The 106,585-nt window shown below is 46.8% G+C and overlaps 2 protein-coding genes and 1 pseudogene across 5 annotated transcripts; 2 read left to right on the forward strand and 1 right to left on the reverse strand.

The window, feature by feature from the left end:
• Positions 1-18,456: 18,456 nt before the first annotated feature.
• On the forward strand, positions 18,457-19,390 carry LOC119043368 (chromobox protein homolog 1-like; annotated as a pseudogene).
• A 17,879-nt stretch (positions 19,391-37,269) lies between these two features.
• TRIP13 (thyroid hormone receptor interactor 13) lies at positions 37,270-54,073 on the reverse strand. Of its 2 annotated transcripts, none has more exons than XM_053657185.1 (13): positions 53,825-54,073; positions 52,900-53,060; positions 51,131-51,260; positions 49,938-49,993; positions 48,878-48,968; positions 47,577-47,653; positions 43,991-44,050; positions 43,150-43,236; positions 42,758-42,864; positions 41,748-41,901; positions 39,465-39,577; positions 38,585-38,654; positions 37,270-38,162 (listed from the first exon to the last, which is right to left on the reverse strand). In XM_053657185.1, the coding sequence occupies exons 1-13, from the start codon at positions 53,850-53,852 to the stop codon at positions 38,067-38,069; spliced, it is 1,230 nt and encodes a 409-aa protein (XP_053513160.1). In that variant the 5' UTR covers positions 53,853-54,073; the 3' UTR covers positions 37,270-38,066. The 2 variants fall into 2 exon arrangements, with proteins under 2 accessions (XP_053513160.1, XP_053513159.1); XM_053657184.1 differs by having other exon boundaries at positions 52,900-53,065.
• Positions 54,074-54,134: 61 nt separating this feature from the next.
• On the forward strand, positions 54,135-83,755 carry BRD9 (bromodomain containing 9). 3 transcript variants are annotated; one of them, XM_037137358.2, is made up of 16 exons: positions 54,135-54,314; positions 55,020-55,234; positions 55,557-55,689; positions 57,080-57,140; positions 57,557-57,701; positions 59,973-60,083; positions 60,768-60,943; positions 62,309-62,441; positions 64,287-64,362; positions 67,661-67,762; positions 68,840-68,972; positions 74,582-74,693; positions 76,952-76,990; positions 79,796-79,895; positions 81,578-81,745; positions 82,936-83,755. In XM_037137358.2, the coding sequence occupies exons 1-16, from the start codon at positions 54,263-54,265 to the stop codon at positions 83,034-83,036; spliced, it is 1,857 nt and encodes a 618-aa protein (XP_036993253.1). In that variant the 5' UTR covers positions 54,135-54,262; the 3' UTR covers positions 83,037-83,755. The 3 variants fall into 3 exon arrangements, with proteins under 3 accessions (XP_036993253.1, XP_036993254.1, XP_036993255.1); XM_037137359.2 differs by having other exon boundaries at positions 60,828-60,943; XM_037137360.2 differs by having other exon boundaries at positions 60,831-60,943.
• Positions 83,756-106,585: the final 22,830 nt, after the last annotated feature.

The raw sequence follows: 106,585 nt of genomic DNA on the forward strand, positions 1-106,585 counted from the left end.
TCATTAGAACATTTTGCTCCTGGAAAACGTCTTTGAGCCAACCCACAGAATCATAGGCTTCTCTGTGTCTTTGAGGAAACTGGATGTGAACTCACAGTCATATCCCCTCTGGCCTGGGCACAGGAACAAGTGACATCCTCTGTCCAGGTGGGTCAGGCACAGCCCTTACCTGGCCCTCAGCTCCTGAGGGAAGGAGCGTAAGCCGTGGGCCACCAGGCTGGGCCAAGTCCACACTGTGCCAGCTGTGGCTGGGAGAACTCCCAGCAAGGCCCAAACCTCCCCTCCATCCCTCTTCCCTTACTGTTCATATATCAGTTTATCGAGTGCCTACTGTGTGCCAAGCCCCAGGGTGAACGTGAGGACATCAGGGATGACCGTTCCTGCTTTGAAAGAACTGGGAGCTGAGGGAGGGAAATGCAGCACAGAACTAGAGGACGGTGGGGTCCCTCCCTTGGGGGCCGCAGCGCGCCACCCGACATCCATCCAGCAGTCTCCTCAGACGAAAGGGACCTCTGTGTGCATCACTGCCCCGGGGTCCCAGCCACAGCCACTGAGCCCGTCTGCTCCCTGGGTTTCTCACAGTCCACCCTCTTTGCTGGGTGTAGTACAGATGTTGGGGCTTTTGTCATTCTCTGGAGCCCTCATTCCAAGGAGATCTGGGGCCAGAGCTGCCTGGAACCCGGCTCACTCCCATCTATGTAGGAACCAGCCCTCCTCCGGCCCCAACCTGAGTCATAAAAACAGGATTTAGATGCAAACCAGAAAGTGCCACCGGACCCAAAAGGAATAGTGGCTTGACACAGCTGGAGCAGTGTCCTCTTGCCCAGCACACACCCAGAGGGCGCTGCGGACTCCTGACAAGGGAGCCCTGTCTCATCCCGTCTGGCTCTCTGGAGAAGGTGGGGTGTAACCAGATGCACACAGCGGTGCAGCTGCACCTACGGGTCAGAGGGATTGCGCTGCTTAGGGATCCGTGGCTGCGCACCTGGCGCCCCCTGTGGACAGACGGGACAAAGCAGAAAGGGAGGTTTCGGCCATGCATGCAGGTATGGGAATGTGATCCCCACGACGGTGAGCTGTGCTCTGCTGTTGTTCCACAGTCGCCTGGCTTTTCCGCCACCGTGAAGGCCTCCATGAGGACACGTGACGTTTGGCTACAAGAAGACAACTACCTGTAGTCGTTTGGAAGCTGAAGTTCTCCTGTGCCTGCATGAGTGACCGTGCACGTGAGGGTGAGTGTGGGTGTGGGTGTGTGCGTACAACCTTCTAGGCAGGTGCAGCTGTGTAGCTCCAAGGCATGATGAGCCTTTCTCCACCAAGAAAAGCAGGCCCTTCCCCAAGGCTGGAGTTCACTCACCACAGGAGCCTGTGGCTGCCCCTGGCTCTCCTGGGCCTTAATGGAAGGAATTGCTCCTCGTACTCAGCCCTGGGCGTCCTGGGTCCACTCCGGCCGCATGAGCTCGCCCTAGAGCTCTTGTCTAGCCCCCGCAGCCCTGGGGCCTGAGCAGTGGGGCTGTCCTCAGTGCTGACAGCAGGAGGACGTGCAGGGGAACCTGTGGAGATTCAGGAATGTGACCTTGCCCATGGCCCTGGAGCCCTAGCATGGCCACCACACCCCGGTCCTGAGGGAGGGGGTGCTGTGGGTGGGGCCTGCATCCCAACATTTCCACTGCAATGACAGCTCCAGGGCTGGGTCCTCAGAAGGCCAAGCCCCAGGACACAGATTACACTGGTTCAACCACCACGAACAAAGTAAAACCCCGGTTATGGTGGCCCAGCAAGCAGTACCCTTGGTGTGGCTACTTCTCACACTGCCTGGGACCCTTTCCGTAGCATGGAAAATTGTAGCAGTGGGAAATTGTAGTGCACCCACCATTCTTTTGACATTATTTCTGTGAGTGGGAACTCTGACTAATATCTAGCTTGTAGATGAACAGAATGTTTGTTTTAGAATCCTAGTAATTAACTTCAAAAGATGCAGATTCTGACCGTCAGGCATCCCAGCTCTGGGAGATTTGCTGACCTTCAACTGTGGATCCAGGATGACTAAACCGGGCTGATGCACATGGGACCATCACTTGCCTTATTGGAATGGACTCTGCTCATTTGCATGTAGAGAACTTTTCAGCCCTCCCTTGATCTCTTTGTTCTGTCCCCATCTCCCTCCTTATAAAAACCTCTGCCTCCACCAAGATGGGGAGATGGGCTTTGAGATGTCAGTTCCCCATCTTTTAGATGCGGGTGTTTGAATAAACCACTTTCCTTTATATCAGCACCTGCCTCTTGAATATTGGCTTTTGAAGCAACAGACAGACAGACCTGCTTTTGGTGACATTGCTACGCCACAGTCTGGGGGCTGCCTGGGAGGGCAAGTCGGCATTAATCGGTGCTAACCTACAAATTAAAGGCCTTGCAAAGTGAGAGGCAACAAGCACTTACTGAGATCACTAAGAAGAGCAGAGGCCCAAATAGTGTTCCAATTAGGAGGCAAAGACAAGGTGTGTTTATGAGAAAGGGAAAAGGAATAGTTATCAGGGGAGGCATCGCTGTTGGCGCAGATAACATAGTATCACTAATTCTAAACAGTGTTTTCAATCTTCAGTCCCGTAGTCATAATAACTGCTTTCTTGTTATCTTTGCAAACAGATCTCCGGGACACGATGTTGCCCTAGGCCCAGTCCAAATGTTATTTTGCCCTGTTTTTAACATTCCAAGGTTTGAGGTATCAGACATTCAAGGCAGCTCCTTTGGGATGGCAGCTCTCATTCTGTTTTAAAGTGGCTCTTTTTTCAAATTATTGGTTACACCAGCTTGCAGGAGGGGCCACAAGCTGCCCTCTGTGTCAGGGACACCTGAGACCTAGTCCCCCAAGACCCAGCACAGTCACACAGGCACTTCAGGTACAAAGAGATGGGCAGAGGGCTTGTACCGTTATGTTTTGTATTGTCTTCATACGTAGAAACAGGAGTGGTATTTCTAAGAAGTCTTTCACACCAGGCAAACACAGTCCCAGCTGAGGTGGTTTCTGGTGGTTTTCACCCTCTCACGTGCATCTTGTGTTTTCAGTGATTCCGTGGAAAGCAGCCTTCTCCTCCTGCAATCAGCGTATGGAGCCTCCCGGCCTCCCGCGTCTGCCTCCCGCGTCTGCCCCAGCGCTGCCAGGTGAGTTGGACCCCAGGCCCCTGTGGAGCTCCTGTGAGGCCCCAGAACAGCTGGAGCTGTGAGCTTGGTGACCTTAACCCCCAGGGGCAAATTCAGAACAATGCCTCTTACGTCACAGGTTGTTTAGGGTGAATGTGCCTGGCCCATTGCTCACTTCTCTCTACCTGCTGGGAGGGGTCAAGGAAACTGTGCATTGAGGCGAGGATCTGGAGCCAGCACAGAGAGGCCCATGCTGGGCAGCGTGTGACAGAGAGCATCTGTTCCCCAGGTCCTGCCCACATCCCAGAAGCCCCCATGCTGAGCTGGCAGGCAGGGAGAAGGTGAAAAGGGACCTCTCACTGAGGCCATCACCAGCAAAAGAGAAGCTTACAATCAGGGAGAGAGGCCAGCTTCCTTCACACCTTTTGCTCAGCTGCAGGGACAGAGGAGGAACTGCTGGCTTGTCAGAAATGTCCCAGTTCAGGGCCCTGGAGGTAACTTCATTCCATTTGTGGATGAGTCAGCTCAGGCTGCCACAAACCCACTACAGACAGGGGCTTAACCTACAACAGCTTATCCCTCACAATTCCAGAGGCTAGAAGGTCCAAGACACCGCATGAGGCTTTAACACAGCTGTAATCTGGCCAGTGAGGCAGCCACAGGGCCACCATTTCCCTGCGCCCACTGCCCTGGCTCCAGCTTGTGTCTTGTTGGCCCCTTTTCAGGGTGTTCACCCAGGGGTTTTATTTATTTTGTGTGACATTATTAGCCATTACAAATCTGTGAAATTAGACTTCTCCCCTGAACTCCAGTCTGATTCTTCAGAAATGTCTTCTGTCTCTAATCTTCACTCACTGCCTGAGTTTCTGATGAGCAAATGCAGTCACCCAGAGGGCCCACAGCGCCGCCCTGCCCGGGAGGAAGGCCTGTCGCCCCAAGTCTTGTTCCATTGAAAGCACCTGCCTGGTGGGGGAGGGGAGTCAAAGAGTTGAAAGGCATCAGCACCAGGCACATCCAAAGCCATGGGCTTGAGGCAGAGCCCAGAGAAGTCCTCTGGGGGTGGAGAGGGGTCCAGGGGCTGAGGAAGAGCAGGGATCGGGGCATCGCATGGCAGGCTCAGCTCATGTCCCCAAACTCCTAAAAACCAACACGGACAATCAGGGAGTGATACCAAGATACACGGACAACCTCCTCCAGGACAGGCCACACCACCAGAGCGTACCCCAGCCAACAAGGGGTCAGCGCATGCCCAGGTCAGTGGGAAATCAAAAGGGCCCTGGGCAGTGGACCTCAAGTCACCAACACCAGTCACCCCAAAAGGAGAGGACCGCCAGGACTGGAGCAGGGCACTGTGCGGGGTGGAGGAAGGCCCAGGTCCGAGGGGTCAGGAAGAGAGCCTGGACGGAGTGAGGACAGTGCCACACAGCTGGGCTAAGGACAGCGCTCTGCAAACAAGGCCGTGGAGTGTCCCTGAAGACATTTGTGGAGAGCAGGGATGTGTTCCGGGAGGAAGACCATCGGAGTCCAGTAAGAACGCAGAGAAACCCAGCTCGGAGGACTCTTACTTTTCCTGCTATGTCCCAGGAGCTGCCCAATCACCGTCCATGGAAATCCATCAGTGTGCACAGGAGGACATGCTGTATACATGGATGCGTGCATGCACACACATCACACGTGCACACCACACACACTCAGCCGTTATATACACATGTGCACACATGTGCACCATAGAGGACACACATACACACCAGACACATATACATGTTCAGGCCCACTCATACATGCATGCACACACAGGCGCATCACACATCCAGATACACACCACACTTGTACAAAAAGCACATATGCACACATCATACACAGGCTGACGCACACTGTACACCACAAATACACACTCAAAGATACATAAACACAGGCAGGCAGACACATAACACACATGTCTGGCTCACACTCACCTCTCTCTTCTTCTGAAACTCATGGCTTTCTCACAGACCTTTACATTTTTTTCTGTTTCTGTTTAATTCTCTTCACTTTGGTCATTTTCATTTCCTATTCCTTGCTTTCCATGGTGTCCAGTCTTCTTAGATTGTTTTAAATTTAGTCTCCATTTCTGAAATTGGCTTTCCTTTGTTTTTCACAGTATTTCCTGATTTCTCTACTTATTCCATTTATCCCTGTTTTCTGGTTATATTGCTACAAGCTTTTCCATTTCTCACTTGTACTCTTGTCTCAAAGCTTAAATATTGCCTTAATTTTTTTAATTCATTTTGAAATATTAGGATACAATTTTCATCCGCTCTTTAGTCATATTTTCTGATATATTTTTGCTGTCTGTTGGAAAATTATTAAATTCTTTTTTATTGTAACAACTTTTATGGGGTAGGTTGTGGTCTGGGGGTGTGTGTCTCAAACAGCACCAACATACACCCTAACAAACTATCACACTCTGAAGATAGGGGGATAATCCTTTGGGCATTCAAACAAAGAGTCCAAACTTGTTTACAAAGGAAAGAACATAAGATTGGCATTTAAATGTCTCAATAGCAACTCTTTGCTAGAAAACAATGAAGCAACATTTTAAAAATACTCCAGGGAAGAAAATATGAGCCAAGAAGGCTGAATCCAGCCAAGCAGCTCTGCAAGAATAAAGGCAGAAGAAGTCATAAATTTGCAAGCTCTCAGGGAGTATCGTCCCCATGAGCCCTTCCTGAAGAATTTACTAAAGAACCAACTTCCAACAACCACAAAACAACTGGAGAAGCACCAGCCCGGCTCTGAGGATGGGCCCGGGACATATGCGCTTGCAAAGCTCAGACAGGGATCCAGACAAAGGTGACCAGAGAGGATGCACATGTTACATGTTGAAATACAGAAATAATGCAGCTACCATGAACAAAACAAACTTTGTGATTGTGACACAGTGTCCCTTCACTGCACTGACTGACATGTTCAGGGCTTGAGAGAGGAGGCAGGGACCCCTTGGCCGCAGGGCCCGCTCCCGGTGCTCACCTCCCCAGACCCTCCGAGCAAGGCCTCCGCGCCACCTGCACCGTGGACCCTGCTCTCCGACTGCCCCTGGATGGCCCCAGGCACTCCGCACCAGGGCATGGGTGCTTATGTCATCCATGCCATGGTCGCCTCGGCATCAACCTCTTACATAAGATGATGTCGTGTTTGTCTTTTAGTGAACTACTACCATGAACCTGTCCAGGCAGGAGCACGACACTTCCAGGAACTCCTTCCTCTGAACCCCTGTATCAGTAAGTAAATCAGAGGTGCCGAGATTCAGCGCCCAGATGCCCCTCTATCCGGACCAGCGCCGTCCGACAGAATGCAATGCGAGCACAGATGCCAATGTGGACTTTCTGGCAGTCACACGAAAACACCCAAACAAAACAGATGGTAGTAACTTTATTATGTTGTTCAACCCCAAATACTATTGTTTCAGCATAAACCCCAAATTTGAAGTTATTTTGCATTCTTTCTCAGTACTGTGCTTTCCCAATCCGAGTCTCACACGTGCGGTACAGCTCTCTGTGGGGAGGGAGTGGGTTTCCTGTCAGCGGCCACCAAACTGGACACTCAGGCCGAGACTTGTCCCTTCACCTTCCGATGCTGCCAAGCCCACCACAGAGGGGCTAAGTCAGCTTTGAACTTAAGCTTGGTTTACATGGCCCAGTAGGAGAGTTGGGGAGCCAGTGTGAGCCCTGCCCAGTCCCATGGGGCCCCAGGCTGGGGGATGTACGGGGTCCGGGGTGGGGGACATGTGGTCAGGAAGGGTAAGGATCCCAGAGGACCTGCCTTGCCCTCTGTGCTCTGCTCCCTATGAGTGGACTATGAGCCCTGCAAGGGCGGCCGGCACCCAGCCCTGAGTCAGCACCCAGGGCTGTGCACACCCCATCTGCTGAGGCCCCACAGGAGCTGTCCTGGGCTCAGGCACCCTTGCCCTCCCCCTCTAGAATATTCCTCACACCCATGGCCACAGACCACCCTCCCAGAGGGTCCCCACAAACCCACCTAGGATGTACAAGATCTTTTCTTCTGGCCTAGGGCCTGTGTTTCCTAAAAAGAAGAACTGCTGGCCAGTGAGGCCTCTCAGCTCCCTGAATGTCTCCCTGGGGACGGAGCCTCAGATGTACCCAGGCCCTCGTTCCTTAGAGCCAGCAGCGCCCTCTGACCCTGTCCTGTCGTTGGAGAGGAGGCAACAAGGAGGGAACGGTGAGTAGAAGGAATGACCTCAAGGACAAAGAGGGCACCGAGAGTGGGGCAAAGCCTGGGTGGGTGGGGCCTGACCCCTGGATAATGGTGGAACAGGTCCTGGCTTCTCCGAGCTGCAGCGTGGTCACAACAAGAGGCCATTACCAGCGCCCTCGTGGCCCGGTGCAGGCTCGAGTGCTGGCGGGCGCCCTCTGCAGCCCTGTGTCCTTGCCTGGGGTCTGACTCTGGTTTCAAACCCCTGATTTTGAGGAGTAGGTGTTTTTCACATGTTTATACCTGAAAAGCTCTCCCAGCCACCTCCTGGCTGTGTTGCCCCAGAAGCCACTCCACCTCTCTGGGCCTCCAGTGTCACCAGCAAAGCAAAGTGTTTGACCAAGACAGACCCCTGGTTTATCCCTGTTCAGTCCTCTGTGCTTCCTACTGAGTTTGGACAGGGTCTCTCAACTCTGCCCCTTGGGACTAGACTGTTATGTTTGGGAAGAGCGTGTTTACTGTGATGACCTTAGGGTCATAAATTAAATTTCTGGATGGAACCTGGGGTCCTCCCAACAATGCAGGAAGCATGAGGAAGAGTATGTCCAAGGTCATGGAACTCAGTGAGCCTGGGACTTCAGGGCCAGGTTCGTGCTGTCCTGGCTGCATGAACACAAGCACACCACTTAGCTCCCCAGGCCCCATGACCACATCTGCAAGATGATTACAATGCAGGCCCAGGGTATGGGGACCTGGAGACAGCAGGAGCTCCGAGCCAGTGCTGGCCTGGGGGGTCAGTGCTCAAGAAATGGTTGCCTTCTTTACAGAAAGACAGCTGCTGAGGTATGTTATCTGAGCTCCAGGGCTCATAGAGCTGGTCGATATTGAGACTCAAGCTTGACCCTCCTCAAGCTTCACCCCCAATCCTGACTTTTGCTCCCCCACAAGCCTCAGCCTATATATCACCTAATTCCTCCATCTTCCTTGCTGCTCTGTAGGCCGCTGACCACACCTGGCTTCCCCTGACAGTACTCACACTGGTCTGCAGAACTGAGGTCGACAGAGAACTGAGGCTGTGGGTGTTCTCGAAGCTGGTTGGGGTACAAACCCTACATGGGCTGGTCACCTGCCCTCGGTGGCCTGAAATGCAGAGCTCTGGGTTGACAGGTAGCTGTAGAGGCAGCCAGCAAACCCAACGTGAGGAGGACACAGCCCAAAAGCTAACCTCCCCAGTGGACTCAGAGAAGCCCCAGCGACTCCTCACTTCACACCGACGCTGAGAAACTTTATCAGGAGACCTGCATCTTCTATGGGGCTGAGGGCCATTAGACTTGGAAGGCCCTCCTGTGGTGTGATTCAAAGAAGAGGTGTTAAAACCATGTAATTGAATGAAGGAGTTCGTTTTCTTTTTATTTTATTTATTTATTTTTAGAGAGAGGGGAAGGGAAAGAGAAAAAAAGGTAGAGAAACATCAGTGTGTGGTTGCTCTCACACACCCCCAACTGGGGACCTGGCCTGCAACCCAGGCACATGCCCTGACTAGGAATCAAACTGGCAACGCTTGGATTGGCAGACCCACACTCAACCCACTGAGGTACACCAGCCAGGGCAGGAGGTTGTTTTCATTCAAACAGTTCCTAGGACATGGCAGAGAATCCTCCCAGCTCTAAGATTACAAAAGCCACGTGGGAACAAACGGGACACACATCAAGTGGGTACACAGAGCGAGGAGCAGGGCGCTCAGACACGTGCTCCCGGCCTGTTCTGTGTGCATCCGTGTTCACCGTCCAAAACAGCACATCTCAGAACAAAAATTGGCACTCGTCAGATGAGGCAGCCTCTGACAGCTGTGCTTATTTCCTGCCCAGCACTGCCCGGGGGGAGAACTAGGGGAACGGCCCCCCTTTCCACACCTCCCACCCTGAGGAGCCACCTTTTGTTGAACTACAAAGGGAAAATAAGCAAGGCCATGCTTGATTTAAAGCCGAGTCTGTTGTGTCTCGCGCTGGACTGATCCCCAGCCAGCCAGATGTGGCCGGACCCCGCCCTGAGAGCTCCAGCGTGGCTGGGTGTGTTCCTGGCAGGGAGATGCCGGTTTGGGGCTACATTATTTCAATGAACAATTTGTTCCCTGCCGCAGTCTTGGAGACTAACAATTTTACAGGTGGCCTGGGGGCAGGCAGTCGGTGGCAGGTTCCCCATCCAGCATTTTTTGTTTTGCAGTCTGGATGGGAGATGGGGAGCCATGACAGAGCGAGGCTGGGCTGTCCACTCCCTGGGCTGCCCCGCTGCTTCCTGGCAGTGCCGGGCTCCACAGTTCGTGCATTCGCAGAGCCAAGAGGAGCCATGTGCTCAGCTGACAGACGGGTGAGGTGCCCTTTGCCAGGCCTCTCATATCTGAGGGCCACGTCCCCAGGTGAGGTCAGGCTTCAACTGTTAGCCATCCAGGTCGCACCTTGGACCACTTTCTGGACTCTAATCTCTGAGGGGAATCTTGGTGGTGGAGTAAACCAGTGATGTCATGACCTCACCGCCAACATCACACTGTGTGCCAAGTTGAAGGGAGGGTAGATGCCTCCCACTTTTGGAGGCTGACGAGGGACCAAAGAGCCCTTTGCAGTCACACTCTGCAGCTGACTGACACCTGATGTAACTGTTGGGGGATGAGGAGTCTATGTTAGGGCCTGTGGACCCTCCCTCTCAGCTTCAGCAGAACCAGAGCGTGGACCCACATCTGTGCCCAGACACCTGTTCCAGAGCATGTTTCCTAGTAGTCTGAGCTCGCGTTGCAGCCTTGCATGTGACCCTTTGAATCTGTTACCATGGGGCCAGGTGTTTATGCAAAGCCATGCAAGGACAGAGTCTGCAGGTTCACAGGCCCTGGGAGGGCCTTGTAATGCACTCACACAGTCAGTTCCCAGTAAAACCTGCGAAGAAAAGATATTCTGTCAGTCAAGGCCACTGCTTCTGGGACAGCACCCCAGGCCCAGTTTGAGAAAACCCAGCCTCGCTGAATCGATGGCTCTTTGGGGACCTGCTGTTCCAGCTGTTGACTCCCATGGAGCTCAACACAGCTTTTCCGCAGTAATGCCCCTGCCGTGGGGCTCAGTGCTGTGGAACGCGGGGTCTGGGGTCTTGGCAGCTGATCCCCGGATGTTCCCCAGCAACCTCCACCCACCCATCTCCTCTTTTTCCTTCAAGGTGATGAAGAGGTTGCAGGCTCACTGAGAGCTCACTGGTAAGCCTCTGCTGGAACCAAACACTGAATGCCTCCCCGGACCCAGTCCCCAGCACAGGCCTCTCCCAGCCCATTCTCCCCTTCTATTGTGTTTTCCCCACCACAATGGAGACAGACAGGGACTTGCCCTGAGAGGCAGCTTGCAATAGAGGACCAGGCGTATTGCCAATCTACCGTCGAGGAGCCATGCGCTGGAGCCGCCACGAAAGGGTCCTGCAGGTGCCACAGCCAAACCCAGGGCCCAGGCTCCACCTGTCCCTTCGGGCAGAGAAGCCTTGTTTCATTTCACCCACAGACTGGGTTTCTGGATAAGACTTCTTTCGAAGGACATTGTGATGGATTTAAAAAAGTATGAAAACCACTGGCAAAGGGGTGAAGTGCTAAGTTCTCTGTTGTTTTGTTTTTTAAAAATATTTTATTTATTTATTTTTAGACAGAGGGGGAGGGTGGAGAAAAGAGGAAACGTAAGTGTGTGGTTGACTTTCACATGCCCCCTACTGGGGACCTGGCCCACAACTGAGGCATGTGCCCTGCTGGGAATCGAACCAGTGACCCTTCGGTTCACAGTCCAGTGCTCAATCCACTGAGCCGCAACAGCCAGGGTGAGTGCTGAGTTCTTTATCAGAGAAAATCTGGCTTCCAATCCCAGACCTCACTTGTGACTAATCCACATTGAACGACTGACATTCCCCCAACCCTGGGCTCTTGTCGGAGGTGCCACAATGCCTCTGGGGGCTGGTGAGGGCTTTCGTGAAGCCCTTGGGAGGCCTGTCATGCATGTCCACCTTCGCTGTATGTGTCGCCTGCCAGAGCATCTGTGTGCCGGGCACGTGGCGGCACACAACGCTCGCTTCGGTGAGTTCCGGCCAGCGTCCAGGCACCAAACAGGTGGGAGGAAGGTGGTGCCTGGGAACCAGCTGCCGTGTCAGCCACTCTCCCTAGGGGCACCCTCTGTCCTCCGAGAACCCAGATTCAGAGTAGACTAAACTCGACAAGAAGGAGGAAAAAACTTCTCTTTCAGAGATGAATCCAGATGGTCCAGAGACCCTGCTTGGAACAGCTGTTGATTCATCCTGCGGCCAGCCAACTCAGGACTCCAGTCCCGGCTCAGGCTCTTTCTGGCCAGCAACATCAGATGGGTTATTTCATTTCAAAAGCCACATTTTCCTGTGCTGTAATATGTTTAATATGTTATACGTCCTTCCGCCCCCACATTTCTCACACTCACCAGACTAAGGTTGGCTTCGGATGGGAGAAGGGAAGGAAGAAGGCTGGAGGAGACGCAGGAGGAAGCAGCTGAACTTGGCTTGGTCTAGCCGACCCCCCACATGGAGCCAAAGCCAAGGAATCACGTGGGTCCATGGACCTGAGAGGAGACCCGCCCATCACCGCCTCCTGGTGGAGTCTGGGAAGCCAGATTCTCCTCCCGGTCCCCACCCTGCACCTGTGCTGCAGGGGGCAGGGACGGGCCTGACGCCCGAGGATGCAGCAGGGGGCAAGGCTGCGTAAACTTGGTGTCGCCCCGTCCTCACCCCAACTCCATTGTGCAATGAGGAGTCCAGACCGGGGAGCGCAGCCTGGGTGGAAGCAAGATGTCAGCCGAGCAGCCCCACCTGAGCCAGACATGGTGGGACAGCAAGAACGTGGAGTTGAAAAGCGCATAATAACCATCCTTAGGGAAATTGAGAGCAGCAACTTAGCAGGCCAGGCACCTGCCGAAAGAGCAAAGCACTGGTGATACTGAGTCCCTCCTCAAAGGCCTCTGTCAGTTGGCAAGCACAAGAGGATGCTCAGAGCTGCCATGGGGAAGCCACAGCCCCGAGGCAGAAGCAGCTTTGCTGTGGGGACATCTGCCTGCCTGCACTTGAGCACCAGACTCGGCCTGATAAAGAAATGTGAAGATGGTTTTGACAGGACCCAGACGAGACATCACAGTAAGGAAGGGGAGGAGTGCAGCCATCTCTGAAGGTATGAATAGACCTACACGGATGGTGGCTGTGAAAACAAGGGCAACTAGGACTTGGGGTCCCAGGTCGAATGCAGTGGCAACACAAGCACTGGGAGGGAGTGATGGGAGCAAAGCTTCCCAGGTGCTTTGTACGTCCCAGAGGGGGCCCAGGTGTTAGGAATCTGGGAAGCACATCACACTCCAGAGCAGCCACGTCAACAGCAAAGGGTATAATTTCCAAGTTAACAGAATGGCAAGAAAAAGGCATGAAATAACTCCAGAGACAAGGAAGGAGGCATAACATGGAAGGAACAGTTATGAGGAGAATGAGTCGCCTTTGGGAATAAGATGCCCAGTAGCTGAATCACAGAACTCAGAGGCGGTCACGACATCCAGGGCCCCAGCAGCCAGATGAGTCCACCCCCGCGCAGGCGCACAATAGAGTGCCGAGAACGAAGAGGGCACTAAGGACAGAAGGGGGCATCCACATCCAAGGGGCCCCAGAGGAGAAAAACAAAGCAGAAAAAACAGAAACATGCAAAAAGATTCACAAAAAGAGAAACAAGACTGTGGATGGCAGGGCGCACTGAGGCCAAAGGGCACAAGGAGGGAAACACTCCCACCTATAACCATTGTCCTAAAAATTAGAGCATCAGACCAAGGAGAAAAGTCCAGATGCTCAAGGGAAGGGGTCCCACAAACAGCAGGATGGGCGTCAGCTGCACATATCGGCTGAGGACAATGGAGCCAGGTACCATGGACGTGGGAGCCTCAGAGTTTCCGTGAGCCAGAGTGGAAGAAGGACACAAGGACCCAAGGTGAAATGGCCTGGGGAGTTCAGCACAGACAGCCTCTGTCAGGAGAGTGTGAGGGGACACCAGAAGAGGGCACCCATTATGATCAGTGCAGGTAGTCGAGGGGAAACGGCCCAACTGTGATCCCGACAAGTCCAGAGCAACAGGAGAATAAGGATGAACGTGCAACTTTCAAACTATTCAAACCAGCTCAGGAAAACCTGGTCTCAACTGTGGAAGGCAAAAAAGAAGAAGGAGAAGGAGAAGAGAAATAGCCACACAGACAAAGTGTGGGCAGTCAAGCCGATGGAAAAACCTGTACTTGAGGGACAGATGATGAGCCTCCAGATTTCAGACACTTCTGCTCTAAGAGGAGACAAGAAGCAGTGCCCACCCTCCCAGCCTGCTCAGAGCTCCCAGTCGACTTGAGACTAGAAAAAAGCAGGGTTGGCTGAGAATCACTTTCTTTGAGTTGAATTTCTTAGTGTTGTTTCATGTTTCAAAAACACTGCAGCCTCCTGGAGAACAGTGTCTGGCATCAGCCCGCAGACTTGGTGTTCTATGCGCTGCATGCTGTGTGTCCCCAGAGCCACCACTGCTAGTCTCATGAACTTGGTAAGGCTTTTGCAACCCTGTTACTCACCAGCAAAATGCAGATAATAACAGGGAGGCCTCAGCTTGCGTTTATGCAGAGAACAAATGGGGCACCCGTAAGAATAACATGATCCATGAGGCGGGTGGCTGACCTACACCCACTGTGCTCATCCTTGGAGCATTTCAGGAAGCACTTTCTGAAATACTCCCCATAGCCCATGAAGCCATTATCCCATCATTTGGATGAGGTGCTTCGACTGAGCCAAGGGAATGGACTCGCTCGACCACTGCAGGCCAGACAAGGCCCGCTGGTTCGTCACTGAGGGTTCAGGCTTTGTGCTTGGGAGCAACCCACTTCCCAAAGGTCTCGATGACTGGAGGGTTTATGCTGTGCAAACAAGCTGTCAACTCCAATTTCTTACCAAAAATAAGATGAAGGTTCTACTTGGTAGATACACACAATTTAAGACCAAAGCTTTGATCATTTTAACCTGACAGTTCCCCATTCGCTGGCTGAAAGTTCAGCTCCCAGTAATTATACTGACTTCTTGTGCTAAGTAAACACTGAGCCATTCATTTTGCAATGGAAAAACTGGAAAGTACACCAAGGCCTAACTTCACGTTGACTTCAGAAAAAAAAAAAAAGGGCCTTACCCGCTGTCCACACAGCACCGCTTTCTGCCGGAAGTGCTGCCTTTGTAATCGGGATGCAGGCATACAGGGTTTCCCGTCTGTCTGTCCAGCCTAAGAAATGGCCCCGCTTCCCTTTTATTCCAAACATTAAGCCAAATAAAAACTAGCTGGAACATTTGCCAATTATTCTTCAAAGGGAAGTAAAAGAAGTCACCCGTCTCAGCAGAAAGCATAGTAACTCTGTGATAGGCCAATGGGTGGGCCAGGAATTGGCTTCTCTGCCGGATCCTGAGACTCCCACTGTCCTGGCACAAAAAGGTGCCAAAGCAACCCCAACCCGAGTGCCAGCAGCCAGCTCTTCTGTCTGGAGCGCACAGTTGATGATGTTGTGCTGTCTTATTATCACCATTAGTTCTCTGACTTACTCAAGTTAATAGCAAGGCTGCAGTTCGCCCTCTGAGCCAAGTCCAAAACAGCTGGTGTTACAGGCAGGGGTGGGGGAGCCTGAAGGTAGGGGCGAGGGCCTCTGGCCAAGTGGCCACCTAGTTCTCTAGACAGGCCCCTCTGTTCCTTTGAGAAGGAATTCAGCCTGTGGCTGAATGGTGGGCCACGGGGTAGCAGCCAACCTCCCTCTGAGTGGGGGTGCAAAACACAAATGTGCTGCTCAGTGGGCGCTGAGACCCAAGTGCAGAGAATGATTCAAAGGAAGATGGAGCAAGTTTTGCAAAGCATATGCAAAGAGAAGTAAATTGAGCAGAAATAGACAATTCTCACAGGACAATGGCATCCTCACCAAGTGCTACCTCTCTTGCCCTGAGGGGAGGACCTGCTGGCCAGGTCCATCTCAGAAACAAGGGCCATGCAGGGTGGGCCAGTCCCTAGCAGAGAGCCTGCCTGTGAGGCAGAGAGTTTGGGCCCGACATTTCTTATATCAGACAATGGCTGCCCTACGCTCCTTGACGTCAACGCTCCTCCCTTGGAAGGAAAGACCCCAGAGCAACCGACCTGGAACAGTTTGCTGTCCCCACTGAGTCACCGAGCGGCACTCCCATCTCCCTTGGCATCGTTCCATGAAGGCTTCTGCTCTCAGGGTCTCTGATGAGGCAGTTACTCAATTTGGGGTCTTCCGGTGCCCAGAGGCAGGAGAAGGACTCTTCCCTGAACTGACCAAAAGGAAAAATCTTTTTTAAAAAATAGGCGACAGATTTGACCCTTTAGTTCAGTTTGGGGCCATCCCTGCTAGTGGGACCCCAAACCACTCAGACATCAGTCCTTTATCCTCAAGTGGGGAAGTGTGACTGGGTTACTTGAGACTTAAAGTGCGATAGGAGAGATGGAGTGGTGGGCTGGGTGCAGTGGAGTCAGTGGCGACCAGGCCCTGAGCCCTTGGAGGACAGAGCTGCCAGCCTGGGGCAGGAGGGGCACCGAGACTCTGCCTGGGGAGCTGACCCATAGGGAAGACATAGACACCAGCATCAGAAGAAAGACAGTGGCTTCTGATGGAGGGAGAAGCCACAGCATGCTGGCCATGGACACCCCCAACCCAAGCCCACTGCTACCTTACAAGGCAGGTCGGCGGTTTCTCAGCCCTTCCCCCTCTGCCTGCAGTCACATACAGGACTGATGGGGTGTGACCGTGTCACCAGTGTGTGTCCAGGCAAAACCAGAGATGGCACAGTGGCCATGGGTCAACACTTCTCTTCAAACACTGGGAGGCTCACACCAGACCACATGCGCATGTGTGAGATTGCATGTGCAATTATATACATTTGATTGTGTGCATGTGCTTGTATGCACACACTTGTGCATGGTTGTCTGTGTGCCTGAGCCTGCCCAGGAAAATGCAGAGCAAGTCCTGCCATCTGTCCATCCTGTTGGAGTCTCTCTGGTGCATGCACTCCTGTCTTCACGAGGAAAGCTGACCTACATGGTCAGGGCATGGGTGTTCAGTTTCCTGAGAACAGGGTCACTTCGACTTAGGTTCTCTTGACTGACCCAAGGGCCGTGAAATGCAGAGCACTACCCAGACAGCCCACACTGGGCAGAACCTGTCCCGCCAGCCACAGCGTCCCACATACTCTGTCCCATGGTGAGCAATGCCCCGACTGCACAGGCTGGAGCTCCTCTTGAAGATGTGCTCACCACTCGAGTGACAGGTGTCAACAATTGATACAGTAAATGAGGAAAAAAGAGTCCTCACCTGTTCCCCTCACAGCTTCAGGCTCAGCAAAAGCGTGGTTGGGGTCACAGTGCCAGAGAGAATCGTATTTGTGTTTTCTGCTAAGTCTGAAGGTGCGCTCTGGCTCTGAGCTCAGGCCAGCTGGCTGCCTGGTCGGGGCAGTGGGGCCCCAGCACCCTCTAAGCCAGACACACAGCTGTGTGACTCTGAAAACTTATATGAAGTCAGAGCAAATGCTTCCTCCACGGAAACTTTCCATGAAGCTGCCTGGGGTCCCAGAGCCTGGGGTGAGTGAGGGCGCTGGATGAGGTAGGTGGTGGCCTGTCCCAGTAGATATGTGGGTTGGGCTTGTCCATCAAAGGTGGCCTGTCCCCATTGTGTCATTGGACAGGGCCCTCTGCTTCTCAAAAATACTACCCACCCAAAGGTCTCAAGACTCACTGGATAGAAGCACTCCTCTGTGAACAAAGCAGACAGACCACCCTGACCGGAAGGCTGGTGTGTCCCAGGAAACAGTTTGGCCTTTGCTGGGTGAGACGGCATGTCTGGGACTGGTCTTACATTTCACATCCCTGCTTAGTGGCTCTGGGCAGCTTGGAGCAAATAGTTGATCCATTAGGAATCTGAGTTTCTCTCTTGTCAATGAAGGTATGATGACACATCTTTACAGAGTTGCTGTGGACTCAACACGAGCCACTCGGGGAGCTCCAGTCTCCTCTATGCCACCCCAGAGGGGGCTGAGCAGGTCACACATGGCCGAGATCCAAGCCAAAGGGAAGAGCAGGAGTGTTCTGGCAATGGCTGCAGCGGGGAAGCTGACAAAACAGGGCGTGCAAGTGTCCCTTATTTTCTGAAAAACTCGAAAGAGAAAAAGCAAAACAAACTTATGTTGGAGCAATTGCTACCCTAAACCCAGGTGGTCCAAAGACAGGCTCCTCTTTTTAATGCCTCAAGAAGACTAAACAAAAACATCAGGAGCAACTTAAACTTTTCTAGGGTAGCCTGGTAACGTATTTTGTTGCCTTGAGCAATTTCACCTGGTATGGCATTTTGTGAGTCTACTGAGTACATGGTATTGGGAGGAATATTTATACTGATATCTTTTCCAAATGAGTGCAAAAAAGAGGGATATAAAAACTCTGTACCTCAAACTAAAAACAGAAAGTCAGTCAGGACATGAATTCATAGCTATATTTCTCAAACTTCTGTTTAACACTTTTTCTTTTTCCAGGTCAAACATTAACTTAAGAAAACCATTAAAAATAAAACAAGGTGTGCAGTGTAGCTCTGGGAACATAAAAGAAAACTCAAGGCATAGGGAAAGAAAGGTCTACAGCCATAAATGATATACAGATCATGGAGAAAGAAAGTTTCCAGTCATAAATAATAAGTCACATGATAACAAAGCAGGTTGCAGTCATAAATGATAATAGGGGAAGAAAGGTATCGATGAATAAATGCTAACTCATGTGATCAAGTTTTCCAGTCATAAATGATAACTCAGGTGATAAAAACAAGTTCTCCTGTCATAGTGAAAATTCTGGTGATAATGAGGGTTTCTGCGGCCGAGGGGAGGGCCACGGACCCTGGCCTGCTGCTTCAGGGAGGGGCTGAGCAGTGGCCACCGGGCCTGTTGCTTTTCTGGGGGCCACTCCTCCTGCCAGCCTGATGAGACGCTGCCAGTAGCATGACGCCAATTCCTGTTTGGCTCTTGGGTGCTACGCTGAATAGTGTCACCCATTATACCAGAAAGCTGGTGAATGCTATGGGGAAAAAGCAAAACTAGAAGAAAGTGGAGGAGGTGCTAGAAAAGAAAGTAGAGGAATATGTGGTGGGAAAAGTCCTCAACTGTGGAGTAGTTAAAGGGCCAAGTGGAGTAGCTCCTTAAGTGGAAGAGGGTTCTCAACGAGGGCAACACACGGGAGCCAGAAGAGAACCCAGACTGTGCCCACTTCGTTGCCAAGTTTCTACAGTCACAGAAAACAGACCATGAGGGAGAAAAATCAGAGGGAGGCAAGCACAGCATTGACTCTGACTCTGACTCTGAAGAAAAGGGAGAGGAGAGCAAACCCAGGATGAAAGGAGAGTCGGAAAAGAAAACCATTAAATACACCGAGCCAGTATGGCTCAATGGATCGCGCTCCAGCCTGCAAACCCAAGAGTCGCTGGTTCAATTCTCAGTCAGGGCACATGTCTGGGTTGCAGGCCGCGTTCCCATTGGGAGGGTGTGCAAGAGGCACATTGATGTTTCTCTCCCTCTGTCTTTTTCCCTACCTCTCTGTCTAAAAGCAAATAAGTAAAATCTAAAAAAAAAAAAAAAAAAAGGAAAACGAAGAGGCTTTGCCTGGGGTTTGGAGCTGGTGTAAAATTATTAGAGCTACAGACTCTAGTGGAGAACTCATGTTCCTAATGAATTGGGAAAACTCTGACGAGGCTGACCTTGTCCCTGCCAAAGAAAAGCCATGGTCAAGTGCTGCCAAGTTGTCATATCCTTCTCTGAGGAAAGGCTGACATGGCATTCCTCCCACTTGGAGGATGATAGTAGAAAAGATGACAAGAGTCACATGCCCTGGTCACATTTGACTGGTTTTCAAGTGGGGAGGGAAATGGGTTCAGTTTGTCCTGACACTATAAAGTGGCTTGAGAAGATGTTCTTTGAAGAATCAGTATAGTTTCTGTGCCCTACAGCAGGTCAAGGACTATGTAGGAGAAGGGAGATACGGGTTTCAACGCAACTCTTTCTGTACTTTACTGAGGAAAGCAAAGGGCCTTCTATGAAGGACAAAACCTGCAGAACGGGTGCGTGGGAGATAAAGAAAGATTTTGCAGATCTTCAAATAGCATTCCTACAGCACACGGCCATCGTCCTACCATGTGTTAACTCTGCATTTTTACAGCAGAGAGCACGTGTGCAGATTTTTGGCTATTACTGTATATTATTCAGGAGTGAAAGGGATTGGGGTGGGAAGGAAGGGCAATGGGTAAGATTCTTTATGTTAAAATTTGGGGCCTGACTGGGGAAATGAAAAAATGAGTAATTTGAGGCATGAGTAAAATGAGTAAGGGTGATTCGGTTCTGTGTCTAGAATATTTTATCTTTTCTGAAATATGTCATTGGCAATGTAAATGAGGACTGTGAGAAGCTGTTTAAAAGCTGCCAATGCCTGAACCTTACAAGCCAAGGTGTTGAGTGCTATCGATAATAAAGGACTAAGCTAGTTGATCAGTTACCAAAGCTGCCCTTTGGGTGATGGAAACTGGTTGAGGAGGGAACTTCTTTTATTGGAGCATGTACGTAGGCAGATCACTCTGTCTTAGAGGTGCTAATTCTTGAAACTAGCCAGAAGACCCTTTCTTTCCAGTTATGAAGTTATAAATATTAGCTTGTCCGCCCAAACCACCGGCCGAGGTATTTGGGGAGGGTAAGAGGGTGGCATAAGAGGTGTGAAAGTAAAGAGATATGCCCAGGCTCTGAGGGTAGAAAATCTTGGGCCCTCTCTGTTCGCCGAACGTTGAACTCTGGAACTATTGGTGGCAAGATGCGGTCATAGACAACACGAGCTCAGCAAATCACTTCGAGAGTTGGAATGTTTCAGAGGCTGTGGTCTCAGAGGAAGATTAAACTTTCCTACTGGGGCAGGAGTTCACTTTAAAACACAAAACAAAAAAATTCTTTTTTAATCCTAAGAATTATTTAATACCCAAAATGCTTAAATCATGAGATCCATCAGACTTGATGTCATCTATTCCTGCATTTAGAGCCTCATTGTAAAATCTTTTTAGGCCTGTGTTAGGTTTTAATGAAACCTTTGTTTAAATGTAAACTTCACACCACACTGTCAGTTTTTGTCTTAATAAAACTACATATAGATTTATTTAATTTTTTATTATATTTTATTGATTATGCTATTATAGTTTTCCCAATTTCCCCCTTTATTTCCCCTCCACTCTGTACCCCCCAATCCTGCAGCATCCCCCCTTATTCATGTCCATGGGTTGTACATATAAGTTCTTTGAGTTCTTTGTTTCCTATACCATTTTTGACTTTCCCTGTCTATTTTATGCCTACCAATTATGCTTCTTCCTTGTACATTTTCCCTCCCATTCCTCACCTCCCCTCCCCCTCCCCACCGAAAACCCTTCATATGATGTCCATTTCTCTGATTCTGTTCCTGTTCTAGTTGTTTGCTTAGTTTTTGGTTTTGTTGTTTTTCTTTCTTTCATTTTTTAAGTTCATTTATTGATAGTGGTGAGTTTGTTGTCATTTTACTGTTCATGTTTTTGATCTTGCTTTTCTTAGATAAGTCCCTTTAACAGTTTATATAATAATTGGCTTGGTGTTGATGAACTACTTTAACTTGACCTGATCTGGGAAGCACTTTTTCTGCCCTTCCATTCTAAATGATAGCTTTGAGGATAGAGTAATCTTGGTTGTAGGTCCTTGCCTTTCATGACTTCAAATATGTCTTTCCAGCACCTTCTTGTTTGTAAGGTCTCTTTTGATAAATCAGCTGATAGACTTATGAGGACTCCTTTGTAGGTAACTCTTTTCTTTCTTCTTGCTGCTTTTAAGATTCTCTCTTTGTCTTTTACCTTGGGTAACTTAATGATGCTGTGCTTTGGTGTGTTCCTCTTTGTGTCCAACTTCTTTGGTACTCTTTGGGCTTCCTGGACTTCCTGAAAGTCTATTTCCTTCACCAAATTGAAGAAGTTTTTCTTCATTATTTGTTCAAATAAGTTTTCAATTTCTTGCCGTTCTTCTCCTTCTGGCACCCCTATAATTCAGTTATTGGAATGTTTCAGGTTGTCCCAGAAGTTTATAATACTCTCTTCACTTTTTTGAATTCTTGTTTCTTCATTCTGTTCCAGTTGGATGTTTATTTCTTCCTTTTGTTCCAAATCATTGATTTGAGTTCCGATTTCCTTTCTGTCACTATTGGTTCCCTGAATATTTTGCTTTGTTTCATTTTGGGTATCTTTCATTTGTCCTTTCATTTTTAGACCAAGCTCAATCAGTTGTGTGAGCATTTTGATTACCAGGGCTTTAAATTCTCCATCAGAGAGGTTGGCTACTCCTTATTGCTTAGCTCTCTTTCTGAGGTTCTGCTCTGTTCTTTCATTTTGGGCCTATTTCTTTGTTTTGGTGCATCTGGTAAGTTGTAAGGGGGCGGGGCCTTAGCTAATCACCTGGGCAGGGCAAACCTCCTGGCTGAGATGTGGTGCTGCCTGTGGGGAAGGGGCCAGCGAGGGAACAGTGCTGCTTGCCTGCTCGTCTCTATCGTGCTTTTCAATGAACTCCTGTGTGAGACTGGGGGTTTCTGGACTGTGGCAACCGCCATAGTCCACAGCCACCTCAGCATCTCAGTTTCCCCTTAAGTCAGCTCCTCCCACACAGCCTGCCTCCCCGCTGCAGCCAGCCCCACCCACGCAGCCTCACCGACGTGTTCTCTCAGACTGCTGCCTTAACGGTCTGGTTGGTCTGACTGATTTTTTTCTTTAATTCTGTGGTTCTCAGAGTTCCATGCAGTTTGATTTTCTGGTGCTTCTAGTTGTTTATTGATTTTAGATTGGTTGTTATCCTCCTTTTGGTTGTGCAAGGAAGTGAAGCATTTCTACCTATGCCTGCATCTTGGCTAGAACTCTATATAATAGATTTATTTTAAAAAGCTTCCTAGCTCAAGTGATAATGAGGTGAGAGGGAAAGAAAGGTTTCCAGATGGTAATGATATTCATCAGATAAGGAGAGCATGCATCCAGTATTAATAACTTGGGTGATAGGGACAGTTTCATCATAAATGATAACTCAGGTGGTAAAGGTGTTTCATTAATTAATTTTAAGTCAGCTGATAGAGCATTAAGGCTTCCAGTAATAAATAAGTCAGGAGATAGAGAAGGAGGTTTTATGTCATAAATGATAAGGGAACTAAAAGAGAAGGAAGGATTCTATGAATGAATGATAACTCATGTGATAAAAAGAGGTTTTTAGTGATAAATGATAACTCAGGTGATATAGAGAGAGGGGTCTTGATCATGAAGAATAAATTAGGTGATAGAAAAGAAAGATTTCTAGTTACAAATGACAAATTGTGTGTGAGAGAGAAAAAACTGATATACATAATTCAGGTAATAGAGAAAAAAGATTTCCAGCCATAAATGATAACTAAGGAGATACAGAAAAAAAGTTTTCCATTTATAAACAATTACTTAGTTGACAGAGAATGACTCAGTCATAAAAGATAAGTTAGATGATAGAGAAAGAGTGTTTCCAATTATAAATTATAACTGTGATAGAGAAAGAATGTTTCAAGTTATAAATAATTACTCATGGGATAGAGAAAAAGGTTTCAAGTCATAAAAGGTATGTGAAGTTATAGACCAGGAAGGCTTCAAGTTACAAATGATAACTAAATGTAGAGAAAGAAAAGTTTCCAGTCATAAATAGTAATTCAGGTGATAAAGGAAGAAGATTCCTATTTTTTTAAAAACTAAGGTGATAGAGAAAGAAAGATTTCCAGTCATAAATGATAAGGCAGGTAGAAAAAGAAAGGTTTCCAGTCATTGATAATAGCTCAAGTGATAGGAAAAAAAATGTTCGTTTTCCTTACCCAACTGCACTCCAGGAAGACAAACAACCCAATTAAAAAATGGATAAAGGACTTGAACAGACACTTCTCCAAGGAGGACATACAGAATATCTAGAGACACATGAAAAGATGCTCAGCATCACTAGCTGTCAGAGAGATGCAAATTAAAACCACAATGAGATACCACTTCATACCAGTTAGAATGGCCACCATAAACAAATGAACAAAAAACAAGTGCTGTTGAGGCTGTGGAGAAAAGGGAACCCTAGTGCACTGTTGGTGGGAATGCAGACTGGTGCGGCCACTGTGGAAAACAGTATGGAATTTTCTCAGAAAACTAAAAATGGGACTGCCTTTTGGCCCAGAAATTCCACTGCTGGGATTATACTGAGTCTATTTCTGTTCTGCTTGTCCATTTATTTTGTTTTTAGATACCACATATATATGAAATCATATGACATTTGTCTTCCTCTATCTGACTTCACTCAGCACAATACCTTCCAGGTCTCTGTTGTTGCAGATTTCAAGATTTCATTCTTGTTTATGGCTGAGTCATATTCCATTGTACACATATGTACCACTTCTTTATCCATTTGTCTATTAATGGACACTTAGTTTGCTTCCATATCTTAGTTATTATAAATAATGCTGTAATGAACATATAAATGTATATGTCTTTTTGATTTAGTGTTTTGGGTTTCTTTGGGAAAATACACAGAAGTGAAATTGTTGGGTCCTTCTTTGTCTCTTGTTATAAAGCTTTGTTTTAAAGTTCATTTTGACTGGTGTAAGTATTGCTATGCCATATTTTTTGTTTGTTTCCATTTTCTTGAAATATTTTTTTTCCATCCCTTTACTTTCAGTCTATGTGTGCCTTTCTATTTGAAGTGAGTCTCTTGTAGACAGCATATGTAAGCATCTTGTTTTTTATCCATTAAGTTTCCATATGTCTTTTGACCGGAGCATTTAGTCCATTTGCATTTAAAATAATTGTTCATACCTATGCATTTATTGACATTTTATCATCTTTTTTTTCTTCTTAAATAAGACCCTTTAGCATTTCTTGTAATACTGGTGTGGTGCAGATGAACTCCTTTAGCTTTTTTTTTTTTTTTAAATCTGGGAACCTCTTTCTCTGTCCTTCAATTCTAAATGACAGCTTTACAGGGTAAAGTAATCTTGGTTCTGGGTCCTTCCTTTTCATCACTTTGAGCATTTCTTGCCAATCCCTTCTAGCCTGCAAAGTTTTTGTTTAGAAATCATCTGACAGTCTTATGGGAGCTCCCTTGTAGATAACTGCTTTTTTTTTCTTGCTGCTTTTAAGATTTTCTCTTTTTCTTTAACCTTTGGCATTTTGATCATGATGTTTCTTGGTGTGGGCTTCTTTGGGTTCATCTTGTCAGGTACTCTGTGCTTCCTGGACTTGTAGGTTTATTTCATTCACCAGGTTAAGGATGTTTTGTATCATTATTTTATCACATAGGTGTTTCTTTCTTTCTTTCTTTCTTCCTTTCTTTCTTTCTTTCTTTCTTTCTTTCTTTCTTTCTTTCTTCTCTCCCCCTCCTCTCCTCCCTCCCTCCCTTCCTCCCTTTCTTTCTTTCTTTCTTTCTTTCTTTCTTTCTTTCCTCCTTTCTTTCTTCCTTTTTTTTGGTGGGGGGTGATGTGGTATTGTTTTTTTAAAGTATATTTTATTGACTATGCTATTTCAGTTGTCCCAGTCTTTTTTCTCCCCATTATCCTCCTCTGCCTTGCACCCCTCTCCCACCAGTATTCCCCCCCAACTTAGTTCATGTCCATGGGTTACACATATAAGTTCTTCGGCTTCTTCATTTACTATACTGTTCTTAACCTCCCCATGTCTATTTTGTACCTGCCAATTATGCTTATTCCCTGTACCTTTCCCCCCATTCTCCTCCCCCAATTGATAATCCTCCACGTGATGTCCGTTTCTTTGATTCTGTTCCTGTTCTAGTTGTTTGCTTACTTTTTTTTTTAGGTCAACTTGTGGATAGTTGTGAGTTTGTTGTCATTTTACTGATTATAGTTTTCATCTTTTTTTTTCTTAGATAAATCCCTTTAACATTTCATATAATAAGGGTTTGGTGATGATAAACTCCTTTAACTTGACCTTATCTGGGAAGCACTTTATCTGCCCTTCCATTTTAAATGATAGCTTTGCTGGATAGAGTAATCTTGTATATAGGTCCTTGCCTTTCATGACTTTGAATACTTCTTTCCAGTCCCCTCTTGCCTGCAAGGTTTCTTTTGAGAAATCAGCTGATAGTCTTATGAGCACTTCTTTGTAGGTAACTCTCTCATTTTCTCTTTTTGCTTTTAAGATTATCTCCTTATCTTTAATTTTAGTAATTTAATTATGATGTGTCTTGGTGTGTTCCTCCTTGGGTCTAACTTTTTTGAACTCTGAGCTTCCTGGACTTGCATGTCTAGTTCCTTTGCCAGATTGGGGAAGTTTTCCTTCGTTATTTTTTCAAATAAATTTGCAATTTCTTTGTCTTCCTTTTCTCCTTCTGGCACCCCTATGATTTGGATGTTGGAAAGTTTAAAGTTGTCCCAGAGGTTCCTAAGCCTCTCCTCATTTTTTTTAATTTTAATTTTTATTTCTTTGTTCTGTTCTGATTGAATGTTTATTTCTTCCTTCTGTTCCAAATTGTTGATTTGAGTCCTGGTTTCCTTCCCTTCACTGTTGGTTCCCTGTATATTTTGCTTTATTTCACTTTGTATAGCCTTCACTTCTTCCTTTAATTTGTTTCCATACTCAGTCATTTCTGTGAGCACCCTGATCACCAGTGTTTATAACTCTGCATCTGATAGGTTAGCTATCTTATCACTTAGTTCTCTTTCTGGAGTTTTTATCTGTTCTTTCATTTGGGCCATATTTCTTTGTCTCTGTGCTCCTGTTACATCATAAGGGGTGGAGCCTTAGGTATCAACCAGGATGGGGCAACCCACTTTGCTGTGTTGTTGGAGAGGGGTCAGAGAAGGAACATTGCTGTTTGCTTGACTCTCGCCCCATTTTCAGTCACTTCCCCTGCTACCCACAAGTGAATCACACCTTTCTGGTGCTGATTCCCAGGTGGGTGGGTTTGAGTACATTCTAGGACCCCACTGGTTCCTCCAATGGCCTCTCCAGTAAAGCTGGCAGTTTCTCTTGCCACTGCAGCCATCACAGGATTTTACAGTCAGAGGTTTTGAGGCTTTATTTCCCTGCACTGGAACCGTGGGTTGCATGGTCTGTCTTGCTCCCCAGTTGGTCCGCCCAGTTTATCTGCACATGAATGTGGGACCATCTGGTCCACCAGCTGCCACCTTGCCATGTGTCCTCTCCAACCCAGCTGCCTGTTTCTGCCCCTCCTATCAGTCTAGATAAATGTTTTTTCTTTAACTCCTTGGTTGTCAGACTTCCATACAGTTTGATTTTCTGGCAGTTCTGGTTGATTTTGTTTTAAAATTGGTTGTTTTCCTTCCTTGGTTGTGTGAGGAAGTGAAGCATATCTACCTACACCTCTATCTCGCCCTATTTTTTTATTGTTTTTTTCTTTTTGCTGTTCTAATGAAAAATTTTCTGCTTCCTTGTCTTCCAAATCTCTGATTTGGTCCTCTGTTCCTTCTCCTCAACTGCTGATTCCCTATAATGTATTCTTCATTTCAGTTATTGTATTCTTTATTTCTGACTGTTTTTTGTTTTCTTTCTCCATTTTTATGTTCCTATTTCCTTTTTAAAAATATTTTATTTATTTTTAGAGAGAGGGGAAGGGAGGGAGAAAGAGAGTTGGAGAAACATTACTGTGTGGTTGCCTCTCACATGGCCCCCACTGGGGACCTAGTCTGCAACCCATGTGCTGTGACTGGGAATCAAACTGCAATCCTTTGGTTCGCAGCCTGTGCTCAATCCACTGAGCTACACCAGCAGGGCTGTTTCTATTTCTTTGTTGAAGTTCTCACTAAGTTCATCTATTTTTCCTCTATGTACATTGAACATTTTTACAATCATTGTTTTGAACTCTGCTTGTTTCCATTTTGTTTAGTTCTTCTTTTGGAGTTTTGTTTTATTCTTTCATTTGTCTCTTCATTTTGGCTGCATCCCTATGTTTATTTCTATGCATTAAATAGAGCTCCTATGTCTCCCAGGGCTGCTAGAGTGGTCTAATATAGTAGCTGTCCTACAGGGCCCTGTGGCACAATCTTTTTAATCACCAGAACTGGGCATTCCAAGTGCATCCCCTCTGTGAGCTGTGTATACCCTCCTACTGCAGTTGAGCCTTGATTGTTATTGGCACCTCAATGGAAGTGATTTATCCCCCAGGCTAATTGGCTGTGAGGACCAGCTTCAACTGCCATTGAGGATCAGCTGTGCAGGGGCCAATCTCATGGAGCAGGACTTACTTCAGCTGGGCTCCGTGCCTACTGAGTCTGCCCCTTGACAAGTGTACCTTTTGGAGGTTTCTTCATACTTCAATGTGGTCTGAAGCTGTTCACAGGGTGCACTATCTCTGGAGCCTTTTTGGAGGTGCAGGTGAGGTCAGCCACCAACTGTGCCCTACTAGTGTCACTCAGAATGAGCTACAAAGCAATCTGCAGATGGCTGCTACTTGTGCTGGACTTGGAGGTACCCAGGAGAGGACAAGCTGCAAACCAAGACCAGCTGCCACTAGTGCTGGGCCTGAGGTCACTTAGCAAGATGTACACAGCAGGCTGAGGTCAGATCCTGCTTGCTTGAGAGATTTTAGGAAAGTCTGAAGCATAAACCAAGACAGGCCATTTGCATGGAAAAGCCACTGAAAACAGCCTGCATGGGCCCACGAGTTGGGTAAGGCAGGGTCTTAGGCAATCACTAAGGCCAGGTGAACAGTGATAGCCATGTTGATGGAGTCTCAGATATGGTGCCTGCCTGCTGGCTCTGGGGCAAATGTCCCTTAAAGGAACAAAGACTTATGCCAGCACTTCTGTCTGGGAGAAAACTGCCCCCCATTTCTTTCTCTCTCCAATGCCAGATTACTCAGTTCCTTCTTGTGTATTCCTGCTGCCCCAGCACTGGAACTCAGAGGGAGTGAGTCTGAAAATGTCTATTTATAGGACTTGTAAGAGGAATTGCCTGGGACTCCAGAAGTCCTCCATCTCACTCAGCTACAATTCAAGCTTGTTTTTAAAGCCAGAAGTTATGGGGACTTCTCTTCCTGGCACTGGAACTCTGCACTGGGGGTTCTGATGTGAGGCTGAGACCCCTTGGTCCTCATGCAGGACTTCCGCAGCAGATACTTCTCTTGGTTTTTATCTGACATATGTGAGTATATGACCAGCCTATTCTGCATTTTTGCCCCTCCTTCCAGTCTTGATGTGGCTTCTTCTGTATATCCTTAGTTATAGGACTTCTGTTCAGCTAGATTCCAGGTGATTCTGAAAAGCGGTTGTTGTACAGTTTAGTTGTTTTGATGGGGTTGTAGGAGGATTCCAAAAATGTTTCAATCATAAAAAATAACAGGTTAAAAAATAAAAGTATCCAAGCATAAATGATAAATCACATGATGAAGGAAAAAAGTAGTCAATCATAAATTATAACTCAGGTTATAGAAAAAGATTTTTCAATCATAATAACAAATCAAAAGATATAGAAAGAAAAATTTTCAGTCATAAGTGATATATAAGATGATAAAGAAAGTAACTTCTAATTATAAAAGATAACCAATGTGAGAAAAAACAAATTTTCTAGTCATAAATGGGAATTATGATGATAGAGGTTCTATCATAAATGATAATTCATTATAGAAATAACTCATTAATAGAAAAATTTAAAAATTTTAGTCACAAATTGTCACCACAGTCATAAAAACAAAATTTTACAGCCTTATATGATAACTCAGGTGATAGAGAATGAAAAATTTCCTGTCATAAGTGATAACTCATATGATAGAGAAATAATGTATCAAGTCCAAAATGTCATCAAGTGATAAAGAAAATTTCCAGTCATAAATAATTTCAGATGTAAAGAATGTTTTCAGTCATAAATGATAAATAACTTGATTGAGAGTGGTATTTACTCACAAATGATAATTCAGGTTATAGAGGATGAATGCATCCAGACATTAATGAAACTCATGAAATAGAAAAACAATATTTTCAGTAATAAATAATAATTTCAGTGATGGAGAAAAAATATTTCCAGTCATAAATGGTAACTAAGGTTATAGAGGAGGAATATTTCAAGTCATAAATGATAACTGAAGTGGTAAACAATATTTATAGTCACACGATAATTTAAGGGATAGACAACAAAATACTTTTAGTCACAAATGATGATTCAGACTATTACAGGTGAAGGTATTCAGTCAAAAATGATAACTAAGATTACAGAGAAAAAATATTTGTCATAAATGACAAGTCAGATTATAGAGGAAGAATGTTTTCGGTCCTAAATAATAAATAAGGCAATAGAGAAACATTTTCAGTCATCTTTGACCATTAAGTTGATAGAGAACAAGATGTTTTCAGTCATAAATATTAACTCATGTGATTGAGAAAGAAGGTTTTCATTCATAAATGAAATGATACCTCAGGTTATAGAAGAAGATTTCTAGTGATAAATAATAACGTTATAGAGGGAAAAGATTTTCTGATAGAGAACAAATTATTTTCAGTCATAAAGGGTAACTCAGGTGATAATAAGCAACACTACCAGTCATAAAGAACTCAGATGATAGAGCACAAATTGTTTTCAGTCCTAAATGATAATTCTGGTTATATTGGATGAAGATTTTCCATCATAAATGACAACTGAGGAAATAGAGAAAGAATAAATAACTCAGATAATAGAGAAATAAGATTTCAAGTCATAAATGATAATTCAGGCTATAGAAAACAAAATGTTTCCAGGCATAACTCAAGTTATAGAGAAAGACTCTTTCAGTCATAAATGATAAATCAGCTTATAGAGCAAGAATGTTTCCCATCCTAAGTGATAAATCATGTGAAAGAAAACAAAATGTATTCAATAATAAATACCCTAGCTTTCAAAGAAAGACAGTTTTTAGTCATCAATGATAACACAGGTGATAGAAAACAAAGAGTTTTCAGTCATACATGGCACCTCAGATGATTGATAAAGAAGGCACCCTGTCGAAAAAGATAACACATTGTATAGGAAGACAGTTTCTGGTTATAAATAATAACTAGGATTATAAACAACAAAAAGTTTTAGTCATAAATGATAACTCAAGTTATAAAGGAAGAAGGTTTTCAGTCATAAATAACAACTCTGCTTATAGGGGAAGAATGTTTCCAGCCATAAATGATACCTCAGATGATGGAGATACATTTCGGCTCTAAATAACAATTAAGGTGATAGAGAACAAATATTTTCAGTCATAAGTTATAACTCATGTGATAGAGAAGCATTCCCAGTCATAAATGATAATTCAGACAACAGAGAACAGATTGTTTTCATTCCTATATAATAACTCAGGTGATAGTTGAAGAGTGTTTTCAGTCATAAATAATATTTCAGATTATAGAGAAAAATTTCCAGGCATAAATAGTAATTCAGGTGATAGATAAGAAATGTTATCAGTCATATACAATAATTCAGATTGATAAGAAAGGTTTTCAGTTATAAGTGATACTGAGGTTATAAAGGAAGGTTTCTAGTCATAAATTATAACACGAGTGACAGAGAACATAATTGCTTCACTCATAAGTGCTAAGTTATTTGAAAAGAATGATTCTATTTATAAATGAAAACACAGATGACAGAAGAACAACATATTCAATAATAAATTATAATTCAGATCGGACAGGAAAAACTACTTTCAGTAATAAAGGATAATTCAGGTTATAATACAAGGAGGTTTTTAGGCATAACAATAAACCAGGTGATAGTAGAAGAACGTTTCCTATTATAAATTATGACTCAGGTGATAGAGAAACATTTCTAGACATAAATAACAATTGAGGTGATAAAGGACAAAGTGATTTCGGTCATAAATAATAAATAACATAAATAATAAATAAATAATAAATAAATAAATAACAGGTAATAATGGAAGAAGATTTTTGGTCATAAATAATGAGTCAGGTTATAGAAAAAGAATGTTTTCAGTCATAAATGATAACTCAGGTTATAGAGGAAGAATGTTCCCTTCATAATTTATAACTGAGTTGGCAGAGAAACATATAGTAACAAATAATAATTGAGATGATAAAGCACAAAATGTTTTTAGTCATAAAGAATAACTCAGATCGAGGAAGAATGTTTCCTGCCATAAATGATAGCACAGGTGATAGAGAAACAACATTTCCAGTCAAAAATTATAATTCAGATGATAGAGGACAAAATGTTTTCAATGATAAATTATAGCTCAGGTCATACCAAAAAAGGTTTCCAGTCACAAGTGATAATTCTGGAGAAAGAAAACAATGTTTTCAATCATAGATAATAACAATAAAAAACCATTTCCAGTCATAAATGGTATTTAAGATTATAGAGAATAAAATGTTTGGTCATAAGTGACAGCTCAGATGATATGGGAAGAATGTTCTCAGTCATAAATAACTCAGATGATAGAGAATGTTTTTTTGTCATAAATGACAACCCAGGTGATATAGGAAAAATGTTTCCAGTCATAAATGATAATTCAGGTTATAGGGGAAGAATGTTGCCTATCATAAGTAATAAATTGATAGAAAAATATTTTCATTCACAAATAACTCAGTTGACAGAGAACAAAATGTTTTTTATATATAGTCTTTATTATATTTTATTCCTGTACCATTTAGTCCCCTTATACCTGCCTCCCCCCAACAATCACCACCTTGTTGTCCATGTCCATGAGTCCTTATTCTTTTTTTGCTCAATCCCTCCATCCCCTAACTAGCCCCCATCCCCACTAGCTGTCATCTGTTCTCCATCTATGAGTATATCTCTGGTTTGCTTGGTAGTTCAGTTTGGAGAACAAAATATTTTAAGTCATAAATTAGAGGGAGAATGTTTCCCATCATAACTAATAACTCAGGCAGTAGAGGAAAACTATTTTCATTCATAAATGTTATCTCAGGTAATAAAGAACAAAATGTTTTCAGTAATAAATGGTAATTCAGATTGGCGGGAGGTTTCCAGTCAAAATTATAATTCAGGTGATAGAGAACAAAATGTTTTCAGTTGTATATGATAACTCAGGTGATAGAAGAAGAATGTCTAAAGTCAAATAATAACTTGGTGATAGAGATACATTTCCAGTCACAAATGATAATTCAGGTGATACGAAACATTTTCAATGATATAACTAAACATTTAGAGGAAGAAGATTTTCAGTCACAAGCGATAACTCAGGTGATTGAGAAACAAAAATTGTAGTCATAAATATCAGGTGATAGAACCAAGTATTTTCAATCACAAGTAGTAACTCAGGTTACATAGGAGGAAAGTTTTCCATTATAAATGACAACTCAAGTTATAGAGGAAAAAATTTTCAGTCATAAAAGATAACTCTGGCCCTGGCTGGTATAGCTCAGTGGATTGAACACGGGGCCTGCAAACCAGAGGATCACAGTTTGATTCCCAGGCAGGGCACATGCCTGGGTTGCAGGCCAGTTCCCGGGGGACACACGAGAGGCAACCATACATTGCTATTTCTCTCCCTCTCTCCTTCCCTTCCCCTCTAAAGATAAATAAATAAAAATTTTAAAAAAGATAACTCTGGTGATAGAGCAAAAATGTATCCAGTCACAAATGATAACTCAGGTAAAAGTAAAATATTTACAATTATAAGTAGTAACTCAGGTGACAGAAAACAAAATGTTCCCAGTCATTTTGTATTCAAGTTAACAGAACAAGAGTGATAACTCAGGTTATAGAGAACAACTGTGTTTAGTCATAAATGATAACAAGTTATAGAGAAAAAATGTCTCCTGTCATAAATCATACATCAGGTGATAAACAACATTTCCAGTCATAAATGGTAATTTATGTGATTATAAACAAAATTATTCCAGTCATGTGATATCTCAAATTTTGGACAAAGAAAGTTTCTAGTCAAAATAACTCAGGTCTTAGAGAATATAATGGTTTTAGTCATAAATAATAACTCAGGTTATAGAAGAAGTATGTTTCCATTCATAAATTATAACTCATGTGATAAACATTTCCAGTCATCAATTACAACTGAGGTGATGGAGCATAAAATGATTTTAGTTATAAATCATAACTCAGGTTATAGAGAAATTAGGTTTCCTGTAATAAATGATAACTCAGGAGAATATAATGTCTTCAATCAAATATCAAGTGATAAAAATTTTCAGTCATAAATAATTCAGATGATAGAGAACAAAATGTTTTCAGCCATAAAGGTAACTAAGATAATTGAGAAAGAGGGTTTCCAGCCTTAAATGATAACTCAGGTGATAGAGAAACAACATTTCTGGTCATAAATGATAATTCGGCTAAAAGGGAAAGTTTTTCAGTAGCAAAATCATAGTGATAGGAGTCCCAGCAAGTGCCAAAGAGAGCCATTGCCATCTTACCTGGAACTTCGGTTGTTGCCTTGTACTAGAAAGTTGAGCCCCCAAATCCAGTTCTCACTGGTCTTGTATGGCAGGAGTATGTAATCATCACATTCAGTCCTGGATATTATTTACTTCACTGTGCCATTTCCACAGAAGGTGTGAGAAGCATCAACCCAGAGTGAAGGTATGTGATGGCTAAACTCTGTGAGGTCAGTTCTTGTTCATAGCACAAGGGGTGGCAGTGTGGGGGCCACTTTCATCTACTCAGTCAGGCTTAGCCTGGAGAGGCTATGTCACTTTCACAGGTGGCCCAGGTTGTCTGTCCTCAGATACTCTATGCATCCCATCCCTTGCTTCCACAGGCCACACCAACTCAAGGGAAGCTGGAAAAATGTGCTGCATGATCAGGGATGGGATTTGGAGAACACCATCTCTGCCACCATCTCCTTGGCGAGTCCTCTCCAGCCCACCCTATCATGCATCTCTACCTGCTTCTGTCACCTCATTTTCCCCAGGGTTAGGGTCATCAGCTTATTGCAATAGCTCCGAGTGGTACCCAGAGTAATTTCCCCAAAGTTAGGCACTGGCTCTTGCACACATCCTCTCAAAAAGCATAACCTGTGATCTCACCTATAAGTGGAAACTAATCAACAAAACAAACAAAAGAGCAAAAAAGAACAGAGACATGAAAATAAAAAACAAACTGATAGTGACCATAAGGGATGGAGGAAGGGGATAATGGGGGAAAGAAGGGGAAGAGTCAAGTCAAGGAACATGTACAAAGGACCCATGGACAAGGACAATGAGGTGGGGATTCTTTGGGAGTAGGAGTTAGATGGAGCAAGGGAGAGCAACGTGGGGTGGTAGGAAATGGGGACAACTATGAACGAACAATAAAAAAATGGAAAGAAAAGAAAGTGTCCGAAGAGAGAATGGGGCAAATTAGAAAGTTATGTCTTTTTTTTTTTTTTTAAAGATTTTATTTATCTTTAGAGGGGAAGGGATGGAGAGAGGGAGAGAAACATCAATGTACCGTCGCCTTTTGTGCGTCCCCTGCTGGGAACTGGCCTGCAGGGAACCAGCCTGCAACCCAGGCATGTGCCCTGACTGGGAATCGAACCTCGATTGTCTGGTTCACAGGCCCGCGCTCAATCCACTAAGCTACACCAGCCAGGGCTAGAAAGTTATGTCTTAAAAAACCTAATTGAATTCTTATTTATTTTAAAATGTCTCATCCTTTATTTGTCATTACTGATTATTCCAAATAGAATCTAGTTATTCTCCCTCGGGGGAAAAAAAGGTATAACCTGCCCTGGCTAGTTCCCTCGGTTGGAGTGTCATTTTCTGTACACCAAAAAGGTTATGGGTTCAATCCCTGGTCAGGGTGCGTAGGGGAGGCAACTGGTCAATGTTTCTCTCTTTCTCTCCCATCAGTAAGTATATCCTCAGATGAGGATTTAAAAAAAGCATAACCCTCTGCCAACTCTCTCTGGCCTCGAGGCCTGTGTGGATGAGGCCTGGGGGCCGCATCTTTGAGCTGGGGTTTGGTGCTACCAGGAGCTGACTACAGCATTTCCTCTGCTCCATGTATCATTGTATCATTAGGATTGACACACTTGGCAGTCATGACTACTCCAACAGTGAATCCTTGCCTGGGGATGAAAGCCATGCTAGTGGGGAAGTCAAAGCGGAAACCTCTGACACCAACCCCACAAGGGGGACAGGATGCAGGATGCACCAGCCCTCCATGTTTAATAGGAGCCTGGCCCTGGAGAAACTGAGGACCCTAGCATGACCACCAGACTCCCTCAGGCTTGGCTAAGCAGTGGTTCCATTATATCCCTGCACCTCCATGTCAGATATGGCTTCATGACTGCAACGCCCCATGGGGCTCAGGTCCATGGCTCATGCCCAACAATTTGGAGTACACAGACAGGACCAGATGTGGTCACATGTACATGCTCCCTAGATGGTGGTCACTCTTCCCAGCCTTGAGATCTTGTGTGCTTCCTGGGGACAGTGCTCTCTGGCTCATATCACCGATGAGAAATAAGTGGCCCACAATAGGAACATGGCTACACCTACCCCTTCACAAACCTGTTTTTCATGGGCAAGGCAACCCATCCCTATCCTTGCCCTGGGCCAACGGCAACATTTAGACTTGCCAGGCAATGTGTATCTCAGGAATTTTAACTGCATCTCAGAAAGTGCCCATGGCAGCCTACGGAGGGTCAACAGCCTGGGTCTTGTGTCCTCCACCTGGGGGCCCAGGTGTGACCCACCCCCATACCTTGGCCTTCCCATCAGAAGCAGGTGCCTCTTCTGGGAGGACAGCTGGGTGTAGGAATGGCCCATGTCTCTTCTCTTTACACAGGTCTAGTGAGCTAGGTCCTGAGGAGGAATGATGGGCTAAGAGCACATGTTCCTGGGCTACCCTGTGCCCCCCCTGCGCGCGCGCGCGCCCACACACACACGCAGATGTCTGTATCCATGAACTCACGGGCACAGATACACATGTGTATACATATAAGTACATGAACACACATGACTTGTGAGAGAGTAGAGGGGGGCCTCGGGGCCTGAACAGGAACACATGGCCTGGCTGGTTGTCTCAGTTGAACACGCTTTCTACCCTGGGGCCTTAGTGGACCCTGAACACCCCGGGTCACATCCTGTGGAGTGGTGTCGCCCTCTGGTGGCCCATGGGTAGATGTGTTAGCCACACCCACAGTGCTTCTAGAACCCACTTTCTGGGAAATGATTCTAGATCTGGTAGGTGGACCTGCGTCCTCACACACATCTCATTCTCAGCCAGCAGGGACTGGGCTCTAAGGCCCTGCCCCACCTCTTTCTGAGCTCTCTTCCCCACGGCTGTCTCCTTTGCTGTGTTTGTTTCTTTATCCATAGCACCTGGGGCTCCCTCTCCTCCCCAGACCCCTTCCTTCCACCTGGATACCTGGACATTGGGTATTTGAGCAGCAAACCTGTAAAATAAAGTTGTTTCATGGTCCCTGCCCACTCCAGCCCCAATACTTAGGGCATGAAGTGTCCTACCCTCTTCCTTGTGCCCATAAACCCCACCTTCACCCCCATTACAGAGTCTTTTGAAAACCAGAGAGCCAGACCCTGGCTCCAAGGCAAAAGTCACTGGATGTGTTTCTGGATCTGGCTAAGCCAAGGCTGGCAGATGGCACAGAGACAAAACCCACGTGGGCCATGGTTTTAGGGGTCTTCCACCACGCAGCCTAAAAGGGCCCCTCCCCACAGCTGTGTGTGCAGTCCTCATAAAATGGCACAGCACCTTCTGCCTTTATCCTCAAAGAATAAGACAGGTTAAAAGTTAAGTAATCATGTGAGTAATTTTTAAGTAATATTCAAAGAGGTTGGGAGCAATAAGAGAAACAAAATGAGAAAATTCTGGAAAAAATTTTTAATACTTAAAACGTTATATAACAAAAAAGGTAACATTTTTAAAAGTTCTTTTAAAAATGTGTACAAAGCACTAATATAAAATTTATTTTAGTATGAGATAAGATAAAAGCAAAACATAATACTCTGTGGAATATTCCAATTTTCACATCTGTTAACGTGAATTTTCATTTGAACTCTGATAATGTTACTCAACAGAACAGGGAGAAATACTGTTGCACTGCTCGCCTGCGCTGCTTAGGAGGGGAATTAGATACACATTTCAAGTGAACACCAAGGGCTGCACCTTTCCCACAAAGTGGACCAGGTCTGACTATTATGAAGGACACTTCATCTAGAATTTTTTTCTTGATTTCTGTAATACAAGAATAGGTTTCCTTATCCATTAAATAGTCTGAAATGAGACAAGCTCACTTCAGATAGCAACTGCTGCCTTCTATCTCGAGTGATGTGTACATTTTTAATGCTACGACCACATTCTTATTTATGGCGATAAAATTTCTCTCGTTTCCCTAACCTATATCAATCATCATTTTTTAAACAAAATTTGTCAACATTTTGTGTCTGATCAACTGCAGGCAGGATGAAATAAACACATCTAAGCAGTTCTTTACAAAGAGCCAATAGAACTTGACCTATATCACCCTTTAAAACATGGAAAATGATAGGCCTTCTAATATGCATTGAAAAATATGCAAATACGGCACATGCCTTTCAACAACGCTTTGCTCTGCAGGTCTACGCCATGTTGTACAAAGATGTCTGAAAAAATGACCTCACTGCTTGTGTTCATGACTTGGAAACCAGAGGTGGGGGACCCAGATCAAACACAAGAGGAAAGCTTCTTTCTATCTTCAAACTGCTTGTCCACCGCCAGGGAAAGGGCCTGGAGGAAGCCCTCGATGGTGACGGTGGGGGCCTGGAAAAACGTGCAGGAGTCAGTGGGGTGACCCTCACCCCTGGGGGCCACTGGCAGCACCCACCCCATCCTTGATGCAGACAGCAGAGGGAGCAACTCCGGGCCACTGCTCTGTGTGGGCTAAGCTCAGGCCTGAGGGTCATGAGTACCTCTGAGGCTTTGATGTGAGCTTTCGATGTGTGTGAGCAGAGACACACGGCAGGGCCACCTCCTCCCAAAGGGCTTAAGAGGGCTCCACAGCTAAGGCATCAAGACTAGAGCCTCCTACAGCCCCAGGAGGCTGTCCCTTTAGAAACTGAGGTAAAATAAGACAGATATCCACCCCAAAGAAATTAAGTGTGACTCCTAGCAAGGCCACACCCTGCTGGACAGAGTGTTTGGAAAAAGTACCTAGAGGCAGAAGATGGCTGCGGAAAACATACCTGAATGTACAGCGCATGAGCCAGAAAAGGGAGTTTTCTCAGGATGCGGCCACTGAGGCCCTCGCTCTTCCTGTGAATGTGACCAAGTTCAGGGACGTCAATTCCATGTGAACAACTGTGTATTTCAAGACTACTTTCCCCACCCGCGTCTCTGAACGTCCCTTCTCCCACAACCCTGCAAGTGGGGCTGGTCTCCCTTAGTACTCAGCTACTGCTCCAAGTAGGATAGAGTCCTTGCTGCCCTGATGGGCCACCCATGGGCACCATCGTGCTCAGGGACTACAGTGCCTACCCAGTGGCATGGATTACCTCACATCTTTATTAATTTTTACACAAATCTCTGAACTGCTCCCCTCTGTCCCATTTCTTCAACAGACAATCCAAAAAAAATCTTTAAAAAATACTGTTCTTTATGCGATCCCTTTGTTCAAAAACCTTCTACATGCTTCACGTCTCAGAATAAAGTTCAAACTCTCTGGTTAGAACTTGGAAGCTTCCCTTACTCAGCCCTCAGCATATAACCCACTGAAGTCCTTGCACACAGTGTCCATGGCCTTCCACATTTCTGTCTAGTTTATTTGAATGCTAAGTGTCCTCTGAGGCTCTGCTCCATTTTCCTACCTTCCCTTGATCCCCGAAGCCTTGATCTGAGAACCTGGAAGCGCTACTGACCCTGGACTTCCATCCTCTGGCCCAGAAACCCAGCCCCAAGGGTTTTTAGGCTCTCAGAGCTCCCCCAGCCTGTGAGTGATGAGTTGGGATTCAACTCCCTGTTCTCTGACCCCACAACCACTACCCCAGATGGCTACAGTTAATTATGACTTCCTGTTACTATAGCAAATGGACTTTTCATGGTTACAAAAATTAGGTCCATTCCCACCTTGAAATTTCACTCAAAAGGAGGCTCAACTTTGACACGTTGTTTTCAATGAAGCCAATCATCTCTAGCTCGCGGAGGGTCAGCAGCTGCTGGCGAGGGTATATGATCTGACACTGAGAAGACAGGGGACAGAATGTACGTGGTCAGCAACAGGATAGCACTGAAAGAATGAACATAATCCACATCACATTTCATAGACATGCGAACAGGGTCATTAAACATACACAGCTGACCAGGAAACAGGCCAGTTCCCTTCTCACGGGTGGCTGTGGGCGCATATGCACACCATATACTTCCCTGCTTCTTCCAACAAAGAATACAAACAACAAAACATGTCTCTGAAACAAGCAGAGAACCGGCCTCTATTCTTTGGCCAAAATATGTCCTTACCATGCACCGACATGGGAGTCCAGTCCAGTATTCAGTTTCAAGGATGTGACACAACTTGTAGATGGCAAAGGCCATCTCCAGCTAGGCCCTGGAGCCAGGACTTCACCCATCTTTCAAAAAGGGTCTGTGTTTTTTGCTTTTAAGACAAGACTCTCATTTGGCAGAATAACATAGACCAAAGGTCTCAGCCTCACAGTTCACCTTGTAAACCACATGCCTGCACATTGGACGTTCTGTGAAGTAGCCATACTGAACTGTCAAATTGCTACAATAACCACTACTAAATGAATTTTAACGTGAGCTGTTTCAATTCAGGAGCCAGGAGAGAGGAGAGAGAAGGAATGACTTTCTCCACACATTTTGGAGGTTTGGTGAGGATTATGGGTAAAGTTAAGAAACAGGGTTTGTGTTTGGTGTGTTCCAAACCCTGCCTAACTAAGTGCCTGACTTCCTCAGGCTCCCTGCACCTTCCTCTGAGTTGCCCTCCTGCCACCACTCCACTGACAAGTGGTGGCCTCCGAGCTCATATAAGAATGGTGGTACCTCAGGATCTTGACAGAGAGGGCAAAAATCACATTTTAGCCTTCAGGACTAACCAAATCTCTACTGAAACAGTGGAATGCTTTAACTCCCTATAAACTCTATAAAAAAAACAATGCCTGGCCACATGCCCAGCTCCCAGGAAAAGTTCATGCACCTGGCTAACCCTTAGGACATCCCCTGGATTCAGAACACAAGTGTGAGTCCGACAGCACACAGAAGGCAGCTGGTGATCTGCAGCAGGATCTGCCATCACACTGGCTTCTTGGCAGCAATACTGCATCACTACACTTCTGATGGTCATGTGGGGTTTCAAATCTAAGCTCCATGGGGCCCCCTCCCTCTCCCACACTACAGGAAAGTAGGACAGGATGCACATGCCAGGACAGTGCTCCCCCAGCTCTGAGACCAGTGCTGAGGGCAGCTCTCCTGTCCCTGTCACAGAGGCTGTGTCATCCTTGTTGAGGATGTTGAGGCTTGAGATCCATGGTGCCAGGATCCTGGTGGATTGGGGCTGGGGGAGTGGGAGAGGATTGATCCCACCCTATTAGCAATTATAATGATGCCATTACTATGATGACCGTGTAAATGCCTACTTGTTGGCTGGCTTGGTTACTGCCCACGACCCTCCAGTGTCCAGAGCTCCTGGCACTGGGCGCATGTCAGGTTCCTGTTAGACTGGATTGTAAGAGACCGACTGTGATACTATGTTCACTGCCATCACTAGAACATGGGACCAAAGGGATATGAACACTATAGCCGATGATAGGCTGTGAACCTTTAGTAAGGATAACTTTCCTGTGAACTATGACATCTAGTTAACTAACCTCCTTCTCAACTATAACCTCCAGTCAGATGGCCTCCCTGTGAATCATGACCTCTAGTCAGATCATCTGTGAACAACCTCCAGTCAGATGACCTCATTTTGAAGGACCTTCCAGTCAGGATGACCTTCCTATGAACAAGGACCTCTATCGTTTTCTTTCAGGGGAGGAAAATGAGGCCCGGAGAGTGGGTCATTTGCAAAGGCCATGAGAACTAGAACTTGCCAGGAATGCTGACCACAGCCCACACCCCTCCCACTCACTCATCACCTACAGGTGGATCAAACAATCATGATGATCATTTTGTGCCAAAAGAGCAAACATATTGAGTCAGTGGCTATAATATTTTGACTATTAACAAAACTTTCCAGATAGAACTGAAATTTTCAATCTAAGAAAATGTTTAATGCCATGTCAAAATACTTTATTCCATATTGAAACTAGCTATTTTAAGTTATGCCAGGGAATTAAAAAATATAAGAAACATACTGGTTGGTAGAGAGAGAAAAAGCAAAATCAAAGTACACACCTTCATCAGTTCTTCCAAACAGGAGAGGTAGATTTTGAAGATAGCTGCTGCAGAAGGTGGCCCGATATACTGCCTGATGTCTGCCCTGTCCACGAAGGCCACGTCAATCCTCTCTGTGATGTTGGAAGTGGTCAGAATCACCACGTTGGAGTGCCTGGAGACAGAGGAGCGAGGATCAGTCACCCTGTGCCCCTGTGACTTGATGATATGCTACTGTACACAGGGAATGTCAAGAGATGCCCCTGAAGGTTCCAAGTGTTTAACCATTGTTCAGCTGGCTACACTTCCTGCCCCAACAGCAGTCCAGGTTAAAACTTATGAAGTTAGAAGAAAAAGCTGGACCTGACTACAATGTTGATTTTACTGCTAGCTCTGGGGGGTTTAAATAGATGAGAAGGCTCAGCATGCTGTCCTCCCACTTGTGCACCTGTCCATGGCTGGAACCCCAGAGGTGGCAAGGGAGAGAGAGGAGACCAGGGGCCCACACACCCCTGCACGCACACAGACACACACACACACTCATGCATACAAACTCATTCCCCTTCCCATTTCTTCCTTTTATTATTATTTTTTTTGTCTCAGGCTTTATCTCTCTGGGTCTCCCTTGATCTCTGCTCTTCCTTTTTCATCCTCTCTTCTCTCCTTCTTCCTGATGTCTACTCTTCCTCCAGAGCTTCCCTCCACAGTCCTTACCTTGTTCCCCCAACACGAGTGCACACATATACTTTTCTCTTTTATACTATATTTTTACTGGACATTTCCTATGTTTAGGTATGTGCAGACACACATACTTACCATGTGTTACAAATGCCCACAGTATTCAGTACAGTAGCAGGCTGTATAGGCTTGTGCCTGAGGAGCAGCAGGCACATCATACAGCCTAGGTGTGTTGTGGGCTATGCCATCTGGGTTTATGTAAATGCCTCTGTGATGCTCACACAATAGCAAATCACCTAATGATGCAGTTCTCAGAAAGTATGCCATTGTTAAGTGGCAGGTGACTGTATTACCTTTTAATCTGATCAATTTGGGTCAAGACAGCATTGACCACACGGATGGCATCCGAAGGCTCAGTGCCTGCCCTGCAGGCATTACGGGCAGCCGTGAGGCTCTCCACCTGCGGGGACAGAGCAATGGGTCAAAAATCACAGTACCTGGCCCCACAGGGCAGCTACGGAACACATCAACTGAGCAAGTGAATAAACAAACGAGTGGGTATGACGGGTGCCTTGGTGTGCGCGGAGCTCAACATGTGCGATGCCAAGGAAGACAGGGCTGCATGAGACACTGACCGCCCGATGGAGGGTGGGCTGAGCACGGGGCTGGTTGCACCCTGGCAACAGTAAGAAACATTAAGTTTTGAATTTCCTCTATCATAGGTTTAATGTCTGCATGTGCCTACCTCATCAATCAGCACGAACACCAGAGCGTCTTTGTCATCAATTAGATCCTGGATCTTCTGGAACATCTTAGTTACTAGCTTGCCACTCTGGAACCAAAACACACTTAGTGTTGATTTGCATTCATCATGCTGCCTGGCACACGCATGTCCTGGCCTGGTATTACTCTGACCCCAGGTGCTCCCACATGCCCACCGTCTCCTGACGGCCCTCGGAGAACTCCCTAAATCAGAGAGGCCAGGTCTGCAGGGGTGGAAGTCAATCCAAATGCCTTCTCTCCCTGCTTCATGTGCCAGGACACTGAGACTTGGTCCCTCACCAACTCCTGTCCAGGGTCACATAGCTCACCTGTCTGCCTGCCTCTTACTTTCCCTTACTCAAGTGTCCTCACGACTGGGAATGAGATGAATTATGGGTCCAAACATGCAAACCAGCTGGGCATACTCCTTATGGACACTCCCTGTCCCCACTCATCCACCAGAAGGGCCTACTGACAGGGCTGCTTGGAGCAGAGCACTTCAGTAGTGAGGGACACCTGTGACATCACCTGTCCAAGCCCCTCAATTCACGGATGGCTGAATATGGCTCAGAATGCATGCTCAGCTGAGGATTAGAAATCAGGATGCCCCCCTCTCCTCAGACAATGTTGAATGTCTTCTCCCACCCAGTCAAAGGTCTGGATGTACCCAGCATCTCAGGCCTCAGACTATTTCCAAGTTACTACTTAGCTCTAGAAGTTTTCTCTGACCACAAAGTTAGCTGCACAGAAAGTCTGCTTAATACACAGGACACCTTTTCAACTACATGGTTGACAACACAGGGAACTATAATATTAATACTTACTTCTGAAAACCACTTAGAAAAGAGACTGTGGCTGTTTATTTCAATTAACTGTCCATATCGGTACCTAGGATAACAAAAAATAGTTAAAAAATTATTTTGCAAATTAGTCCTCCTGCATCCCCAGCGGTGGCACTTTTGCTTATTAAATACATTTCTTAGCTGCCTAGCACAGTCAGAATGACTAACTTGTTAAGTCATCATAATCACTGACAAAGAATCAAGGTACCTAGAATCTGCATAGTAAGTAAGTAAAAAAAATCTAACAGAATACAACCAACAGTTCTGGTTAAAGTAAATTAAACATTTTAAACTGAATATAATACCTTCATTTGAATTAAAACAAGAATAAAATCCCTCTAACTTTTAATCTACTTGTAATTTATATTTATGTTCAAAAAGTGCCACTGGTACTAATACAGTAAATAAGTCTACACAAGCATGAGAAGTTTTGGCTAGATCTGAGTATTTTTTCCTCCTTTCACAAAACATTAAAGAATGTGACAATTTGTTTTCCAGCACAAACACTAGCACCCTGGGTGCTCAGATGGCAAAAAGTGAACCTTACACACTGACTGAATGACATCCAGCGCTAACACTCTGGTCACTCAGAAGATGGCTGGTAAGTCCGGACATACTTAGTTCTCACTAGATTCACACAGGAAGCCAGACTGAAAGGGGACAGAAGCTGACCCCAAGTCCTCTCCAGTTTCTTTCATGCCGTAAGTCCACAGAAGGAAAAGAATCACCTTCCAAAAGTATTACTGACTTTTCATTTAAAAATGAGAAAAAGACCATTTACTAATTCTGTTCACAAAAGAGGGGAGAGGAAAGACAGACAATATAATAAAATAAAGACTGGGTTGAGAATTAAACAGAGTTAATTAATTATAAAGCATTTTGATTAAATAAAGTGAGCAAAAAATGCTTGCTAAGGCTTCTTTTTGCAGTTTATAAGATAAATACAAGATAAATATATATTTCCGGGTCTTTGTACAGTCACTTAATGACAGGGATGCATTCTGAGAACATGGGCAGTCAGGTGATTTCACTGTTGGGAGAGCATCACAGAGGCACTTACACAGACCCGTGCGCACAGCCCACTACGCACCCAGACTGCGGTACAACCCACTGCCCCTGGGCTACCAGCCTGTACAGCCTGTCGCTGTGCAAGACGAGACGAGACTAAGTCAAGCACAAGAGAAAGTGATGCCATCAAGAGACACAGTAATCACAAGATGCATGGTACCAGCGTAACAAGGCATACACACGGTTTTATTTATTTATATATATATATATATTTATTTAAAGATTTGTTTATTTATCTTTAGAGGGGAAGGGAAGGAGAGAGGGAGAGAAATATCAATGTATGGTTGCCTCTCGTGCATCCCCTGCTGGGAACTGGCCTGCAACCCAGGCATGTGCCCTGACTGGGACTTGAACCGTGATCCTTTGGTTTGCAGGCCTGCACTCAATTCACTGAGCTACACCAGCCAGGGCCATACATACTATTTTATAGAAAACTCTTTTTAAGTAGAAAAAGTACACTGTAAAATAACAATAAAAGACATAGTAAACATATAAACCAGTAACATAGTTGTTTACTATCATTATCAAGTACTACGTATTTGCATAATTCTATGTGCTATACACTTACAGGACTGGTGGCCCAGTGGGTTTGCTTACAGCAGCATCACCACAAACATGTGAGTAATGCGTTGGGCTCTGACATTATGATGGCTATGATGTCACTAGGCAATAGGAATTTTTCAGCTTATGGGACCACCATCATACATGCGATCTGCCATTGACCGAAACGTAGTTATGTGGTGCATGACAGTACTGGGAAAACTTGTATTTCTTGTAATAACATTTTCACTCTCTGGTGTGTTAGGAAACTGCCCCTAGAGATCTTTAAACACATTTCAATATGTCAAGACAAAGGCCAAGTTGCCAAGCATAAAATAAAGAGTTAAAATAAAGCATTTCCCTATGTAAAAATACTTAAGAAGACATTTTGAAAAGAAAGTAAATTTTTATATCTCACAGGATTTCCTTTTCTAAATCCAAACAGGAGTTAACAGGCAGCAGATTTACCCCTGCCTTCACCAATTACAACACTGGACAGAACAAATGAAACATCTATGAAGGGAACTGGACAGCAGAACAGGCACCCGAGGACCCAAGGGAAGGGAAATAAGGTAAGCACTACAATCACCAGGCTCTCTGCCTGGAGCACTAGCAAAGGACCCACGAAGAGCAAAGCCATTGTTCTGAATTGAGAAGACAAAGGTCAGAGTTCAAGGACCCTGAAAGCAGCAAGGCGCTGGAGAGCAGAGGTCCAGAGGGGAGGCAGATTTTCAAAAATAAAGCACCAAAAATCATCCTGGGGTCCCTCTAAGTGTTTACTGAACACTTGGACATCTATGGGCAGGGAAATCCAGCTACAAGCAGGCTGTCTAGATCTGTGAGCTAAATGGTTCCTGGAACTCACACAGATAGCCAAAGTGGAGAATACTTATTACTCATTCGAGGTGTTCAGCTGAGACCCCAGCAGAGGCCTCTCAAATTTTACTTGAGAATTAAAACTGCACTATACTTAGACCCCTCACTGACAAAGCTTAAAAAATAAACCTCAAAAGGATCACAATAAATCATAAGTAACTGAAATGCCTACCAAAACAAGACCCAACAGTCTTTACAGAGCCCAGACACTTCAAATCACAACATCCACATTCAAACAAAAATTACCTGACATGCCAAGGGCATAAAATGTGTCCTGTAACCAGAAGAAATACAATAGACTCAGAAATAATGGTTATGAATTTAGTCAACAAGAACATTAAAACAGTTATTATAAATTGCTCAAGGATTTTAACAGAACATGGTGAAAAGTATAAAAGGAATCAAAGAAAACCCCAGAGGAAAAAAATTCACTATCAGAAATGAAAATGTTGTTGATTGGAATCAAAAGCAAATTAGATATTGCAGAAAACTATCCAAAATGAAACACAGACAAATTTTTGTACCTGAAAATACAAAAAAGCATATCAGTTGCCTGTGAAATAGTATCACGTAGGCTAACGTGCAAATAAATGTACTCTCAGAAAAGGGGGGGCAAGAAAATTAGTTAATAAGATAATGGTTAACTATTTCCCAAATGCGATGAAACCATAAACCTGAAAACAGACAGAAATCAAGGACACACAGACAAATCCACTCTTAGAGGCTTGGCCATTCCTGTCCAGTAAGTGATGGAATAGCAGACCAGACCGTCAGCAGGGACACTGAGTACCCTGAGCTGACATCCACAAAACACACCGTCCAAGAAGAGCAGAAACACGTTCTCCGAAGTGCACATGAACAGTCAGCAGGAGAGACCACATGCTGGTCATTAAGCAAGTCTCCATAAATTAAAAAAAACTGAAATCATAACTTAAGACTATGATGAATATAGAGAAATTCATTTACATTGAGAGGGACCTTACTTATCACATAAAGTTATTTAAAAATAAAGATAGCTCCTATTATTATAAAGGGAAAGCAGGAAATCCCATTCTTGCTACTTCCTTCTTTCAAACCACCCAAGGTACCTGTTTAAAAGTCGAATGGTCAATTTCTGAGCCAGAGCTCTACACAGGGATGTCTTTCCAGTTCCTGGAGGACCTGTAACAAAATTTAAGCAAATATGTGTATAAGTCAGTGCTATATCCAACTTCTTAAAACAACAGCGGTTGCATTTTCCCAGAATACAAAATAAACAGAGAGTTCAATACTATGTTATTACAAGTGCTTGTTAACTCACAATGAAGTCTGCTAGCAGAATAAATGCCATAAAATATTACCAATACACTTTGAAAGTCCTTCTCTGTTTCCTTCTAATAGGAAGTTAACTTGTGTTTCTGGTCTTAACTTCCACTACTACTGGCACAAACCCTGCTTCTGGGGCCCAGGTGCCCACTCAGCAGTCTACACAATCACTGCATTTCCTGGTCTAATGTCTTCATGGACACCTTTCTTGTCCCCTCACATCCTCTATGTGGCCCCTTTCAAAGGTCAAACACACCTTTCCAGCTAACCATCAGCACTCAGGCACTGAAGCCTGCTGTGTCTGCAGTGCACTGCAGCACTGTCTTCCACTATGGACATTTCTCCCTGGGCCTGCACCCCATACTAAATCTGAGGATGCAGGTGAGGACCCTTGGTTGTAGAGCTTCTTGCTCTGTGTGTCACCTAGCATGCCTTGCAGAGGTTCTGAGGTGACAAATGCAGAAGAACAAATGCATCTAACAGAAAATGCTGACATGTTAAACTCTGACTTTCTGCAAACATATTGAAAAACAAAAGAGAAAATATATAACAGGTTCTAAATAAAAAATAATCGAAATATCTATATTAATTGGCATAAAGAGGTTAGTTATTCTGAAATCCTACATCACTCTAGTTTGGGTATCCTAGATTTCTTCCCATCCAATGTCAAGAAAAATACCCACTATTTTCCTCTGAGAAGAACCAGACAGAATTTCTGTAAATCGGGGTTTTGCAGTTTACTACTCATAAAACAAAGCTTGAAGAATATTACAAGGAAACATGAGGCAATTTCTTTTCCAGGAGTTTATCATCAGTTGGGGAAATAAGAGTTAACTGAAAAGTTTAATAATAATATAAAAAAGTCACAAGGCAGTAACTGGGTGGCTAACAAATGAAAGGTCACGCAACAAATGTTCAGAGTAATGTGAGCTGCACAGGCTTCTCAAAGAAGGAACATTTTAGGACAACTCTGGCTCCACCAGAACAAAACTGCTGTAACTCCTTGGAGCAGGACAAAGATACGAGTAAAGCCTGACATCACACAGTCTATCTTATAAAATGCAACCCCACATGCTTTACCATGAAGCAGCACCACCCGGTTCCAGGTGATGAGATTGCTGTTGACATTCTTGTCTGAAAACAGTAATGCTGTCATCACATAATCAAGGAGCTGAGTAAAGAAAGGAAAAATACAGATAAAGAAGCCAACGGGCAAAGGCTCCCACTATGTGTGCTCCTACATGAGCAGCAGGGACAGGAGAAAGCCCTCCAGCAACTGCCTCCACCAAACACTTCCCGGGTATATCACAAGCTTTCATTTTAGAAGGTAACTTAAAACAGAAGAGGGTAAGTGCTGGCTATTACTATTACAAGCAAAAAGGATAACACAAAGACATTTTTATTTAGAATACCAAGATCGCACAAAATAACTAAGGGACTCACCCTGACTGGTGTGTCTCAGTGAGTTGAGCATTGTCCCGAGAACCGAAAGGTCACGGGTTCAATTCCCAGTCAGGGCACATGCCTGGGTTGTGGGCCAGGTCCCCAACTGGGACATGCAAGAGGCAACCAATTGATGATTCTCTCCCTCTCTTTCCCTCTCTCTCAAAAATAAACAAATAAATCTTTTAAAAAATAACTAAGGGACTTATCAAGTAGGAGCAGTAGGCAAGCACACAGCACACTTACCAAAAAATAATAGCCAAGACTCCCTTGTCTCACTGTGGCTGCCTAGAGCAGCCTGGAGGGACAGGATACAGACTCATAGTGCCCCCACGCCATGCAGAAGGACCCTTCCCCACAAAGGGGGTTTGGACACGCCGGTACTTGCTGGATCCTGTCCACCTGCTCTGTGTGCCCTGTGGCAGAGTCTCCTCAGCCCCCAAGGGTTCCTAAGGGTAAAACTCCACTGAAGCTGTCTTCACGTTCAGCACCCTCCCTCTTCCCCCTCAGGGGATGCCCCAGAGACCAGGTCTACCTGGGAGCAATCCCAGAGGACAGGCATCCAGAATACTGGCTGCTGGCTGATAGTGGCTCCCAAAAGCCCATTTGAGTCAAAGAGCTCAGAGGTGCTAGAGAGCAACACAATAATGATTCCACTTCAAACAACGGGGACTTTGGGGGATAAAGTGCAACTTACGTGAGATTTTATTTCCACATCATACACCAGGCTGTCCCACAGCCCATGGAACTCAGCTGTGACAAAATAAAACAAAAACTTACTTTAGAAAAGCAAGCATTATACCTACCAGCTAGACCTTCCCTGGGCCACCAATGCTCTCCCCTGCTTCATATGTGGTATGTGAAGTGTATGATTACAGGGAAGTTACATTTTAAAAATTTTTCGTGAAATATGTAGCCCTGGCTGGTGTAGCTCAGTGGATTGAGTGAGAGCCTGCCAACCAAAGGATCACCGTTCGATTCCCAGTCAGGGCACATGCCTGGGTTGCAGGCCAATTTCCAGCAGGGGATGCACGAGAGGCAACCATACATTGATATTTCTCTCCCTCTCTCCTTCCCTTCCCCTCTGAAGACAAATAAGTGAAATCTTAAAAAAAAAAATTAAATATGTAAAATAAATGCCAGTTACATAGGACTTCTTCTGACAAATAATATAACTGGTTAAGAGTTATTTTTTGTCATGTTCTTATGCACAGTCATCTCTTGTGGACCCACACTTTACACAGAACAGACTGAATCCACCACTCTCCCTATAAGCTATAGGTGGCATACACAAAGGCCTGTGGGCCGAATCCCACCCTCTTCCTTGTTTTATCTGGCTTGACACCTTGTTTCTACCCGGCAGCAATGCCGAGCTCTCGCTTAACTGTTATGAAGCAGTTACATTTATACAGTCCTAAAATTAGGCCCTTTGAAGGCAACCACAAGGCTGATGTGGCCCCTGGTGAAAACGAGTTTGACACCCCTGTGGTAAGTCAATACTTGGGCAAGGCAGACCAGCAGGTCTAGTCTAGCCATTAGGACATCAGACATAAAACTTGATGACGGAGTTAACCCTGCCTGCAAGAACACAATGGCAAGTCCACAAACAAGCATCAGGACAGTAGGAGGAAGGAGTCCAACAGAACTGACCAACTGGGCAGGAAAAAAGAGTACAGTTTACATTCTCAACGAATACCATCTATGAAGAACTAGTCCAAAGGAATCCTGTATCTTATTCTTCTGTAATATACTTACCATTTTATAAGAAATAAGATGCCCTGAAGGCCTACAAAACAAACCAAATCTCTTTGGCTAAATGACTTGGTAAGTCTGAGGCATGTGACACCCTCTGACCTCATGGACTCAGCATGCTCCACCTATCACACGTACCTGCAGGTAGAACCCAATGATTTGCTGCAATTATATTTTCTGTCTCTTCTTCCAAATTTTCACTGGTGGGGCCATCTTCACTCAGGTGGAAGATGTAAAATACAACAATGCACGCACTCAAATTGATGGGCTGTGATGAGAAGGAAAATCAAATAAATCTACACAAATGGAAAAACCACTCATTTTTTAATTCTAAAGTCCATTTTTTAAAATCCTTACCCAAGAACACGGTCATGATTTTAGAGGGGAAGGAAGGGAGAGAAACATTAATCTGCTGCCTCTTGTATGTGCCCTAACTAGGAACTGAACCTGCAACCCAGGCACAAAGACCAGGAAATGAACTGTAACCTTTGCTTTACAGTACAATGCTCCAACCAACTGAGCCACACTGGCCAGGACTCTAAAGTCCATTTTTAATGTTAAAATCCAAAAATAAAGACTGAAGATGCAATGTTTAAAACTAACTCTGAGATTACATACAAAGGCTATTATTTTATTAGATTTAGAATTAGCTCTTTTAAACATGTTTATCCCCTCTCTCCTTTTACGGTCTAATAACTCTCTGACAAAACAACTTTATTGTTTTTATAGTTACAAAAGTAACAGATGTATGTTGAAAAATTGCATATATAGAATGGAAAATATCAAAGTTCCCAACATCCAACCTCACAGACGTTAATCTATAACACATCCACAAAAGTGATTCTATCACAGTTTTCTATCCATGCTTTTCCCACTCACTAGCGCTTAGAGGCATTTTACATTGGTAAATAGAAATCTTTCTTTTTCATCGTTATATCATATTTGGTATAAATGTGTCAGATGTTTGCCAATCTCTTATGGATAGTTAAAATATTTCAAATTTTTAGCTATTATTAATAATACTTGTTCACACATCTCTACAAAATTACATAATTATCTGGTAAAATAAATTCCTTGAGGTGAATCTGTAATCAAAGATGTTTAGTGGGTAGCACCCACACCCTCCAGTTAGGCTGTGCTAACTGTCCCTCCACAAGTGCTGGAAAGCTCTCCATTTCCCCCCAGGCTGGCCAAAATTGAGTACAATGGCATCAGATATCAGTATGGCTAAAACTCCAACCATGCCATAAATGTTGGTCCTAATGTAAGAGCAGGGAGGTCCACCACCTAAGCATTATTTTAGTGCCATACCAATTCTTCCAAATTGACTCTTCATAAGAACAGAAATTGCCCAGGTATCAGTGGCGCATCTTCCCGAGGCAGGCACTTTGGGTTGTTTTTCCAAACTGCCACAACTCCTCCACACTGTTACACAAAGCTCTCCTTAGCTCCCACACATGAACTCTGTAAGATGGTGGGTGATGGTATGTTGGGCTAGATGAAGAGCTTCAAGAAGGCAAGCCCTTTTCCTCATCTCTGCTGTTCCCATACATCCTATGGTCCTAACACATGCTGAGCACCCATAAATATGTTTACTGAAAGAATACGAGAGAAGGCTCACAGACCTCCTCGGCGCAGCCGTCTATTCTAGGGTGCTGCATGCTAATTCCTGGTTTCCAATCTCTCCCTGCCTGCATTCACAGCATGCTGACCCTGAGGCCACGTCTACTCCCAGATTCTGGCTCCTGCCAGAGAGCCAGTACTTGTCTGGTTGTCAAACCAACAGGTAATCAAGGCAAACCAGTTTCTGACATATGCTATCAAAGCAGCAAGCAGACATTCAGGGCCCCAACTTTCTACTCAGCTACAGGTTAACTGTTTCTTCCCCCTGGAAGTTAATAACTTACCTGTGAGTCTTTAATTTTTAATTCTGTGTCAACAATGGAAACAGACTGCACATTTCTGGTCAGAAAAGGTTCATCAAACTCAGTCCATGTGTAATCACCAAACACAATATTATGCCTGTTAAGGAGCTTTCTAACACTCAGCTTTATATCTTCTTTTTTTGCTGTGCTGGACAAACATGCAAAACACACAGATCAGTTCCAGGTTAAAAAGCAAAATTTCAACAGTACGTTTTTGGTTTTTTTTTAAGAAATCAGGGTATACATAAGAAAGTGCAGCACTTTAAGAACAGAGGAGGAGGAAGCAGGCCTGCCAGGGAATCAAAGCTAGAGTCACTCATTACTGCCTGCTAGCTGTGTGGCCCCGGAGCAGCCCAAGGACTTTGCGCCTCAGCTCTCCATCAGATAGATGGGGCAGTAGCAAGACTTCTTGCTACACTAGGCTACTATGAAGATTAGTCAATATATTCAAAGTGTTTAGGGACATTGCCTGGCATGTAGTAAGCATTCAATAAATGTTGGCCATTTCCTATTATTAGTGAAAGAAGGAAACCTCACAGCTGTGGGATCAGGTCAGGAGTCTGCATTTTAATAAGTGTCCGAGGCCTGGCATTCACTCTGAGAAAACCTAACACTTTTGGCTCGGCACTCAAGGCTCCATTCGGCCCACCTTGCCACCTGACGGCCCGGATGACTGGTTCTGAAACAAAACTGAAAACTCTTTTGAGTATCTGGCCCTTCCCAACTTCCAGCTTTCCTGGGCTGTGCCCGGCAGGACTGCGTGCGCCCCGTTCCGAGTCACGCCAGATAGGTCCGCAATGAGCTCCGGTCTGCGTCTGGACCAAATGTTATATCGGTAGGGGCCACGCAGCTGCGGAATCCGCTCAGGGCTACCCTGGTCCTATCCCGTCGGGTCCTGCGGGCTCACCTGCCGCTCCGCTGGTGCACCTCCACATGGACTTTCGGCATCTCAGCCACGCAGGGCAGTGCCTGCTTCAGATCGCCCACGGCCTGGTCCATGGCTCCGCCGTCGCAGCCACGAGCACCGAGTAGCCGGCCCGAGCGTGGCCGCCGCCTGACGCCCCGCGCCGCCACCACATCCGACACCACCTCCGCCACGGCAGCCACACGGCCCGCCAGCCCCGCCCGCGCTTTGAATCTGCCGCGCGCGGTGCTCCGTCACCCGACCCGGAAGCGCTCGAGCCCTTCTGCTGCGGGGCCACTTCCGGGCGCGAGGTCCGCTTCCGGCGCGGCCCCTCTACCTCCACAGGCAGGGGCGGGCGCCAAGCCAGGGCCGCGGGCTAGCAGCCACGCTCCGGCAGCGCTCGCTGCTGCCCACGGCCCTGCTCTTTGCCCCGCAACCGCCATGGGCAAGAAGCACAAGAAGCACAAGACCGAGTGGCGCTCGTCGTACGAGGGTGAGGCAGCGGGCGCGCTTTGTGACGCCGGGCTGGTTGGGCATTCGCGCGGGCTGGCAGGCGGATGGGCGAGGGTCCCGGGGACGCGCTAAGGATCCCGGCTCGCGGGCTTTCGCAGTGGGCGGGGTCCCGGCCTTGCGACGGCAGGGGTTCGAGCTCTGTGTGGTCCACCTCCGAGGTCCTGGAGAAAAGCCAAACATCTGAGTTGGCTGGTATCTGAGTCTCCGGGAGAAGGTCTTACCATTTTGTCCTCCCGCCTTTTCCCTGCTCGTTCCTGGTCCTGCAGCAGCAGTTCGTTACGTGTCAGTGGAAAGCAAGGAGGTGAACAGGACCCTGGGGCTTTGGGATGTGGGATTGGTCTGCGGGGTCCCAGCTCCTGGCTTTATTGCTCCCATTGGTCTTGTTGCTTTCACTGATCTTGGTTCTTCCACTGATCTTGTTGCTTTTCCCTCTCCCTGACTCCCTGAGGATAATGCAGTGTGAGGGGGAAGGAAATGGAGAGGAAAGAGTAACACTCAGCCACTCTCAGCTTTGCCCCCATCGTCTTTCCCTAATGGTTTTAGCATTCTTCTGCTCCACCTTAGTAGGGCCAGTCGTCCTCTAGGGCCTCCACAGTAGCACCCACACATTGGCCAGCCATGCCACCCACCTGGGTGATGTTTTCTCAAAGCATGCACTGAAGAGCCATCTTCTCTGTCTCTGCAGATTACACAGACAAGCCCTTGGAGAAGCCCCTGAAGTTGGTCCTCAAAGTTGGAGGAAGCGAAGTGACTGAACTCTCTGGATCTGGCCATGACTCCAGCTATTATGATGATAGGTCAGACCATGAGCGAGAGAGACATAAAGAAAAGAAGAAGAAGAAGAAGAAGAAATCAGAGAAGGAGAAATATATGGACGATGAAGAAAGAAGGAAGCGAAAGGTAAAACAGGGTGATGGTGGCCATCATGTCCTGGCCCCAAACCCCTGAAGCGGCAGGCAGAAGTGCTGCAGGGCTTAGGAAAGGGGGTGTTTTGTTTGTAGCAAAACAGACTGCAAAGGTAGTTGCTTCACTTCTGGCTCTTTGTGCATCACTTTTCCCCTGACGTGTGGGGAGGGTCTTTGCAAGGGTGGGAGTCTGGAGTGGGAAAGAGTCTCTGAAAGAGTGTGTGTGTTTTTCTCTTAGCTTTGTGTTTTCTCTTATAAACAGGAGGTTTGTTTAAAACTGTTTGCATTGCTCTCACTATCTTGACTTTGCCTCACAGGAAGAGAAGAAGCGGAAACGGGAAAAGGAACACTGTGACACAGAGGGAGAGGCTGATGACTTTGATCCTGGGAAGAAGGTAGAGGTGGAGCCTCCCCCCGATCGGCCAGTCCGAGCGTGCCGGACCCAACCAGGCAAGTGCTGGCATTTTCAAAGACTTTCTTAGACTGTTGGAGCTTGCTACTATGAAGCAGCAGTTGGTAGCATGTCTTTCAGCTTTTGGGGCGACACACAGAAGGAAGGAACAGTTTTCTCTTCCAAGGCCTCCTGTGAAATATAACTGGATCAGAGATTCTTGCCATCATCTTTGAACTTCTAGAGCAGGGTTAAGGCCATGAGCTAAGAAGCTCATCATAGATGGGAGGAAGCTAGTGTTTCAAGGACTTCAGAAACACTGGGAGCTGTGCTGACTCTACCGAAGGAGAGCTTCTGGAATACTTTGATCTATGTGTGGTCACTTCCCTCAGAGGCTTCCAGATGGTCAGGAGGTTTGCTTTTCAGGTGATTTTTGTTGGTGGAGGTAGAAGGTATTGTATTGCAATCATAGTGCAGTGCTGTTTTCTGGCAGTACCCTCCCATGAGTGAGTCATTGCCATGGTGAACAGGTAGGACTTGGGGCTGCTGAGGATGTTGGGAGGAAGAGGTCAGGTGCAAATAACACTCCATAAATGAATGTGTCTGCAAAGTTAGTACAGTCACTGGTAAATTGTAACTTAGTCTAACTTGTCTCCTTGACGTTCTACATCAGGTACTTTCCCTCTGCATTATGCCTGAAGAGCTCATGATCACTTGATATTTTCTTGGTCACTCTGAAGAGCATCACTGTTGTGGACCTGCTGGTCTGCACTCCTGTTGTGCTTCAGACTTGGTTCCTCAGTAGATAATGGCATTTAGAAACCGAAGTCCAGGTGGCGGGTGTAGCCTTCAATGGACAGAGCTAGGAAAGTCCATCACATACATACAGCTTCTAGAGGGAACCTAAACTGACATCTGTTTCTACATTCACCAAAAATTATGTTTTCACACGCGTGCCCAGAGATGTAACTAAGAACTACAGTGCTCACAATAACCCCTGTATGGTATGTATTCTTATCCCTGTTTTACACATGAAGAACAGGCTTATCCAGAAGTTTAGGACTCTCAAGTGAAATGATAGTTGGTGAATCCATGCATTACTATATCCAAAGCCTTTGTTCTTACTTTCATACCTTACCTGGAATGTACCAGGCCCATTGGTGATAGGAATTGGAAATAGATTGATGACTACCAGCTATATGTTGTTGGTTTAAGGGGTTTTGGCACTAGGGTTTAGGGACCTGTGTAAGGGTCCCAGCTGAACTTGGTGGGGGGCCAAGGCTGAGTTTGGTTTACCTTTTTATCCAGTTCTTACTTGAACTGTCTTATGAAAATGCTTTGGAACTTGAAACAAATAAGTATGCACTATGAAATTGGAGCACTCCAATTTTTAAAGTGATTTCAAAATCTTTTTGTTCAATTTTATTTTTTTCCTTTTTAAATCATCAGCTGAAAACGAGAGTACACCTATTCAGCAACTGCTAGAGCATTTCCTCCGCCAGCTCCAGAGGTAACGAGTGTTTTTAAAGAGCTTTTATTTGAGGGCATTTGGGTTCTTCTTTATGAAGCATTTTTGCCACCACCACTATTGTGTGTGAAGCAGACACTTTGCCTCCACTGGGAATGCCCAGTTTGACAGGGTGAGCAAGTACCATTCAAGAGCAGAGCCGGGAGGAGACGGTCGACGTGGGGGTCAGAGAGCTGTGACGTAGATGCCGTGGTTGCAGCCAAGGTGCTAGTCATGAAGTTTTTAGTGTACCCAAAAATACCTGTAAACAATTTTAAAGGGCATAAGTTTTATTTTTTATTTGTAAGAAATGAACTTTGGTCAACTGTATTAAAATTTTTATGGTGAAGTGTTTTGTATCATTCAGAAATTTAGGGTTTAGGGGTTTCCAGTTTAAATAAAGATGTTTTTGTTTTCAGAAAAGATCCTCATGGATTTTTTGCTTTTCCTGTCACGGATGCAATTGCTCCTGGGTACTCAATGATAATAAAACATCCAATGGATTTTGGCACAATGAAAGACAAAATTGTGGCCAATGAATACAAGTCAGTCACGGAATTTAAGGTAAATTAATTTCAATTCCTAAAATAATTGTTTGGAAGCTCTGCATTAGTTGTCCAGTAAACAATTCATTCGTCGGACATAGGTCATTTCTACTTGCAAGTTTGCACAGGTGTTTCTGTGTTTGGGTTGATGTTTCCCAAACATAGTATCAGGCAAATGGGTTGGTTGTAATTTTCTACGTATTGTGGTCTAGAGCAGTAATTTTCAATCTTTTTTATAACATGGTCCACATATACTAATTACTAAAGTTGTGTATTTTTGCCTGTCTGACAAAAAAAATTGTGTAATTTTGATTCATTCACACAGGACAACTGTTGTGTTACCTGTTGTCATTTTTTTAATTTGACAGACTAAGGGAAAAGAGGTCAGTGCCCCTGACTGCATAGTCAGGTACTGCGTGTTTTACAAACTCTTGCAGCACACCAGTGAGCCTCTTGTGGCACACCATTTGAAAATCACTGGTCTAGAAGCTAGCCCATGGGTTAACAATGCTATTTTAAATGCCTTTCTTTCTTTTCTTTTCTTTTTTCTTTCTTTCTCTCTCTCTCTCTTCTTTCTTTCTTTTCTTTCTTTCACGGTGCTGGCTTAAATGAGACATGTTAGGTCAAGCAAAGTTATATCTTATTTGGCCTGGTTCCAGAATGGTTTTTTTTTTTTTTTAATATTTTCTTTATTTATTTTTCGAGAGAGGGGAAGGGAAGGAGAAAGAGTGGGAGAGAAATATCAATGTGTGGTTGCCTCTCATGCGTCCCCTGCCAGGAACTGGCCTGCAACCCAGGCATGTGCCCTGACTGGGAATCGAACCGCGATACTCTGGTTCGCAGGCCCGCGCTCAATCCACTGAGCTACGCCAGCCAGGGCCTGAATGGGTATTTTTAAAACTGTAATTTTCCTAATTCTCAGTTTTATTATGTAATAACTGGGAGTTTGAGGTTTTTAGAATAACGAGTTCTTAAGTCCTCTGAATACTTAGTTTTTAACTAAGTATTCCCACCTCTTAGTACTGGCTGTAAGAGGTGGGAATTGACGATTGCTTCCAAAACCCTGAGGGAGAATCAAAGGGAAGGCTTGACAGCATTGGCAGTAGTGTCATTTAGGAGACAGCACTAGGCTTCTTTCTTAGGTCTGTTAACATCTGGAAAACTAGGTTCTTTGATATTTGCTGGAGACATCACTGAAAGGGTTTGCTGACCTACAGACAGGAGAAAGGACAGATTTTCACAGGAGGATGAATGAGTGCTCCAGAGGGCAGATGGTATCAGTAATCCATACCCTAGCTACACTTCTCTCTTTTCTAACTGCGGTCCCCAATTTTGTCTCTTGCCCAGTGACAAACCCAAGGTGTGAGCAGTGACCACCCCATCTCTTGTCCTAAAGAAAGTGGTTGTTTTAAAAAATGAAATTATTTAGGTTTCATGTGTATAATCTATAATACATCATCTGTGTGTTGTGTGTTCATGCCAAGTCGAGTCTCTCCATTTACCATTTATCTCCCCATACCCCCTTCTCCCTCCCCTCACCCCTGTTTCCCTTGGGTAATCATCATATTGTTGTCTGTGTCTGGGAGTTTGTTTGTTTGCTTAATTCCTTCACCTTTTTTACCCAGCCCCCAACCCCCTCACATCTGATGGCTGTCAGTCTATTTTCTTATCTATGAGTCTGTCTCTATTTTGTCAGTTTATTTTGTTCATTAGATTCTACATATGAGTAAAATAATTCACCTGTGACTGCTGTGTGCTAAATAATTTGGTTGGGATGTTAAAATACTGATGTTTTGAATAACTTTTAATGTAAATTATTGTTCAATAAGACATTATTTTAGTCCTTTTCTATATAGAACTAGAATAACTGCAGACAAAATGTTAAATTCCATGGAAAAAATCCCAGAGATAGAGCACCTAACTGTGCCCACCTCTCAGTTTATCCCTGGACTTTTACTTAACTTAGCTGTTAGTCCTTGCTCCTATTTACGTTTGAGTTCCTCTCAAAGAGAGGAGAGGGGGTTGGAGACAGGAAGGATGCAGAGGGAGCCATCTGTCTCAAATGAAATGTACATATTATGCTCAAAAAGAAGTATAGACTTTGTTTCGTGTAAATCTCCATTTACACGAAAGCTTTAAGTTATTTATTTTTCATCAAAGAGGCAAATTTAATTGCTTTTCACTTAATTTTTAGCTCTTCATTTTGGCCTCTTTGACAAGAATCTAAACTCTTTGCTGTTGTGTTGTGTTTCAAACCTGATGAATCATTTTCTCTTTTTTTTTTTTCCAGGCAGATTTCAAACTGATGTGTGATAATGCAATGACATACAACAGGCCAGACACTGTGTACTACAAGTTAGCTAAGAAGATCCTTCACGCAGGCTTTAAGATGATGAGCAAAGTAAGAAAGCCATTAACACCGAGGAGCCACAGAAACGAGAATTCTCCTCTACGTTGTTTATGCCTAAACAGAAACTCACTCACAGTGAATGACATGTTTCCATCTTCCCGTCACTGGCCACGGCATGGACCCCTCTGCTCTAGGGTAGATGCCACAGGCTGTCCTCTCCATGTCCCTCTCCTCCAGGCACTCTCTTCTTTCTCTTCTTGCTCCTGCCCTAGCTCTAATATCTCCTTTAGGATGGGTAAAATATTCCGAATCTGTTGATCTCAAGCCTGGGTGAATTTCTCACTGTATTGCAGCCAGCCTTTTGGGTTTGTTTTGTGTGGCTGCCTCACTGAATCCAGCTGGGCCATCCTGGCCATCCTGAGTGGCTTCCAAGGTCTGAGGAGCCAGGTTGCATGCGCCACACGTCTAGGACCACTGCTTTTTCCCTGATGAGCCTGTAGGTGAGGTGCGGCCCCGTGCCCTCTGGCCTGTTCCCCTCTGCCAGCTCTAAGTGCTCGCCAGCTAATAGGCTGCACCTTTTGGTGTTGACCCCACAACCACCTCCTGTTGCACCGCATGGAAGATTAGCTGTTAGGCCAGGTGAGGTTGTGGCCATCCCCATCCCATCCCATCGTCATGGCACCTTGGCTGTGAGGGAGAGGTAAAGTCGTGCTGCTCTGTCCTTTCTGATTCTAGGAGCGGCTGTTAGCTTTGAAGCGCAGCATGTCGTTTATGCAGGACATGGATTTTTCTCAGCAGGCAGCTCTTCTGGGCAATGAAGACACAGCTGTTGAGGAACCTGTTCCAGAAGTTGTACCCGTACAAGTAGAAACTACCAAGAAATCCAAAAGGCCGAGTAGAGAAGTCATCAGGTAAAGAGAAGTGTACTTGCCTGTGGAGTCGGACACTCACCTTAGGAATGCAGGTGCTCCCCGGGGAGAGTAGATTAGGGACACCAGCCTGTGTTTCTGCCTGTGTCTCTGGAGTAGCTTAGGGGTGCGCTGCTTGTGCAGCCTCGTGGGAGGAGCACAGCTCCTCACAAGCTTAGATCTGTGTTCAGAGGGATGTGACTATCCTTCCCTGCCCACCTCGAGAGTGAGGTGACCGTAGTGTGTGGCTAATGAATGTCACCATTACCACTGGAAGGTATGAGAAGGTCATGGGACCTCACTGTCATTTCTGCAAGAAGTGGTGGTTTGCTTTGTCACCTATGCTCTCTCCATGTGGACATACCACCATCCTACAGCCAGCACAGTAACTTGTCCTAGATGAGAGCAGTGTCATGCTAATGGACAAAGGAGGTGTAAGGGCTGAGACAGCCCCTCCTGCATGCACACATGATCTGTCCCAGGCGTGACACAGTGAGCTCATCTGTTTAGCTCTGCAGCATGTCCTCTGCTCACTGCTGTTCCCACATGTGTCCTATTTGTGAATATTTTTTGGCTCTTTATTCCCAAGAAACCTCACATGCAGAACACATGCTGGTGACCTGGGCTTGCTTGTCCCAGGCTGAGGGAATGAAACTATCATTTTGGGCAGGCAGCATGCATGGCCACGTGCACTCCTCACCACGCTCCCTGAGCTCCCGCTCCCACAGCTGTAAACACTGGACCAGAGGAAGGGTTTTCCCATAGGCTCAACATCCCCAGGCAAGGCTCGTTCCCATGGCTCCTTGGAAGGGTCCCACCCACCCACTTCTAGAAACTTCCACAGCAGAGGTTGCCTCCCTCGGATACTGCAGCTAGCACCTCTCAGCTGTTTGAATCAAGAATTCCATGTGGAACCTGAGGCTGACCTGCTAAAGTCTTGGGGCGTCCCTTGGGTGTTGCATTGAGGGCTGCCAGTGAGCAGGCTTGTGCTCCTGGCTCTGACTCACCACCAGCTCCTCAACCCTCCACAGGATTTTTGCTGCTTTTTCTAATAGTATCTTGAGTGATGCTTTAACAATGAGGCTTCTGTCATGAGATGTTTCTTCTGTTCTTAAGGCAACTGAAATATAATTGATATAGAAAGTTCACTCCGTTTACACTTACTCTTCATCTTAATGAAAGGGTCTTGTTTTACTGTGGTTAGAACTAAAAGAGAAGAGAGCATAAGTGCTCTTTGTAGCATAAGTGCTACTCCTCCTGGGTATTTGTGTGACTCTGGGGGCATTAGGGACTGACCACTGCAGGGCAGGGGTGAAGTGGTTACGCTGTCTGCCTTGTGGTGACTTTTGCAGTGTTTCTGCCTTGTAGCTGCATGTTTGAGCCAGAAGGAAACGCTTGCAGCCTGACCGACAGCACAGCAGAAGAACATGTACTGGCCCTGGTGGAGCACGCGGCCGATGAGGCTCGGGACAGGATCAACCGACTCCTTCCAGGCAGCAAGGTAGTGCTCCCTGACGGGTGGTATGTTTTCTGCCAGGACAGTGGCACAGCCCTCAGTCAGGAGGTTAATGTCCAGATGTTACGAGTGTCTAGTCCAAGTTCTATTGCTGTCATGGGGTGCCTTTGTCACTGGAGGATCCAGCTCAGGAGTGCATGCTACAGTCAGAGTGAGCTCCTTTTCCTCACTGGCCATTGTAGCCACTGGCCCCATCTCCTGGGAGGTAAGGGGTCCTCCAGGGACAGATACCTGTGTCAGGACTATGTTAACCTCCATCACTTGACAGAGGCTAAACCTGCCAGACTTCTCTGCTGCAGGTTAATTCTTCTCCCTGTGTACTCACATCTTTGTGTGCTGCTGCAGTCACTTGTGTGTCTGACGTAGGTGTGGCTGGTGGGAGGGAGCCTGTCCAGCTGGCTGCTGGTCATCAGGAGAAGGTAACACCATCCTTTAAGCAGCTCCTCTCTGACACAAGAATACATTCTAGGCCAGCATATCCGATAGAAATGGTGTGAGTAACGTATGCAGCTTTAAGCTTTTTAGTCATGCTAATGATGACACAGTTGAAATTCTAATATACTTTATATGATCTGATACATCCAAAATTGTATTTAAACAGATAGTCTCAACTAGAACTTTACAGTTTTTTCATACTGAGTCTGAAATTCAAATTATAAAGTACTTTGAAATGTAATATTTTGGGTGTTTTGGGTTATGTAAATTCTGCTAAGATTACTTTTACCTGTTTTATTTCTTTATTTTTAATGTGCCTGCTAGGAAGTTTGAGGCTTCCTGTGTGGCTTACAGTGTCATTCCAGGGGACCTGCTGGTCTGCACCCCTGTTGCACATTAGCTGTGGAATCTGCTGTTCTCCAAGGAGCCCTGGTTTCTTAGTGGATAATGGCGTTTAAAAACCCAGATCTGAGCACTGTGTGTGGCCCTCAGTGCAGAGAGCTAGGAAAGGCCATTACATACGCTCCTTCTAGAAGCGTATGGCTTCTAGAAGGAACCTAGACTGACATCTGTGTTTACATTCACCAAAAACCATGTTTTTACACTGAACTTTTGATGCCATCTAGTATCACCAAGCCTCTTTTCCTTTTCTTCCTTTCAATTTTGTAATTTCACAGTGAGAAACCTGGCTTCTTTTGTCCTTAATACACTTATTGACCAAGGGTAACTAATCTCCCATCGTGCATGCCCTACTCACCCAGCTTGGGTCCTGGTTCCCCTCCCAGGCTTGCTCCTCCCGCTTGGACAGTCGTTCCCTCCACTTGGGCTCCAGCACCTGAACAGGGGGGCAACCTTCTCCACCTTCTCCCAGCACACACCAGCCCAAAGATGTCCTCCCTTCCTTACTCTCTTTGTGGCCTTCAGAGGAAGAGTCGGTCTTGTTTGGTTTTTAAATGGAAATAGTTCCCACGTGCTTTAGAGATGGAGACCCTGAACTATTTGTTGGTAACAGGATGTTTGTTGACCATCGATCGTCTTGTTCTAACTCATTTTATTGAGGCTTCTGACCTACTGTAAAAGTATTTCTAGGTAAATTGTTTTCTTTCAAAAGCTATTTTTAAGAGGTGTTATGAGGAATTTCTCTAAGAAGTTCTTTCATTGCACTCGTGTGCACATCGTTTGCAAGTGGGTCTTGAACTCCAGGGAAAGGTATGAGTGGGGCCTCTTTTCTTCATTCATAGAGAAACAAGTGACCTTTGTGGCCTTTCAGGATTGTCCAAGCTAGGCCATACTCCTAGGCCTTTATTTGTTGGAGCTTCAGTAGAAGTCTCAACTGCAAAAGCTAAGGGCTGTCACTTCAGGGGGGAGCGTGCACTCAGGCGAGCTTCCTTGCAGATGGGCTATCTGAAGAAGAGCAGCGATGGGAACCTGCTTTACAGCGTGGTCAACACAGCGGAGCCAGATGCCGACGGTGGGTGGCCCATCTCAGGGCTCAGTGTCCTTTTTAGTCTTTATGCTGTTCTGCTAACCTCTATTTCTATTTAGTGTTTTAAAACCTTTTAACCTGTTTCTGGTGTGTGTTTTCACTGGAGTGCGTGACGCCAGTGGTTAAGTGTAGATGACAAGCCCTGTTCAATTTCCCGCTCCTACACCGTCCGCCTCACCATGACACTTAGGTGGTAAACAGACTGAGGCTGGTCATCAGTGGGGGTGGAGGTTCTGATCAGACCGTCTCTGACCGAGGGCCCCTAGGACAGCCAGGTGGACAGGAATTGCTCTCCTGCAGAGCTGCAGGCTTGGGGCTGGACATCCTCTACCATCTTGAGGATTTACCTCACAAGTTCAGTAATGGCTCCTTTGACAGAAACCAGTCCCCACCTCTGCTCCACTGTCGAAGCCTGAAAGAAGTAACTGTCAGCTCAAACACAAGTTTTAGAAGAAAAAACCCCAAGTTGATAATTCCATCAAGGAAGATCTTAATGAAGGCATAAATACAGAGGTTGTTTTTTTTTTGTGGCATAGCATCTTTATACTTTTTCATGTCCTTCAAAAAGATTTCAAAGGCTTCTTTTTTGAAGAGAAGCAAAACTGTGGAACTGAATGCGCAGGCATGCACACACACCCAGAAAATGAAACCCTTTTCTTGTCTGTGCACACTGATGCATGCAGAGCAGCCCCCGTGGGCCTAATGTGCCTGGTGGCATTAGTTCACCCAGCTCTTGACACAGTTTTATTTAGCATTCTCTGATGTATACAAAGTGTAAATTCTGATCAGTTTCTTTGTTCTTTAGCCAGAATGAATCATACTTTCTTTATAAGAGAGTAGGCAAGTTGATCAGTGGCTTAGAAAAAGAACATGAAGTAGAGGTTCCGGTCAGGGATTTGAAGAATCCTGCTCAGGTCACATGAATAGTGTGTGAGTGACAACTTTAGTGTAGGAAATGTGCAGAGAGTGTGCAAAGGCAGGGGCTGTACTGTTGCTATAAGAATGTACACAGCAGACTTCTGGTGCTATAAGAATGTACACAGCAGACTTCTGGTGGAGATGGAGGCATAGATAGATACACTGTGCCTCCTCGAACAACCAAAATAAGGAAAACAACAATTCAGAAACAAAGTAACAACCAAAACTGAAAAGAAAATTGAACTGTATGGAGTTCTGACAACCAAGGAAATAAAATAGACACATTCATCCAGACCGGTAGGCTGGGTAGAGTCACTTGGAGGAGCAAAGAGTGGTTGCGGCACAGGAAGTGGTGACACCAGGCGCACATGGAACCCCAGGCATGCAAAGCGGCACCGGGCAGACCCTGGGCACCCAGGTGGCGGCTGGTAGACCCAGCAAGGCGGCAATTGAGAAGCGGGGCACCATGCACAAGGTGGCTGGCTGACCAGGCAGCGGTCCCACATTCGCGCACAGATAACTCGGAAGCAAGACAGATCGTGCAACCCAGGGTCCTAGCACCAGGAAATAAAGCCTCAAAACACTGATTGAAAACACTTGTGGGGGTTGAGGCGCAGGGAAAGACTCCCACCCTCACAGGAAAGTTTGTTGGAGAAACCCACAGGGTCCTAGAACGCACACAAGCCCACCCACATGGGAACCAGCACCAGAAAGGCCCAGTTTGCTTGGGGGAAGTGGCAGAAGGGACTGAGGTGCAACAGAGAGCGGAGCAAAGCGCCATTTTTTTCTTCTCAGACCCCACCCCCATATACAGCATCACAACCCAGCCACTTGGGTCTCCCTGCCCTGGTGAACACCTAAGGCTCCACCCCTCATATGTAATGGGTGTGAAAAGACCAAAACATTATGGCTCAGGCAGAAAAACAGCTCTAAGCCCCAGAGCCAATACTTCTAAGCAACCAAGACATAGCCAGCCTATCAGATGCATACTTCGAAACACTGGTAATCAGGATGCTCACAGAACAGTTGGTTTTAGTCACAAACTAGATGAACAAATGAAGGCTAAACTAAGTGAAATGGAGGGAAGTGCACAGGAAACCAATAGTGATGGGAAGGAAACTGGGACTTAAATCCATGGAGTGGACCAGAGGAAGAAAGAAACATTCAACCAGAACAGAAAGAAGAAACAAGAATTCAAAAAAAGGAGAGGCTTAGGAACCTCCAGTACATCTTTAAACGTTCCAACATCTGAATTAGAGGGGTACCAGAAGGGGAAGAGGAAGAGCAACAAGTGGAAAACTCACTTGAACAAATAATAAAGGAGAACTTCCCCATTCTGGCAAAGGTAACAGACTTCCAGGAAGTCCTGGAAGCTCAGAGAGTCCCAAAGAAGTTGGACCCAAATAGGAATACACCAAGGCACATCATAATTACATTAGCCAAGATTAAAATGAAGGAGAGAATCCTAGAAGCAGCAAGAGATAAGGAGACAGTAATCTACAAAGGAAAGAAGTACTCCCAAGTCATGAAAGACAAGGACCTACATTCAAGATTGCTCTGTCCAGCAAAGCTTTCATTTAGAATGGGAGGACAGATAAAGTGCTTCTCAATAAAGTCAAGTTGAAGGAGTTCATCATCACCAAGGCTTTATTTTATGAAATGTTAAAGGGACTTATCTAAGAAAAAGAAGATAAAAAACATGCATACTTAAAATGACAGCAAACTCACAATTACTAGCAACCACACCTAAAATAAAAACAAACTAAGGAAACAACTAGAACAGGAACAGAACCACAGAAATGGAGATCACATGGAGGGTTAGCAATGGGAGTGGGAGGAGGAGAAGGGGGGAAGGTACAGAGAATAAGTAGCATAGGTGGCAGGCAGAAAATAGGGGGAGGACAAGAATAGTATGGGAAATGTAAAAACTAAAGAACTTAAAACACATGGACATGAACTAAAGGGGGGGAATGTGGGTCAGAAAGGGTGTGCAGGGTGGAGGGGAATGAAGGGGGGAAATGGGACAACTAATAACAATAAAATATACATTTTTTAATTTTAAAAGAATGCATAGAGCATTTCTTATAGGTGGTGAGTGGTCAGTTTGAAAATTATGTTCCTAGTGTCATGGTCAGAGAGCAGAAGTTTTTCATTATGTTGACTTTGGGGTAATCATAAAGTGAAATTGAAGTGTGGTTAAGGTTCAGAATGGTAGTTGGCTTTTGCAAATTCGATTTTAGATGATCTTCACAGAGAGCCTCCGGGCCCTCTCCCACACATACCTACTGTGAGATGAAGAGAGTGTTTGAGGTGCTATGTGGGACGGAGGTCCATTAACCGCCTGCTCACAGCCCTGCTCTTGCAGAGGAGGAGACCCACCCGGTGGACCTGAGCTCACTCTCCAGCAAGTTGCTCCCCGGCTTCAGCTTCACCACGCTGGGCTTCAAAGATGAGAGAAGGAGCAAAGGTGAGTGTGCAGGGAGTGTGCAGGGAGTGTGGGGAGGAGCGCTCACAGGTCAGTGAGTCGTTGTCAAGAAGTCCCCAGTTCCTTCCCCAAGATCTTCTTAACTTACCTGTTTTTAGAAATAGATCCAGATTCTGATTCTGAAGTTAATAGTAAAATTAAGACCATTTGAATGACAAGAATAAAAATGACATTAGGCAAGTTCCTGCTTTGCCTTCTGCTCTTTACTGATGGATTGGTCTCAGTCCTGCTCTTCATGGAATTCTTAGATGGGCTACTACTGTCTGCTGTGATAGCTGGCAGTCTTGGGGCCAGGTGATAGAGATCTAATGGTGGAAATTTAGTGTCCTCCAACAAACTGTTACATTTTATTCATTTGGAAGGAGAGGCGATGATGCCTGTAGCCAAGAGAGAGCTGTGTATAACTTTCTCCAGAGAGAATTAGGGAGGGTCTGGGTGCATTAGCTGCCATTTGTATTTGGTTTGTTTTGGAGTGTCTGTTAGCGTTTCTGGCTGTTTTGTTCCCAGGGGACATTTTGATTGTCAACTAGGGTGCTACTGGCATTTAGTGGGGAGAGGCCTGCGTTGCTTCTTCACACCCTTTCTGTGCCCAGGACACGACCCTTCCAGCCCCTGACATCATTCATGCAGAGTTGCTAGCATGTACCTCCTTCAGGACGGTGACCCTCTGATTCCCTTTATATCCCTTCAGCATGAGCCAGCCTCTGTAGGTGAGGTTCCCAGTGATGTCTGGGATGGGAGAAGAGCCGGCACCAAGAAGCCCTTCTACTTGTCACACTCACTCCTTTGCAAAACACTGAACCATTCTCTGTAGCCACTGGCAACAGAGGTAACACAAAGGTGATGAAGCAATCCCACAAGTCATGCCCCAAAGCTTCTACTAGTCAGTAGTTCACCAAGGATTTCGTAGAGAAGAAAGTGTGGCACTGAGGCGGATGCCTTGTACAAGAGTGCGGATGAGTAACACAAGGAGAAAGGTGGAGTTCATCTCCTGCCAGATGTAATTTGAGTGTAAATGTGATGTTTCTTATGTTTTCCCTTTTTTCCCCCCACTCTTAGTCACATTATTGTCAAGTGCCAGTACTGCACTTTCAATGCATAATAATTCTGTGTTTGGAGACTTGAAATCAGATGAAATGGAGCTTCTGTATTCTGCCTATGGAGACGAGACAGGTGTGCAGTGTGCACTGAGGTAAGCTATGCCCAGAGACGCAGGCAGGCTTCTCGCTCGCTCTGCAGCAGGAGCCATCTTCCTACTGAGCAGGCACGTCAGAGCCTGTTTATTGGGAAGACAGCCACTGGCAGCAGGTCCGAATAGCAGAAATTCCCAAGCTATTTTCAGTAAACTCTTATGGTGTACTGTAGCCTAGTTGTGAATTTTGGGTAACTCAATTACAATTTTTTATTTAAATCATTTTTTATTTTTCAATTGCAGTTGACATACAATAGTATGTTAGTTTCAGGTGTACACCCCAGTGATTAGACATTACACAACCTACTGAATGATCATACCATAAATCTCATTCCCATCTGGCACCATGTGTAGTTTTTAGAGTATTGTTGATTATATTCCCTATATGGTACTTTATATTCATACTCATGAGTACTCTTACTACCAATTTATATTGCTTAATCCCTTCACCTTTTACACCCAGTTCCTCAACCTTCATCCCATCTGGCAACCATCAAAAGCTTTTCTGTATCTATGAGTCTGTTTCTGTTCTGCTTGTCATTTGTTTTTTAGATTTAATTATTATTTTGAAAATATTTTATTTATTTATTTATTTTTAGAAAGAGGGGATGGGAAGGAGAAAGAGTGGGAGAGAAACATCAGTGTGTGGCTGCCTCTCATGCATCCCCTACTGGGGACCTGGCCTGCAACCCAGGCATGTGCCCTGACTGGGAATCAAACCGGCAACCCCTTGTTTCACAGGCCTGCCGTCAATCCACTGAGCTACTCCAGCCAGGGCTAGATTTAATTATTGATAGATACGTATTCATTGCTATTTTATTGTTCATTTATTGTATTTTACTTTTATTCTTGTTTTCTTAAAAAAGACCCTTTAACATTTCTTATAATACTGGTTTGGTAGTGATGAACTCCTTTAGCTTTTCCTTGTATGGGAAGCTCTTTATATGTCCTTTGATTCTAAGAGATAGCTTTACTGGGTAGAGTAACCTTGGTTATAGGTCTTTGCTTTTCATCACTTTGAATATTTCTTGCCAGCCGCTCAGGCCTGCAAAGTTTCTGTTTTGAAGTCAGCCATCAGTCTTATGGGAACTCCCTTGTAGGTAACTAACTGCTTTTCTCTTGCTGTTTTTAAAATTCTCTGCCTTTAACTTTTTGCATTTTAGTTATGATATATCTTGGTGTGGGCCTTTTTGGTTTTATCCTGCTGGGGACTCTGCACTTCCTGGAATTGTGTAATTCCTTCACCAGATTAGGGAAGTTTTCTTTTCTTTTTTTTTAAATTTTTTTAAATTTATTTTTTTATTGATTATACTGTTACAATTGTTCTATTCCCCCCCTTCAATCCCCTTCACCCTACCCCGCCGTCTCCACCATTACCCATTACCCCCCCTTAGTTTATGACCATGTGTCTCAAGTTCTTTAGATTCTATATTTCCCATACTATTCTTGCCCCTCCCATCTATTTTCTACCTACTGTCTGTGCTACTTGTTTTCTGTACCTTCTCCTCCTCCCACTCCCCTGTTGCTAACCCTCCTTGAGATCTTCATTTCTATGTTTCCACTCCTGATCTAGGTGTCCTTTTAGTTTGCTTTTGTTTTAGGTGTGGTTGTTAATAACTGTGAGTTTGTTGTCCTTTCACTGTTCATGTTTTTTATACTTCTTTTTCTTAGGTAAGTCCCTTTAACATTTCTACATAGCTTTTCAATTTCTTGCTTTCTCTCTTCTCCTGGCACCTGCATGATGAGATTGTTGGTACACTTGAAGTTGTCCCACAGGCTCCTTATTCTGTCCTCATTATTATAAATTTTCTTTTTCTTTTTGCTGTTCTGATGGATGTTTTTTGCTTCCTTATATTCCAAATCACTGTTTTGATTCTCAGCCTCATCTACTCCGCTGTTGATTCCCTGTAAATTAATCATTTCAGTTAGTGTATCTTATCTTTCATGGCTCACTGGTTCTTCTTTATGGTTTCCATGTCCTTTTTTATGTTTTTGAAGTTCTCTTCAAGTTCATGTACTCTTCCCCTAAGTTCATCCTTATAACCATTGTTTTGAACTTTATAGTTTTCTTGTCTCCATTTCATTTAGTTCTTTCTCCAAATTTTGTTCTGTTCTTTCATTTGGGACATTTCTTTGTCTTATCATTGTGGCAACTTCCCTATGTTTGTTTCTGTGTATTAGGTAGAGCTGCTACCTCTTCTGGGCTTGGTAGAATGGGCTACTGTAGGTAGTAGGTGTCCTGTAGGGTCCAGTGGCACAGCCTCCCTGTTCACCCAAGCTGGACTCTCTACCCTTTGGCTCTGTTCACTCTCCTTTTGTAGTTGAGTCTCCATTGCTGTTTGCATGTCATTGAGAGTAGTTTAGCCCCAGGCCAGCTGGCCTCAAGGATTAGCTGTGACTACCATGGAGGTTCAGCTGTGCAGGGGCCAACCCCATGGAGCAGGACTTACTTCATCAGGGCTCAGGTGCCCACTGACTGTCCTTTGAGTGTGTTGCTTATAGTTGTGATTGGTTGGTGCTTTGATGTGGTCTGAAGCTCTCCACCAGGTACACTGGCTTTTGTGCCTTCCAGGAAGTGGAGGCCAACCTCTGCCAGCATCTGTGTTCTGTCTGGGGCTGCATTCTGTAGATAGCTGCTACTGGTGCTGGGCTTGGATATACCCAGGAGAAGACCTGCTGTGAACCAAAGCTGGCTGCCACTACTGCTGGGTCTGGAGGCACTTAGTGAGGGGGTATGGGGACACTAAGCCCAGATCCTGCTTGTTTAAGAGATTTTTAGGAAAATCTGAAGCATGAGCCAAGACAGGCCATTCATAATGGAAAACCATTGGAAGTAGCTTAGGTTGGCCCCCAAGAGTTGGTGAGGCAGGGTCTCAGGAAAACACCAGGATGGGGCAAACGGTGGTAGCCAGATTGATGAAGACTCACCTATGGTGCCCACTTGCCAGTTTTGTGGGTGAAGGGCTCAGAAAGGAACAATGGCCTCTACCAGCACTTCTCTCTGGTGGAAAGCTGCCCTTCTTAACTCTCTCCCTGATTCTAGACAGTTCATTTCCTCTCCGTATTGTACCTGGTGCCTTTCAAGCTGCTGCCCCAGTGCTGGAACTCGGAATGTGTCCGAGCAAGTTGATGCACAGGCCCTTTAAGAGGAACTGCCTAGGATTCTAGTAGCCCTAATTCTCACTCAGCCACAATCTCCACTGGTTTTTACAGCCAGAAGTTATGGGGATTTTCTTCCTGGCGTTGGAACTGTGGGCTGGGGTCAGGGGCTGGTATGGGGCTGGTTTCCCTTGCTCCTCAGGGGTGACATCCTGTAGCCAAGCTATCCCTCCTGATTTTTATCCAGCACATGTGGGTGTGGGGCTAGCCCATTCTGCATCTCTGCCCCTCTTACCAGTCTCAGTGTTGCTTCTTTATATCTTTAGTTGTAGGACTTCCATTCAGCTAGATTTCAGATGGTTCTGAATGATGGTTTTTCTGTAGTTTGGTTTTATTTTTGAGGTGGTTGTGGGAGGCTACAAGTACTGTATTTACCTATGCCTTTACATCTTCATCAGAAGCTGTAAATGTTGTGCTTTAAAGGGCTTTGAATAACTAAGTTTTGCGAAGATTTGAGATATGAGCCCTGGCTGGTATAACTCAGTGGATTAAGCATGGGCCTGCGAACCACAGGGTTGCTGGTTCAATTTCCAGTCGGGGCACATGCTTCAGTTGTGGGCCAGGTCAAGTAAAATCTTTAAAAAAATTTTTTTTGAGATATGAAAATACAAGCAACCAACTTTTCCTAAATGTCATGTACAGCACGTTCCATCCTGGGCTCCAGCAGAGGGAGGGCAGAGTAGATGAGAGTTGTGTTAAGGGTCGTCTGAGGTTCGTGGCTCTGGGGAAAGACTTGAAGGGACAGTCGCCAGGATCCCTGTGCTGAGTCATTCATTCCGCGTGCTGCAGACACCATCTTTCTTAGGTGGTCACTCCCCTTTGTGTGGCATCGGCCTGGTGGAAGGCTCAATCATAGTTTTAAGGAGGTGATGATCTAGGCTGTAGCTCAAAAAAGTAGTTTTTGTGTGTGTAATGACCTTTGTATGTTTAGTAAGTTTGTTTTGCAGTTGTATTCAGATGTGTTCTTCTTGCCACATTTAGTCAGCTTGGGCTGTATAACGAGTCCCACAGACAGAGCCTTAAACATTGTTTCCCAGTCCTTGAGGCTGCAAGTCTGAGATGCAGGTGTCAGCAGGGCTGCGTTCTCCTGAGGCCTGTGTTGTCTTCTTGTCCCTCTATGTGTGTGTAATACTAACATAAGAGGTGTAGTACTGTGTTTCTGCAGAACTCTTTGTGTGTGAATTTGTTTTCTGTGGCAAAGTAGACCATCATGTTGTAGAATTTTAGTAATTTTCTATGGGGAAAATAATTTTGTTAGCCTCTAAGAAATGGAATCTTTCCATATTAGTTCTTTGTTTTATTCTGAAAAGAAACAGAATATATGAAAACACTTTTAAAAATCAGCCCCTAATACACTAAATGAATACCTAGCCCAGGTTTTTTGTGAGACAAAAAGAGAAAAAGTGGAAAACCGAGGAGGAAATTTCTTACAAGAGATGATGTTGTCACAAATTGGCTGCCCTCCTCTTTACTCCTGTTTTCCCTGGCAGCATGCTCACAGTTCTTCAGGAACACCAGTCACCTTTTCTTCAGGTAGCACTATGTAGCTGGACTGAGCTTGTCTTCCCCAAATACATGCTCCTGAAACGCATGCAGACTCTGTGTGCCGTACAGTGAAAGTCACAGCACACGAGGGGAGGTAGACAGGTCTGGCCTCGGTATCAGGGCCCCTTCCTGCTGGATTCCCCCAGGCCGCCTTCCTCAGATGCTTCGTCCTGGGGCACTTCCAGACCACACTGTGAGTGTTCTGGCCAGTCCCTGTTCTCTTCTCTCCTGGCATTGTGGTGGTTTGTTGTAAAATGCTCCTGGCAGAGACTTTAGTGGTATTGCTTTTAGACCAGCAGCCCTCCTCGCTCTTTGTGAAGGTCTCTGAAGTCCGGACTGCCCTTTTGAGCCTCTGCCTGGCTTTGATGCTAGGACCATGCATTTTCCATTTTCTGCCTCCTTTTAAATTTGGTTAGTTTTATTTTGATTTTTAAAGTATTCATAAGGTCCAAAAATCGAGCCTGGCTCCCACAACTGCTCCTTCCCCTGCCCATTAGGTAGCCATTTATACTGTGCATCTTTCCTCAGTCTACTTTTATTTTTAAACCCAAAATGGATATGAATGTGCTTCTTTTACAAAACAGCATAAGTTATTCTGTCATCCCATACACGTGTGTATACACTGTTTTCCACTGTGCTTTTTTTTTTTAATTAATTTTTTTCTTGAGATTTTTTAAAACTTTTTGGTGGCGTGGACCATTTTGAGGATCTGATGGAGTTTTTTGGTCCAAATCTTCCACATATGAGAGGTTCGCAGCTCTCAGAAAGTACCTCATGGAGGAGCGGCTGAGGTGTGCTGATGTCACAGGCTTCTGTGCTCAGGACTGCTGGCATTGGTGGCAGCAGAGTCTGGAAGATGAAAGCACATAGCATTTGTTAGTGTGTTCTTTCCCGGCCCTTTCCAGCCTGCAGGAGTTTGTGAAGGATGCTGGGAGCTACAGCAAGAGAATAGTGGATGACCTCCTGGACCAGATCACAGGCGGAGACCACTCACGGATGCTCTTCCAGCTGAGGCAGGTGGGCTGCACTGTGGCACCATTCCTGTAAAGGAGCCCATCCCAATGACTGGCTTCTCAGGGTAGATCGTGCTGATTTGAGGTCCTCACTAAACAGTTCCTCCCTCACTGACCTTTTCTTTTTCTTTATACTTTTCACTGTCAGTTGTCTTCAGAATAAACTTAGAAATCCTCTCTATTTGCCACATATTTACTCTTCATAACTTTGTGCATACTCAGATTTCTTTCATCTGTCATTTTTTGTTGTTGTTGTTCCAAAGGGTTATTGTATAGATTTGGCAACTGAATTTGCTCACTATTTTGAAAAAAGTCTTTATTTTACCATCATTTTTAAATTCATTTTTCATGAGTAGGGAATCAGTAAGTTGATTTTTTTCCTTTCTACTTTAAAAGATACCTGACTTGCATTATTTCTGTGTATGCAGTTATTTTTTCCCATTTGTAATATGTCTATTTTGGTCAAGATCAAGGATTGACAAACTGGCCCTTGAGCGCAATGATTTTTTACATTACATTTTTTCATAGGTTGTAAAAAAATGCTATAGACTTTATTTACATGGCTCTCAAAACCTCAGATTCAGAGGTAGGTAAAAGTAGGTATGCAGTTGTTAGTATGTAAAGCTCAGAGTTCATTCTGGTATTATTTATAGTATTATTCATTTGTATTATTTCCATTGGAATATGTAAATTTACTTTTGCCCACCCTTATTTGCTCTCCAGCCCTTCAGAGAAAAAGTTTGCTGACCTCTGCGCTAGATACTTTTATTTACTTTTTTAAAGCTTTTTAAATTTATTTTTTAGAGAGGAAGGGAAGGAAGAGAGGGAGAGAAACATCAGTGTGTGATTGCCCCTTGTGGGCCCCCAACTGGGGACCTGGCCTGCAACCTAGGCATGTGCCCCGACTGGGAATAGAGCCTGCAACCTTTTGCATTTCGGGCTCGTGCTCAGTCCACTGAGCTACAGCAGCTAGGGCTGCTCTAGATGCTTTTAAATTTTTATCTTTCTAACTGATTTTCAGCAATTTATTTTTGATGTGTCTTAGTGCACTTTGTATTCTGCTTAACATTTGGTAAGCCTCTTGGACCTTTTGGTTTATGGTTTTCAACAAATTTGGAAGATTTTTCAGCCATTATCTCTTCAAATACTGTTTGCCCACACCCTTATTTTACCTTTTCTGTGACTTTGACGTGTGTTAGATGTCTTGATATATTCTGCATATTACTAAAGCTCTTCTTTTAGAAAGACTTAACTGGCCCATCCCCGCCCACCCCCCTTCAGTTTGAATAGTTTCTGTTGCCATGATTTTGGTAATCCTTCTTCATGCCAAGCCTAAATTTGTGAATCCCAGCTAGTGAATTTTTTACTTAAGATACCATGTTTTCCATCTCTGGAATTCCATTTAGATTTTTTGTTGTTGTTGTTTTTGTTTTTTGCATCATCTATTCTCATATTATGTTCATAATATTTGTTATGGTTGCTTTTTAAAGTCCTTAGCCACTGATTCTGTCATTTCTGGCCATCTGGATCTGTCTCTGGGCAGATTTTCCTTTGATTTATAGGCCACAATTTGCTGCTTTGTTGTCTGGTTGGATGTTGGACTTGCACTTTGATGCTAGAATGTGTTGATACAGTGGCCACTGGCCACAGAGGGTTGCTGGGAAATTTGGAAGTGCTAGTCTGATTTTAGTTACGTGGAAAGTGTAAACTACAAGCTAGAATTTTAAAGACTAAAAAAAAGAAGGATGAAAGTATGTCGATAATTATTTTATTTGGATTACATGTTAGATGAAAATGTTTTCAATAGATTAAGAAGACTACATTAAGACTAATTGTACATGAAGGTTAATTTTAACGTGGTTATTAGAAAATGTAAAGGTATTTACATTTTAGGTATTTAAAGAGGTATTTAAAGGTATTTAAAGGTATTTAAATCTTTAAAGGTATTTAAAGATTAGGTATAAGCTTACATTATGTTTTTGTTGGATAAGGCTAGTCTGGATTTTATCTTCTTCCTTTAAGGAATGTTTGTTTTGGCAGAGTTGTTACTTCTGAACCCACCCCCACCCCATCCCTCGCCATCCTCTTAAGCTTATTTTTAAGCTTTGTTAAGATTCCTATAGGCAACCATTTTTCTAGTGTTAGTCTGGCTTAAATGGTAAGGAGTAGTGAATGAGCCGTCACCTGTGTCCATGATGTGGCTGGATCGCCCTATATAAAATCGTTGGGAAAAACTGACTTCCTGCCTGTTTTACTTTGCAGAGGAGAAATGTCCCGATGAAGCCCCCAGATGAAATAAAGGTGAGTTCCATGGACATGTAAATACAAACATTGTTATTAGGGTTCTAGCAGGGCAGTTGTGCTCTGCTTTTGAAATGGGGTAGTTGAGAAGAGCTTTGTATATTGTCTTATTTAGAAGGTAATTAAGTTTCTGGTGAATAAGACTAAATGGTAGTCTCTTTCCACCCCTTGATTTTTAATGGCTTGGGGTGAGGCATATAAAACCACTATAAATTCCTCCAAATCCAGACTCAGGAATCCAAAGGTGCTGGGAAGGGCGGTGCTGCTAAAAGGTGGGCACATCAACAGACAAATGCCAGGTGGCATCAGCTGGGTGCACACGTACTGCACACTTGCAAGTGAGATGAGCTTGGAGAATCTAAGTCATTGGGGCCTCGTGAGTGCCTGATGTAGATGGTTTCTGTTTGAGGGAACTGTTTGTTGTGGTCCAACTAAGGTTCCCTGCCCTTGGATTCCTTTTCCTGTCCCTTGGAAAAAATGTGTAATGTACTTGGAGCAGAGAGGCCAGGATGCTGGGGAGGGTGGTGGGGCCTAGGCCACTGCTGTTACCTGGCCTTGGTGGTCGGAGGACTCACCCAGGGCAGGAGGATCAGATATCTGGCAGGTGGGGCTTGCTGAGTGACAGACTGAAGAAGGTGACATGGTGTCTTCCAGGAGGGTGTTCTCTGTGGTGCATCTGGGTACATAAGGCAGCCAGGGTTCTGCTCAGGGTCTGTCTGGCTATGCAGATGCACTATGGCATACAGTGCAAGCCCCACACCCATCTTTGAAAACCAGGGGCATGCTGCAAGCTGCCTTGAGCTGGGAGCCCAGCCCACATTTCGGCCCTGGTGCTAGGCCTCCACAGAGTCAGCTCTGGGGCAGGTGTGGGCAGCTTTCAGAAGGGGCCTCCTGTGACGTATACTGTCCCTTGTGCTGAACTCCTTCTCCCACCCCTTTCTTCAACTCTGTGGTGACTGTGCCTGTCTCTGTAGCCGGCTCCATTAAGTGCTATTTTTGTCTGTGTGTGATAGTCAGCTCGTGTTGACATTCAGTGAGGCACCCACCTCTGCCCACTTCATTCTGTCATGCCTGTGCTCAGTGCTATCTTAGAATGTAGATCTCCACATTTAGCTAGCTTTGACCAGTGGAAACAGCCAAAGCACTTACCTTTAGGTGAGCCCTGGAGCCATCTAGTCTTGGGAAGGCTCTTTGGTATGTGTGCGTGTTTTGTGCATTAGTGCATAGGAAGAGGCATTGCTCTGCTGTAGTCTCTAGGGAAATTTGTGCTGGTAGATGTCCTTCAGGAGGAATAGGGTGTGAGCAACCCAGCTTTTTTCAGGATGTCTTAATGAGCTGCAAATTGCCTCATGTTTTAGGACCCTCAGGTAAACCTTTAACATCCATGAGAGATACAAGTTGGGGAATGATGATTCCCAGTGAGGAAGGGTTTTGGTGCTGAGCCCTGGGTGGCATAACTAACAGCTCTAAGCTTCAGTCTCTGGTTAAGAGGCAGGTGGTAATGGTGGGTTGTGGGAATTTATAGTTACACTGGACCTTCGGGGCCTGGCCCATTATCGGCTCTGTAAACATGAACTCATGATGGCCTGAATTGTTATTATGACAGTTCCTCTTGGGAGAGATTACTTATCAAAGCAGATAGAAGTAGGTTTTATGAAAGCCAGGTGAAGAAGCAAATTCACAGATCACCAGGGCCAAGAAAGCCCCCATAGCAGAGGGTTCACACTGAGACCAAAACAGTCCAGCCAGAAGGTTTACACCAAGGCTAGGATAGCCCAGCCCCAGAGGGTTCATACCAAGGCCAAGACAGCCCAACAGGCATGGGGGTCATAGGCCTAGTGTCCCCTTCCTCAGTAGCAGGAACATCAGCTTCTTCCAGTGACTGGGTTCTTGTGAATTGCTGGGTGAAGGTGGACACCGCTCCCTACCATGCGCACTGGCAGGGGTCCTATCTGAGTCCCAGGAGCGGGCTAGGGTGGAGTAAGGAGCATAAAAAAGCATATGCACAAGCTGGGCCCAGGAACTCCCAGCACCTGTCATGTGGAGCTTTTGTTTCTTAACTATTTGGTGAAGAAATGATGTCACCCTAGACTGTCATTTGGAGGGGCAGCACTGTCATTTGACAATAAATTGTCATTGGTTATTTAGGATTCAGCACCCATGTAAGAGTATGTGATTTGGTAGAATTTTGGGGGCCTTAAAATACTAGAGATGGCCCTTGAAATATTTCCTTAAAATATAGCTGTGTTAATCCTAAAAATGTAATACTCTGATAGCAGCAAATCGGATGGAAGAAAATGTGTGTGTGGTCAGATAGAGTATTTCAGAGAAGGCAGGGCTGGCCATCTCTGGAATGATGTAGAGGGAACTGGGAATTGACACAGTAGACAGAAGACTTCCAGGGAGAAGATGTGCCCCGTGAGGGCTGGGAGAGCAGAGGCGGCTGCCATCTGCACCCGCAGGAGGCTCGCCGGGGAGGAAAGAGAATGCCCTGGTTTGGAATCTGCTACATTACTTAAGTGAAGTCCCTGAAAAATTAGTTGTGGTCTCTTCAGGCTCTGTGTACCTACCTGATGCAGAGTCCCCAGAGAGCCAGCATCTTTTGTGTGCCTGTCTGCCATTGTTGATCTAGGTAGTAGCTCACTCATGAGCTTATACCTGGTGGTCCCGGGGCTGTGGCATGGGCTAGACACAGCTTGGTCTTGCCCACTTTTGGGGACGGATGTGACAGAGCATGCCTGTTCTACCAGTGGATGTTCAGTGCCCACTTAGTGCCTTTCCTTTTTTGTTTTCTGTCCTCCACAGGCTGGGGACCCCCTAGGAGATGGCGGCTCTGTGCTGGATTTCATGTCAATGAAGTCGTATTCTGACGTCTCTCTGGACATCTCCATGCTCAGCTCTCTGGGTAGGTTGTGCTAGGCACACACCTAACTTGTAACACGGCAGTTGCATCAGCTGAAAGGAAGTGGTCAGTAGTGCTGTGTTTCCACTCAACCTGAGGGGTGGTTCCTGGGAGCACAAAGCTGGTACACTGCTGCTTGTCCTTGCTCCTGGTAAGGTGGCCATAGGTGAGGGCCCCCCTCAGGACCACCTTCAGATGGCTCCAGATTGGGCTTGCCTGGGTCTTCTTCCTGACTTCAGGCTCCATGTTTTGAATCTGGGTCCTTCCATTCTGTTGGTTCAGGCACCTGCCCCAACCTGCTGATAGTGCGTTGATGTGCTCACGTGTGCCCACTAGGATGTTCCCTCATGGGCATAATCATACCATTGCACAGACAGTTCAGGTGCAGGGAGCTCCTCCCATCATTCAGGTGGTGGGAGCCTTATTGAAGTCCTTGTTCAGTATGACTAGCAGTCTAGAGCTGCTGTGATAACACTTTTCTACACACCAGCTACTTTTTCCCCTCTGGTTACGTCTTAAGATTTTCTCCTCATTACTGGTTTTTAGTACTTTGGTTGTAATGTGTCTTGTTTGCATTTCTCTAGGTTTATTGTTCCTGGGTTTTGTTCAGCTGCTCGATACTAAGGGTTTAGAGATTTTATCAAATGTAGGAAGTTTGGCTATAGCCCCGACCCTGTCCATTGGTCGCCAAGCCTGTGGTTTGGGCTGTCCCGCACTGCATCCTCAACAGCACTGGTCGTTCCATCTGCTGTGCTGACCTGCCCTTGTCCTCCCGGGGTTTCCCTTTCCATCCAGCTCCATTGCACTTTTTCAGCATTGTCATCCCTTTCTGGCCTCACTGTTACGGTTTCTGTGCCTTCTTTAACACATGGAGTATGTGTCCAATTGTTTTAACTTCCCGTCTGCCCATTCCCATATCTTTCCACGATGTTCCTACCTGGCAGAACTCTGTTATCTTGTTCTGTTGCCTGCCTGGTGAGTTATTGGAGGTCAGACACTGCAGGTATGCCGTTGGGTGCTAGATTTGGTCGCATGCCTTTGAACTATGGTGGATCTTGCTCCAGTGGGCTATTGGGCAACTTGGAGCTGTTGGACCCTATCCAGGTTTTGCTTTGAGGCATTCTTAGGGTGCACATAGAACCACAGTATAGGGTGACCGTGGTCCCACCCATAGGCTGCATCCTTCCATGATTGTCACATACATGTGTGAATTGTTGACCTCCCTGCAGGGCACAGGGCAGCGCTTGGCTAAGACTAGAGAGCTCACCAGGCAGCCTGTCTTCTCCAGCTCTTAGTCCACTCATTGCCCGGCACTGTGGGTGCCAGCCCTGTGCCCAGCCTGGTGTCTGCAGGCTTCTGTGGCACACATCATCTTGTTTTTCCAGTTGTTTATGACAGGAATGCAAGACTTCTTCTGTCCATAAAATGGCACAGATTGACATGGTGCCTGGTTTCTTTTCACACACATTGTCCCTCCCGTCATTGTCCACCCCCTCCTGCTCACTCCAGTTGTATCAACCTCACCTCCAAGCTTGCTGTGCTCATCTGGCTCCCCTTGTGAGGGGCTGTTGTCCTGAGCATGCATAGTGACGAGTGAGAGATCGCAGTTTTGGACCAGCAGCACTGACACACAGTGCTTTACAGGTGGACCTGACCCGATGTCTCATCATCCTGTGTTTTCACAGGGAAAGTGAAGAAGGAGCTGGACCATGATGACAGCCATCTGAACCTGGATGAGACGACAAAGCTCTTACAGGACCTGCATGAGGCGCAGGCAGAACGCGGGGGCTCCCGGCCATCATCCAACCTCAGCTCCCTGTCTAACACCTCCGACAGGGATCAGCACCATCTGGGTAAGGCAGCTCCTGGCCTGATTTCTGCCCCCAACTCTCCCAGTGACCATCTGGGAAGAGAGCAGGAGCACTGATTGTCAGGAAAGGCTGAGACCCTAGGAGAGTGGAGGTTGTGTGGGCAGTGAGTCCAGGCACACGGGTCTGCAGTGCCCTGGAGCTTGAACAGGCCTCCCTTGTCATGTGGCTGCACTGACTGAAGTGTTTGAGTGGGATTTAGTTAGTGTTGTGAGTTTGTGGGTTTGGACATTAGGTGCTGGCAGTCTGTGTCCCGGACAGCCACATACTGGGGCCCTTGGTAAGGGGAGGAATTAGACTGAGGCTGCAGACTCTTACAGCATACCAAGTTAGAAGTTGGGAATGTTTCTTTCTTCTTTTTTGTTTTTAGTCCCAAAATAGTGTGTTGACAAATTTGTTCCTCCAGGATCCTTATTTGAGAGAGCACGTGACCTTACTTGGCCAGGGGGCTCCTGAGTTTAATGAGTGTCATGGCCCTGCCAGGAAGGGAACCAGACATTTGCCTCATGGCTTCTTGAATGTGTCAGTGCTATTGATTTAGTTCCCACATACAAATATTGAATTATTCTTTTAGAGAGTAATTGGTGGCAGGGGAGGGGGGAAGTGGTGGTAATCAGCTACAGAAGTTCGGTGAAAGCTATCTGAATCACAAGCAGTATTTTCGGTCCTGATTCGACACATGAAGTGGGTTCCAAGTAGCCTGGGTCAGCTCCAGATCTGAGAACTCCAACATCCTGCTAGGCTCTCCAAGTAGCACTGGAACCTGCTTGGGGGACTAGGGTTTGTCTGAGGGGTTCCTGGCCAGGAAGCCTTTGCTCCTACAGAAGCAGCGGTTATGCTATGTGGAGGGAGGGTCAGGGCCAACCTTCTGCTACAGGGTGTCCACAGCTATGCCTGTGAAAAGTGGTCTCCACCTGTCCCCAGGAATGATAAGATATGGTTTGTACCCTGGGAGGGATGAGAGGGTGGCCTGTACCCTGGGAGTGGTACGGGGTAGCCGCCCACACTCCAGAAGGGGATGAGGGAGGTGGCCTGAATCCCAGGAACCATTGCTCTGGCTGAGTCCAAGGCTTTGCTGACTGCAGTCACACAGACATGGTTTTGGCCAGGCGCCTGCTGAGCCTGGACCGTGTGTACAGATCTGTTGAAATGTCTCGTCTTTTCCATGATTGCAGGAAGCCCTTCTCGCCTCAGTGTCGGTGAGCAGCCAGAGGTGACCCATGACCCATATGAATTTCTTCAGTCTCCAGAACCTGCAGCCCCTACAAAGAGCTAGCCTTGTAGGTAGTCTTAGATATTTTTTGAAAATTTTTATTTGCATGTACAGTTTTTGTCCTGAGACAAAGACTTTCATGTCTCCTTTGGCATGCAAGAAGCAGCCTGGGGAGGTGGTGAATTGTCTCTGATATCATGTCGGCCGCATGTGGATCCATTGTTTCTGTAGATAGCCCTGTGAACCCCGAATAGTGGAAATCCTTTATAAAGGGTGTGTGATTAGATCATATAAAGCTGGTGTGGTTTGTTTCTGGGCTTTGTTGTATCAAAGAGAGAAAAGCCTTTCTCTCTGGCCGGTATGGGTGCATCTATTCTGCCCCGTGACCTCCACACGTGGCCCTTGGGAAGCAGATGTGGTAGAATCTGTCCACACTCTATTGGGGATCCTGTATGTTCATTCCCACCTGTACCCCACATCCCCATGTTTCCGAGGCAAGTCTTGGTGGGGGTCACACAGGAGCATGTAGGGAGCTGGTCATGCACCCACCTGGCCCTGGACAGGCAAGGACTTAAGTGCAGCTTCCTTGTTCTCTCTTTAATTCACGTGCCTAAGAAAGGAATACATTCTGCTGGAAGACTTAGAGGTCGAATGCCCTACCAGTTACCATGAAGTATTGTGTCCATATAAAATGTTTTTTATTCTGAATATGTTTACTGGATACCTGTTTATATTGGCAAAATGTAAATACAGATCTTAATAAAAAAATACACAAAGTGTAATTGCATAGAATTATTTACTGCACTGGTAGGTGTCCATTTTGGGGTGACTTTTCAGTAAAAATCTATTGTCATCAAGGTTGACAGTGTCATTCTTCCTGCTATCTCCTAACGTCTAGCCAGGTTCTCGGCCCCCACAGTGATGTCTGGAGTCTCACCCATTCCTGCACAACTTCCTGCTGTTTCCTTATTGTGATAACAAAATCACAGTCCATTACCTCCCAGGGTGGGGTCTGTCCTGGGGGAGAACATGTGTGACTGCGAGGCAGTGGGCAGTGTGACGTGTCCAGGCACATGACCACTGCTGGACAGGGTGAGAAGGGCAGGAGTTGATGAGCCTCACAGACATTTGATGAAAGCAGAGTAAAACCTGTCACAGGTGAAGCATCAGGAAGCAGCTGTGGTTTATGGGAGCAGAGAGTTCTTAACAAGCTTAAGCTGAGGAGCATTGCCCCACAGTTGGGCCACAGAGCTGCCCCAGTCCTGCAGCTGGCCCTTTGCTGGCCTCAGTGCCGCTGCTCCCCTACTGCCCCCAGCCTCACCCCTAGCCACTTATCCCTGCGTCAGCCCCCAACTTCAGGAGGCTGGGAGAGGCAGAACCTGGATTTCCAGCCCCTGGATGGGGGGTGGGTTTTCCAGCAGGACTCGGGTCGGTTTCTTTGATGACGGCATGGAGCTCAGATTTTGGACTAAGTCCAGCAAATCTTATGGGTGAGGGTGTTGGAGTTGCCTTCTTCAAGCCTTTACCTCTCTCTACCCTGAGTTCTCCATGTCTGCCAGGGTGACTTCCAGTATAGCTCACAATGGCACCATCCAGAGCCCCAGGCCTTCCAGAAAGGAGTGGTGGTCTCCATGTCTAGAGCGAGGCAACAGTGCAGACAGCAGGAGGACCTGCTGCCCCTGAGCCCTAGCCTGCGCGGAAGCCTGGCACAGCCCAGGACACACAGTGTGGAGGGATTCCAAAGGCCTTTTTGCTCAGAAGGCTGTAGGCCGCAGGCCCACAGGGAATGAAGATGAAAGCAGTCGGGACTAGATGAACCTCTGATGGAAGGTCTCAATGTTTTGTTAAATCTCTTTTGGTAAAATTCACATGACAAAATTAACCATTAGCCATTGTCAGCATGCAGTTCAGTTGCCATTGTGCCTTCACAGGGTTGTGCCATTGAATCCAGAACATTTTCATTACCCCAAAGGGAAGCCCTGTACCCAGGTATGTGTGCATGTGCGGGTGCTCAGGTGAACTCACTTGGGTGAGCACCTCCACTCCCCTGTTTGGCTGCTCCCTGCTCCTTCCCGTCCACACCAACCTCCCTCACCTGCGGTGGAGACTCTTGCTTGATGGGGTGTTTCGGGGACCTTAGACACATGCACAGCAGAACCACACACAAGTTCACAAAGTGTTACGGTAATGGAAAGTCGTGGATGACCTGAATTTCAGGTGTGTTCATCAGTCATGCTTGTGCAGTCCATGGATAATGTGGTGGACCCGTGTTGTGGGAAGTGCAGTCCATGGAGAATGTGGTGGACCTGTGTTGTGGGAAGTGCAGTCCATGGATGATGTGGTGGACCTGTGTTGTGGGAAGTGCAGTCCATGGATGATGTGGTGGACCTGTGTTGTGGGAAGTGCAGTCCATGGAGAATGTGGTGGACCTGTGTTGTGGGAAGTGCAGTCCATGGAGAATGTGGTGGACCTGTGTTGTGGGAAGTGCAGTCCATGGATGATGTGGTGGACCTGTGTTGTGGGAAGGGACAACAATGTGCTGCAGTTAGGGCCCAAGAGCAGGCTGTGACATGAGCCCCATAGAACGTTCATCATGTTTAAGTTCCTGTATGAGTCTGCACAGAAGGCCCTGGGGCCCCCAGACTGGGGGTCAGGCTTGGTAGGTTCTCTGTTATCTGTATTTCCTAGTGTTTATACAATGAACAGGCCCTAGTTTTGTAGCTTCTACTGTTGTTTTCGTGGAAGATGTCCATGAAGTAGGGTCATTTCTCAAAGGCCTGAGTGTCTGAGGCCACTGTGTCTGGCTCTCGGTCATTTTGAAGGCCCTCACCACCTGCACACTTGGGATACTCTGGGGCAGTACATTTTCTACCCCTCACGCCTGGTGGCCTCCTTCAGCATCACCCAGGCACTACCTTGGGGGCTGTGTGGCTACCCTGCACCACCCGTGGACTGTCCGTGTGTGTGTGTAGAGAAGCATGTTCTGCGCCCAAGGTAGACATGGCATTAATCTTATTAGAAAGCACTTTCAAGAACTGTGAAGGCCATGCTGACAACACCTGAGTGATGAATCCACTGTGCACAGGAGCTGTGGCATGGCCATCTAGTAACTGTGGTCTTTCTCAAAGTCACATGTTTTTGACAGCTAGGTGCCTTAGACTGACCACCCTCTCTGAAGGGGCCTTGCCCTGGTTTTTAGTTACCAGTGATCATGGCTTTCATGTCTTCCTGTGCCTCTGTGTGCTATTGACTGGATTCTCAGGGGCTTGAGGCTGTCAGGCAGCCCCATCCTCTGCTCTGGGTCTCTTTGGCAGTGCATTGGCCTGGCACCTGGTGGGACCCCAGCAACAAGGGCCTGGCCTGGGCAGCACCATGGACAGCAGTGCCCAGCAGCTATGGTGGCAGCCTGGTCAGCTGTGGGTATCTTTGGGCTCCCACCTTGCTCGGACGTGGTTTCAGGTAGAGGTCAATGCAGCGGAGCTTTGTTGGTGTCAGCTTGGGCCCACCCATCCCTGCCCACAGTGGCCTGGCAACAAGGCCCCCTGACCCTTCATTCCCTGGGGCCTCTGAGGCTGGTGATCCCAGGAGAGCCTCTCTGGCCCTGTCTTCTGCTCACCTGTGGTCAGCCCATGCTTCCAGGATAAGGGTCTATGTCATCCCAGTGATGCTTTGCTCCTTTGCTGTCCCTTAGGATAGCATTGATGCAGTGTGAGGAAATGGAAACCCAGGGGAGCTGGGGTCGGGAGAGGTCGGGTGACTGGGCAGAGTGGACTGACCACAGCCAGAGGTCAGCCTCAGCATCAGCCCTGTGCACTTGGCTGCCCAACCAGCAGAGAGGTCCCTGGGCTCTCCAGAGAGACTGGTGTGGCCACGTTACACAACACATGACTCATGGAGAGCCCCTTCCTCCAAATGGCTCCTGGCCCCACCCAGGCAGCCTTGTAACCTGCTGGTTTCTGTCTTGTGCCTCTATATGTCCAGGCTTGGCTGCCCATTGGGGCGCTGAAACCTGGCCACCACAGGTGCTGGGCAGCAGGGCTGCACACGGCACATTTTGGATGAGGCACAATCAGCTATTTGCTGCAGAGGCTGCCCTGGCTCAGGTGGCTTCACCAGGAAGTCACTTGCTGCCAGAGGCCAGTGGAGCCCACGGATCCACCTCTACAGATGGAACAAGGGCATGCCCCATCCACTCTGCTGACTACCACCGAGGAGGAGGTGGGTGATTGGTCTGAATTTGGGGGCCTTCAGATAGGAGTTCTTGGACCCCACAGATAGGAACTGAAAATTTCCTGAGCTTAAGAATTGAGATGCTGAGGGAAAAAGCAGGGAAAGAGGAAGGGAGATGTGAAGCACACTGGTTGGCTGTCCTCCAGAGAAAACCCTCCCTGGCACATGACTCCCCACTCAGCACACAGCTCAGTGCACATGTCCCTCACTCTCTGTGAGTTCTCTTCCTCCTGCTGTGGCCCTTTTGTGGCCACCAAAAAGGCAGCCTGCTGGACAATCAGACTCGAGTTTGTGTCTGTGCTGCAGTTCCCAAGTCTGACCTAGAGGCACCCACGCTCTGGAGAGAGGGTGTGAATCTCAGTTCCTACAGCGAAAACAGCTGATGAGGTCAAGTGTGACCAGGAAAGTTGGAACCAAGTCCTTGGCCACCGTGAGCTGTTGAAGCAGGAGGTCAAGGATGGCCGTGAGCTGACTGCTTTATCACTGAGGGGCTGTGACAGGAAGTGTCCTAGTCAAAACTGGGGGCCACGTAAAATGATCTCAAGTGCAGTTGGGGAAGGGTGCCGCTGCCCCCTTGCCTTATTCTCTGGATCTTCACAGTGGCCACCCCCACAACTGGTAGTGGGTGGGTCCAGAGGACTGGGCTCTGTGAGGTAAGGTACCTTGGGCTCTTGTCGTTACCATGTCAACCAGGGAGATCCTGAGGTCCTGTTTGGGTGGTCTTCCTCAGTTTGGCGTGGGCTGAGCAGGAGTGTGTGTGCCTTTGTTCAGTCAGGACATCTCTGATAGCTGAGAAAATAAGAGTGTGTTTTGGCCTCGAGGGAGGTATGTGCTTCACTTCTGATTTCTGTTCTCACCATAGGACTAGCAGGTGTAACCTCTGGAGGTCCAGAAAGATAGTCCAGGACAGCAGGACACAGAACAAACTGATTCGGAAGTGTCGGGGTCTGTGTTCGATGACAGTGTTGTAAAGACGTCAATGGGTGGTGTGTGGTGTGTGCATGTGTGTTTGGCGTGTGTGTGGGGGGGTGTGGAGTATCTGCTGTTGTGGGTGTGGTGTGTGGTATGGCTATATTCGCATGCGGCGGCGATATCAAAGTTGTGTGTCGGGGGTGGGGGTGGCAGGAAGAAGGGCGTTTTCCTTCACTGTCACTGTTGGGCCTGACCAGTTTGGCTGCATGGCAGTGGTGGGGAGTGGGCTCGGGGAGTGGGGATGAGCCTGCTGGTGCCTGCTGTTGCTGGCTCCTGTGGGGCCCTGGCCTGGCTGCTGCCGCCTTCTGTCAGTGGGGGCGTGGGGCCTCCACTGGGCTGCGCTTGCAGCCCTGGGGTCCTCACCGGCACACTTCCTCTTAAGAAGCATGGAGGAATGGCTCTGTGCCAGTGGCAGACAAGACGGCACTGCTGCTTCATATGTCTAACTATGAAGTGGGTAGCGTGGAACTCAGCCTCCGGTAAGAAGGGGTATTTCCCACAAGGCCTGGCCCCAAGCAGACGTCACTCGAATTTGGATGGATGGGCAGCTGGAGGTGAATGGCTCTGACCCCCTCTGGGGAAAAGAGAGCTGTCCCCAGAGAGGGCACTTTGTCCACACAAGGAGGCAGTTGGGGTGTTCATGGGGAGCCCACTTTAATTGTGTCCATTTCAATCCAGAAGGAAACAGGAAGTGCCCGAAGTTTTGTCCCAGTTTTTTTTAACTGATCTGATCTCCCAAGAGATCAAAATTTGAACTAGAAAATACACATTGTTCCTTTTGCACATATTTCAAACTGGGTAAAAAGAACATTTGGTCTTTATTAATGGAGATGAGCGCAGACCCTGCCTTGAGGGGAGGAGCAGGGTGAGGGTAGGCAGCACCCAGCTGCAGGAGTTGGCAATCCAGCCCCTCTGCTCCTGAAGAATCCATGTAGATCCCATAGCTCAGCACAGTGCCAGGGAGATCCCATGCAGCGCCTGGGAGAGCATCGGACTTCAGCTTCTGCCTGCAGATCACCCGTGTCCTAGGAAACGTGGTGAGTTTATGCCTCGCACTCATTATTTTGGCATATGTCATCTTGTTGACGCTCTGCCTTTGACCAAGCATGCTTGCTGACTGTTGCACAGACTCACGGCTCTGTCATCAGGCATTGTTTTGACTTGATTTCATTGTGGGTTTGATTCAGACACACTTGCAGATTCATTTGCTCTCCGCTGTGGGTGATTTCAATTCAGTGGTGTGAACCTTTTCAGTGTACTTTGCATGTCACGTATTCCAAGATCTTTCAGTTTGCTCTCACACGTTAGTGATGGTTTGGTTGCATTTATTTTAGCTTCTAAAGATTATCAGAACTTGAAGAATTGCTCTGTTTTAAATTCTACAAAATCTGAAGCCAGTTACAACTTTTAGATAATCCATCTTTTGTAGGTGACCTTTTTTTTTTTTTTTTTTTTTCACTAGTCCTATCTGGCTGTTGGAGCATACTTTGAGCATCAAGTTTTAAATCATCTTGAAGAACAGGCAGTCTTTTTTCACTTTTTATCTTCTTGTTTCTTCTCTTGCATTCTCTCCATTGCCTCTTCTGGAAACCCCACCAGGTAATATTGTGTCTCCAGCTTCTGTTTTCCATGTCACTTAAATTTTCTCCAATTCTTGTCACTTGTTCACCTCTCTCTTCCAAGATCAGCAACAATTCCTCGATGTCACTTTCCAGATCATGGGACTTTAATTTGGGGTCATGTTTTTTCTGTCAGTTGGCTCTTTTATCTGCATGTTGTTGTTATTTGTGAATCCCATTTTTATAGTAACCTTGACCTTCCTGTGTTCTCCCCCACCCCCCAGCACCTTGGTCTTGTGTTATAAATGTGATATTTTCTCAGGTCTCCCTGAGATCTTCATGTAACCCAAATAAGCTTGGGGCCACTGTGTCCCCATGTCTACCTCATGTCACACCTGGAGAACCAGAGCGGATGACCAAAAGCAGTGGATAGCAGCCAAAATGTGCCCTCAGGAAAATTCCCAAGAGAATTCACAACTCATAAGAAAGAGGCTTTGAATATTTTCAACATCTCTTTCTATTCCCAAAGAAATACATTTATGTCAACTATACTTTTTGGTGCATTTTATTCTGAAGAGATGACAAAGGGCTCTGCATAGTGCATACTGTGGCAGTTTTCGGAAAGTCCACCTGTCGCAGCTGTGAAATACTGACTGTTCACCTCATCTCTGACACCCTCAGACGCTCTGCAGTCTCCCGATGCCAGGTCCTTTCCTTTTCCAGTGGCTCCTGCCTCCCTCGCTGGGCCACGGTTCCCTCCCAGCTGCTATACCTGAGTGACACCAGGTGTGGGCCTTCCCTGTCCCCAGGGAAGGAACAGTACAGAACTCTCTGGAAACACAGTCTCTGGTTCTGTTCTTAAAGGGCACTTACAGGCAACCTTCTCAGATGATTTTTATCGAATAAAAGCATCACTCTATGATACCAGTAGAGTTTGCTTTTCCTGCATTATCTCAGTTTCCCCAGGGATGGGGACCTCATGCTGATGTGGGTTTTCATCTCACACTGATGGGTCTCCTGACGCGTCTGTGCACATTCATAAACATGCCGCAGACTTGTGTGTAAAGCCACTCCTACCTGGTCCATGCTCCTGATCGTCTTGGCCCAGTCACCTTCTGCATCACTGTAGGCTGGCCCCTGGCCACGAGGGCCCGGTAGCTGCCGACATCTGAGGTCCTGGTGGGTGGGTACCCCTTCCAGTTCCTTGACCGTGTGGGCCACACACCCTCGAAGAGCTGTTTTCCACAGCTGCATTGTGGCTGTGGCCTGGTCGGTCTCTGCAGGATTTCCTTTGATTCTCCTGTGGAGGGCCCGCTGCTGCCTCCAGACTCAGCCCCAGCCCCAGCTCCAGCCCTGCCACTTCTGCTACCAAGAGTGGTCCCAGACAATGCCAGGCTGTGGATTCCCACCCCTAGGATCTCCCCAGCCGTGCGGGGTGATGGTCAGGAGGCCCATGGCCTGCCATACTCCCCTCCTTAGTTTTCCAGATGGACCACTATGGTGGGGGCCAGTGACAGGTCCTCTCAGACCCCATGGCCAGCAGGGCAAAGCGGACATTGCTGCCTCTCTCACCTGTCCAGAGTGCACAGCTGGTGGAAGGCCCTCCACAAGTACCAGATGATGTCCTGGGCCATGTTCGTGACCTTGGCCGTAACCACATTTTGCATTTTTGTTCCCATGCTGCCACATGAGTGGAAGTACATCACCTATGAAGTACCCTCTCACTGGAGCAGCACCTGCCTATTGTCTAGAGTGAGAAGGGGCTTTGGAAACACCCCTCCGGAGATGTCTCCAGGTGCCTGCCTGAGACCTCTCCTTCTGCACTCTGTCCTCTACACTGAGCCACCTGCAGGGGTTGATTCCTACTCCCCACTTTTCACCCTACACGCCCCCATTGTCATGGAGGCCCCCCCCCCCGCCACATGTCTGTCCTCTGCTCAGCTCACTATCTCAGAGTTGTGGCTACAAGTACAGGTGCTTACACAGGAGCATCTGCCCCTCACCTGCGGTCGATGCAGACAGTGCACCTGGCTACCAGAGGCGAGGGGCCCCAGGTGGGGAGCAGAGAGCCGCAGAGACAGGGAGGAGGTGGGGATCTGGGCCACTGCGGCTTTCCTGAGAATGCACAGGGTTTGATCTGTGTTGCCCAGTGAAGAAGAGTGAGTTTAGTAAGAACTTTGAAAGAATGCTAACGCATTTACAATGTACAGTTGGTTTTGCTTCCCCCAAGCCTCTGTCCAGGGGTTGCTGTGGAACCTTATCCCCCGCCGCAGAGCTTTCCAGGTCAGCCCCTAACGTGGCTCACTCATTTCAGGTCCGAGACCTGCCCTGGGTGGCCGTGCTCTGCGGTACGCATGAGGAAACACCCGCCTTTATATCTCAGTGGTTTGCATCAGGGTGGCTTGAGGTTTTGTGTTTCTTATTCAATCCTTTTGCAACATCAGCCCATTTGCAGGCCAGTGCCCCCCTTAGGAGCACCATGGACTGTATGAGTTTCCCCTGCCTGCTGCCAGAACAAGTACCACAGAATGGCGGCTTAAACAAAGAAATTTATTCTGGGGCCAGAAGTCTGCAATCAAGGTGTGGGCAGGGCTGCACTCCCTCTGAAGACTCCAGGGAGGATTCATTCCAGGCCTCTCTCTGAGTCTGGTGGCCTCAGGTGTCCTTTGCCTTGTAGACAGTGGCCTCATCTGTGTCCTCACATGGCTGTCACTCTGTACACACCTGTGTCCTCATCTCTTCTTATAAGGATACCAGTCATATGGATTAGGACCCATCCTGATGGCCTTATCCTAACTGATCATTTGCAAAGACACAATAAGATCACACTTGCAGGTCCTGTGGGTTAGGACCTCAGCATCTTTGGGGGGGACATGGTTCAGCCCGTAACTGTTGGTTTTGCTTATGTGCTGGATTATGACCCATTATCTTTATTCTCTTTTCACCCAGAACTCGGCCCTGTTTTGGCCCCATGTTCTTTGTCCGGTGGTCACCCTTACCTCGAATCTGCTTTATGGTGCAGCAAGGAGTTCGGGCTCACGTGCACTTCCCGCCTGCAGCTGCCCTGGCCCTCCCTGACCCCTAGGTAGCTCAGTGCCCATTCTATGCTGCCCCTCCCCACTTGTCCCAAGTGGTGGACGCAGGATGGGTTCAGGCTGTCCAGGGCTCAGGCCATCACTGAAACACAATTTCCAGTCCAGTTTCCCAGCACTAGGAACCCCCCCTCTCCCACAAGCGACATCTCTCAGGCCTCAGCAGCTGCACTGGGCTCTATGCTCTGGCCACTGAGGTGGCCCTGCAGGGGCCGCAGCCCATGGCCCTCGGATAGGCAGGGTAGGCTCCCCCAGTGGGAACAAAGAAGGAACCACAAAGGTGGACCTCTGTACAGGGCAGAGGTCAGCGTCCAGTATTGGCTGACCCTGCGAGTCAGTGCTTCTCCTGGCTGTCTGGTCCCTATGGTTCATTGCGAGGAAAGTCCTGGAACCTGATGGAACTTCATTGAATCCGGGCATCCTGTGTTGTGGCCTGAGGCAAAGTGAACTTGGGCATGTGGTGGAGAAGTTCCCAGTGAGGACATTGAAGCTGGCATCTCTAGCATGTCTGGTTCTGACTTCAGGGCTGGCCCAGGAGGGGGAGAGTGGACGTGACTGTGGCAGTGGGAAGCCTGCTGTGGGCCCTGCTCTCCGCCTCTTCCTGTTGCAAACAGGACGAGAGGTTAATAGTGTGACGAGGGCGTGTCATGGGCTGGCGCCCTCTGTGCTGTTTGTTTACCAAACACAGATTGTTGCTAGGGACCTTCCTGCCTGTTCTCAGAACAGCTCCTGTGAGCCCTCAGGGCTGGTCAGGCGGCTCCTGAGTTGTAATGAAAGTGTGATCACGAACCCCCTTCCTTTTTCTCTTTCTTACAGAGTTGAATCTAAGATAAAATTGCCTCTGAAAGTGAAAGTAGGGAACTTGAGGACATGGCATCTACCCTGCAACCTTTCCATTCCAGGAGCCCAGCCCACCCTCAGTGAAGGTCACTGAGCATGAACAGGCCAGGTCATGTTGGCCAAAAAAATGACCAACTTTCGCTCAGCAATCATTCCAGTGGGTGATGCGCATGTTGAGGGGCTGACTCAGACCTGCCTGAGTGCTGCATGCTGGCCCAGGTGTTAGGTCCAACGATGGGGCGGATTCCCTCCCAGATGAGGTGCAGAGGGTACTTGTTTGTCCTTGGTATGGATGGCTTTCTGTCTGCAGCAACTATGGGCAGCTTTGCCCACTGCATCTGGGCAGGACACTAGTCTAGAACCGCAGGGTCCCTTCTCTTACCTCTTTGTTACCAGGAGACATGCTCCAAGAGACGGCCTGTCCACAGCCTAGCAGATCTGAGACAGTTTGGGAAGTTGGGCACAAGCAGCTCTGCGGGGCTGGCCAGGCAGGCCCAGGTCAGGTGACCCAGCCCCTCCACTTTGGGACTGAGAATCCTAGTGCGGACTGTGATGTCCCCACACTCCCTGGCAGTGGTCTCATGTGTGAGCCGAGTGTAGACGTGAGGGCAAAGGTTTGGGTCCCGGCTTCACCTGCTGCCCAGGAGGAAGCCCTACCCAGCCCCCCACCCTGCTGGCTACCCCCACACCACCACCCTGCCCACTGGTTTCCAACAAAGACCACTCCACTCATGCTCTGCAGAGCAAGGGGCTGCCCCTGGGCCGCTGAGCTACTTCCTGCTGTGTCTCATTGTTCTGGGTTGGCTGTCACCCTCCTGTGTCCTGCCACTCAGGACATGCTCCTGTTACCCCAGTAACCACACAAACAATGTTCCTCAGGCTTCAGGGACCAGGTGCAGGGGGACCAGCGTGCCAGGACCTTATTAGTATTACCAGCTGTGACAGTGAGGCCTGGCCCAGCCTCTGGCCACCTGCCCCGCTTCCCCACACCCCGTATAGGAGCCTGGCCTCAGTCTGCTCAACAGCAGAGTAGGGGAGACTTAGGCCTTATGCCCAGCCCCACAGGGTCTGGTAGCCACGGGAAGGGCCTGGGTGTCACCTTGTGCCCTACATAGCACCCGAGGGGGCTGGTCAGTCCTGACCCCCACATATATCCCCCAGAGCATGGCTGGTTCTCAGCCATCTCCCCACCCCCATTTCCCAGCACCTCCTGGCTCAGGCCCACCCCTGGCCCAGGCACCAGCTTTGCTATCTGACCCTGCTGCTGGTGCCTCCCTCTCGCCCACCCTCCTTAGATTGTCTCAGGGCTCCCCTAGCCAGGTAGGCCGCAGGGCTCTGCCTTCACTGCCAGGATTCCAGAAGACAAGGGAGGAGTGAACAGCTTTGGCCAGAGCCAGCCTCCACTCAGGCTTGTCACACGTTTGTGTGGACGTTTGTGACCAGACCCTCATTAAGACAGGACCGCACATGAGAACCCAAGCCCCGGATCCCCCGGGCAGCTCCACGCTGAAGCCAACCTTGCAGGCAGAGTGGCAGACCAGGCAGAGCCTGAGAAGGGGTTCCATGGGATGGAGCCATAATCCTACCTCTCTGTTCAGAGCCTGCCCTGTTTGCTGACCCTGCTGTGAAATCCCTGGAGCCTGTTGCATATGGTGGTGAGTCAGATGATGCCCTCCCAGCCACAGGGAAGGAGATCCTGCAGGCAGGCAGCATTTCCCGCCATGCCCAGGCTGCCCTTGTCCTTCTGGAGATGGGCCTGTAAACCCCGAACCCTTCCTTCCCTCCTGGCACAGAACTTGTTCCTGGGAAGCAGGGCAGGGCTGATGGGAGGCCACGCTAGTGCTTCCGCCCCTTTCTGTTTGGTTTCCATGGGGATGGTGTGTTGGTCCCCAGGGGAGAGGAGGCGGAGAGGTGGGATGTGAGGGCTTGATTTTACCTCTGAGCCCTGCAGGGAGTGAGAGCTGGAGAAGGCCCAAGGGGTCCTGGTGGAGAGAGAGAAAGCGCCCACTCATGCCACAGCTGTTTGAGTCCTCCCTCCCTCTCTCCCTCCCTGTTTTGTTTCTTGGTGATACACTTTAGTCCTAATGCCACCCATGCTTTCAGCAGACGGTCTTGGCTGCCCAAAGAACCCCCACCCCCACCCTTCAGCGTGTGGCTTGGTTCCCACCTGTGCACACAGGCCTTTCCCTCACTGAAGCGTGTGGGGGCCACACCCTTAGCGAACAACTGTTTGCCGGTTGTGGAGCCATGGCTTCCATTTGAAAGCCTCCGTCCAGCAGGCCCTGTTTCATCCTTCCTGGAGGAAGGGGTGGGGGCGACAGGGGCCTCCCTCAGTCCCTGCCACTGGCCGGGCCCATAGTTCCTGGCCAAGCACCAGAGCCAGGATACCCATGCTGTGCTGACCAGGCCTAGGGCTAAGTTGTTCCTCGACACCAGCCCGCCCTTACAGAGTGACTGATGGATTTTTCTCTTTTCATCTCGTCCTGCACTTAGTGTCTGTCTCTACTGATCTAGCCAAAGTGAGTGTTAGACACCAGAACCACCACAGTCAACCACTGCCTCCTTCCAACCAATCCAAGCACCATCATCTTGCTGAGGATCCGTATTGCTCTCTGTGTGAGGTCACCATGTGAGTGCTGGGGTGTGGGGCCAGGCGACACCAGTGGCCCTGCACCCACTCGGTGGACAGCCAAACTGAATCCTCCGGCCAATCGTGAGGGCCCCTGTGGCGCTGTTTCCTCGTAGAAGCAGATGCTGTTTTCATGCCGCTGACTGGTGCTGCAGCCCTCAGACACACAGTCCCCACCCCCCGCCCCATGCGGATCAAGGCGCAGGACAGCACTGTCTTGGGGATTCTCAGATGAGCCCCTACTGCCACCTGGTCACAGGGCTCGTCAGACCCCAGGATCTCTAGCAACCCTGGGGACTCGGTGTGTGGCCTGTGAGGGAGGCCCAGTGGCTTGGGGTGGGAACCCAGCTTGGCCTCCAGGCCTCAAACCTGGTGCCACGTAGCAGGTGTGGCCGAGGGAGGGCACCGCCCCACAGGGACACGGGCCCTCTCTGACTTGGCTGCTGCTACCTGCTTCTCCCAGCACCCAGGCAGACGCAGCTCTGACCCCGTCCCTCACCTGCACAGGCTGCTAGCCAGCTGCTGCTCCTAATTTCTCCTTCCACAAGCACAAAAGCCAAACACTGGAGTGGCTGCAACGAGTGCATCCCTGGCTTTGACCATGACTGCAAATGTCTCCATATCTGCACTGGGAGCAGGAGTTACTGGTGAGGGGGCTGGGAGGAGGGAGGGGGAGGAAAGAAGAGGTCCCAGAAGGGAGTCGGTGGACTGGGGGTCTCGCGGGTTTGGGCTGGGGCACCCTGGGCAGTGAGGGGCTATGTCTCACCCAGCAGCACAGCAGTGCTCAGCATCTCTCTCGTCTCCTGCCTGATTATGAAACATGTTTAGATGGTGCTGTCCCTAGACATGCTGTGTCAAGCCCACCTTCCCAAAGTAAATCACTGGAGACCCTCATTGGATTGACGAGGTGCAGCCCCTGTCCATAGGACATAACGCGGGCTGATGTGCTCTTGGTCTGCTAGCCTGGGCCCTGTGCCTTCTGCCTACCAGTCCCTGAGCACAGAGGATGTGGGTTGGGGTCTGTGCCAGGGGCAGGCATCCAGCCATGATGGGAAGCATTTCCTCTGTGTGATCGGGGTGCAGGGCCCGTGGGGTTTAGCAGGGCTGTCTATCAGCTCTGCTGTCCTTGAAGGGCTGCAGGTCTCCAGGAGCAACACAAGTGCTCTCTCTCTCGCCAATGCCAAACCCAGGAAGGGAAGACCTTTGCTGGCATGTGGCGTGGCCTCCCAGCTGCAGAGAGGGGGCTCCATAGCTTACCTACCTTGGGCAGCTAGTGCCCAGAGTTCCCACCACCAAGCAAGGGAGACCGCTTGAAAGATGCAGCACTTGTTCCTCCTGTCTCCTCTGCTATAGAAGAGGAGCCCCACAAGGTCAGGGGCAGGGTGGACCCCCAGTCCTCACACTAGCATGGCTCCCTGTCCCTCCACACACCTCCTTAAGGCTGGCTGGTCACCTTGAAGTCTGAGGTTTGATTAGCTGCTGGGGAAATAGGCGAGGGTGTGTGGCCCTGCCCGTGAGGAGGGCAGAGTGGGCCAGGCTCTGGTGATCACAGCTGAGGACACGGGGCAGGCTGAGCTGGGTGTTCCTAGCAGGGCCCTGAGTCCCAGGAGTCCTACCCACAACCACTGGCAGGGTTGGCAGGACAGAGCACATGGCCAGTGCACAGCCAGGAGAGGTCTGCTTTCCTCAGTTAAGAGTGTGCAGACGGGAAGGGGCAGTCTGTGAACAAAGACTGGGGGATGGGGTCAGGGTGAGAGCAGGGCCATCACTGGCCCTGAGTCGTGGGGACTGTCCTGAGCACTGGCATCTGTCCTGAGTTGCCTCCTGTCCCTTTAACGGTAAGGCAGAGAAGGCAAGGGAGAGCAACATCATTTAGAATATAATTTGGCTAAAGTTATATGTAACGGAAGCCCTGAGAGAGGCCATGACTAGCAATCAGAAGAGAAGAAGAAGAATGGTATCAGGTTAAAACAGCTGTGGGGAAAAAAATACAGGAATCAAGGGAGGGGACAATTCTTTGTAGATGTTTGAGAGGAGAGGACGATGACAAGTGTGGCCATTTGGTTGGACCCCCACCATCACCCTGTCCTCAGGACCCACCTCTTGTACCAGGTGAGAGGGTATTTCTGCCGAGACAGCAGGACCAAGACGACCCTGAGGAGTCTCTCTGAACCTCCGGGGCTCCTGGAGAACAGAGCCAAGCATGGGGGCCATGCCCTGTGTCCTCTACAGCTGCGGGGACGTGGGCCCAGGCCCTGGAGCAGCCAGGAGAGAGAAATAGGATCCACAGGCAGGACCAGGACATCATGGACATACAAGAGTGGGACTGAGAAAAACACTGACCATAAATTCCACCGATGAAAACATTCTTTCAACGCAGCGACAAGGTGTCCACCAGCCAGACCTGCTGCAGGAGGACTGGTGGCCTTCTCATGTTCACACAGTGGCGGCACAAGGAGCTCCCTATCTTGTCCTTGGATGGGGCAGGGCGTGACTTCCCCCAGCCCAGGAAGCCCACCTTTGGGAGTCACGATGGTTACTTCTCCAGGCTCCGAGAGAAGACAGCGCCTGGAGGAGCTGTGCCAGTGGCTCTTATGAGGGACATCACCAGCTGAGCCAGAGAAGTGAAAGAAACAGTGCCCAAGGCCCAGGTTGGCGAGGCTCTTCCCAAAGCTTCCGAGTGCACTGGTGGGGGTGGAAGAGTAGTGGGGTGATGGGGTCAGGGACAAATTTTGGAAACCGCACCCCAGCAGCAGAGTGTGCGATAGAGAGCCTGGAGCAGCGAGCTGGGCAGGCATGCCAGGCTGGAACCTGTGGCCGCCATTCAGGACCGACACAATGAGTTCACAGCAACGAGGGAGGGGACAGGGAGAAATCAGACTCCATAGGACATTGGTGCTGACTGGAGATTGGAGGACAGAGCTCCGGAATTCTAACTCGGACCACCAGGAGGGCCTGGTGCCACAGTCACTGGGAGTGGGACTCGCGGGAGGAGACCCCCGGGAGGGCGCGGCACAGTGAGTGCAGGGCTGCTTTTAGAGTCTATCTTAGAGCATTTGGACATGAAAAAAGAGATTTCCAGGAAAAAATTTGGGATATCATAGTAAAATACAGCCACTTAAACAACATGTTTGTTACCTTGCAGAGTCTGTGGGTCAGCTGAGCTGGGTCCTCAGGACCCGGACCTTTGGAGAGCCTTCCATCGGTGCTGGCCTGTGGTCCCACCTGGCTGGGGAGGAGCCCCCCGGGACTCAGCACCAGCTCATTGGTTAGGGTCAGTGCTGGTGAGTTGTTGGACAGTGGTCTCCTCCTGTTCCTTGTCATGTAGATGTTCCCACATGATGGAGCGTCTTGTAACACAAGCAGTGGAATGAAAGAGGGCAAAAGAGAGGGCAGCAAGATGGAAGCAGCCCCTCTAACCCAGTCGTGGAAGTGGTGTCCCGTCACCTTCTCCGGGTGTCGCTAGAACCAGCCCACACTGCAGAGCTTGGAGTGCACAGGCACGAACCCCTGCGGTGGGCACCGCCAGGGAAGGTGGGAAGCTGTTAAGCAGTCGGGTGCTCCGTTTTGAAGCTTGAGACAGGCACATCCTGATGAGTCGTCGGAACATAAGTGGGAGTGAAACAGCAGCGAGGATGAGATCTCCTGGGAAGATGGATGGACGAGGGAGTGCCCACAGCAAAGGTGTGAAGGAAAGCCGCCTTCAGGGAAAGTGGAAGAGAACGTGTCCTGGCTGATAGTGAGCCAGAGCAGGATTCTGCCCCCTGCCCCCAGCTAATGTTAGAGGGGACACGGGTGGACGTCCTTTCAATGCACACACTTCACACTCTGGCCTCCAAGTTCCTAGCCTGTGAGGTTTTCCTCGACTTTATCACTACGTCAGCCTTAAATTTTTTTATGTGAAACTTACTCAGAATGAGTGTGAGCTCTGCGAGGCATGCTTCACACGCTGATTTTGATGGTATTTGTACAGACCCATGCAAAAGGATTAATGTTTCCACTAGAATATACACAAATGCAAGTTTATGACCTCCAACTGTGACCAGGTTCGGAGGGAATGTACAAGAATGCAGTATGAGCCAGGTGGAGTCGATCAGGAGAGAGACTAAGTCAGGCCCAAATGCAACCAAAACAGAAGCACTTGTCGAGACTGCCCAGGGAAGGGGACGGGGTGCTGCTCCACGGGGCTCCCCACAACCTGGGTGAGCAGCCGGAGGGTGTCGCTGGGGTGCATGAGGCAACCAGCCCCTCCTCCCGCTCCCCAAGCTGCAAATAGGCTTCTGTGGGTGGCCCTTTTCACTTTCCAGAAATAATTATAAACCATCTGTTCTCATGTTTGTTAGTTTTTAGTGAAAAAGAAATGGAAAATTCGGCCCCTCCATGGAAGCTCAGGGTTGAAACAGGCACAGAACCTATTCTCACTGACACTGATTTTCCTTCCAACACGTCTCAGATGCTCTTGTGGCAACCTGGGGGGCTCCTGCCACACGCTGGAGCCAGTGTCAGCTTAATAAAGGCGTGCTGGGCAAGGCACTCGCCATAGATCTGTGTTTACCTCATGGGCTATGAGACAGGAAGGGTGGCGGCCCCTCCAGGCCTGCAGGCTTGTAGGCCTCAGGCAAGGGCGAGGAGGTGCTGTTGCCCGAGGCCAGGTGGGCTCTGGAGTGGCTGTGCAGCAGCTCCTCAGCGCTCCAGGTTAGGACCCAGCCCCCAACATCCTGGGGTGAAGCCCTGGGGCCTGGGGCAGGTGTGCACAGTGGAGGGCTGGTAACTGTCCTTTTCCTTATTTCTTCTTCCTACTGTCCAACAGGATGAGTACATTTGATCGTGTGACATGGAGCCCCAAACAACCAAGGTCAAAAGCCTCATCGAGAAACCAGAGTCTGGTCAAATTCAAGGATTGCTGCAGGTAGAGAAGTCGCTGCGCTTCATCATTCCTGTTTATCCAGAGCTGGGACAAGGCCCAAGGTCGCCTTGTGGCTAGGACCACTTAGTCACAGTCCTCTGCTTCTGTGCGGGCATGGTCCCATGTGGGCGATGCGGTGCGTGTGTGTGTGTGTGTGTGTGCGGTGCACATGTTCATGTTACACCTCTACACTCACCCCGCTCAGGGTCGTGCCAGCAGGGCCGACTCTGCTAGGACTTTTGCTTGAGCTGCTTCTTATCAACACCACAGACACTTGGTCAAAGGTCACCTTAAGAAAATGAAAATAAAAGCCACAGACACAATATTTGCAAATCATATACTTGTATCCAGAATATATAAAGAACTTTCAAAACTCAGGCATGAGAAAAATGACCCAGGTTTTAAACTGGGCAAAAGATTTGAACAAACTGTTTGCCCAGGTGGGCCCATGGGTGGCAAACAAGCACGTGGTGCAAAGAGGGTCACCCTCACTGGCACTGGGGGGTGCAGATTACAGCAGAGGGGGCCACTGGGGACCACGAGAAGCTAAAATAAAAAGACCAGCAGTACCGAGCAGTAGTGAGGCTTAAAAAAAACTGGGAGTCTCACACATTGCTAGTGGGAAGGTAAAATTATACCACTTTGGAAAGCAGTTTGCCATTTTCTTAAAAACTGAAAAATGTACTTATCATGTGAACCAGCAACCCCATTCCTGGTTTCTTATAAAAAGAGAAAACACAGGTACACATGTCACAAGAATTGGGAGGACAGGTGCTGTCCCTACAGTGAGGTCTTTTTCCAGGACCCAAGAGACTCTGAGATACCAGTACTCAAAACTGACTAAAAATTGGCTTGAATTTAGTGTAAGGTATGCTCAGTGTCAACAACTTCCTTATCAATTTTGGGGGTTGTCATTCACCCCCCCTTCCCCACACAGGAAACGAAGGAGAACCCCAGTTCGTCTGCACTTGACTAAGCTCGCCAGCTCACCACACCATGACCTGTCTTCCCACCACCACCCCTGGTCGTCCTAAAAACCTCCTTCCTGCGAAATGCAGGGCCTCGCCGGCCTACCGAGTGCATGGCACTCTGCTGCCCCACGCAAACTTCTCGCACTGCTTCCCTGCTCCCCCGACCCCCAAGGTGACTTCGCCCCTGCTCCCTTCCCTGGGGTTCCCCTTGTGCCGGAAGCACTGGAGCACTCGAGCCGTTTCCCAGGAGCTGCTTGCTGGTTTCCCAGTTTCTGCAGAAAGAAGGAAAACCACAGTAAAGAGGCTTGATGATGCAGCTTCCCCAGCTTGAAACTAGGCGAGGGAAGAAAATATTCCAACTCATTCCATGAGGCCAGTTTTAACCAAAGTCAGACAAAGTCATCACATCAGGCAATATCCCTGGTGAAATGCAGACAGAAATACTTAGCAAAGATTAGTAAACCAAATCCAGCAGCATATACACAGGAGTATAGCCATGGCTATATGAGGTTTATGCTAGGATTTTTTTAATGTACGAAAATCAATTTCATGATATAAAATACTGATAGACTAAAGGACAGTAAACATATGATCGTGTCAAGCAATGCAGAAAATGTAGCTGACAATTCCCATTTATAATAAAAAATATTCTCTACAAGGTAGGGATGAAATGGAAAAATGAGGAAATAAGAGTGAGGAAAAAAGAATGAGGATTCTGACAAGGAGCACCTGTGAAAACCTTACATCATACTTCATCACATGATGTAAAACTAATATCATATTTCACAGTGAAATACTGGATACTTCTCCTTTACACAGGAAACAAGGCAGAGATTTCCACTTGCCCCTTTTATGTAACATTGTATTAAATTTCCAGCCAGTGCGATTAAGCAAGAAAAATAAAGGCTTACAGAATACAAAGTAAAACTGTGGATTTGCAGACATTATAATCCTAAAATACACGCACACACACAAACCTATTAGCAACAGTAAAATGGTTTAGCAAAAAACAGCTTAAGAGCTCTCCAATAAGCTACCCGGGGGCATTTATCTTCTGTGTTTTTGGAGAACAGCTGAAACCAATTACAGCCCCCAACTGGCTTCAGGGACCTCCAGCCATCTCCACAGCAAATTGCTTCAGCCATGGTCAGAGTCAAAATTTTTCAGTTGCGTTGGTCCACCTAGAAATGTTTTTATATAACTTTCCATCAACTGGGATGGATGTTAGAAAAATACATCTTTTTAACTTTTGCTAATTAAAAAAAAGCAAGTTTGTAGGACACAGTATCAGTTTATAAAACTTAATCATATTACTTTACCCAGCAAAGAAGGATCTAAAAATCATGTTTCCTATTTGCAACTACATAAAAAATAATAAATGGAACAAAACTAGTACAAAATCTGCACATGGGAAGCTACAAACCATGGCTGGTGGTGGCAGACATTGGGAATCAATGGGAAGACGTTCCACGTGGGTCGGGTCGAGTGGGGCGGTCAGTGTTGCCAAGAGAGCCAGCTGCCCCGGAACCGATCTGTGCACATGCTGCAGTCCCCACCGAGTTTCCCAGCAGGCTTCTCTTTTTAAAGGGAATTGACAACCTGATCCTAAAATATGTATGGAAATTTAGAACACCTAGAGTAGCTAAACACAATTTTGAAGAAAACAAAACAGGGGGAAGTATACAACCTGACTTTAAGTTCCCCTATAAAGCTACAGTGATCAGAATGGTGGGGGCCTGGCCCAGGGGGACGTGTAGATCAATGCAGTAGAATCAGAACTCCAGACGTACACCTTTGCATTCACGGTCAATGAATTTGAAACAACAGGGCCAAGGCAATCCAACAGGGGAGAGAAGCAAATCATTACAACCAGTGGTGCTGCAACAGAGATTCACATCGAAATAAAAATGACTTAACACCCTATTTCATACACATAATTAACTCAAAATTGATCCTAGGCCTAAATTTAAGAGGCACAACTTTACCACTTCTAGAAGAAATAATGTAAGAAAATGTTTGTGATCTCGTATTAGGCAAACTTTCTTTGTTATGAGACCAAAGCAGTATCTATTAATGAAAAAAAATGACGTGCGTACACATTGTGAAATGGCCACCACAATCAAATTAATCAACACATCCATCGTCTTACACACCCATACTTGCCTTTTTCCTTTTCCTGTTTCTTGTGTTTTTTTGTTCTGGTGAGAACACTTCAGAGACACTCTCTGAGCAAATGTCGGTTCCAGTCGCTATGATGTAAACTAGCTCATAGCTTTCTTTTTAAAAGGTTTTCCTTTGGTTACAGCCACTAATAAACTTTGACCCAGGAATTGCACTCCTGAAACTGGAAATAGACTCGAGGCCTCCAGGGCTCCATTCAGCTCTCTAGGTCACCTGGGCAGGGAGACTCATTCACCTGTACTTGCTCCCTCGTCTGTACAATGGGGTAATAAAGTTACCTACCTGTGAGGGTTCTATAAAGATTAAATCATCTGGTCCCTGAATTAACACAGTACCAAGTAAACTTGTTTATTTCCTTTAAAAAGTATGTCATTTGCAACTGTATAAAACAAAATTCAAATCCTAGAAATAGGAAAAAAATTGACAGGAAATACATGAAAGCACATTAGAATGATTGATCTTTTTAGTTTTTTTCCATCTATTTTCCAAAGTCTTATATATGGTTATATGATGTTTAGAATATATGAAATAATGTTAAAATACATGACATAATATTTAAAATTATTTTAAAGTTAAAGAAAAAAGGAAAAAATGCTATATTGGGCTGCATCAAAGTCTGGGGTTAGCAGCAGGTTTAGGTTTGAACAAAGTCTTCACAGAGAGGGACTCTGGATGGTAAGCAGGCACATGAACAGATGCCCAGCATCACTCAACATTGGGAAAGTACAAATGAAGCCGCAGAAAGGTGTCACTGCACACCCGTTACCATGGCTCAGATGAACAGTACCCAGTGTTGACTAAGATGTAGAGGACTCGGAAGTCTCACACGTTGCTAGTGGGGAGGTGAAACCGGAGTGCAAAATGACGCTGCCTCAGCAAGCAGTCGGGCGATTTCTTCAGTCAAATATATGCCCACCATGCGATCTAGCCACCTCACTCCAAAGAGAAGTGAAAATGTGCACAGGTAACACGGCGTATTACTTTGCTAGGGCTGCTGTGACAAAGTACCACAGCCTGGGTGGCTTAAGCAACCGTTATTTTCTCGCAGCTCTGGAGGCTGGAAGTCCGAACTCAGGGTGTAGTCAAGGTTGGATTCTTCCGAAGCCTCTTCGCTTGGCCATCTCCTCCATGTCTTCACGGGGTCTTCACTCGGTATGGACTTCCGTCCTGACCTCGTTATGGCATACCCCCCAGTCACACTGGATCAGGGCCCACCCTAGACCTCCTTGAACATTACCTCTTTAAAGGCCCTCTCTTCAAATGCAGTTGTGTTCTACATTAGTGGGGGTTAGGACTTGAACATACAAAACTGGAGGGAACACAATTCAGGCCATCACCTGACGATGGGGAGGAAGAGCGCCTCCTACCAGAGAGCCTTTTCCTGGACCCGGGAGCCCCTGAGGTACCACTACTCAAAGTCAACTAATAGTGGACTTGAATTTTGTTTAAGTTCAATATCAGAAACTGCTTTTTCTATTTTATGAATTACCATTTATGCCCTCACAGGAAATAGAGTTCCCCTGCACTTGGGTAAGTTTGTAAGCTTACTGGAGTGTTTTTATCTTTCTGAAAAAGAGCTATATACTTGCCTTAACTAAAATTGCTCAGAAAAATAATTCATATATAATGGGATATTTTTTTAATATTATAATGACAGTACAGAATGTAAGATTCTTTCAGGTAACATTATTGACATCGACAGCCATTCATATAGGTTATTGCACTTACCCTACTTGAAAAATTATAATAATAATTCTCTATATTCTTTATAACTAACATTTGGACTAATTGCATAAGTATACGTGATACTCATTTCTTTTCTGTCTTTCTGCAACATTCTACATCTGGATGCCCTTTTAATAGTTTATAATAGGGTTTGGTAAAGTAGGGCTTGTCCATTACTCATTCCTGAGTCAGGTAGATGCCAAATAAATGTGCCCACATTGACGGCTCTGCCCAGGAACACTAACACACAGGCCAGCCCAAAGTGCACGTGACTTTCTTACCTCTAATATCACAAAGGCAGGAAGTCGCCCATTATAAAGATCATGATCCACTTTAAAGAGTATACTCTGTCCTCATGACTAAAGCGGACAGCCACGAAAAGCCATCTTCTCATGGAACACTGAGCAACGAGAAGTGTGCTCACCACGTGCCTGCCAGTTATATACTCTTCCCCCCATACTTACCTGACTGTACGGTGAGCACATGTTACCTTTGTAACGGGAAGGC

This window comes from Artibeus jamaicensis, unplaced genomic scaffold (assembly GCF_021234435.1).
Source record: "Artibeus jamaicensis isolate MK-2021 breed Jamaican fruit bat unplaced genomic scaffold, CSHL_Jam_final scaffold_369, whole genome shotgun sequence".
Lineage (NCBI taxonomy): Eukaryota > Metazoa > Chordata > Mammalia > Chiroptera > Phyllostomidae > Artibeus > Artibeus jamaicensis.

What these genes read in the sequence shown, in the direction of transcription:
- TRIP13 (XM_053657184.1), bottom strand. Translation starts at nt 53,916, where the DNA reads ATGGACCAGGCCGTGGGCGATCTGAAGCAGGCACTGCCCTGCGTGGCT. An exon ending in ATGTGGAAATAAAATCTCAC is followed by an intron (nt 48,969 to 49,937) that starts GTAAGTTGCACT and finishes TTCTTTACTCAG; the next exon opens with CTCCTTGATTATGTGATGAC. An exon ending in TTCGACTTTTAAACAGGTAC is followed by an intron (nt 44,051 to 47,576) that starts CTTGGGTGGTTT and finishes TATCCTAGGTAC; the next exon opens with CGATATGGACAGTTAATTGA.
- BRD9 (XM_037137358.2), top strand. Translation starts at nt 54,263, where the DNA reads ATGGGCAAGAAGCACAAGAAGCACAAGACCGAGTGGCGCTCGTCGTAC. An exon ending in GGTGTGCAGTGTGCACTGAG is followed by an intron (nt 68,973 to 74,581) that starts GTAAGCTATGCC and finishes GGCCCTTTCCAG; the next exon opens with CCTGCAGGAGTTTGTGAAGG. An exon ending in CAGGGATCAGCACCATCTGG is followed by an intron (nt 81,746 to 82,935) that starts GTAAGGCAGCTC and finishes CCATGATTGCAG; the next exon opens with GAAGCCCTTCTCGCCTCAGT.